General features: G+C 43.1%; 5 protein-coding genes and 1 long non-coding RNA gene across 8 annotated transcripts in view; 3 read left to right on the forward strand and 3 right to left on the reverse strand.

The window, feature by feature from the left end:
• Positions 1-8,599, forward strand: part of Fcmr (Fc mu receptor) — a 12,202-nt gene extending 3,603 nt beyond the window's left edge. For both annotated transcript variants that reach the window (XM_027934841.3, XM_027934842.3), the window contains exons 3-8: positions 608-739; positions 1,669-1,891; positions 3,478-3,608; positions 3,962-4,114; positions 4,333-4,391; positions 6,731-8,599. In XM_027934841.3, the coding sequence (XP_027790642.2) occupies positions 608-739; positions 1,669-1,891; positions 3,478-3,608; positions 3,962-4,114; positions 4,333-4,391; positions 6,731-6,898 (866 nt within the window). In that variant the 3' untranslated portion in view covers positions 6,899-8,599. The remainder of the gene's footprint in view (positions 1-607; positions 740-1,668; positions 1,892-3,477; positions 3,609-3,961; positions 4,115-4,332; positions 4,392-6,730) is intronic.
• A 236-nt stretch (positions 8,600-8,835) lies between these two features.
• On the reverse strand, positions 8,836-12,157 carry Il24 (interleukin 24). Its single transcript, XM_071600126.1, has 5 exons — positions 11,983-12,157; positions 11,260-11,318; positions 10,298-10,453; positions 9,831-9,905; positions 8,836-8,919 (listed from the first exon to the last, which is right to left on the reverse strand). The coding sequence occupies exons 1-5, from the start codon at positions 12,155-12,157 to the stop codon at positions 8,836-8,838; spliced, it is 549 nt and encodes a 182-aa protein (XP_071456227.1).
• A 4,102-nt stretch (positions 12,158-16,259) lies between these two features.
• LOC114092111 (uncharacterized) lies at positions 16,260-36,171 on the forward strand. The gene is made up of 7 exons (XR_003582630.2): positions 16,260-16,444; positions 26,867-26,970; positions 30,048-30,171; positions 31,592-31,640; positions 31,735-31,859; positions 35,138-35,276; positions 36,061-36,171. It is a non-coding gene; the product is annotated as an uncharacterized lncRNA (long non-coding RNA).
• A 2,592-nt stretch (positions 36,172-38,763) lies between these two features.
• Il20 (interleukin 20) lies at positions 38,764-41,200 on the reverse strand. Of its 2 annotated transcripts, XM_027934816.3 has the most exons (5): positions 40,723-41,200; positions 40,390-40,455; positions 40,113-40,265; positions 39,349-39,423; positions 38,764-38,841 (listed from the first exon to the last, which is right to left on the reverse strand). In XM_027934816.3, exons 1-5 carry the CDS (start codon positions 40,957-40,959, stop codon positions 38,764-38,766), a joined length of 609 nt encoding a protein of 202 aa, XP_027790617.2. In that variant the 5' UTR covers positions 40,960-41,200. The 2 variants fall into 2 exon arrangements, with proteins under 2 accessions (XP_027790617.2, XP_027790618.2); XM_027934817.3 differs by lacking the exon at positions 39,349-39,423.
• A 13,656-nt stretch (positions 41,201-54,856) lies between these two features.
• Positions 54,857-83,860, reverse strand: Il19 (interleukin 19). The gene is made up of 6 exons (XM_027934629.3): positions 83,816-83,860; positions 60,804-60,950; positions 60,589-60,654; positions 57,518-57,670; positions 56,503-56,577; positions 54,857-55,288 (listed from the first exon to the last, which is right to left on the reverse strand). Exons 2-6 carry the CDS (start codon positions 60,945-60,947, stop codon positions 55,193-55,195), a joined length of 534 nt encoding a protein of 177 aa, XP_027790430.1. The 5' UTR covers positions 60,948-60,950; positions 83,816-83,860; the 3' UTR covers positions 54,857-55,192.
• Positions 83,861-127,243: 43,383 nt separating this feature from the next.
• Il10 (interleukin 10) lies at positions 127,244-131,479 on the forward strand. The gene is made up of 5 exons (XM_027934815.2): positions 127,244-127,422; positions 128,192-128,251; positions 128,519-128,671; positions 129,593-129,658; positions 130,720-131,479. Exons 1-5 carry the CDS (start codon positions 127,258-127,260, stop codon positions 130,810-130,812), a joined length of 537 nt encoding a protein of 178 aa, XP_027790616.2. The 5' UTR covers positions 127,244-127,257; the 3' UTR covers positions 130,813-131,479.
• The last annotated feature ends 12,287 nt before the right edge of the window (positions 131,480-143,766 follow it).

A 143,766-nucleotide genomic window follows, 5' to 3' on the forward strand; every position in this document is an offset into this window, starting at 1 on the left:
ACAATTAGCATCCACAGAGTTGAACTTCATAGTCCACTAACCTTCTGACCCATAGAACTATCTATCCACAGTAGGCAAAAGGATAAGAGATGCTGACCTTGTGTCGCCTGTCCTACCCAGGGCTCAAGGGGAGAGGTGACATGAATTTGAGCACCAGTGGAAACTGGAAGCCAAGGACATAACTGTCATATATAACTGTTCCATGAGATATATCAGAGATGAATAAAAAGGAAATACACCCACTTATCAAGGCATATTTATAGGCCATATTTGTTACTGTCTGGTCTGGTCCTTTATTTCTCATGCATCCAGCCTTTCTCCTCTTCTCCAGTGATTTCCTACACAAATGCAGCAACTAATTCAACAGTTCACAGTCCCAATAGTGTCTGATGGTTTTTCAGGGCACATTAGCTGTGCTAGAAGAAAAAGTGCTCTGTCAAGGAGGCCACAAGACCAGCTCCTTTTCTGCTCCTCTCCAGCAACGCTGCTCTCATGCTTTCACTGCCATTCACCTTGTTTGAGTCAGCTTTTACTTACACCAACAGTCCCTTCCCCAGGCCTGTCTTTACTTCAGATACCATCAACATAATCTCCTTGCTTCCAATAGAGTACAATCCATTCTGGGAGGAGGAGCTGATATCTGAGCCTCCAAAATGGTTTCATAAATTTCTGGAGCAGCGGATGCCCACTTGGCTCCAGATGGTTGCACATGCCGGTTCTTCTGAATCCACATCCAAAGGTCAGTCCATCAAAGCATGAGTAAGAGAGATGAGGAAGATGCTGTAGCGCTGTGGAAACGGAGGAGGGGGGTGGGTGGGTGTCCAGCTCACCATGAGTGGCAGAACACAGCAGAGCAGAGCCCAGCAGACCTGCTTTTACATCCTCCAAGCCTATCATAAAGCCACGACTCCCTGACATAGTTGCAGAACTTGCACATCACCACTAGGTGGCACCACAAGCAATGGAGCGTGTGCTCCATTCACAAAATCAGCTCTTTTTATGAATGACTGCCAAACCCACGACTGGGCAGACGTTTCCCAGCTGGAGGTCATCATGTCTTCTTGCTGCCCACAGGGTTGTATTCTACCTGCTGGTTTCTAGTGATTTTAACAACTCTATTTTTCAATTAAAAGATAAATGGTTATTATACTAACAATACTTTTATAGTTCAGTATGTTTCTAGTTTTAAATGCATTTATGACGTGTTAATATTTCCATCATATCCTCGCATATATTAATTGAATATTATTACATGAGGGGACCCTGTAGAGTGCCAAAAGGAATAGTGTAATTGGGAAGGTCATAGAGCTACGGTTGTTACTGATAGGTGTGTGATGGGGGAGTACAAATAAACAAATATAGCACAAGGCAGAGAGAGAACAGAACCTACAAAAAAGGTCTCCCCATGCTCATAGGAGGGCAAGCTCTTCTTCCTGGGAAGGCATGAGATGGGGAGCTTCCTGGAGGAAATGGTATTCGAAGCCAATACAGAATTGATTGCATAGAGGTGGTATGCTCTGAAGGCACTTCAGGCCATGAGGACCCTAGGAACAAATATAGTCTGGTCAAAAGAGAAGAATATATTAAAGAAAGAGCTGGTGGCCCAGTCCCTCTGGAGACTAGAGTAAAGTGTATATGGAAGGTCCCTTTTTCTTTCATCTCCTGCAGTTATCACACCAACCCAAAGGACTGATGACCCTCCAGAGCCCCACCCTTCCCCCACCACACCAATAATTCATCATCCTCGAGAATCCAGAGCATTCCCAGTAGCAGCTGCCAAGCCCTCAACCATTCTGCCATCCACCACAACATCAAAGACTTCAACTCAGGAGGGGCTGCTCAGGCCCCCAGGGGCCAGCTACAAGCAGCACACTAGATTGCATGGGCAGAGGTAAGAGGCCTCCATCATCCAAGATGGTTTCAAAGCCAGGTAAAGTAGGCAAGAGTCAAGAGATCCACTAAAATCTCCCTGCAACATCCATTATTAGAGACCCTTCTTAACCTTGTCTCTATGAAATATACTACCTATGAATATAGCAGGTATGAATCTCATTAGCATTTAATGTTCTAGCACTGAGTCTGTAGAAAGAGACTCAAGTCTTTCACATTCAAAATTATTCAACTCTGTTTTGATGGGGAAAATTAAATGAGAATCAAATGAACCAATAAGCTATTAAGTGTTTGAATTACTTTCATCTATTTCATTTTTAAATGTGGCTACTAGGAAATTTAAAGTTACATATGTGACTTACATTGCTATATGGACAGCCCCAGCCTGAAGACTCAGGTGCAGTCAAAGGAAGGCAGCAATTAACCACTAGGTGGTAGCACTATAACAGGTGGCAAAGAAAATCTCTAATGTTGGAATTTTTTATGCCTAAGCAATCACAAACATGTTAATGAGGAAATGGACTTCCAAGATTATTTGGGGTTCTATAAATAGGGAAATAGGCTGTGAGAGCTAAGTGATTTCAGATAGTACTAGAACCCCTGATACTATTTGGTTTGATAAATCACACCAACATACCAGTGGAGAAGAAAATGAGTAAATTTAACCAACATTTTCCTAGTCTAAACCATGTGACAGGACTGTGCCACGTCCTTAAGATGTAAAAAGATGATAACATGCAATATCCAATTCTGACTGTGATCAAGTTTGTAATGGGCAAGAACATGAGAACTGGAAATACATGAGATTTATTTTGGCTTGGCACAATGGGGGAAGAAAAGAGGACTATGCACTGTCCCTTCCAGAAAAATAAGATTTCAATATGTACAAAAAACAAAGGGAAGAGGGAGCACTCAGAAAAACATCTTTTTCATAGTAATAAGAAACTAGCTCAAGCCAGGTGCAGTGGCACACACCTGGAATCCCAGCGGCTCTGAAGGCTGAAACAGGAGGATCATGAGTTCAAAGCCAGCCTCAGTAAAGACAAGGTGCTAAGCAACTCAGTGAGACTCTGTATCTAAATAAAAATACAAAATAGGGCTGGGGATGTGGCTCAGTAGCCCCTGAATTCAATCTCTAGTTTAAAAAAAAAAACTATCTCATTAAATATTTTCAATAACCATGTGAGTAAACCAAGGTGCACAGTATTAGCCAGGGACTGGCATTTATCATCTCCAGCTGTAGGCCAGGAGCATTAAATTCTTCATATCCACTATTTTGTATCATCTTAATAACAGTTCTGCAAAAATGAAAATGATACAGATTTGTGGGGAAATGAGGCTCAGAGAAGTTGGAGATTTGTTCAAGGTCACTAGTCCAGGAAAAGGCACAACTGAATTTGAACCCCAGTTTACTGACTCCACAGACAAGAGTCTTTGGGGTGAATGGAAAGAATTCTATTAACAAAGGGACAAGTCTGTGAGTTCATTTTAAAACGTTTGCCACAGGAAAGTGCTTCTTTAAACCTATCTCCCTCACTACCTTCTCTTTCTCTCTCCCATTCCTTCCCCCCCCCCCCCCCCCCCCAGAGAATTCAACCGTGGCTCAGGGTTTGGAAGGGAGGGTCAAGGATTTCACATCCTGATCCCAACTGTCCTGGGTCTTCTCCTGCTGGCCCTTCTGGGGCTGGTGGTAAAAAGAGCGATTCAAAGGAAGAGAGGTGAGCAGCTGGGCTCTGGGCTGGGGTGGGAAAGCTAAGCTCCCAGACGGTTCTGATCTCTGCTTGATTTTGCAGGGAAAAACCCGGGAGATAGCGATGAGTAGCCTGGGGTGTAGGGAAGTGGGGCGAAGGTCAGTGACCTGGGAATGGGTACGAGGAGGAGGGCGGCCTGAGACCTTTGGTCTTCAGGAGAGGGTAAGACGATCCAACGAATGTCCCGCACACTTTGAGCATCTATAGGTCTGACGTTGCCAAGCATCGAGGAGCGAGCAGCCTTGAGTTTGGGGAAGGAGAGGAAAGTTGGCTTCGGGCCTCTGATGCCATTTTTTTCTTTCCCTGTCACCACGGAGAAGCCTTCTCCAGGCGGGTCCGCCGAATGGCGTTGAGGATGCGCGCCCTGGAGGCCTCCCAGCGGCCCCGGGAGCAGCGGCCCAGATCGCAGCGGCCGCGCTCCCAGAACATCTACAGCGCCTGCCCCCGGCGCGCTCCAGAGTCTAACGCTGCCGGTGAGCGGAAGCTGGTGGCTGGCGGGTGACCCTACAGAAGATCAGAAGGAGCGCGGGCGTAGACGGTGCGCCTGGCGCCAGGTTCTGGGGGAGCAGGACTCCCCCCCCCGCCACGCGCCGCCGCCTTACTTCCTCGGGATTCCCGCAAGATGGGGAGGGGCGGGGGCGGAACTGGAGGCTCCGTCTCGCCCTTACGTCAGCACTCCCATCCCCCTTAGGCCAGAGGCAGGTCCCTCCTGCGGATCCTGGAACATCTGCGCCCTCAGCCCCGCCACAGGTAAGCTCCACCTGTCTTCTGATTGGCAGCTTCAGCCCGAACCCGCGCCCCCAACTCTGGGCATGGACCAGAGAGAGCACTGTTACTAGAGCAGGGTCTTAGCTCCAGGTTGCAAGATCTTACCCCAGATCCTGGGGCCCATTCGGGGGACAAGTTGTATCCATTCCCTTATTTGGTGTTGTCAGAAGACCAACTCCCCAGGGATTGTGGTATTTTTAGTTAACTAGCTGTTAGAGAATGATACATGGTAACCTGCAGCTACTTGAAGAACTTTCAAATGAAGAAATTATTTTACTGGGAGGTTTAAGAGGGTTTCAACTTAACGTGAGGAAGAACTTTCTAGTAAACCCTAAGATGAGATGAGGTAGTTTACCCATCACTGGAGGAGGTCAGGCTTAACTTAGAAAGTAACTCAGCAGACGAGATTAAACACCTTGGGTGTCCTTCGTCAAGGAATGGACATAGAGAGTTTCCATTAGGAAAGAAGCCTTGAAACTATCCGTCCATTTTGTTTTCCCAAATTAAGAAAACCTTTTATTTTCTAAAGAAGCCAACAGTGGCTAAAACACTGGTTTCAATACCCAGAAAAGAACTAAGGGAAAAAAAAAAAAAAAAAAAAGAACTAAGGGTAGCAAATATCCAAGTTTTAATTAGAGTGTTGACTAAGTTCATGTAACAGACCCCCAAACACATGGCTCCAAAGTTAGAAGCCTATTTTCCTCTCAAGCAAAGATTCAGAGGGACAGGAAGGGGTGGCCTGAGCCATGAAGTCATGCAGCGACTTTTTGCTCCCTCAGTCTCTGGATGGTCCTGGTCCCTGGTCAATACTCAGTCTCTAGTATCATATCTACATTCCAGCCCACCAAGAAAGAAAGAAGTGCTTCTTTAAGACCATGGTCCTGAAGTTTCACACATTCCTTTACTTATTTAGCTTAATTATGGACCTTAATTAGCTTAGTCAAGCAGCACCCTCTACCTTCAAGGGAAGCTGTGAAAGGTCGTCTCTGGTTGGCAATCATGAGCCTTGCTGAAAAGGAGAGAGTGATACCCAGCTCTGCCAGTTACCTCTAGTTTCTTGAGCTTTCCCTTCCCCACCCCCATTAGAGAAAGCTCCCTGCAGCTTAGGAATGGTCCCACTGTTGTTTGTCTACTCCACTATCCACCAGCCTTCCTCTGAATCTGCTGGGACCACACAGTCCTCTCCTGGGCAGGGCCTTTCTCACAGCTTACTCTGCCTCCCTACTTGAGACTCTGATTCCCAGTATCGGGGCAAAAACATTGATGGAACAAATTCATTTTAAAACCAAATAAGTCAGTTTCAAATGATGAACTGTAAAAGACAATGGGGGATTTTGTTTATTTTGGCAGTATTGGGGATTGAACCCAGAGCCTCATACATGCTAGGCAAAAGCACTCTGCCACTGAACTACATCCCCATTCATACCATATCCCCCCCACCACACACACACACACTTTTTTTTTTTTGAGACAGGGTCTTACTAGGTTGACCAGCCTGGATTCATACTGGCCATCCTCCTGCCTCACCTCCTGAGTAGCCAGTATTAACGGTGTGAGCCACTGCACCCAGCTAGGAGATGTTTTTGAAGCAAGCTACTTCTGCATCCCCCTCTTGGAAAGTACAAAACATAAAAGCTCCTTTCCATGAGTGCTCACTGTATTCAGGGTCCTGAACATCTGGATCGTAGAACTTGTGTTTAAGTACGTGATCACAGTCCCTACCATGGCTTTCTGTGAATATTATAGTACTTGTGCCATGTTGGGGTCTTTGGCACAGCCCTGTCCTCTAAGAACTAATCATACTAAAGGTAGATGATCTGAAGGGAAGAAACCATCTGTCTGAGGAGGAGAAGCACCACAGTGCCACATGGTCAGCAATTTTCCTCCCCTTCCCTGCCCAGCCCCTTTCTGGAATGCCATGTCATGGCCTCTCCAAGCTCTTACAGAGAGGTACAAGTGTGAATCACTGTACCTGTGAATTCCTCCCTAAGAAGATGCATATTTGTTCCACAAGTCACATTTTTATCCCCAAGGGGTTACTCCTCTGACAGCTGGGTCTCCTCAGACCCATGCTTAGCCACACGATTTCAATCTGAGCTCCATTTAAGGCATTTCCTTCCCATATTAGTTCTAAGTGTTTTCACCACCCTGAAAATCCCCAGGGCTGGCCCACTTGATGGAAATCAGCTACCTCTTTGTCTTTGCCTTCTAGAACTCAGAGTCCCCCCTGCCATGCCCCCCATTTCCTGTTATGGAAACCCAGCTGGAAAGATACTAAAACCATCCACCCAAATTCAGTGATGCTTATTTGGTGTTTCCAGGTGCTCGAAGCTCCCTGGCTCCACACCCCATCTCTGAAGACCAGCTGTGAATATATGAGCATCTGTCACCAGCCTGCTGTCAAGAGGGAGGACACTGAGTCAAATGATTACATCAATATTCCCAGCCTGACTCACCCTCCTAGCTGTACCCCTGCAGCCACACCTTGATGACAATAAGTCTTCTCTGTCTGCTAATTTCCAATGACTGCTCCATCCCCTCACAGAGCCCTGATCACCTCGCATGCCCCCATCTATCTGTGCCCTGAGCATAGCTCTGCCCCACATAATCTTGCACACCTTTGTACCCCACTGTGTGCCTCGAGGAGTCTGGGTATGCATAGCATTTGTCTCAATGCCGCCTGCTTCCTTTCCAAACCATGTAACAGGCTGTGGCATTTGCAGTGTCTTTGGTCACAGGGACTTTGCTGCTCTGGCTCTAGATCACGTGGCATTAATATGGAGTGTAGGCATAGCTGCCATTTCAGAAGCCCTTCCCAAGCTTAGGCCTCACACAAATAGACAGCCTCTGGGTTGCACTTCATGAGGATGGGCCTCAGCCCTGGGAGCTAGGAAGGGCCTGGTATGATAACACTCCTAGGAAGGACTTTGCCTTGACCCAAAGGCTGGAACTTGCTAGTATGAAACTATTTATCTCCTGTCCAATTTACTTTGATGTTATAAAGTATCCTACATTCTCAGAACCAACATTGTTAGTGATAGTGATGTATATATATATAATATATATATATATATATATATATATATATATATATTATATATATACAATCCTCTTTAGTCTAAGTCTCCCTCATTTGCTATAGAAAAGTACCCTGACCCTAGCAGCTCCTGCTCTTTTAGTCACAGTCTTTGTCACCTCCTTACCCTTCTTCCACATCCTAACACTGATAGAACACTCATTTTTAGTCTGTTCTAGCCATCCCAAGTCATTACCTCTCTCTGCTTTTAAAAATGTCCCTCATCTTTTTGCCAGTTCCAGACAACATATAGCAAAGTGGGAAGGAAAGTAGCATGGGGTTCCTGGAGGATCAGGGGCTCTGCAGTAGCTCTTCTGTTGTGGAAAAGGAGACACCTTGCCTCCTAGCAGCTCTTAAGTGTAGTCTTTCTCTTAACTTTTGGGGGCAAGGTGACATAATTGGACTCTATCTTTGGATTGATGTCAACTACAAAGTACAATTAGAGCTTGAGAATGACCATTCTTGCCATTAAGAAGATCTTTCCCTAATACACAACACAGTCTCCCCAGGCACTTGCCCAGAAGTAGGGAGAACAGACTACCAGATCTGGGGTGAGTTGCCCCTTTTATTAGCAAGAAATGTCATCACATATTTCACAGTACCTCCTCCAGCCACAGAGATACCATCAGTGATGTCAGCTTGACGCTGTCACTTTCTCAAGTATCAGATAAAGGAAAGAAGAAGAAAAGGAGAGGATCCAGGCAGAAGGGATGGTGGAGTAGGGTAGGGTGGGGAGGGGGAGGGAGTGCAGCAGGAAATGAAATGTTGGGTGACAATCTGCTTTGTGCCAGGCACTTTAGCCAACATGTTATCTTCCATCATTTACTTTTCAAACTAATGCTCACCCTCACCCCAATGCTGTGCCCCTGCAGATATATGACTTCCATGAGTTAAAGTTCAATATTATATCCTAGCATCCCTCATTGTTTCTCAAAAATCCAAACACAGGTAAAAAAAAATAAAATCCAGTTTATTAAATATTAATTGAGCACCTACCCACTGCCCCACACTGCAGCAAGGATCATGGGAGATAAAAAGGGAAAAATGGGGCACACTATATTCTGCTGCCTTCAGGGAATTTAGCATCTTGCAAATAAATATAACTTCAGTTGAAGCACTGGCAGTAATTAAATGGAGTTGTAATCAATACAGGAATCCACTTTGTAGATTATTCACAGCATCCTGTGATTGTCGTTTGGGCTGCTGAAAGAATGAAGTCTTTGAAAGAAGCCTGGGACAACAGTAGGGTCCATGGCCAAGAGTGTAAAGTGCCCAGCGAGCCACACAGGAAGGGACACCTGTTTGAAATTACATGAAGAATGAACAAGTACACGATTCTTGTCTGGACATTCAGATCTTGTAGAATTTCTCCATCCAGGTCAGGAGAATGTCCACTTCCCCAAAAGCTTTCGTCAGAGCTGCTTCTATGTCCAACTAAGGAGAAAGGAGAGCCAGAGGTCAGCCACGTTAGCCGAGAGAATGTTTTCCTTCCAATCTGCCATGTCAGAAACAGACATGATTCCAAATCCTGGGCTGGGTCACCTGTGGAATGGTCTCTGATGATCTCTCCTGCCCATCCCTTGTCCCTACCTGAGTATTTGTCTGCTTCAGGGATGAGGATAAAGAGAGTAGTCATGGGGTAGCCACAGAGTAGTGTTGGGTAAAGGACAAGAGCACTCGGCACCCCTAACCACAAGAACCACAGAATGCAGCCTGGGGTGGGTATGGCCCACCACCTGCATCCACTGTGCAAATGAGGAAATGAGCCAGGGTGGCCTCTTTCCATCATGTATTTTGCTCTTCACCATTTATTTATAGGCTAATGTATGATCAAAATCACATTTTGGAAAAAAAATAACTTGTGGGGAGAGGTGCTGAGAATGAAATTTGGATTATTTTGTGTGTGTGTCTAAATTTAGGAAGAGGCAATATAATTTTCCATCGTTTTTATTCATAAATGAGACCAGTTGAGCATTATGGAAAATACTGCAGATGTGTTTGGGGGTGAGTGGGGTGACTCCTTGCTTCTTTCATTACCCAGTTCAAGTACCCATAAAACTCTCTCACAGGGAAAGTCCCCAATAATGAAATCATCTGGTAGGGAAATATAATAGCATTTTAACTTGATAACAGCTGGGGAACAAAAGACCACTTCATTTGTGCCACTTATACAAAGTATATGCTAATTGATACAAATATACCTATGTTCCTGCTAAGTCAGGTGGGGTTAGGGCAAACCTGGTGGAGTCACCTATATTAAATTTCACTTTAGGTCTCTGAGGCCCCTTAGTGTGACAGGTTGAGTTATTCTGCTAGGTGAGCAAGCTCCCAGCTCCTAGCCTTACCCGTTTGAACGCTCTGTGGAATAGCAGAAACCGCTTGTGTGCACTCTCACTGACAGAAAACATCTCATTTTCCTGCTGGATAACAAGAAAAAAAATTTTTGAGCCAAGAATTAGATGATGATGATGGTGATGTCACAAAGGGTCCTGAGAGGACAGAGCTGAGCTAACCTCAGAATAGTCAATGCCCAACTCCCACCATGTGGCAGAAGCTATCTCCTTTAATTCTCCAGGGAGAAGTGTCATGCTCATTTAACAGATGATAAAACTGAAGCCAGAGAGGCTGAGCACCTTGCAAAGTGTCACCCAGTTGATCAGAAGCAGAACCTAGACCTGAACCCAGCACTCTTTTTTCATAACCCCCATAACTCCCTGTTGAGGAATATAAGCCAGGACCGGATAAGGAAAGAGAGTGTTCTCAAAACACACCATTTGCCGACGACCCCAAGGCACAGCTTTGTTCTACTCACAGAGGGTTGAAGTTTTGACATGATGACAATAAAGTTGTTGGCCAGAGTAGAGAATGATTTCAGGGTCTTGAATTCAGCTCTTTTGTGGTAGTTTTTGAAAACGGTGTTCAGATAGAACTTGAGCAGGGCGTGGATAAGGTAACAGCTCTCAGCATCCTGGGGGAGGATTGAGTCACTGCAAAGCCGAGACCTCTGCCCACCCTGGAGGGACAACCCATATGCAACCCAAGGCAAGATAAGTACAGTAGGGGTAGGAGCCTTCTAGGAGATGATGAACATTTGATCTGAAGGAACTTCAGGGGCCCTAGAGAATAACACCTGTTTCACAGGAGGAACCCAGACCTCAGGAAGGAGGTGACCCACCCAAAGTCACACAGCTGTCAGTGGCAGGCACAGACGGAGGGTCTGGAACTCCTGACTCCTCATTTAGCTAATATTCCCTTTCTTTTGCACCACACAGCCTCCCAAATATGGGAGGTCACGGACCCTGAAAGCACTTGAACTTGGACTTTGTGGTGGAGAGTTGGTGGGAAAATGACTAATAGGAAAAGAAATGAGAAAAACGAACATTCTTCAACAGCAATTGCACTACAACCCCCTCAGCTCTTGAAGCTGCACACCTCTTAGGGATCAGGGCTCAGTACATTTGTACTCACTCACTGAATTGATGGGTAATGAGAAGACAGAAATAGGTAAGAGAAAAGCATATTAGTGGAAAAGAGGGTTCAGCTCAATAGATGCCCATTGTTTATATAAGCAAAAGTGAAATAGAGACTGGTGACAACTCTCTGGCTCAGTGGAGAAAGATGTTTACAAGTCTCAACCACCACAGAGTGATTCATCTGCACGCTGCCCTGGCTCATGGCCAGATCTACCCTGTATAGGGTCAGCCCAGGGTAGATTGGGAAGGACTCCATCAGCCCCACAAAAGGAGGTATTGTCCTTGCCCACCATCTGATTACCGAGACATTCTGCAGAACCTCCTGGCACAGCAGCCGGACGCTGGTGTTGTTATCCTGAGCTTGCTTGGGGAACAGAAAGAAAAGATGTCTCTAGGTTAGGGGTCAGCGAGGAAGCCAACCCCGCAAGTATGAGCTGCTTCCCCGGACCCCTAAATCCAACCAGTCTATGAGGTCCCAGAGACCAGAGGGACCAAAGGAGGACCCAGGAGGGGTGGTGCTGAGCTAGCCCCTGGGGAGGGGGGACAAGTCTTATGTATAGAACATCACTAAGCATGTCCCCTCACTCCCACACAGGCATATGGAATCTCAGGTCTGAACACAGACTTGCTGAAGGACTTGTTTGATTCTTTTGGTCATTTGAGACAAGAGGAAATAAGTCAGTTTGGTTTGCCTCTGTATTTTGCAGGGTAAGGAGGAGACATGGGGGAGGAGGGGCTGCACCTGGAGCTCCCTCTGCAGCCCAGCCATTCATTTCAGATCTTGAACTTAGAACCAGAGCCCACCATTCAGGATGAAGCCTGACAAATCAGCATATTTCCTTCCCTTGAGCTCTGTTTATTTTACTAGAGGCTGACCACATCTTTCTGAGCCTCAGTTTTCTCATGGTACCAAGGGGCTTATAGTGCCTCCTGACCTCCTTGAGTTCTTATGTAGAAAACTGATGAGGAACCTGTGAAGGTCTTCATAATTATCCCCATGGCTGGGTCCAGAGCATCTTTGCACTCACCACAGTTTCCTGGATGGTCCAGAAGGCCTCCCTCAGTTGGTGGAGATTGACCCCTTCTGCTCGGCAGGGCCCAAATTGGAATTCTTGGCTCTGGAGCCCTGGTACCTGGCTCCAGACAAACAGGATCAGACTCAGGCAAGGAAGGGTGACCATCTGCAACCAAGAGCTCATCTGCAGCAAAGAAAGAGCAGACAGATCCTGCTGAAAGAAAGGGGGCCTTCTCCTGAGGCATGACCTCTGATCGGGAGGGATACACCCCAGTATAATGCTCTGTGAGTCTGTCTAGGCCAACCTCAGGAGCATACAGATGGGGCACCTGAGTGTGCCATGGTCTGAATGTCCCAAGAAAAACTCATATTGAAAAAAAAAAAAAAAACAACTCAACATGAGGTATGAAGAAATGGGGCCAGGTGAGAACTTTAAGAGGTGATTAGATCATGAGGATTCAGCCCTCCGTGAGTTAATCCATTCATGAATTAATGAGTTAATGGATCATCTAAAAGCAAGTCTGTTACAAAAGCCAAGTTGCCCACTGCTTGGGATGCTGCATAGAGTCCCCACCAAAAGAAGACCCTTACTAGATATGGCTGCCTATTCTTGAATTTCCTAGCCTTCAGAACTGTGAGCCAAATATACTCTTTTTCTTACAAATTTTCCAATCTCAGATATTCTCCATTAGAGAAACAGAAATAGGCTAAAATAGATGGGTTCCCAAGCTTGAATACTACAGACGTGGGGGGCTTGTTGGGATGCACTAGGGTGGGGCTAAAGCTTCCGGCTCCTCAATTTCATACACGCTGGTCTTGCCGTCTCTCCACCTGCCCTTCTCCACTCCACATTTCTATCTCCACATCCCTGTACCCACTTCCTTCTGCATTACAGCCATCCCGGGCCTCCAGCCTGCTAATTAGAATTTGACCACCACCACTACCACCCCCCCACACACACACAAAAAAAGTAAGAACATGCCAAAGAACATGTCTAGCGAGCCCAAACTCAGGAAAGTGTTGCTTCCATATTTACTTATCTGAGATTTGCCCAGGCACGCTAAGACAGGTCTCCCTCCCTCCTCCCAGGAGGTGACTACCCCTGATACCTCATCACATTCCTGGCCCAAAGGGAGGGGGCAGAAAGTACAGCCAGGTCACTCTACCATCTCAGCTGACCAACTCACTCTTTTTTGTTTGTTTGTTTTAGGAGTACTAGGGATTGAATCCAGGGGCACTTAACCACTGAGCCACTTCCCCAGCCCTTTTTTTAAAAAAAAATTTTATTGGCACATTATAGTTATACATAATGGTGGTATATGTTATAATATATTCATATGCACACACAATAAAACATAAGTAAAACAGTAATTTGATCAGTTTCATGCCCCAGTACCTCCCCTCCTTCCCCCTGATTTTCTTTCTCTATTCCATTGGTCCCAGCCCTTTTTAATATTTTATTTAGAAACAGGATCTCGCTGAGTTGCTTAGAGCCTCACTAAGTTGCTAAGGCTGGCTTTAAACTTGCGATCCTCCTGTCTCAGCCTCCCAAGCCGCTAGAACTAACAGGCGTGTGCCACCACACCCAGCAACCAACCCACTCACTCCAGACTCTTAAGAACTGGCTTTGCAAGTAACTGAACAAGAGAACGGAATCAGAGTTCCAGATGACTCACCTTTCAAACTCCTCTGAAGTGCCAACTGGAGAAGTCTGTGTGAAGGGCTCCCCAGCAAAGGAACTCGGCACCCTGATCTACTTATAACTATATGCAGAGAATTTCTTTCTAGTGCTTTCTTTGCCCTTTGTTTTTCTTCTTTTCTTCTTTCCTCCCTCTCCATCTCCCACACTCTTTATTTCCTACTTCTTTCCAACACCACTGAAGAACCTTTCCTGTTCCAGGCCCTGTTCTCACACCTAAAGAAAGAGCCTCCCACCCCCAGACTGGAAAGACGGAGAACCCTGCCTTTGGAATGATCACCAACACCTGGGAAAGGGAATAGGTGTCCAAGGCCAGTGTTCACTGTCCTTTGTCACGTGGGTCTGTGTTTCAGCATCTCCTTCAAAGTCTTTCCATTCCCTTCTTTCAAACTCTACAGGTTTTGTGGTCTCTCTTGAAAATTCATCTCTGGGTCTCATAATCCTCCTGGCCTTCCTTCCGCACCAACTGAATTCTTTGTGATGTTGAATTAGAGAAACATCTCCTCAACCCATCACATCTTGTCCTTAAGAAACACTCAAATGGACTTCTGCCATCCCCCCATGACTGCCAGCCCCAGGTAAAGCAGCAGCCCCATGCTTCAGAACAAAGATGCCAGAATCCCCCATTACTCACCTCAGGCTCCGTAAGTGACACTCCAGGGCTGGCTGTTTGGAGGGAGCTGGTCTGGTTTTATAGACAAGTAAGCTAAGCCACACTTCCTCACCATGCACCAAGTGACTGGACCCTTCCTGTATATAAGGGGGCTGGGGAGGGGAGGGACAGAGGAGGAAAAGGAGGTGGGGAGAGGATTATTTGTCATGGAATACTTAATTGTCTAGTCACCCTTCACTTTAAGATAATGAAGCAACACAGAAGGCGGTCCCTGAGGTGAGATGAGACCTGGGTCTGAATTCAGGCTCTCCCACTGTCTCTGTGGTCAAAGACAAGTGTCCTTGCTTCTCTGAGCTGCAGTTTCTACATTTATAAAACTTAAAAAAAAAGAAAAAGAAAAAAAATCTGTCCTACTTCTCCAAGAAGGCAGGTAAAAGGAGAAAAGACAGTGACAGAGAGGTGCTTTTTAAATTCTGTACACAGAGCATACCAGTCTTATGATGTCAGAATAATTCAATGATTATGCTTAATTCATGATGGGTCAGTAGCCCAGAGGCTAAGGCTAGCCCCTAAGTGCCTCCCCTTCAGTCCCTTGGGGCCAGGAACTTTTAGAAGTGTTTTCTGACATGCACTACTCACAGTCCCTAGGGTTAAAGTCATTCAACCCAAACATATTTCTCCTTAGATTCTAGAAACTAGGAAAAATAAGAAAGTGTCTACATAGACCGGCCTGAAAAGCTGGGGGCCCTAGTATCCTGGTAGAGTTGCCCTGGCCTGTGCAGTGCTGATTGGGCTCACCCAGGGGATGCAGGCAGTGTCGAATATCGAATATCAAGCCCAGCAGAGGCCATCAAAAGACCTGACCACAGCTCCAGCTAATGAGGCCCTTTGGCTTCAGTTTCCCTGCATGTGGAATGAGGGCATCAGCTGGAGCAGCATTTTCCAAAATGTAGTCCATAGAACCTCGTCTTGATGAATGCTTGCCTTGTAGAATACACCATGAAACAAGATAATGCATAGTCGGAGCAACCAGAGAAGCCCAGTGTGTACTTGTCCCTCTTGGAAACAGATGATGTGCCTAAGAGTGGTAAATATTTTGAGGAGGCCAGTGGAATGTGGGGGCTGTGACCAGCCTTGTTTCACCCCTTCACCTCAGAATAGATTTTACCTTTATAAATGACTGGAAAAAATAAATCAAGGAAAGGAACAATATTTTGTGACACATGAAAAAATACATGAAATTCAGATTTCAGTCCCACCAATAAAGTTTTATTGGGACATAGCCACACCCAATTATTCACTTACATTGGCTACTCTTGTGCTACCAGTAACAAAATGAGCAGCTGTGGTTGAAAGCACATGGACCTCAGAGCCTGGGGCACTCACTCTCTGGCTCTTTACAAAAGGCATTGAAGACTCCAGTAGTTTAAGACTTCCTAGACAGTTGTTTATATGGAAATTGTCTGGTTTTCACTGTTTGATTAAAAAAAAAAAAACTGTAAGCCTAGGATAGACCGACAAATAACTATGATATTTTTAAACAATTAAGTTCCATTTTAATTTTTATTTTGCTACCTAACAGGAAACGCTATGGTCAATTTACGAAATAACCTTAATTACACCATATTTACAGGTTATTGCACTTTACTGGGAAATCTTAAGAAAAAAAATTGAGCTAAAGTTTAACAAAATCCTTTACTGTATAATTTAAAAAAATAAAACAAGACTATACTTAAAAAAAAAAAAAGGCATTGCTACACCTGTTCTACATATGAATGTTCTCAGAGTTCCCTTAATCTGGGTCCAAGCAGAAATGGAGTGGGAATGATAAGAGAAGGCTAGCAGTCCCCAGGTAGATGGAGAAGAAAGAACTGTACATGCTCCGTGTGTGTGTGTGTGGGGGGGGGGGGTGCTCCCCTCCCCCATTGGCAGACGTGCTGTTGTTTGTTTTCTTAAGCGACAAAACATGCGCAATCCCCAGCCAGCACCCAATTGGCCATCACTGTCACCAGCTGAGTCCTCCTCCATCTTGCCCTAGGCAGGGACTCTTCACACTTTCCCTTGCTTCAGGATCTAGAACATTCCTAAACACCCCTGCCTCCTGTGAGAAGAATGACAAGACAGTGATGAAGCAGATCCGAAGATGAAGACGAAGACGGGTGAGAGTGTGGAGCAATGATGGGAGGAGACAGGAAGCAGAAAGGGAAAAGGAGCCATGGGTCAGCACCCAGCTGACAGGTGGATGGGCAGGCAAGATGAGCTGGTTCCAGGGCAGGCAGGCTGGAACAGGGTCACATGGCAGTGGTATGGCTCAGCAAGCTCCAGGATATCCACCTGGGCTCAGAAGCAGCACACTCTAAGGAAGGGAGAATGTAACATGGATATTCCAAGCCAACCCAGGTCTGCGCCTCAGCCTCCAGGAGCCTGTCACAGCACCACTCCGAGAGGGGAAGCAATAAGAAAGCTCAGGGACCTTAGCCAACATCCACTGAGACCACTGGCTTTGGAGGCAGGCAGACCTGACTTGGGTTCCAAGATGTGAACTTCCGCTTTCTCACTTGTAAAATAGAGTCCTCACAGGGCTACAGGGACACATATAACTTTGCTCTCAGAGTGATCCATGAGCCAGTGGCAACAACAATGCATAGGAGCCTGTTAGAAATGCAGAATTTCAAATCCTTCCCAAAATTACTGAATCAGAATGTGCATTTTCAGAGACTCTCAGGGTGATTCTCATGTCCATTGAATTTTGAGAAGCACCTGTGTAAAATACATGAAGGACTTGACCCTGTGTCTTTCACACAGTAAATGCTCCAAGGGAAGGGGAAAAGGACTAGAGGAGGGGCTCTGCATGATGATTTGGTCCCCAGGGAATAGTGGTCAACATCTGGAGACATCCTTAATTGTCTTAACTTGGGGGAGTTACAACATCTAGCAGAATGGCCAGGGTTACTGCTAAGTATCCTGAGTGCACAGGCTAGCCCCTCACCACGAAGAGTTACATGGCCCAAGATGTCAGTAGTGCTGAGGTTAAGAAACCTTGGGCTAGCCCAGCACGGTGGCTTACGCCTGTAATCCCAGTGGCTCAAGGCTGAGGCCAGAGGATCTAGAGTTCAAAGCCCGCCTTAGCAAAAGCAAGGTACTAAGCAACTTGGTGAGACCCTGTCTCTAAAAAAAAAAAAATACAAAATAGTGCTAGGGATGTGGCTCAGTGTTCAAGTGCCCCTGAATTCAATCCCTTGTCCCCTCCCTCCCCCCAAATAAAAGAAACCCTGGGCTAGAGGGAAGAGAAGAAAGAGGTGGCTGTAGGGGCAAGAGCTGGAAGAGAAACAGAGAAAGATAAGAAGGTGAACCTTAGTGGAGGGGGAGGTAGTGCCCAGAGCACCAGCGGCAATAAATGAGTAGGGCCTGGTCCATTGCCTCTGTCTTGAACCAAGCCTAGTCCTGAGGTTCTTCTACTCCCAGTGAAAGGATGGAACTTGGGGACTTACCTTTACAAAAATACTGGGTGAAAGAAAAGTGCACCTGAGGGTGAAGTGATCTTGACCTTCATGACAAGGCCAGGTTTAGAAAAAAAAAATCTCTTCATGATACTTAGGTGTTTTGCTCTGATACTCTAATGCCACCTCTGACCTTTATATCTCTCTGCCAAACCTGAATTTTACCTTCAGAAAATAAATCTACTTGGGCATCCCAGCCCCCTCCAAATTCCTCTGAACCTACATAGAGAGAAAGGGACTGAACCACTGTGGAGGGAAGTCCCGTCTCCAATTCTGGGTGAGACCATAGAGAACACACTCGTAAGCCTAAGTCTCCCCTCTTTCTGATTGATGGAAATGCCCTATAGGAGGGAAGTACAGAGCATAATAGTCTGAAAGCCAAAAGATAGGAGAAAGTGATATCATCATTTTTCTTCCAGTGAATTGAGTTTATTCTTCATTATAAACCGGATTTTAATCCCTCCCTTTGGCTTGGAAGCCCATGTGGCAATGAATGTGTGATGTTTGGTTAGCCCTTTTCCCTGTCTTGGTTATAGATGTTCAAGGAACAGGAATGGGGTTTGGGGGATGTCCCCAGGTGGACTCCCTGATGCTGTCACTTTGCATTGCACCTTACCCTGTGTCACTGGAGGGTACATGATTTATTCTTACAGGCATGTCAAAGGATAGGAGAAAATACAAACATAAATGATTCTCCACTGGTGCAGCCTGCTTAGACATTCAAAACCCTTCCAAGTGGGTTTTCTCATTTGCATTCTTGCCTCCTTTGTGGATTAGCAAGCTGAGGGTCAGGAAGGTCATGTGACTCTCCCTGGCTTATAGAAATGAACAACAGAACCGGGACTAGAGTGCAGGTCTTCTGACATTCAGCCCTTCTGGCTTTTTTATTATTTCCCTGAAACACACTTCAGGTCAGTCAGTTTCTCATTCTTTTCTACATTCACTTATTCATCAAGTGCACATTCTCTAAGCACTACTGAGTGTCAGAAAATGCTATCAAAAACAAAACAAAACAAAAAACCCACAACCTGAATTACTATGGTAACAGTTATATAATATTTAAAAAAGGAAAATCTATTGGGGCAGAAAATAGACTATTTCCCCAAGCCTGGGAGTCAGGGGCAGGATGAGTGGGAGGAATAGGAGTGGCCGTGAAGGAGTATGGGGTTTCTTTGGGGGTGATGAAAATGTTCAAGTATGTAAAATTAGAGTGTGGGAATGGCTGCACAACTCTCAATATACAGTAAACCATTGAATTATACACTTTAGCGGATGATCTCTGGCATGATGTCACCTCCAAGGTTGATTTTTCTAAAGGACAGTTTAAAAAGAAAGTGAGGAAGGAAGGAGGGGCTTCAGTGGGAATGAGATGAATCTCATTCTCAAGTATTAATCAGGATCAATACTCTTAATAGAGCACCCTCTTTTCCTCCTATCCAAACCCTTTCTTTGCACTTACAAGAAACTCTTTTCATTCCCGGGCAGCATTGGTTTCTCCTATGCGCCTGTGGACTGCTGCTAGTCCTTTTGGGATGACATCAATGTCATTCTTCCCTAAGCCCTGGTTGTCTTCATTACCAGGCTATGAATCACTGAGCACCAGGCCTGAGTCTTATCCATCTCAGAATTCCCCTCAGAACCTGGCAGATGGCAGGAGCTTTGCATTTAATGAATAAGTGAATTTCATATGATGGGTGTGATATCTCCTCCTCCTGCCCTGCACATAGCCCTTCTAACCCTCCTGATCTCTGATGATATCTTCTCATGCTAATGAGATCATTGAAGACTGAGGGCTCCTGAGTAGCTTTGGGGTGAGGCTGCTTGCCAGAGGAACTAACCATGTGATTGGAGGATTGGAACAATCAGCCCTGTATCCACCCCTCCATACCCCTTCTCCCAGGAAGGGGAGAGAGGCTGAAGGTTGAGTTGCTCACCAAGGACCAGTGGTTAAATTAATTACAACTGTGTCAGGAAAACTCTAAAGGACAGGGTTCAGAGAGGTTCCCAGTGGTAAACATATGGAGGGGTTGAGGGATATGGAGATTCCATGTCCCCTCCCACATGCCTTATCCTATGCCCCTCTTCCTTCTGGCTGCTACTGGTAATAACTGGTAATCCAATAGGAAAATTGTTTTCCTGAGTTCTATCACCCATTTCAGAGAAGGATGAACCAGGGGAGCCCATGGTGAGGATCTCCAATTTTTAAGTATGTAGTCAGAAGCTCATTGATTACCTAAACTGCCAATTGCTATCTCAAGTAAGGGCCGTCTTGTAGGACTAAGGCCTTAACCTATGATATGATACTAGTTCCAGATAGACAGGGTCAGAATGGAATTGAAATGTAGGACAACCAGTTAATGTCCACTGAGAATTAAAGAATTGGTTGGGGTGTGCCACCCACAACCAGCACAGGCAGCTGAACTGAAGATTGCTCGTGTGAATTTGCAGAGACACCAAATAAAACACGGGTACAATTTACCTTTACACAAGCTTCAGGGTGTCTTCTCCACTCTCGGCCTCAGGCTCCCCGAAAGGGAGAGCAAGAGAAAGTCATGAGAGGGCTGGAGAGAGAGAGAGAGAGAGAGAGAGAGAGAGATCGGAAGTGAGCTTTTATGGGTGTGTGTGTGTGGGGGGGATGTCTCTTGTTCTTAGAAAGTTCTATCCAAAAAAGGGCAGAAGGGGCAGGGCTACAAGGGACAGATGAGTGTAACTCAACCCTGAGGGCACGTTCCACAAAGAAGACCTCTTACTATCTGAGCTAGACCCCACCCAAGCCAGAGCAAATGCAATGGTTGGTCAGAATCTGAGGCATCAGGACTGGAAGAGTGTGGTCATTCATTGTGGCTTCCCACAGTGGTGGGAGGAAAAAAATCTCCACGTGTGTTGACCATAAATACTGGTGTGAGCAGAGTAGTAAAAGTACTACTACATAATTTCACTAGTCTCCAAATATTAACTGTTATTATGTGCAGGTCAACCAGCATCCCACACTATTTGTTACGAAGTCTTTCTCAGGCATTCCTCCCCTTTGCTCAGGCAAGAGCCATAGGCTGTGAGACATGGCCTGTATCCTGTGACATTAAACACCTGAACCAACCTTTCACGTGCCCTCAGTATAAGAGAAAAAAATTCAGGAAATGTCATGGCCACACATCTAGAATCCCAGGGAAACAGAATCTGTGATCAGGCCAGCGTGAGAGTCCTGGGTCTGTGAATGAGAACATCCTAGTGGTGCCAGCCGGAACTAGTCACATCCATTCTCTGTGCCACCTGCCTCATTCTGTTTATGGTGGAAAGGGGCCCCTCCATCATGTATCTTATAGAATATCCTCCAGTCTCACCCCCTTTAAAACCCTTCTCCCTCATTTAGGAGACTCTAAATGCACTACCCTGATCAAAGTATTTCTCAGCCCCCAAATCACCTTCTGCTTCTGGTAAGGAAAGTTCTCTCCTCTGGCCCATTGCTTTTTTTCTCCTTTTATAAAAGTCTCACCTAGGGCTTAGCACAGAGCCTTCTACCCACCAAGTGTCCATCAGTGTGATTATTAACAAATCAGCTCTTAATTTCAAAACCAGGTAAATGGAATATACTTAAGGAAGACAATTAAATTGCTTTTTACTGTTGTGTGATCCTCAACTGGTTATTTCTGGGTATAAATGTCCACATAATAGGATGCTATTCCACCACTACAAATTATTCATATCTATACTCAGGAGATAGAAGCTAGAGGGTTACAAGTTTCGGGCCAGTCAGCAATTTAGCAAGACCCTGTCTCAAAATTAAAAAAAAAAAATTATAAGACTGGGGATATAGCACCACAGTAAAGTGCCCCTGGGTTCAATCTCAGTGCCAAAAAAATTTTTTTTAATAAAAATTGTATAAAAGGGCTGAGGAATGTAGTTTACTGCCCTATCCAAAGTTCCTCCCATTCCTCCCATGCCCCACCCCCATTATGGATCAGCATCCTCTTATCAGAAAAAACATTCGGCCTTTGATTTTTTGGGGTGGGCTTACTTCACTTAGCAAGATACTCTCCCATTCCATCCATTTACCTGCAAATGCCATGATTTTATTCTCTTTTAATGCTGAGTAGTATTCCATTGTGTATACATGCCACAGTTTCTTTATCCATTCATCTATTGAAGGGCATCTAGTTTGGTTCCACAATTTAGCTATGTGAATTGTGCTGCTATAAACATTAATGTGGCTGTGTCACTGTAATATGCTGTTTTTAAGTCCTTTGTGTATAAACCGTGCAATAGGATAGCTGGGTCAAATGGTGGTTTCATTCCAAGTTTTCTAAGGAATCTCCATACTGCTTTCCAGATTGGTTGCACCAATTTGCCATCCCACCAGCAATGTAAGAGTGTGCATTCCCCCCCACATCCTCGCCAACACTTATTGTTGCTTGTATTCTTTTTTTTTATTATTAGTTGTTCAAGACAATACAATGATCTTGACATATCATTCATTTGATTCAAATAGGGTATGAGTTCTCATTTTTCCACGTGTACAGATTGCAGGATCACATTGGTTATACATCCATGTGTATATATATACAGCAATCCTAGTGTCTGTTGTATTCTGCTGCCCTCCCTATCCCCCCTGCTATTCTGACTGGAGTGAGATGAAATCTTAGAGTAGTTTTGGTTTGCATTTCTCTAATTGCTATAGATGTTGAACATTTTTTCATATATTTGTTGACTGATTATATCATCTTCAGTTCCTAGGCCCATTTATTCATATTGGGTTATTTATTTATTTATTTTCTTTGGTGTTAAGTTTTTTGAATTCTTTATATATCCAGGAGGTTAGTGCTGTATCTGATATGTGTGTGGTAAAAATTCGCTCCCATTCTGTAGGCTCTCTCTTCACCTCACTGATTGTTTCTTTTGCCGAGAAGAAGCTTTTCAGTTTGAATCCATCCAATTTATTCATTCTTGATTTTATTTCTTGTGCTTTAGGAGTCTTGTTAAGGAAGTCAGGGCCTAATTCAACATCATGAAGATTTGGGCCTACTTTTTCTTCTATTAGGCTCAGGGTCTCTGGTCTAATGCTTAGGTCCTTGATCCACTTTGAGTTGTATTTTGTGTATGGTGAGAGATAGGGGCTTAATTTCATTTTGCTGCATATAGATTTCCAGTTTTCCCAGCACCATTTGTTGAAGAGGCTATCTTTTCTCCAATATATGTTTTTGGAGCCTTTGTCTAGTGTAAGATAACTGTGTTTATATGGGTTTATCTGTATCCTCTTGTGAACCATTGGTCTACAACTTTATTTTGGTGCCAACACCATGCCATTTTTGTTTCTACTGCTCTGTAGTACAGTTTAAGTTCTGGTATAGTGATGCCACCTGCTTTACTCTTCTTGCTGAGGATTGCTTTGACTATTCTGGGTCTCTTATTTTTCCAGATGAATTTCATGATTGCTTTTTCTATTTCTATGAGGAATGTCAATGGGATTTTGATTTAATTGCATTATATCTATATAATGCTTTTGGTAGTATGGTCATTTTGACAATATTAATTCTGCCTATACAGGAACAATGGAGATCTTTCCATCTTCTAAGGTCTTCTTTAATTTCTTTCTTTAGCATTCTGTAGTTTTCATTGTAGAGGTCTTTCACCTCTTTCATTAAGTTGATTCCCAATTTTTTTTTTGAGGCTATTGTAAATGGGGTAGTTTTTCTAATTTCTCTTTCAGAGGATTTATCACTGATGTACAGAAATGAGTTTGATTTGTGGGTGTTGATTATATATCCTGCTACTTTGCTGAATTCTTTTATTAGTTCTAGAAGTTTTCTGGTGGAATTTTTCAAATCCTCTAAATATAGAATCAGGCCATCAGCAAATAGTGATAGTTTTAGTTCTTCTTTTCCTATCCATATTCCTTTAATTTCTTTCATCTGTCTAATTGCTCTGGCTAGTGTTTCAAGGACTATGTTAAATAGAAGTGGTAAAAGAGGGCATCCCTGTATTGTTGCAATTTTTAGAGGGAATGCTTTCAATTTTTATCCATTTAGAATGATGTTGGCCTTGGGCTTAGTATAGATAGCTTTTATGATGTTAAGATATGTTCCTAATATCCCTAGTTTTTCTAGTGTTTTGAACATGAAGGTGTGCTGTATTTCATCACATGCTTTTTCTGCATCTATCGAGATGATCATATGATTTTTATCTTTTAGTCTATTGATGTGATGAATTACATTTATTGATTTCTATATGTTGAACCAACCTTGCATTCCTGGGATGAACCACACTTGATCATGGTGCACTATCTTTTTGATATGTTTTTGTATTTGATTTACTTGAAAAATTGTGCTCTATGTGTAATATGAATTGAATTGCATTCTGCTGTCATATATAACAAATTAGAATAAATTAATAATTCTAAAAAAAATCATGAAAATGAACAGAGGATGGTTTCCCCTGTATACTATTCCTTTTCTTGAAAGTCACCATCCCTCTTTCCAGACCTGAGAGGAACACTCAAGAGAGTGAATTTAGTTGCTTTAATCCTGATTGAGTAAATTCTGATTTCCCACAATAAAATAATAATAATAATTTAGACTAGCATCGCTTGAATATCCATGCTTCCATAACCTGTGTTTTCAAAATGAGAAATGAAAAATCTCCCACTTCCATGGGCTCGTCTGCTCACATAAACATAGCAGGTTCTTGAAGATTCTCTCTCCTTAGAGTGTTTTGAGAATTTCCAAAGGGGCATTTCTCTTAAGCCCATGAACCAATCTGTGCTGTCAGGGTGGCTGAGCCAGCTATTGCAAGCTCCAGCTGCAGACCAGATGATGGTGAGGATGGGACTCTACTGAGCAGCTTCTCAGAGCCCATTTACTCCTGCCAGAGAATGTTACAAGGTCACATTCACTCCTAAAAGGGTGTTTTGGCCCAGAGTGTAACAGAGTTCAGTGAAACAGCTTTCTCAGTTCACGTTCAGATCTCCCCTTGGCAGTGGGATGCCTGTATACCCCCACCCAAGAGTGGTAGTTTTGAGGAACTTCTGATAGTGTGGGACTGGAATTCATCAACATTAGTAATGTTGGTTACTGTTACTGAGCCCATCCCACAAGGTGATGATTCCTCAAGGTGAATCATCTTTAATGAGGAGGGAGTTGCCATTAACCCTCTTGCAATCTGGTCCCCATATGGTCTCCTCTATCAGCCATGTCTGAATATCTGAACTCCAGATGTGAACAGAGTTGAAGCCTCTTCCCCAGAAAGTTCCTCAGCCCCACTGTAACTCAATGGAGGCAAATGGACACTTGTAGGGACAAGTGTCCCCTAGCTCTGTCAGCTAGGTTTCTCAGTGGGAGACGGGGGAGACTGGAAGAAGTATCTCAGCTCTAGTCCAGTAAACCAACCAGTTGCATAATGCTTTTCAAAGTACATCTCCAATTTGATATTCACCAAAACCCTGTGAGATAAATAGAGCAGATATCATTATCTCTGTTTTATGGATTAGAAAGTCAAAGCAAAGTTTAGTGACTTGCCCAAACTCATAACACAAGAAAAAAAAAAAAAACTATCTGGAATTGGTACTGGGACTCCAACTCCGAGTCTAGACATAGGGGAGGCAGAACAGTGCTCCTGAAACATGCAGACCGTGGAGTCACACTCTGTATTTGGATTCCCAGCCCTGTAACTTCTAGCTGTGTGGCCATCTGTAAGTCCCTTCATTCCCAGGCTTTGGCTTCCTTATCTATAAAGTGACAATAACAGCATCTCCCTCCTAAGTATCTGTGAGATAAACAAGAGTATACATGTGAAGCACATAGAAGAGAGCCTGGCACATTAGCAAGCATGAGAAAGGGAGAGCCAGGATTAGGACCGAACTTATCCTGTCTCCTGTCCAGTGCACATCACACTCAATGTCTTTCGCCAACAGGGAGATCAGAGGGTGAATGGCTATAAACAAACTTTTCACCCATTGCCTATATGATTTTTCAGTGGACAAATACCTGATTAAGAAAGTGTTCCCTACTGTACTCCAGATTGGAACAATAAAATATACTGTAGTTAATCCCAGTTCTTATCAGTCTGCATAGGGAGCCTGCAAAGCTGCTTTAAGATAATGATACTCTTTAGGCTGGGGATATAGCTCAGTTAGTAGAGTGCTTGCCTCGCTTGCACAAGGCCTTGGGTTCAATCCCCAGCACGACACACACACACACACACACACACAAGTCTGAGAATATGATATGAAAACTTCAGGACCAGAATTCATTGAACAAACTCTTTTTTGACTGAATGGTAATGAAAATACGTGAGAACTGAATTGTCCTAATGAGCCAAATCACTCTGTCTTAAAATCATGGCACCTTAAATAACTGTTTCATACTTTCCCCTGATATTTACTGTTTTCATTCCATCTTTATTTTTAAATAATGACTTTATAGAGATTTAATTTGTATAACCTAAATTCACCCTTTCAAAGTATACAATTCAGTGGTTTGTTTATATTCAGAGTTGTGCAACCAGCACCATATAATTTCAGAATATTTTCATCACTTGGAAAAGAAACCTCATACCATTGGCCATCTCTCCCCACTCCTCCTGCTTATTCCCTGGAAACCATTGAGTTGCTTTCTGTCCTCATGGATCTGCTATTCTGAAAGCTTCATCGTTCACCTATGGAGCTTCTTGTGATAGGTTTCTTTCTCTCAGCTTAATGTTTTTAAGGTGCATTCCATGTTAGAGCATGTTATCAGGACTTAATTATCTTTTTGTTGCTGAGTAATCTGTTGCATGCTCACATTTGGCTTATCCATCCATCAATTGAAGGATATTTGCACTCTTTCTACTTCTTAGCTGTTATGAATAATTCTGCTATGAAGATCTATGTGCAAGTTTTAGAGTGAATCTGTCTTCACTTCTCTTTCAAGATGCCTCTATGTTTAACATGTTTTATTTAAACTATGGGAAGTGCTATATATTTATTGAACAATGAGGTTGGGTTTTTTTTTGTTGTTGTTGTTTTTGTTTGGGTATCAGGTAATGAACCTAGGGGCACTTAACCTCTGAGCCACATCCCCAGCCCTTTTTATATTTTTTATTTTAAAACAGGTCTCACGAAGTTGCTGAGGCTGACTTTGAACTTGGCAATCATATTGTCAGCCTCCTGTCGGTCCGGCATGAACAATGAAAAACTGTCAATTAGCACTTGGATGGTAAAGATATTTCTATTCATTTTTATGTTTAACATTCTGTGGAACTGCCAACCTATTTCCCTAAGTCTCTTCACCATTTTAGAACCTCACCACAATGTTTAAGAGTTCCAGCTTTTCCACATCTTCACAAATACTTATATTTCCTATCTTTTTATGTTTTAGCCATCTTAATGGGTCTGTAGTGTTGTTTTAATTTGAAATTTTTTTTAATCTTCTTGGTGCTGGGGATTGAACTCAGGGCCCAGCTCATGCTAAGCATGCATTGTACCACTGAGCTGCATCCCAGGTGATTTGGATTTTCCTCAAGGACTAATGATTTTTTTCTTCTTTTCATGTGCTTAATAAATACTCATGTTGCTTTTGGTGAAATGTTTATTCAGTCTGGGTTGTCTTCTTATATTGAGTTTTTGTCATTATTGTTGATGTTGTTTTGTTTTGTGAGTCAGAATCTCTATGTTGCCCTGGGTACAAGTGATCCTCCTGCCTTACCCTCTGAGTAGCTGGGACTTTAGGTGCTTGCCACTCTGCCTGGCTTTTATGTTGAGTTTTCATAGTTGTTTATATATTCTGGATAGCAAGTTCCTTATTTGACAAAATTTGGAATATTTTCTCCCATTCTATAAGTTGTCTGTCCACTCTATTACTGGTGCCTTTGAATCATGATGAAGTTCAGTTTATGTATTTTTTATGTCACTTATGTTTTTGATTTCTTGTCTAAGAATACCTTGCCTAATTCAAGGTCATGAACATGTACCCTTCTATAAATTTTATTGTTTCAGCTCTTACACTTAGGTCATTTGATCGACTTTGGAGTTGATTTTTGTGTAAGATATGAATAGGTGTTCTGCTTCCTTCATTTGCTTATATCCAATTGTTATAGTTTAGGTGTGAGGTGTCCTCCAAAAGCTCATGTGTAAGAAAATGCAGGAAAGTTTAGAGGTGAAATAATTGGGCTATGAGAGCCTAAACCTAATCAGAACATTAATCTGATAATATGGATTAACTGGGTGGTAACTGTAGGCAGATAGGGAGTGGCTGGAGGAGGTAGGTCACTTAGAGGCATGACTTTGACGTATATATTTTGGCCCTGGTAAGCGGGACTCTCTCTGCTTCCTGATTGCCACGTCCTGAGCTGCTTCTCTCCTTCACACCCTTCCTCGAGGATATTCTGCTATCACCCCCACTGAATTGTCAGATCACTCTTACTGAAAATCAAATGTCCAAAATTTGAGGATTTATTTCTGCACTATTTCGTTGAGCTGTATATCTAGACTTATTATAGCACTACACTATCTTAATTGCTGTAGTACTGGAATTTCCTTAATGAATAATGATTTGCGCATCAGAGCCCCTGTAGTCCAGCTACTCAGAAGGTAAGGCAGGAGGATCAGTTGAGCCCAGGAGATGGAGGCCAGCAGGGCCACATAGACCCTGACTCAACAAAACAAAACAACATCAACAATAATGACAAAAACTCAGCTTTGTAGTAAATTTGAAACTGTAAAGCCTAAGCCCTCCAACTTTGTTTATCCTTTCGAATGTTATTTTGGTTAGTCTGGTCTCTTGAGTTTCCATGTGAATTTAGGATTGTGTGATGGTTAATATCATGTATCAACGTGACTGGGCCCCAGGGCACACAGAAATTAGTTTAAAATTATTCTGGGTGTGTCTGTGAGGGCATTTCTGGGTGAGATTAACATTTGAATTCATAGACTGAGTAAAGCAGATTCCCTCTTCAATGTGGGTGGGCCTCATCCAGATGTTGAAGACCTGAATAAAATAGAAAGGTTGAGCAAGAACCAGAATTTATAAGGTTGGTTTTCTTGGTTCGTAAGCTTCATACGTGGACTGGAACATACAACTGGCTTTCCTGGGTCTCTATTTTGTCCCTTCTTCGGGGACCTCCATTACATGTATACTGGATTTTTTCACTGTGTTCGCTAGGTCTTGTGCATATGACGTTTCTGTATTTTCTATTGCTTTATCTCTCCATTTTTTTTTTATTCTGGACATTTTCTTTGACTTATTTTCAAGTCTACTAACTCTTTCCTTATCTACATCTAGTCTTCTGTTAAATTTCATGGATTGAATTCTAAATGTTTGTATTGTCTTTTCAGTTCTAGAATTTCAAATAAATTGTTTCAGATAATTTCCAGTTCCCTGATGCAATAATCTTACATCTTATTTCCTTGCACACACTTATCATAGTTGAAGCCTATGTCTGATGACTCCGTTCTCTGCGGTCCTTGTATGTCTTTTCTACTGTCTATTATTTTTCTTTGGTTATTTCTTTTTTAAAAGAAATACTTATTTTTAGATGTAGTTGGACACAACACCTTTATTTTATTTATTTTTATGTGGTACTGAGGATCGAACCTAGGGCCTCACACTTGCTAGGCGAGCGCTCTACCACTGAACCACATCCCCAGCCCTTTTTGGTTATTTCTATGTGAGATCCAAACATGGTATTTGAAAAATTACAAAGATAATTTTAGGCTTAGAATATAATTTTCCTCTGGAGGTGAATTTTTATTTACTTCTGGAAGGAGGCAGATTATCTTAATACAATCAAAAGTCCTTTCTTATTATGGTTAGGCCATTTATGGATTATCATTACTCCTTGGGTGTAGAACTCGGAGATCTTGTCCTGAAGCTCGATAAGGAGGTCACTAAGGCCCTTCCTTAGCAGGCTCCAAGCACCCTTATTTGTTATCCCAACCTATAATCCTGTAGAAAGTTCTCCACAGCTTTTCAGTCTCCCAAATTTATATCAACTTTTGCAAATTAGATTATATCCCTGGGGGAAAGGCAGCCCCCCCACCAATGCTGAACTCATTTCTCTTGTTTTCTATCTCCCACATCTTGGCCCTGCAGTGAAAATATTCATTTAAAGGACAGCAGCTGTTCCCTCCTTCTTGCAGAACATTAGTACTTCCCTAATAGCTTCTGAAAAATCACTCATCTCTGCCACTGGTGGGATAGCCATGCTTGCTGTGCAGGGTGGGTGAGGATTGCATGAGGTAACTAAGGGAAAGTACTTGGTGAGTTTTCTAATAATCACGTTTCCCTCTCTCTAGTCTCTAGAAAGCTCAAAGCCACGTTGTGATCCTTGCAGCAACATATGATTCAGAACCTTATGATGTCTGTGGTGGAACAATCTTGATTCAACTCCATTGTGTGGTCTGTAATTACCTGCTTCAGGTATGTACCTTAAATCTTATTTTATTACAAGTATGCTTATTAGCCTCCATAACTTTCATAGAAAGTAGGAAATAAAGAAGCAAAGGAAATAATTTTAGCACAGTTATCTTGAACTACCATGTGTATACATATGATAGAAAACTCTGATATAGTACAGGATGGAGCCACTTTCCCCGGGCAATAGAACATCAAAATCCCTGTCTTCTCTTGCCATGCTAGTCAGCATGGCTCATCCTGGAACATTCCTTACTCATCCTTCAAGGTACAAGTCAAGAATCCCTCTTTCAGAAAGTCTCACCTGGTCTCTCCACATAAATGTCTTTCCTTAATCATATTGAGCTGTATGTTATTGGACAGTGACTTGTCCTACAAACCTCAATTTCTTTATACACCTTACCATCTACAATGTCTAGAAAGAGAAATTACTTTGAATTGAGTTATTTTAACACCTTTACTGAACTATAATTAGCATGCAATAAACTGCATGTATTTAAAGTATACAGTTTGGTAAGTTTTGACCTATACATATGCTACCTATAAAATCTTCAACACTATCAAAATAATGAACACTATCAAAATATCCACCACAGTTTATCTATTCATTTGTTGATGGACATTTAGGTTGTTTCAAATTGTTGGCTATTAAAAATAAAGGTGACATGAACCAGGCATGGTGGCACACACCTGTAATCCCAGCGGCTCTGGAGTCTGAGGCAGGAAGATCACAAGTTCAAAGCCAGCCTCAGCAGTAGTGAGGTGCTAAGCAACTCAGTGAGACCTTGTCTCTAAATAAAATACAAAGTAGAGCTGGGGATGGTGGTTGAGTGCCACTGAGTTAAACCCTCAGTACCCTCCAATAAATAAATAAACAAATTAATTAACTAATTAATTAATTAAAGCTGACATGAACATTCATGTACAAATCTTTGTCTAGACAGGTACTTTTTTCTTCAGGGATGAATATCTAGAAGTGGAATGATTGGATCATGTGGTAGATATTTCCTTAACTTTTTAAGAAACCATCTATTCTGGCTTTCCATTATGGTAACAAAATACCTAAGACAATCAACTTATACAGAGGAAAGGTTTACTTTGGCTTATACTTTTGGAGTTTCAGTCCATGATCAGGTAGGCCCATTGCTTTTGGGGCCCATGGAAGGGCAGCACATCGTGGCTGTAGCATGTAGTGGAGTGAAACCATTTACTTTATGGCCAGCACATGAAAAAGAGAGGATGAGAAGGGCTGAGGTCCCAGCATCCCCAACAGAGGCTTACCTTCCTCTAGGCCCCATATTCTAATAGCACCACGGACTAGGGAAAAAGCCTTCATCACAGGGACCATTGGGACATTTCAGATGGAATCTTAAGGTACCACCAAACTGTTTCCCAAAATGATTGTGCCATTTTACATTCCCAACAGCAGTATAAGACAGTTTCTCCACACCCTCCCGGCCGTTGATATGGTTAAGGTGAGTCTTTTTTGCAGGGTGAGGTACTGGGGAATGAACTCAAGGGCACTCCACCAATGAGCCACATCCCAGCCATATTTTGTATTTTATTTAGAAACAAGGTCTCACTGAGTTGCTTAGTGCCTCACCATTGCTGAGGCTGGCTTTGAAATCACCATCCTCCTGCCTCAGCCTCCGAAGCCGCTGGGATTACAAGCATGCTCCACCATGCCTGGCAGAGTGAGTCTTTTTAATGTTATCCATTCTAACAGAAGTGATGTGGTGTCTCATTGTAGTTTTCATCTGTAATGACAGACAATGGTAAGGATCTTCTCATGTTTTTTTTTTTTTTTTTTTTTTTTGCATCTATTTATCTTCTTTGGTGTCTGTTCAAATATTTTTGTTCTTTTTTATTGCATTGTTTTCTTATTGAGTTTTGAAGATCTTTATACTTTTTGAACATAAATCTTTTATCATATACAGGATTTACAAATATTTTCTCCCAAACCTGGATTGTCTTCTTGTTTGCTTAGGCCTTTTGAAGAGCAGAAATTTTAAACTTTGATCAAATCCAAGGTGAGCCAGCCCATCATAGGGAAAGAGGCCGGAGAAAGAAAGTTGCTCAGCCTGGCAGAGTCAGGAAGCAGGGGGGTAAGATGTACCCTTCCAGGGCTCGCCTCCCATTTATCCATTTGTTCTTTCATAGATTGTACTTTGGGTGACATACCTAAGAAATCTTTGATAAACCCCAAATCACAAAGGTTTTCAAAACTCTCAGATTTTCTTCAGTTTTTTGGTTGCAGGCAGTACATTTAATTATGGCCCATTCAGAGTTAGGTTTTAATTACGGAATAAGGTATTCCATAATTTCAAGTTCATTTTTTTTCCTCTATGAAAATACAGTTATTACAGTATTACTTCTCAGAAAGACTGTTTTACATCCACTGAATTACCTTTGTATGTTTATTGAAAATCGTTTGTCCTTATACACATGAAAGTTTTTCTGGACTTTCTGTTCTGTCCCATTATTCCGTTTGTCCATCTTTACACCAATATTATTCTGTCTTAATTGCCATATGTTTTAGTTAGCTTTTTTGACACTGTGACAAAAACACCCAACAATAACAGCTCTAAAAAAGTTCATTTAGGGCTCATGGTGTCAAAGATCTCAGTTCATGGATGGCCAACTTCACGGTTACTGGCATATAGAAATACAATTAATTGATTTTTTTTTTTTTTTGGATGTTGATCTACTACTCTACCATCTCACTAAGCCTTCTTATTAGTTTTAGTAGCTTTGTATAGATTACCTCAGATATTTTTACCTTGACAGGTATGTCATCTATGAGTAGACATTCTTCATTTATACTCTGGATGACTTATTTCTTCTTGAATAGAATTGAGATTTTGTGGTCCTGGAAGTATAGATACCTGATTTTTAATGCAATTCTGCCATAACTCATGGGCAGCCTTTGGCAAATTATCCAGGGTAACTGATTAAGGGGCATCCAGGATAACTGATTAAGGATACATATGTCCCTCTCTGAACCCTGATTACCCTCGGAAGTGATCTCCATGTTCTCTGTACCAGTTTGCCCCTTTCCACTTCTAACATTCAATCAGACTAAGAAGGCACTCTGAAAGGCGTCAGTGCCCAAGCAAGCCACGGCCTCCAGGCTCTGACTCCTACCCTCTTCCTGCTAAGCAGTTGACTCACTGAGCTCATGACCGTTGGGCTGAGTGTCATTTCTCCTCTCTCCTCAACCTTCCAGTAAAATAGAGGAGTGGCTACATTCCGTCATTCTTCCACCATTTGTTGTACCGCCTCCTGTGAGAAAGGCCCAGTCTGCAAAGATGGGTGGGCATAGGCTTGAAGCTTTTGATTCACAACAAAACTAGCTAAAAGCCATTTACAAATAAAAAGCAATTTATTTTTTTTTTCTTTGAGATACTTTCCATTCTCTTGCTTCCGAATTCAGTCCTTTTCAATAGTGTAGTGTTATACTCCTCTTTCATGGGCTGTGGTGGGGCAGATTAAAAAGCTCAGGGGAAAAAATACTATCCTCTGGGAACTGAAGAACCCAGCAGGAGATGGCTTATTTGCTCTCCATCCACATGGAGAGGAACAGTCAGGCAAATGACAATGAATTATGTTGGAAAAGTCCAGAATCCTTGAAAATAGGAAATTCAGACAACCCCAGGTGATGGTAGAAATGAGAAGTAGAAAGGACTTCTATTCTTTGGAGTGATCACCACCTGGACCTCACTTTTTCTGAGATGGAGCTCACCTCCCATCCAAAGGAAAGCTCATCCAGCCTCCTTGGCATCCAGAGCACAGGGCAGCACCTCAGCCTGCCAATCAGATGCCCTCACTTCAACCCTTGAACCCAAAGCTGGCGGTATAGGAACCATACAGGCTCCTTTTTTGGCAAGTGGTAGCAGCTATTTCTGGTGCCCTGAAACCTTGGGAGAATCCACTATCAGGAATTGTCTGGTTTCTAAAATCCAGAATCATCTATTCTGATCCTTTTGTTTTACAAATGCAGTGTGGAAATAATGAAGAACCATCAAATGAACACCGGCAAAGGCTATTCACTCAGAACTTGCTTTAGAACGGGAGTCAGCCCTGCTTCACCTGCATTTTAACAGAGATGGTAAAGCAGGCGGAGGAGAGAGAGGGTTGTAGTGGAAAAGGGGAAGGTTTTAGGTGTGCCCTGACAGGAGGCTGTTGACATGGGGAAGCCATAGGTAGGCGAACTACAAGTGGGGCATCCAGGGTAACTGATTAAGGATACATATTTGACTTTTTCTAGTTGGTCTTACATTGGAGGCAGAGACAAAAATTAGGGCAGTTGTCAGTTACTAATCAAGTCATGACCATTGGGGACCAGTTGCAACAGGGTCATTACTTCCTGGGTTTATGAATAGAAGAATGGTCTAACTTTCTACAAACATGACTTAAAAGACTGTAGTGGCCTGGCTTCCTGGACTCTTTATTGTAAATATTGGGCTTGTTTCCTGGGCTGGTGCTGCAAATTGTGGGTCAGAGTTCTATTTTACATAGAATCTGACCACTGTCTATGTGTATATTCCATCGGGTCAGCAGAAATTGAGGCCCACAGAGGAAGAGTACAGCTAATTGTAGCAAGTGCTGATTGGCCCGTCTGAGGGTGACCATGTTTCTCCTGTCATTACCAAAGAAGCTGACGTTCTGTTTGTTGGGGGAGACAAGTTAGATTCACGGAGAGACAAAATTCAACATGGATGTCATAGAGAGAGGTTGCACTGGGAGGTTAATGGCTTATTCTGCAGCTTGGCAAGAAGGCTTGTCACTTCCCTGATGCAGCCAGAACCATGGGTGGTCAGGCACGTTCTCTGTACTGGGCCTGCTGTCCTTACAGGAAAGTGCAGAGAGAAAAAGCATGGTTCTCCAGCCTGCCTACCTGCATTCCTCTTTAACATCCACCATCCGTAGCTGTGTGAACTTGGATTAGATTCTCTACCTCCTTGTTCTTCAGTTTCCTCAGGTGTGAAATGGAAATAATCCCTATCTTATGCTCGTGTGCAAACTAGATGAGCAGACCTGAGCAACACACGTAAACACTTCGGCAAATGAACTATTACAATCCCATTGAGTCCTAGAATCAAGTCGGTGAGGTAAGTCATATAATCCCCACTTTGTAGATAAAGAAACTAAGGATGGTGATGTCACTTGTCTAAAATGGTGAAGGTCAAAGTCAGAATTTTCACTCGTGTTTCTAGGAAGATAAAGGTCATTATTTTTGTCTACCATGCTTCTGAACCCAAAATACCATTTGTGGGAAAGAGAACAGTGGGGTAGAAACTATGTAGGACTGTAGTCTCAGGAGTCCCACATTCAAGTCTTGGTTCTCTATTAGCTATAAAGTATTGCACAAATTACCTACCATCTCTGGGTATATTATCACTTTTAAACTGATGATAATACTACCTGCTTCACAGGGCTGTTTTACAGATTAAATACCATAATGTATATGAAGTTCCGATATAGTGCTCAGCACATGAGAAATACTTAAGAAATGACAACTATTTTTTCTACAGTCCCCCTTGTCTTCAGGAGGTATATTCTGAGTACCCCAGGGGATGACTGAAACCAAGGATTGTATTGAACTCTCTATATAGTTATTCCTCAGTGTCTGTAAGGAATTGGTTTCAGGCCCCCTTTCCTCCCCCCAGGATACCAAAGTCCAAGGGTACTCAAGTCCCTTATGTAAATGGTGCAGTATTTGCCCATAACCTGTACACATCCTCCCATACACTTTAAATCATCTTTTAGATTACTTATAATACTTAATACAATGCAAATATTATAGGAATATCTAATACTGTATTTTTAGGGAATAACAACAAGAAAAATGTCTGTACATATTCAGTACAGACACAACCTTTTTTTAATCCACAGATGCAGAATCATCAGATTCAGAGGACTGTGTGTGTGCTATTCTTCTCCTGTACATATATTCCTATGATGAAGTTTAATGTATAAATTAGACACCACAATAGCTAAATGAAATAGAACAATTTTAACAATATACTGTAATAAAAGTTATTTAAATCTTATAAATTGTTTACTTCTGGAATCTTCCATGTAATGTTTTCAGATGATGGTTGACAGTGGGTAACTGAAATTGCAGAAAGTGAAGCTGAGGGTTAGGGGAGACTGTTGTATGTGATTGAAAGGGACTGTCAAAAACCATTCTGCAGAGTCTGCCCCTCGACAGCCCTGCTTTCATGAAGTTTTCCCTAACCCCAAACTGGATTTGACCTCTCCATTGTTGAATTTCCCATTATCAGTGCTGGGTAAGGCAAGCAGAGGAGAGACAAGGAGGAGCAGATGGGTCCTGCCAGTGGAGGAATAGACAGGCAAAGAGGTGATCGGTCAATGGCAACATGGTAACACAGAGCCCCCCCAAACTAACACATCCCATGACCCAGACCTCCAGAAGAGTCCAAAACACTTTCTTAAAAAAAAAAAAAAAGTGGAGAAGGCTTTGTCCTCGGCTCTACAGGTGAACCTCAGACAACCCCATCTGGAAGACCAGATCCTCAGCAGGTAAAAGCACCCTCCCCTTTGCCATCCTTCGAAGGCAATGATTCTCATTTTAGCACTGAAGTCCACATAGCTGGCTTCTCAACTCTCTTCCTGAAGATTCAAAGCTAAGTTAAGCCAAGTTTGTTTGTCAGACAGAACTAGGAGACATGCAACGGAAAAATCTGGTAGAAGAGGGATTAAAAAGGATAAAAATCTCAGAAAATAGGTGACAGTAAGGGGATACGAATAATATAAAAGTAGAAAACAGAAAAGACCCTCTTTTGCATCACCTGAGAAGGGGTTTCTGATTTCCAGAGGAAGAAGCTAAATTTCAAGAAGGGTAAGTTCTGTACCCAAAATCACTCTGGGAATGAGAATTGAGTTATGATTTGAACACATCAAATAAGATCTGGGGAGAAAAAAATACTTAAAGGTGATTGTCCATGGATTGTGGGATTATGGATGATTTCAATTTTCTATATATTTCTCTGTATTTTCCAAATTTTCTGTACTGAGCAGTTGTTACTTGTATACTGACAAAAAAAGTATATCAGGTTTAATATTTGAAGTTACTAGAAGTTCATAATATTTTATGTTCAAGTTATTAAATACTAATTAAAGTCATTGTTTAACCTTAATAATACTTAAGGTTATTATTATATTATAATAATATAACATTTACTTAATATACTTAAGGTTATCTTATTACTTAACTTTAATCATATTTAAGGTTTATAGCATTTCAAAGGTATATCAGGGTCCAGGCTAAGGACAGAGAGCGGAAATTAGAGGCAACCAAAGTGCTAGCTGAAGAAGCTGGGGAATCAGCCTGAGTCTGTTGTTTCTGAATTTGGAAAAACTAAGCTAAGAAGCTGGGGTATAATTCAGAGTAAGGGGCGAAGAGCAAGGAAGGAACCAGACTCTGGGAGTCCAGGGAAGCTCAAACTGAAGAGGGTTTGGAAAGAGAACATTTTGGCTTAACAAACACAGAGACAAATACTTGACTCAGCAACAACCAGAACCCGGAACAAGACAGAATCCAAAATGGGAAGGCCGCCCAGAGGGCAAGCTTCCTGGGCAAGGCTGTGGATCTAGGCTCTGGGTCTGTGTGTTCTTGACCCTTGTCCTGGAGCCCCATGCCCACTGTGTTTGGCGTTGTCATCAAGAGTCCTGGCACGGCACGGCGGTATGGGAACCAGGATGAGAGAGGAAACAGGTTTCAGAGAACACTGTAAGCATGGAGCCAAAGCCAAGGTCCTTTCTGTGCATCTGTCCTGGAATCAGAGAGACAAGTAAATTAAGAAGTAGAGCCGGGAATGAATTCCCAGGAGGAAGAAGGCCAAGTTCTTGCTTCCATCTTCCTTCCCGAAGGAGCAAGAGGACCCTGAGCAAATAAAGACTCAAACTCATCCACAACACTTTTTCTCACCAGAAGCATTTTCAAACACCAAGCAAAGAAAGCTTTATTAACAGAACTACATGTTGACCATGCAGGATTCCACACCTGGAAGGTACACTATATGGGTTGGAGTCGGGTTGGAGTGCTCAGTATTGTAAGACAGGTCTGCAGTTTCATCAGAAGATCTTCCATAACATCCATAATAGTGGCTACTGGTTCAATTTTAAATATCTCACATTGGCATTGGCAGTGAGTAGATATGTCCTTAGTGCCCCTCCAGCCACTCTTAGAATTTAGAGGCTTTGTTTACAGTATGAAAATACATCACCTGCCTTAGTCAGGCTATAAATATAGCCTGGGAATGTTTTTCCATCTCATATTCAAGTCGAAAAATAAATAAGCTCAATAGCAAAAAAATAAATAAATAATTAATAAATAAATATATCTAACAGCAGAAGAGATATTACAAAAATCCTATAAGATTTTGGTCCAAATTAAGATTAGGGACACATAAAGATGACCACATAAGGAAACAACTAATGAATAAATAATCTACACTGTGACCAGCACTAAATTATATGGCAAAGATATCGTGGCTTGGGGTCATGTCTCTGTGGTCCAGGGGACTAGGATGCTTGCTCAGGAGTATTCTCAGCTGCCTCATCACGTCACTCCTATTCTGTCTCCTCCATCCATCGTAGAAGAATGTCTAGTTCCCCCAAAGCCTTCACCACTGCTTCTTGAAGGTCAAGCTGAAAGAGACACACATGGTTAGCAACTCCTCTGGCTTCAGGATTAATTTTCTTCTCTCCCATTGGTAGGTCTGTTGGGAATTCTAAACAGAGCATTCTTTTCAAGACCAAGAGCTTTAAAGAAGTATTATAATCTCAAGTGTCACACGATGAAAGGAAACCATGGAGTCTATCACCCTGGCTTATCATCCCTATTTTTTTACATAGGGAAACTGAGGCCCAGGAGGTACCAGAATTGAAACTCCAACCTAAGTCTCTGATTCACAGAGCTCAAGAATAAGGCTGTTTTAAGAAGTTTGTGTGTGTGTGTGTGTGTGTGTGTTTGTGTGTAAGGACTGCCTACTGTGCACACTTCAATAATAGGCTAATGTGAGGGATGGCCCATGTGACCTTAGAGAGCTCTTAACCTGAGGGCTACAGGATTTCTACCAGCACAACATACATCCCACCCGTCTATGATCTCAGTTCCAACAGCACACTCATCCCAACCAATGCCAAACTCCATACCTTTTCGAAGTGACTCAGAATCTGGCTATATTTCTCCGTTGCTTCTTCCCCACAATGGCATGTCATGCGGGCATGCTGAAAAGGACACAAAGAATGATTTTACTTAAAATTCTAATTTTCTGCCCTTGCCAGTAACATGAGCAGGTGGGAATTATCTTTTACCCACAATCCTGTGAACTCTCATTCCTGTGAAAAATTCCTTTCTGACTTCCTTATTTGGGATTATTAAACTAATCATCTACTAGAAGAGGAAATCAGTGTTTTAGCTTCAAATATAGAGCTCATTGTGTTTTTTTAGAATGAGGCAGTGTTGGAGGCGTTTGTGATTATTGGGCCCTCAGATGGTCTCCCCACACCAGCTCTTGTTTGGAGCTCTTGTTTTGAGTTGCAGAGCAAATCTAATCCCTCATGGGAAGAGAACACTGAATTACAAGGTCCTATTCACCTGACCACAGGATGCATTAAGACACTGTACTCACCTCACCTACAGAAAAGGTATAATTTTGTGGATAATAGGTAATTATCATGAATATCAATTAGCTAGCACTTTTTAGTTTTTAAACTTTAAAAATTACTTTTTGCATATACTCCAAAATCAATGAAACTGAGTTTTTAGAACTAGTCACATAGATGAACAAAGATTATTAGAACTTTTGGACTCAGTTTCTCCATCCATTCAATGAGAGCAGGAAAGAGAACTTGACTGCTAAGTCATTGAAGCTGTGGGCTCAAGATGGATCCTGTCACCCCAAACCCTTACTCACACAAAGCCGGAGGCCCTTCTTGATGGTAAGAAAGGAATTGGCGAGACTGCTGATGTTCCGGAGGGTATTATGGTCAGAGGTCTGGTAGTTTTTGAAAACTCTGTCCAGGTAGAGTCTCAGTAAATGGCGGAGAAGGCAGCACCGAGCTGAAGGCTGCAGAGAAGACAAAAAGACAAAAGTGTTGGTGGGAGGAGGGGAAGGGGCAGACAAGACCAGGGTGATGGAAATGCTCTGGCTTCAGACTTCCTCCCAGAACCCACCTGGGCCAAGCACATACCTTTGTGTCTTGCAAAGACTCGGTCCTCCTTAAGATTCTGATGTCAATGTTTTCATCTTTGGCTTGCTAAATAGAAAGCAAGACAAGAAAAGACAGGTCATCAGCTGCTGCCATGGTCTTAGACACCACAACCTCCCGCTGCCAGGGCCTGGTGGGAGGAATCCTTCTCCAAAGCATTTTAACATTCTGAACTATTGACATTTCTAGGGACGCAGCGTCCTGGTAAGGTGACCCCAGCCCTCCTCTTTTCATGACCACATTGCCAGGGCTGCCAGGAAAGACAGACAAGGAACAAACAGAACAGGCAGGGAGGTGCATGCCTCCCTCACATACCACAGTGTCCCGAATCTTGGAGAAACCGCTTTGTATTTCCTCGAGGTTTGTGGTGATCACACAGCTTCCCAAGTGGAGAGTCTTGAACCCAGTCGAAGGAGCCCAGAGGAGACAAAACACGACAGAGAGAAGACCAAAGGCAAGACGGGAGCCTTTCATCTTATGTCTGGAATCTGGAGACCACGGAAGCTGGGGATTCAAAAGAAAGAAATGTGACTTACTCATTTCCCATCTCATCCTTTAGAAGCCAACCCAGCCACCAGGGACATGCCTCCCCAAGGTGTCCACTGGGGGGCAGAGGAACCAAACAGGCTCATCTGGCTCTAACAGTACTGTTCATTCACACAACTCACTGAGAAAAGCTGTGGAGTCTCCTGCAGAGAAAAGCCTTCAGGTACCTGCTCCAGCCTAAGCGTGGTATGGTACCACAGGTCCCTGGTCCTTTATCCTGTACCTATCCCAGCTCTGCCGTCATTGCCCAACAGGGAAATCTGGAGCCTCAGGTACTCACAGTGAATAGACAGAGGATGACATTTCATGGGAAATGCCAAAACTTGTTTGGGGGAAATGACGTAGATAGATTTCTCTTCCAGGATGCCAGTGTAGCTCACCCTTCTGGTCCCCTTAGACCCTCAGGGAACTGGGGAAAAAAGCAAAATCTCACTAAAGTCATGACTGTGCCACCAAAAATACTTAGGAAAAAATTGTCTGAATTTTTATGGTCACCCACAGGGTAGAAGTGCTTTGCTCTGTCTGGCATTTGTCTGAGATCAAAGTGATTATGGAAGACTAATAGATTCATTTGGCCCCAAAGGCAAATACAAAGTCAATGATTCATAACAGTACTACTGCCAGAGAAAGGAAAGACCTGACAGATGATTGGTGGAATTTCACCTCACATCTCTTGCTGGGAGGAACCCGGGGTTCCCACAGCACCCCCTACAGGAGGAATGTAGTCAGGCACTCCTGGGATGAACCTATAACCATGCTTTCCTGGTCTAGCATCTCAGAAGAGGATAAATGAAGTGATCCCCCCAAAAGGAAAAGAAAGACCATGAGGGAACTGCAGTAAGGCTGCTCAATAAGAGGAAAGTTTATGGTGTCTGTTGAGTTTTGAGATTAAACAAGAATGGCCTGCCGTTAGGGGAAGACAAGCCAGGGTGGAGGGGGACAAGTTCAAGGAGACACCAAAACACTTAGTCATTAAGATAAAGCATACAGTTGGGCATGGTGAGAGACCCTATATCAAAATAAAAAGGGTTGGGGATTTAGCTCAGTGGTAGAGTGACCCTGGGTTCAATCTTCAGTACCACCCCGGCACCAAAGATATGTTAAAGCAATATCAAAATGAATTTAAAATATCTGCAATAAAAAAAAAATACCAAAATCTTAAAAACAGAATCTGACAGTGCCCTGCTGAGCTACTGGAACAAAAGGAAAAATATGCACATCTATACATATGCTTTCACATGTTTTTATGGTTACCTTTTATCTCAAAAACATATGATGAAAATATAATTGATGACTTTTTGTCCCTTGAAACCAGAGAAGGAAAATTATAAGAAATTTGGGGGCATAAATAAAATATTTAATTTAAAATAATGTTGTGAGTTTTAATAAACCTATTACTTAATTTTTCAATATTTTTTCAACTACTTTTAATATTTTGGGAAAATGGCATACATAAAATACAAAAACATGCATACATACACACACATATACACTTGTCTTTCTTTTCACCTTGATTGCCCGGCTTTGGCACAATCCTGATAATCATTAGCATTTACTGAATTCCTCCACTGTGCCAAGCAATATGCTAGACACTTTTTTTTTTATTTGCGACCACCCTAGATATTGCCAAATGTAGGAAAGGCAATAAACCAGAGAAACCCAAAAGTTTCAGAGGGAACCATGGATTTGCAGACAAGAGAACTATGTAGTAAATCCCTTCTCTACAAGTTCGCATCCACGTAGGTTGTCCCGCTTTGCCCAGGGATGTGGGGGTTTCTGAGATATACAAGAATCTTAAAAATGGAAAATAACAGGCAAACTAGAATGAGCTATCCGCCCTGTAACTATGTGACCTTGCACAAATCAACTCATCTCTTTGAGTTTCATTTTCTTAGCCCAAAAATGATGATAATAAAACTTACCCTAGAAACTTATTTCAACATTGAATAATCTGTTGTTCATATACCTAGCACACTATCAGTGATCAATTCATTTTAAGTAGAGATTGATGATAGTTGCCTTAAACTTAAGATATATGTAAAATTACCATAAATTCAACAATTGAGTCAGCATTCATTGAACACCCAGTGTCCTGAATGTTGTTCCTGGTACTGAGTACAGAGATAAACATAGCAGTTTCTTGTCCTTCAAGAGATTGCATCCCCATGGAAAAGGTTCCTTTGGACATGGCCCTCCACATACCTTGGTGAATGACTGGGAAGACCGCGCTGATCTCCAGACCATGCAGAAGGCTCTTACTGGAGCTGCAGAAGAGCTGTTGCTTCAGACTCCTAGGAGTCTGTTTCAAGCTGAGAGGCTCCAGTTATTATATACATGTTACATGAAGGAAGTGAGCTCGTCCAGGTGAGATTTGAAACTCCCACGTAATTTCTCTTTTGGCTTCCAAATTCCTCAAGAGCTAACGTAGTGTAATAGCACCAATACCTTCCTCTTCCAGCAAGGACGGCCTGAAAGGATTAGTGACTACAGATGTGGATAAAGGATGTACCTCATCTGGCCCCGCCTTCCTGTTTGGTAAAATGGTAGTTGGGACAGAGAAGATCTGAATTGCAGAACTGGAAGAGAATTTCAGGGTGTGCCTTTGCCTTCTCCTCTAAATCCAGTTCTTAAACAAGTTTCTCTCCAACTCCTGCTGTTTCTCTTTGCTTTTGCTCTTTCTACCATTGCTTTCCAAAATGGCCACACTTCCTTTTCTCCATTTATCATTAAAGAGGAGATGCCTTTATCCCTGAACTACTCTGGCTTACACCAACTACTCCCTTCTCTGACCTCCAATAGCAGATTTTCCTTTGGCACATGAGAGCATCTGGTTTATGGGCATTAACCTTTTCTCACCATGGCACTGGAAGATTTTCTAAGACAGAAACTAATTATGTAAGATCACACTTCCAGGCAAGGTTAAATTCAAGCACTTGAGACAAATTACAGACAACTATTTTAAAAAGATCAAGATGGTAGAGATTATAATATGTTCCTTTTTTACTTTTCCCCTATTCAGTACCTGAAACTCTGAGCTCTTATATCAGAACCCAGGAATTCTACAGTAAACAGGCTGACTTTGGCACATCCTTTCTGGATTCAGTTTATGAATCTATAAGACGACAGCAGCAGAGTAGATAACACACAATTTCAATTCTGACATTCAATGGTTTATTGCTTTTCCACCTTTGAGATCAGAAAGCTCTTTTTAACATCTCTCAATATTTTCCTAAAGCTCCCGGAAAGTGAAGGTCATGCTTCATAAATATGGCAAATATGCGTGGATATAAATAATCTAAATATCTCTTAAACTATTTAAACTCATGTCTGTTTTTTTTCCCATCAATGGTGCTAGGTAAGTAAACATAAACACCATTTCATCTAAAATTGGGGAATGTGGTCTGACAAGAATACTTGAAGTTTGCATAGGCTGTACTTCTGGCAGTCAATTCTTTTTCATTAACCAGGAAAAAAATGTAATTGCTTTGGATTTTGTTTTGCTTTTGTTTGGTACTGGCCATTGAACTCTGGGGCACTGAGCTATATCCCAGATCTCTTTCGTTTTTAATTTGAAACAGGGTTTCATTAAGTTGCTGAGGCCACCCTTGAACTTGTGATCCTTCTGCTTCAGCCTCCCAAGTCACTGGGATTACAGAAATGTGCCACCATGCCCACCCACGGTTGCTTTGTTTTAGGCTACCTCTAATGGTCAGTTGAACTCAGTAAATGATACCCAATCCTGGTTTTACTTGAATAATCAAGTATCCTCCTTTCCTGTACCAAAATACCATGTTCTTGAGCTAGGGATGTGGCTCAGCAGTAGAGTGCTCACCTAGCATTCTTGTAGCCCTGAGTTTGATCCCCAACACCACACACACACACACACACACACACACACACACAATACTATATTCTTTTAAATTCCTCTGGCTAGATCCCACATCCTGCTGTATCAACACTAATTCAACTCATCTCCTCTACAAAATATTCCCCGCCTCACCCTAAATTCAGCCTTCACTCTAATTTACAAGGCAAATTTGATCTTTCCCACCTTTTCACATCAGTCTTACCTTATATATAGCTTTTTTAATTTATCAAAGTCAAATACAACTTTTTGATCACATGTCTGTGTTTTCTGGTGGCCTGAGAACTCTTTGCTCATCTTGCTCAATGATGACCACTGAATAAACTTATTGATTTATAATTGTTTCCTCTTTATGCTGTGTCCCAAAGCGTGAGCTCCATGATTTAATTTAGGGGACCATAAGCATCTTCTTCAGTAAGGTCTAGATCCCTGTTTCCTCCTGGTAAGGAATTCTATCATAATGGCAAGAATGCTATCAGATGATGTTATCCCTGCCCTGCTGAATCATTAGAGCCTGAAATGACTTTCAGTACACTTAGTCCAATTCCCTCACTTTGTAAATGGGGAAACTACAGTTCAAAGAGGTGAAGGAACTTGCCCTAGGTCACTTGGCTGGTAAGAGGCAGATTTGGCAGTTGAACTCAGTAAGAGTTCATTCCACTGCATTTTGAACTCCTCTCCTATAGCAAATTGCTTCCCTTTAATATGAGACAGGGAGAAAAGTATTTCTTACATCATAGTTCTGGCAGAAGAAATGAGTATTCAATGGAAAGTATGTATAGGGTGTTGACACTCCCAGTGCAAGGGACCAAGAGCCAAGAAACACAACTCTTCCTCCTCCTGTTCCTCCTCCTCCTGCTGCTCCTCCTCCTCCTCCTCCTTCTTCTATTTTTCTTTTTAGGAGGAAAGTTTTATTTTGATTCGTGGTTTCAGAAGTTCAGTCCATGGTCTGCCAACTCCATAGCTCTGGCCCAAGGCGTGGCCGGACATCAAGGTGGACATGGGTGGAGGAAGTGACTCAGGACATGGTAACCAGGAAGTGGAGAGCTAGGAGACCCAATTCGAATACTCATTTCCCCACCAACTTTCAGTGTGACCTTGAGTGACACAGACTACTCCTTATGCTTTTCAGGCATTCAGTATTTCATCAAAAAAAAAAAAATGGGGCTATCCACCTTGCCTGTCTGGTTCACCAAGTTGGCAGGAGGAATATTTATACAAACCTTTAAGTACATAAAGTGATCTTTATCATCCCTTGTGTCTGACAGAATGGATTTTTAATGACATGTTAAACATTATCCAAGTGCCTACATGTGCAAGAAACTGTGCTAAATGTTGTGAGGATTTTACAGGTGTCCAGACAGGTCTCTGGCCCTATATTTACATATAGCCTTTTGTGGAGGATAAGGGTTTTGCCTGTAGAGCCACCAAGAAAGTCACTACTACCCAGAGTATGGAAAGAAATTGCCAAGGAGTGCAGAAGAGGGACCTATTGGCTGAGCCTTGAGTGATGGGTAGAATTGAAATGGGCAAAGATGCTTGGATGGAGGGGGATGAAGAAGGTGGAGTATGTGACAAAGGGCATTCAGAATGGAAATGACCTAAGGTGGCAAAACCCACCATGTCCTTAGGATTGGCAAATGGATTTGCTTGGCTGGAGCTGGGTTTCATGTAGAGGAGCAGTATGTAATCAAGTTAGAAATATGACTATATATCAGCAATGACCAAAAATATCATTCCAAGAATATAAATTAGGATTGGGAAGTCTACAAATCTTAATTTTGGCTCTAGACTTACTTTCACTCCACCAGTTAGTCTTGAGAAATTGGCTTCCCTTCCTCAGCTGTGAATTGTAGGAAAGTAAATAATTTTTAAGTCTTACTGATTCTGTAGGGTTTTTTGATGTTGTTGTTGTTGTTTCCTCCTTGACACAATAGAGAGCCATACAAGGTCTTACAGTGAAGGAGAAAAAATTAAAGCTTTGTACTAACCACGGGCTCTTCAAAGACCACCAGAGCCTGGCACACTGTTGGTTCTCAAGTGGAACAGATGGGGGATGTAGACATGGTAGAGAAGCCAGGGATACATTTCATGTGTACATCAAGTCAACTTGAGAAAGAGGGGTTTCCAAACCGGGGGTTCGTATCTAATCAGTGCCAGTATCATTGTAAAGATAAGCCGGACAGACGGAAGAGGAGAGTCCCTTCTTACAAAACTCAGCCTCCTAAGCAAGCCATTTTTGGGCAGTTAACGATTCTCTAGGCACCAAGAACAAAACTCAGCCACTCCTTTTTCCCCTGCAACACATCCTGAGTGTGCAGCCCAGGGTTTTGCATATCTGGGACATCCCAGCTGCTAATATCTGGGCTTCCTGCCCAGTTGCATCACTTTGCAGGGAAGTGCACAGGCCTTGGGGTTCTGCTGGAGGAAGAGCCTGGGCTCACAGGCAGGCAGGTAGAAGAAGCCTTAGCCACACCCAGATTGGCAGCACTGGGAATTTTTCCCACAGCCCCTGCAGGAGGCAGACAGGGTGGGGGTGAGCGGAGCAGCTAACTCTACCAGCAGTGTACACTTTTCAGTTCCCTGTCCCGGAAGCTGCTGGCATGGGTGGTGTCATTTCCCTTTCCTGTGCTTTTTTTTTTTTTTTTCCTATTGTGCTCTGCTTTAACCGGCTCAACTTGCTGCCACTCTTTCTACCAAGAGTTCCTCCGGACACAGCTGAGCTCCCAGAGTTGGCTAACTCCCTTCACCAAGCTGCTTGTGAAGGGGAGCCCTAGACAAGGAGTTAGGACCAAAAAGCTAGATAAAGCCTTGAATTCAATTTCCCCAGCTAGGAAATTCTTTTCCTTCTAATTTTGCAAACAAACATGGAGAATCTCTTAGGTGCAGACACTGAGCTGCATCAACCCAAAGTGGTACAAACATGATCTCTTGGTCCTCCAATAGAACCTCAGAGCATTGTGAAGCCTTTGATGCCAGAGTTCTTAACCTGGGAGGAAAAAATGGGAAGAAACCACATCTTTTCACAAGTACCTAATCAAAATTCAACATTTTTTTTAGTTTTGAGGATAGCAGCAAATACAAACCACAGACACATTAGCAGTCACTGATGGAAATCACAAATATTTTTATATCTCATTATAGTTTTTCACATGTCTTAAAATGTAATTTGTATTCATCGCTACTTAGAAATGCTGCTAGATCATGTTAACAAAGAAACATTTATTCATAATCTACTTGTAATTTCTATATTTTCATAGCTATATTTCAATATGTTGGTTTCATAATCTTTTCTCTTTTATGCATTCATAAAAATTATTCTGCCAGGCATGGTGATGCATGCCTGTAATCCTAGTGACCCAGGAGGCTGAGGCAGGAGGATTGCAAGTTCAAGGTCAATTTAGCAAATTAGCAAGACCCTGTCTCAAAAAAGGGCTGGGTGGGGGAGGCTGAGGATGTAGCTCGGTGGTCCAGCGCCCCTGGGTTCAATCCCCAGGATCAAAAAATAAAATAAAAATTATTCTTAGCAGAGTTCCTAAGTTTCACTGGTGTGCCAAAGAAGCCCATGACACACAGAAGGTTAAGAATCCTTGTTGCGACAGCAGAGGAAAGACCCATGTTATGGTGACCACACATAACCAGGTGAGTCAGAGTCTGAAAAGAAAGAAGGTATTTATGGAGAAGATGGGATAGAAAAATTGAGAGTCCATATACTGGCTTTTGGGTGGAAAGAGGGAGTTGTGCCTAGAGACAAAGATGGCTAACAAGTTTTCTTAGAGAAAGTGTGGGTTGAGCAAGCCATTGAAGAACTCAGGGCTCTGTGAGCTTTGGGGATGGAGAGACTATGTCAGTGTCAGAAGGACTCTTACTTCTATGGCAAGGAAAGAGGGAGCAAAATTCTTAAGACCAGAGGGTGCTTCTGTAGCCATACCTAAGGGACACTGCCCCTGCAGGTATTGGGTGAGGTTCAGGGCAGGTATTGAAGAAGGTTGAAAGGGGCCCAACTGCAATCAACTGTGAACACCAGAGTTGCAATGACATTTTCCATTCCTAAAAAATCTATGACTGCTTTTCTTTGGTAACCTGCTAAATCCAGAATCCAGACTCCAAATCAACATCATACACATCCATCCCAGGAGCTCAAGAGACTTGCTGATTCACAAGCTTCCCATTGTTTCTAGCCACTTGGTTGTCTCAATGTGACCACCTCAGGGGTTACCAAAGGGACAATCCCTGTACAGTGCCTCAGGGGCATCTCATCTACATTTGTACCTTGTTCTTCATGGCCACCTGTGGGGGGTGTTTTGGAGACACTGGGGAGAGGAGGAAGAAGAAGTCAGTACCTCTTGAGTTCTTTCTCCTCCCTCACAGGGTTGCTAGTTGAAAAAAGCCAAGGATTCCCTGCCCCTATGGGAAGGTGTTACTGCTGCTACTGGCCTTGTTGGGACATACCTGGGATTACAGGTCTCCCAAGTGAGTAGGGGCCAAGTTAACCACATCTCAGAAACCTGATCAGCCCAGGGGGTCAGGTGGAAGAGCTGAACTTCAACCTTCAGGATGCAGAAAGAAGGAGCGTGAAGACCACAGTCTGGGGAAAAATGGAAACCAAAGCCAAGAAGACCAGATAGAAGGGAAAAATAAGTTCTTGCTATGAGTTAGAAATTAGGAAGATAGAATAAGAGGGAGAAGTTCCAAGAGAGTAAGAGAGCATCCAAGAGATCTCCCAAAGCCACAGGCTTCCTCCAAGAGGGCACTGCCTGCACAGCTGGAGAGCCCCTTACTACACACACACACACACACACACACACACACACACACACACATTTAAGAAGAAAGCTGTCCTCAAACAACTGTGTTTTATGGGAAATGAGATAAGAAAATTTGAGACTCAATAAATAGTAACAGACATCACTTTTTTAATGAGTATCTGCTACCATCAGGCACTGTACAAAAATCTTAAATCCTCATAAAGTGTCATAATCAAATCTCTCCTTCACTGTGCAGATAAGGAAACTGAAGCCTAGGTTCAGTAAGATCACTCAGTAGGTGGCAGAGCATGAGTTCACACCAAGCCTATTCTCTTTCCCACTTGGCCAAACGTCCAGGCAATTAAAAAAAAAAAAAAAACAGTAGTCTTGAACCTGTGTAGCTATTAGAGGTTTGCTCTGGAAGATGAAAGGAGGCTCGAGTGTTCCCGAGGAGGAGCCCAGGCTTTCAGCTGGGCTGGGAACATTGTGTGACACATTCAGAAGCCAGCCTCTGCTCCTTTGCTCTGTGTTGGTCAATAAATCTGTGTGCAACTTCAGAGGCTTGTTCTAGTAAGTCCAGACCCCTTTTGATGTATCTGGGTTTGATTATCTGCATTGCTGTCATTCAACTCAGTAACCTGGGCCCTGGGTTATATAACCTTGGCCAGAACAAGGCGATATTCCCCCATAACCGGAGGAAAAAGCACCAGGACCAGGAAGACAGGGCCTGGACTCACCTTCTAGATCAGCTGTCCCTTAGCCATGAGGCCTTGGGCAAGTCCCCCACCTCTCTGAGTCTCATACATCTTAACTGACCCCATGGGGACAAGATCTTCAACCTCCTTGGAGGCTTGACAAGATCCTGCCTGTAAACTGCCTGGTGCAGCCCTGACAGATGGGGTGGATTCCTTCCCCTTGCACCTTAGCAGTTAAGGATGAGCTCTAGATTTTTCAGGATCTCTTCCAGTGGCTGATAAAGGACTTAGAAGGTGAGGTTTGGGAGAGAATTTTATACTGGGTTCTTTAGCAGGTATTTTTTTCTTAAGCATCAGATTTGAGAAGGGGGGAAAAAAACCAATTCTGTGGCAGGCCCACTGTATACTTAAGAAAGAGTCAGGATATGCTCTTCAAGCCTCAAAGGAAAGAAATAACAGGTAGACAGTGGGAAGACACACAGAGAGAGAGAGAGAGAGAGAGAGAGAGAGAGAGAGAGAGAGAGAGAGATTCAGGAGTTTCAAGTAAAATGAGTCAAGGTCAGAGAGGGAGAGCTCTCTCCTCCAATGTCTCCTCCCCCTCCTCTTCCTTCGTTACCAGCCCTTCTTCCACCAGTGACAATGACAGTATTTCTTTTTGGCAGACATAGCTCTTATGCCAGTAAATCTTCTTTTCCCAGCATCTAATCACTCAAGCAAGATGCCTGGCCACATACCATCATGGTGGAGGGCCCAGGCTTTGGGGTAGGATGCCTTGAGTTGAACTCTAGTTCCACAACGAGCTACATGGCCATAGGTATATTATTGAACCTTACTAAGCTTCAGACTTCTTCACTTGGGTCATGAGGTTTGTTGATCACTTCTACTTTATAGGATTAACATTCAGAGTGATAGGGAAAATGTAAGTTAAGGTTTCACCTCAGTACCTGCCCCATAATGAGTATTCAACATGTTTACATCGTTGTTGAAATTTTAGTTTCTTCTGAGACCAGGTAGCCTGGATTGGAAGCCTGAATCTGCTCCTTAGGAGCAGTGTGAATTTAGATGAATTACTTAACCTCTCTATGCCAACTTCCTCCTTAGGGTTGGCTGATCTGTACTACCAGCATTTAGGAGGGGACCTTTTTCATTTTATTCCATTCTTAAAACTTCTATAGAGTTGTTGGTAGAACTAAAGGAAATATAATTTAGACTATAATATTCTTTTTTATGTATATTTCTTAGGCCATTGCCTGGAATATAAAAAGCACTATATAAATATTTACTATTATTGTTGTTTTCTTTCATCCAAATAAGGTACTCAAACATTGTGAATTCAACACCTACTAAATGCCAGGCAACAAACAAGCCAAACTGCTCCTATACTCATAGAGCTTCCACTCAAGTGAGAAACAGATGATAAACAATATAGGAAGCTAGGAAAACAGGAAAGGGATGTAGGTTTTACTGAAGGTGGAAATGGGATGGGGTAGTTTTGCTCAAATAGCACAACTCCAATGGCAGGGTACAAGTTGGGCAGGGGTTTGGGAAGTACACCCAGGCTGTCTAAAAGATGGCCAATGCTGGAATTGCCGTCATCCAGCCATCTCCATGTGAATGCCATCCAAGTTCTCCTTGGAAAGCGTGGATCCTCTGCCAACAAACTTCCACCTTCTTAATAGCCTATGAAGCCCATGAAAAAAAATTAAATTTCTACCTCAGTTTGCAAATGTGCAAGTCCTACAATAAGAACAGGTCCAGGACCCTGGAGGAACACAAAGTAGATGGGAATGGTTGTCACAGTGAGCCTAGGAAAGCAGTAGGGGACTGTTAGAAGTGGAATGGAGGCACCATCTTAATAACTCTTAATGATTTTAAATTATCCTATAGGGTAGATAGTCGGGGGGTCACGGTCCACATTACAAGTAAGGTCCCAAGAAATATGTTGGCTTGTCCCAGGCAGTTCATAGTAAGATCACTAAGTGGCTCTGGGTTGGCCTTGCCTGCACTACACCTCACAGCCTCCTACTCTGCTGAGGTTGTTCTTAACCTCACTGGATGCCCACAGGGACACTCTGAGTCTGCCACTGGTATCTGCATTTTATAGGAGAAGACGCTGAGACTTGGAGACGTTAAGATCTGTGTTCCAAGTCACAGAGCTCCAAACCAGGTCTGCTGACTTGGGAGGCCTGGCTCTCTCCACGACAGCATGCACTGTGAGAGCGCGTTCTCAGGCAGAAATGAAGAAAGGTTGTTTCAACCAGCCGGTTACAGTATGTCACTGCCCAGGATGACACATGTAAAGGACTTAGCCCCTTAGCACTGAGCTTGATGCTCACTAGATGTCAGTTTTATGTTCTCCTCATTATTAAAGATGGGTATTTGTTCTGAGTCATCTGTGGACTGTCCACCTAGAAGTGGACACTCTGCCCAGGGTGCACCATGCCTGTGTGCAGTATTTGTTTAGGTATGTCACCGTGACAATCATCCCTTGGTCAGAAAGGTACTTTCCCCAGCCCAACACATACTCCCTTGGAGAATGGATTAGGATCAGAGAAGATATAGCTAGGCTGGGAACAGTAAGAAAGAAGGACCAGAGAAAGACAAAATCAGAGTGACAGAGGGAAGACAGATAAAATAAGAGACTCAGAAATGGAGGGATGTGGAGGAACAGTCAGTGGTCACAGGCCCTCTGTCCCAACTTCTTGATCTTTACATGGAAGAAAGGGTGGAATGAAGAGCTTTGAGACCCAGTGCTCTGGTGGATGTGGTTTGAGGATACCTCTCATGGTTTCATGGGTTTGAGGTCCTCAGTATGGCAATGTGAGAGGAGGTAAGACCTTTAAAAGGTGGGGCCTAGTGAAACTCTTCAGTCATTGAAGGCTCTACCCTCAGAATGAATGAAGGTGGTTCTCATGGAAACTGAGTTAGTTTTTGAGAAAGAAAGTTGTTTAGAGTAAACCCAACCCCTGAAGCACTCCCTGGCTTCCTGTCTGAAGATGCAATGTCTTCCCCCACCTCAGGCTCCCTCCATCTTGATCTGTCATGAAGTACTCCCCAGAGCAGAGCCAACGCCAGTTCCGTGCCCCTGAGCCTACAGAGCCCTCAAACCTACAGAACCAGGAGCTAAATAAACCTTTTCTTTATAAAAGTTACCCAGCCTCAGGTATTTTCTTTTTTTTAATTTTAATTTTTTATTGTTGGTTGTTCAAAACATTACAAATTTCTTGACATATCATATTCCACACTTTGATTCAAGTGGGTTATGAACTCCCACCTTCACCCCATACACAGATTGCAGAATCACCTCAGTTACACATCCATTGATTTACATATTGCCATACTAGTGTCTGTTGTGCTCCGCTGCCTTTCCCATCCTCCACCCTCCACCCTCCCCACCTCTCCCCTCCCCTCCCCTCCTCTCTCTCTACCCCCTCCACTGTATAACCCTGAGGGTCTCCTTCCATTACCATGCAATTTCCCTTCTCTCTCCCTTTCCCTCCCACCTCTCATCCCTGTTAAATGTTAATCTTCTTCTCCTGCTCTTCGTCCCTACTCTGTTCTTAGTTACTCTCCTTATATCAAAGAAGACATTTGGCATTTGTTTTTTAGGGATTGGCTAGCTTCACTTAGCATAATCTGCTCTAATGCCATCCATTTCCCTGCAAATTCTATGATTTTGTCATTTTTTAATGCAGAGTAATACTCCATTGTGTATAAATGCCACATTTTTTTTATCCATTCGTCTATTGAAGGGCATCTAGGTTGGTTCCACAGTCTTGCTATTGTGAATTGTGCTGCTATGAACATCGATGTAGCAGTGTCCCTGTAGCATGCTCTTTTTAGGTCTTTAGGGAATAGACGAAGAAGGGGAATAGCTGGGTCAAATGGTGGCTCCATTCCCAGCTTTCCAAGAAATCTCCATACTGCTTTCCAAATTGGCTGCACCAATCTGCAGTCCCACCAGCAATGTACAAGTGTACCCTTTTCCCCACATCCTCGCCAGCACTTGTTGTTGTTTGACTTCATAATGGCTGCCAATCTTACTGGAGTGAGATGGTATCTTAGGGTGGTTTTGATTTGCATTTCTCTGACAGCTAGAGATGGTGAGCATTTTTTCATGTACTTGTTGTTTGACTGTATGTCCTCCTCTGAGAAGTGTCTGTTCAGGTCCTTGGCCCATTTGTTGATTGGGTTGTTTGTTCTCTTATTGTCTAATTTTTTGAGTTCTTTGTATACTCTGGATATTAGGGCTCTTCCCTTTTCAGGTATTTTCTTACAGAAAAAAAATGAAGTCCTATACCCAGTTTTGAATACTTTTCTGTACTAATTTGTTTTGAGCCCTGGGTAAATTCTTATCCCCCCAAGACCTCAGCTTCCCCATCTTTTATGTTCTTCCAGATCTCTTTGATTTCTAATGTCTCATTTATGGTTCCTTGACAGACTGTCCCTGAATCAGAAGACATTTGCACTTACTGGTAAAGCATGGAGTTTATTCAGAAATGTCAGTTGGTACAATATGTACTACGAGACCCTTCAGCTCAACATCACAGACATGGGATACACAACTTCACAATAAATTAGTGGGGAGCCAACCCTCTCCTTCCAGGATAGCTGTTGGGACCTTTCAACAGACATATTTCATTATAAATACCAGGGTAGGCTATTTGGCTACTTTCATGTGTGATTAGACAGCCTGAGACCAGCCAGTGGGACTTCCAGCTGTAGGGTGAGATCTGCTTGAACCCAGGTTTTCCCTGCAAGGCCCCAGCCCCGGGACAGAATTCCACATCAGTAGGGAGGTCCATTGAAAGGACCCTCATTTGGATAAACATGGATGTCTTCCCCATCTCACTCCCCTTCAAAGTCGGCTGTGTCCCATAAGAGTCCTCGCAGGGGTATTTGTCCCCGGATAATTAGATGGGCCCCTCGTGTCAAGCAGCAGAAGTTTCCTGATGATTCTTGCCAATCCAGGCTAGAAAGACATTGAGTTCTCCCAGGGACTTAACAGCGGCAGACGGGACCTCCAGCTGAAAACAATGAAATCATCATGAAGGTGACATTTATAGACGTGCCAAAGTGTGCGAATCACTTTTCCCACTTTCTGGTCCTCATGGGTTTTCTTTTTATTTGCCCAATGTATTTGCATGGCAACCAAAATTTTGTTTCCACCATTTATTGGTTAATTTCATGTCAACTCCTTACGCACAAAGTAAGAAGTACTCCATTCTTTCCCCCTTGTCCCCCTACCCCATTTCTCATAGGAAAAATTCCCTTTACTGTTTAGGTCTTCTGTTTATTTTCTTTTCGTATCAGCTTGCTTTGGTATTTTTGTTCTTCCAGGAAGCCTTGGTCCCCTCTGTGATTGCTGGTGGGTATGGAGAACATGTTGTCTCCATTTGATACAGCAAAGCCCTGAAGCCCGTATGGGTGAGTGCCTTGCCCCACGTCATTTGGACAGTTAGCAAGAGTCAAATTAAAATACAGCTTCCATTCCTCCTCCTCACAGACCAGGAGGTGGCAAGATCTAATGGCACATCCATTGGAGTCATCCAAGGTGGGACCAAATCCCACCACCACTACTTTGCTGCAGGGCGACCTTCACTGAGTAACTTAACCTGTTTGTGCCTTGATTTTCTAATTTATCAATGGTAGATAATACTCGTAGCATTTCTGTGAGGATCCATGAGCCAACACTTATAGTGGGCTTAGGACGATACCTGGCTTGTGGTAACAGCCACTTGACTCAGCTTTTTCTAGAAATCTGTCTATCCAGTGGTGCCTGTCCCCAAAGTAGCAGAGCTCTGAATGGACCCCAACCTCCTTGCTCTCCAAAGCATCAACATCATTTGGGAGTGTGGTTAGAAGGCAGAAATCCAGGCCTCACTGCAGACCCACACAACCAGAATCTGCCCTTCAGTAAGATCATCCAGTGATGCATCAAGAAGCCCCGTCTCTTCATTGACACCTGCATGAGAAGTGCCAGGTGTTTCTTGCACACAGAACACCATGGCAGGAGTGACCACCAGGTCACCATGCAGGTAGCACATGTCATGCCTAGCAGTGCAGGACCCGCTGCCCACCTTTGCTCCCTCTGCATCACCCCCATCTTACACAGCGTGTGCTTTCTTCAAATCAGGACACAGGTCAGTCCTGCTATGAAAGGGTTCTAAGAAAATGGTAGAGGGATGGTGGAAAAGGGAACTAGCCAATTAGCCCTCCCCTCCATCCTCCCAGATCTTACCTGATCATAGTTGTCATGGATGATTTTGGTGGCATTGGTGGCTTCCTGACTACATCGACATTGTCTCTGCACCTGCTGTGATACAATGTGGCGCCTATCAGAGAACCTTTCCACCCTGTCCAGCTCTTACACCACCTCCCCACAAGAAAAGTGACATTCTTCCTCTCTCCCACAGAGAAAGTCAGTGGGAGGTGAGTGAATTATTATATAGTCTCCTGGAGCAGCCAGAGGACAATAGGGCTTGTTTGTGGACTTAGCCTGCATTTGACCATGGCTTTTGCTTTTTCTGGATTTACAGCCCACAGATAGCACCAACAGAGCTCCTGTATCTACCCTGTCACCACTCTCTGAGTACAGCAATCCTACACTTGTTATAGGTTAATTAATTAAGTAGCTGTTTAAATGTATCCATTTGATTTCATTATTGCAGGACAGGACCAGATCATTTCCTCCTTCTAACGATTTGAGAACCTAAGGCAGGGAAAGGCAAAGCCATCTGCCATATCACACAAGAAATCATCAGCAGGGAAGGGACAGAACCCAGGTTTTCTCCAGGTCTAAGTTTTCATTGGTTAGTTTTGGTTTTGATTTTAATAGATCCCAATAAACTTACAGGTGACCCTTAGACGTAGTCTATACCAAGAAGCTGTTCAGCGGTCACCTGGTACGGAAACCCCAAAGGATCAAAAACGAAAAGACTAAGGGGTGCACTTGTAGTAAAACTAGAATCTTGGCCCCGGCTTTCTCACAGACCACTTAAGAAATATTTGCACATAAGTTGGTCACCCCAGGAGGATTGCCCATGAGGACACTGTCAGATGAGGTGTCAGGAAGCAGGAAACACTGGAAAGGAGTGACCACTGGAAGAGGTTCCTGATTCTCTGCATGGACCACAGGGCAGGGAATTTCCCGTGGTTCCAGAAGCCCAACCAGAGGCCAGCTGGAGTCAGCTTGTCCCAGCCCCTCCCTGGGCAGACCAGGACCAGATGCCTGGAGTCCTGAGGTGCTAACTCACACATTGCTGCAGAGTTTTCTGCATGTAGAGGAAGGAGTTGGCAATGCTGCTGATTTTTCTCAAGATTTGGGGGTCCGACTCCTGATGATCCTTGAATACCCTGTCCACGTAGAATGCCAGGAGGTTCTTGGTCACACAGCACACATCTAAAGGCTACAGACACAAATCAGAGATGCTCTAATTTGGTTATCTTAGAGACCAAAGCAGTCCATTTGAGTAGGGGCAGCAAGAAGCAAGAGAACTAAAAAATCATTTTTTTTAAATCCATCCATTCTACCATAGCAAAGTCACTTAGGAGGAAACTGGTGAGAAGAGGAGAGATTCTAGCTTCTCCCTCTTTCTGAACAGCCAGGAGTAATATTAACAAAAGTTGGGGCGCAGAATCCAATCTTAGACTAGAATTCTTTCTACAGCATCCCCAACATATCCTCACCAAGTTCTATTTAAATTCTTCCAGAAATAAGGTGTCTCCCTTTTAAAAGAACTGAAGGCAGAGCAGCTTTCTTGACAAGTACTTCCTTGTATCACCAGAGGCTCCGCCACATTTCCCATCCTTCAATATTCTTGGCTACGCTGTGTTCATCCTTGCTGGGAGCCATTAGCCAAGTAGGTATGACAATTTCCTTGCCAGCGTACCCCATGTTGCAGTGACATTGAATGTAGGTGACCTTGCTCAAGGACCAAGGCGGATTAGGGCGTTCCCGGTTTAGGTTCCAGGTTTAAGGTTTAAGATTATTCCTGCTGGGAATAGGGCGTATCCTGCTGCTTGAGTTCCCCTTGAGTTCTCACGGGATTCAGTCAGTATATTTTGGAGATAGATGCCCAGTGGAGGTGGATTTGGGCAGAGAACGTGGATTTGGGCAGAGAACGTGGATTTGGGCAGAGAACGTGGATTTCCCCAGAACGTGATTGTAGACGGCTGGTGTGAGTTTGGGAATAAAGAGTTGCTGTTTGAATCTACAAGCTGTGTGGTGGCTCGTGATTGTGTGCCCAGCCAGACTGCGGCATTTGTGCATATATAGCAGGATCATATTCAATTTGTTGCCGTTGACCCTCATAAGGTCCTTTTCCTAACAACATATCTAGATTTCTTTGAGGGTAACCGGCTGCTGCATTTCGCCTAGCTGTCTCCGTGCAAAATTCCTCATTGGCAACCTTCCATAACAAATATTGTCCTCCATTTAGTACAGATTTACACATGCTAGCCCAATCTGCTGGCGTCATGTCCAAGTTAGTAATGGACTCGACCATGCTTACCGTGAAGGGAGCTTGGGGACCATAGGTTGTTACAGCCTCCTTTTACTGCTTCACTGTTTTAAAATCTAAAGCACGGTGAATTCGCTGCCCTCCTGCCTGTTCAAGTACAGGGCATGCTAATCTTTGAGGTCCTGTCTCAGGATCCCATTTATCAACTACGGGGTTTGAGGGCCACTCAGCTGTCTCCATAGGTGGGGCTGTTGGTTGAATTACGCCCTCTTGTGATAAAACGGAGTTAGTAACAGCCTCCTGTTGTGGCCTTTTTCCTAACAACCCCTTTTCCTTTAAATTTTCTTCCTCTGTCTGACTAGCTCGAGAGACCTTCTCTTTTGTTTGATGCGGCATTTGTGCCCAGCCAGACTGTGGCACATCCTCACCACCCTGCTCTGGACCACACTGCTGAACTCTTCCAGTTTGTCTTTTTAAGCCACAGGGATCATTGGAATGGGGCTGAGATTTGCAAGAATGGAGATTGATAGCTGTGGATATGGGTACATCTGGGTAGGTCTGTGGCCTGCAGAATGCAGATCTGTCCTAGAAAGGGCTCCTAAATCAGCAGACACAGCCCAGAGAAGCTGGCAGGACAGTGTCTCCTGGTAGCAATTTGCTCTCTGCCCTGCCAGCAAATTACTCTGCAGATTTACAGCTCAGTCTAAGAAGGGTGTGGTCCCCCAGAGGGACAGCACAGCACATCTATCTCCAGTAGCATTAAAGCAGTAAAAGCCTCCTTGGCCCCAGGGCAGCTTTTCCTAGATTGCGGTAAAGCCTACTGCTACACAAAGCCTTTCCTTCTTCCACTCTTACTGGGTCCCTTAACCAGATGCGCAAAAATTACACACCTCTGTATTCTCAAATATTGTGGCATTAGAAAAGAGCACAGAAAAAAAAGAGAGAAAGGGGAAAAATAAGGGGTACATTAAAGATTTGATGACTTTCCTTATTCCACATCGAATATTTCCAGCCTTCAGAGGAGAAAGAACCTAGAGATGGAAGCATAAACTTGGGGTCTATTACTGACTCAGCCACTAACTTGTCATTCTCCCTTTCAAGGTCTCGATTTCTTTGTAGTATGTCATCCCTGGAAAACACTGGATCTTTCTAGAATGCATTCAAGGTCTAAAATTGTTCACTATAAAGGTTCTTTCCATGAAGTGGGTGATCCACAGCTGGGTTGATGGCAGGACTAATTTTGCTGTCTCCAGTTGCCACCAGAAAGCACATTTACCAGACTGTCTTTGTAATATACTGTGTGATAAGATAGTTTTTGTCTCCAAAACCTTCTGTAACTATTGCCTCTCTTATAAAGCCTCTCTTGGCATCTTATAAAGCCAAGGACATTATGCAATGACTCACCTCACCCCATCTGCATGTCCTTGCATCACAACCTGGTCACCTCACTTTCCTAAGCACACGTGTCCACCTTCATTGATCTTCCACCTGCCCTCCCACATTCCCCAAATACCTTCTTCTCTTTTACCCACTCATCTACAAATTTCTCAGCTTTTAAACCACCGTGTTTATGTTTTCATGTCCCCCCCATGGAAGCTTCCAAAATCATCCCCAAGTCATGGAAATCCTATCCCCTCTGTGTGCCTGGCACTCCCATTTTTCTCTAGGAAATTGGTACCAGGGGTTTCAAGGTCTCTGGGACAGTAGCATACCTCACCCATTGGTTGACACTTGAGAAGCCTGCTGTGTGGAGAGTGCACTGGACATTAGGAACAAGAAGGGGACAGGTGGGGATTTCTTTCTCAGCCCAGAGTCATTTCACTGTAATGATAACACTATAGTAAAAAGAAGACTCAGACGAATACCTTAGTTTTCTGCAGGGCCCCCAAGGTGGACAGGATGGTGACATTTTGGAAGTTGTCCTTAGTTTGCTATGGAGAGAAACAGAAGGACAGACACAAGCATTAAGTACTCCATGGTATCCTGAGATGCAAAAGGCTGCAAGAAAGAACTTGCCTTCCAAGCTAAGATGTCAGGTGAGACACGCCCCTTGCCCACACCGTCACCAACCCATACTCACAATGGCTCTTTTGATTTCTTGGAAACTCTCTTCTAGATGGCTCATGTCCACGGAAATTGGACATCTCCTGAGAGAGCGCGTGTACGCTGAGCACAGAATGAGCATTGCACTCAGTAGCCAGAGGGAAACACGTTGTACCTTCATGTCCTGCAGAAAGGGGTAGAAGTCAAGCTGCCCAGTCCGAGTCTCTTCCTTGGGTTTCTTGAATCAATTGAATAAGCGCCCTCCCCTCCCCCACCCCAAGTTCCCACCCTCACCCCCCAGAAAGCTCAATATGGTCTTCTTCAGTCCTCTCTCAAGTCCTGGGGAGCACATTTGTGTGTCTATCACACTACTATGACTCAACACAGCTTACTTCCTCAACAGGGGTGAAAAGAAATTATTTTTTTAAAAAATGTCATAAGAAAAACAGGGTTAGCACTATGCCATGCAGTTAGGCAACAGATCTGAAGAACCATAAAAGCACATTTGGTTTATGTTTGCCCTCGGAAGACAGCAACACCCTTTTGTTATAACACTCCAGTGTATCTGCTTAGAATCATTCCTGTGATGGGAAAGGGAGGCAGGAGCGTCTCCTAGTAATTGCTTGGCCATGGTGAAGCTGCCACTCTCTCCCCAGAGGACAAGCTCCTCTTCTATCAATCACTGAGCTGGGATGCAAGGGACATGTTAGATAGCGCCAGACCCTGCGACACTTGTTGCCTTTTCTAATTCTCTCACCCAGATTCTTTCCTTCATCTTTCTGCTTCTTTCTTTAATTGTTTTAAATTAATTAGATCATATCATGCGCACAGAGAACAGCGCAGCAAACATCGTGGTAGAGTTTATTATCCATCTCGGACTTTCCCCCACAGTAGCACAAGCTTCACAGAAGGAGCTTAATGCGACTAGACCAGCACCCTACCCAGCATCCCCCCTGGCACCACAGAGTGGTGCTGGCTGTGAGCTAGGTTGGTGTATTTTGTGTAGCCCTGGAAGAGAGGAAGGAGGGTTGCAAACGTAGCCAGCCAGCTGAGGGAGTGACAGGGGACCCTTCCTCACCCCTGACTATCCTATGGTCACTGAAACAATAAAAATCCCCCCGGGAGGTGAACCATAACTGTCCTCACTCCTGCCACCACTGCCCACATCTTCCTAGGATTCCCAGGCTCCTTTTCTTGAGGACTATTTTTTAGAATTTAGATTTATTTTTAATTTTTTTTGCAATACTGTGGATTCAACCCAGAACCTCATGCATACTAGGCAAGCACTCTACCACTGAATCACACCCTCAGCCTGCCCCCACCCCAGACTCCTTCTCCAGAAAGTCAAGAAAACAGCAAATCCTCGTCTCTCCTTGATGCCTTCCCAGAGCATGAGCAGGTGTAAACTGAGACCTCATCATGAGGCACACAGAAAGCTAAAGAGCTTGATTTCTCTTTTTGGAACATCTTTCTTTCTGGAAAAACAAGGCAGGAAGTCTGTGAAGAGTCCCCCAGAGCTCTGACCCCTCTCCAGGCAATTCTAGATATCTTGGCCCATTCAGGTAAGTGGTGACATTTATCCTACACACCGGTACTGTGCCAAGCTTTTTTTTTTTTTTTTTTGGTACCGGAAAGTGAACTCAGCGGCACTTGACCACTGAGCCACATCCCCAGCCCTATTTTGTATCTTATTTAGAGACAGGGTCTCACTGAGTTGCTTAGTGCCTCGCCATTGTTGAGTCTGGCTTTGAACTCCTTTGATTCTCCTGTCTCAGCCTCCTGAACTGCTGCAATTACAGGCATGTGCCACCACACCCGGCAGTGCCAAGCATTTTACATAATTGCTTCATGCTCACAACCATCCTGCGAGAATTCTGTTTCTAACCTATTTCACCAAGAAGGGAACTGATACTTAGGGAAGCTGAGTAACCTGCTAGGACCAGAACTTGGAAGGTGGCAGGCCAACCCCGAGCCCCGCTCCCTTGTCCCTGTACCTCGCCACTTAAAACACTCCCTCTGGCATCTCAGCCGCGGATCCCAGCCATTCCCCTTGCACCAGACAGGAACCCATTTCTGAACCAGGAGAGCACCTTCCATTTTTAAAGATATTTAAGGCCTGGGGTAGCTTTATGTCAGAACATCTGCCTAGCTTGTGTGGATCCCTACGTTCCATCCCTAGCGAAGAAGAAGGAGAAGGAGAAGGAGAAGGAGAAGAAGAAGAAGGAGAAGAACCCAATAAGAAGATACTTAATACTGTGAAGGATTTTAAAAAGAAACATTGTAAATTACCCAGCACAGTTCTTGGAATGAAAAAGCAATAGTAGGCCAGGCATCTGGTGCAGTTTGGGAGGCTGAGGCAGGAGGATCTAGAGTTCAAAGCCAGCCTGCACAAAAGCGAGACACTAAGCAACTCAGTGAGACTCTGTCTCTAAATAAAATACAAAATAAGCCTGGAGTTGTGGAGTGTGCTGAGTTCAATCCCTGGTACCCCTGCACAAAAAAATTTAAAAAAGCAATAGTAAAGATATGAGTTTCCTTCCGTCCCCTTCCTTTTATTTCTTCCCTTCTTTCTTTTCTTCCTTCCCTTCCTTCTTTCTCCATATTTTCTCATTAAAAAGACGATAAATCAGAAATTTCACCTCCCCACACCCCATGGAATACTTCTTCCCTTTCTACAAAATACCAGCGCCTAAGACAGCACAGGCCATACACAGTGAAAGCAGATCACCCTACAGTCCTGAAGGACAGAAGCCGGGATCAGGAGGAGCAAAGCCCTTGATGAAGCGGGCACCAGTCTCACCTTCACCTTGTGCCTACCAGCTGCTCCGGAGTCTCTCTCCTGGTGCTCTTTGCCATTTGGAAAGGGCTGGTCACTTTTATGCAGGTGGATAAGAGGAAGTGCTGTCAAAGTTTACTGGGTGGGTCCACTTTGGGCAGATTTTTTTCCCCCCTTCATTTCTTTAGCATGTCATTTCCTTAATTATTTTTTTCCTTTGTGATATAGCTGATTAATCATTATTAAGAAATGCCTCTTTCCCTGGGTCTTGACATGCAGCTTCTGGGAAAAATAAACTCACCATCACCATGCAAATGAGAATTTCTTTGCAATTCTGTGTCTATACAGAAAAAATCCAAGTTAGGTCACTTTCCTAAGATCTGTGGCATGCCACCAACTGTACCCTGAAGGCAAACTCAGGAAAGTAGTCTTGGGATGGCCTCATCTTGCCAGCAGCCAACTTCATGAGACTTTGCAGGTGCCTCCGCCTCTAGCACAAACCATCTCCCTGGTGCCTCATCCAGCCAGAGGGGACCTACCACACACCAGACGTGAGCTAAGTGCTTTACACCCATTATTTTGTTGAACTTCGTGGGGAATAATTTTTCCCTCCTGCAGCAAAGGTTTCTTGTGCATTATCTCTTTCCCCTTCTTCTAGCCCCTTAGAAGGTCCTATCATTCTTGACCAAGGCAGAGAAAGAAAATGAGACTGTGAGTTAGATAGAGTTTAAGAGCAGGCAGTGACTGAGCTGGAAACAGAATCTGGAATCCTTGCTTTGGGCTAGAAAACCCTTTGTTTAAATTACCCTTTTATGCCAACTCTCCAAGGATAGGAAGCTCTGTGAGGACCAGGGTTTCCAGAGATGCAAAGATAGGATATAAACAGTTTTTTCCCCAGACACGAATTCTCAGAATACACGAAGCATGTGTGTACCCACTGAAGGTACAATTAGAGATCCCCACAGGGCTAATACAGGTCTTGTTCCTGCAACCAGACTAGGGAGACAGCACTGGCAGAGAAGGGAAATGGACAGGGAGGATCAGGGATTTTTTATGGCATAGGTACAAGAGAAAGGAAGCCCAGAGCCTGGAAGTCCTGTTGTCCAGCGCCTTGGACCTAATGCAATAATAATAAGTTTTGGGAGAAGCAGTAGAATCTAGTGGTTCACAGTGGTAAGTACTCCTTAACAAATATTAATTATTCCCATGCTGTGCAATTGGGAAAAGAGAGAGAGGTCCCCTCCCTTAGAAGCTGATGGGCATCCCTCTGCTCCTTCTGAAGAGAGGGTGAAGAGCAGTTCTGCAATTTAGGGATCTCTTGCACCGCACCCCTCTTTCCCTGGGATGGGGCAGGTGGGAAGGTGGGTGCCATTTTCCCAGCACAGCCTGGGCTGCCTGGCTCAGAGCCGGACCCCACATGTGATAGGATTGCAACATCACCCACGCCAAGTCTCACCACACAGACTGTATGTTCTGATCCAGCTTTCATTTCAGGGCCAAGATGTCATATCGAGAAGCTTGCATGGAAATGGGAAAATATGTGATGTGTTTATAACTTCACATCCACCATGCCATGTGTCAGGAGGCCAAGACCAAAAGCTGAGCTGACACCCTAGTCCGTATGATTGTCGCCTGCAGGCATCTCGTTCAGCCTCTGTGCCGGTTGACTCACCTGTAAAATTGTGCAAATGGTGCCTACTGAATATTCAGCACGTAGAGATGGCATGAAGATTACAGATAAGCCCCCAACATAATGCCCAGCACAAAAAGAAGCAAATCAAAAATGAGAGCCTTTGCCATTAATTTTACAGCCTCCTTTGAACCCTAAATTGAGAGGAGGGGGAACAATAAGATTATTTCTCTCCATCTTAAGCCTTGCTGCCTAACACTTAATATACAAAAATAAAAATATAGATGGAATGGCACCCCAACCAGGATTATCTTCAATCTGTAGATACGGTCCATAGACACAGTGTCTTGCTCAGCCTTAGTATTAGGACTTCTGGAACCACCATTAAGATGCCAGAGTTCAATTTTCCACTTGTTAAATAAGGAAGCAGAAAGAATATGAAGGAAGACTAGAAAAACAGAATGAAGAATATTCTGTGCAGCCCCCTCATACTTTCCAATCATCTGTCCCCCCAATATTTACTCTAAATTTATGAATTGTTCCCTCAGTGCCAGGGCAATCTCCTGTCCATGAAGGAGTGCCTGCCCACTCTCAGGTACAAATCCTGGAGCTCAGATAAAAATTACACAAATTCAGGAGCTGGGGGTGTGGCTCAGGGGTAAAGTGTTTGCTTAGCACATGTGAGATGCTGGGTTCAATCCTCAGCACCACATAAAAATACATAAATAAAATAAAAATATTGTGTCCCTCTATAACTAAAAAATAAAGATACTGGTGCTGCCTTTTTTTAAAAAAAAATTTTGCACAAATTCAGAAGTGACCATGCCCCTTCCCTTTTATGAGAAGAGAATGGGATTGAACAATGTGCAGCCCTACTGCAGAATCCAGATATAGTGGATTAGGTCTATGGAAATGGCTTTGGTTAGATTTGAGGAAGAACCCATTTTGAGGACTAGAAAACACTAAAACATATGAGAGACAAGGGCTTTGAAAGCAAGAGGTAGTACTGCTGCTGATGGGTGAAAATTTCAAGTAGGAAGTAAAAAGAGACATAAAAACAGAATATAAATGTTCAAAGGTCTTGGTAAATATATCTTGATCATAATGATACATTTAAGATTGCTTACAGTATTGAAACAAAAGCAAAAAAAAAAAGAAAGAAAGATAAACCTTCCAATTCTAGAAATTTTAAGCCCAAGAAAGTTTTTCTTCTTGGGAAATTTAGAAATAAATCCGAAAAAAAGAAAAAGAACCCACAGTTCAACTCTCCTACCACAGTGCTGGAGAAATAAATGAGTCGCCTCTCCCCTAACAGCAAAGAGGTGCTCAACTGTTCTCAAACTCCCATCTCCCAACTCCATGCCCTGTCTTCCTCTTATCCTAGGGTTGAGTGGAGTGGAAGGGAACCTAGAGCTGTGGGGCCCTCGAGTTTTTTTTTTTTTTTTTAGGGGGGGGGTACCAGGGATTTAACTCAGGGACACTCGACCACTGAACCACATCCCTAACAAAAATATTTTGTATTTTTTTATTTAGAGACAGGGTCTCACTGAGTTGCATAATGCCTCGCCATTGCTGAGGCTGACTTTGAACATGTGATCCTCCTCTCTCAGCCTCCAGAGCTGCTGGGATTACAGGCCTGTGCCCCCGAGTGCAGCTCCCCTCAAGTCTTTTCAGCAGGGAGATGATGTCACTCTCCTGGCCCAAGTTGTTGTGACTTGTGCTTATCCAGGAAGCTGATCACCTAAGGAAATCCAATCTGGCCACTCCCGGGCTAGTGGGGAGGGAAGGACAGCACCCCTGTGCTGCATCAACCTGGACTTTCCTTCTTCTTTGTGCCCATCGGGCTCTCAGTAAAACCTGCTAATCTAGAGCTGCAGATGCTGTTTGGCTCCTTATGTCACTGGGTCCTGTGGCTCAGATGCCATAGTCAGTTCCCATGGAGATGAAGGGGGCCTGGGGAAAGGTAATAGGACCACAAGCAATGTATCCTTGCGGGTCACTAACCAGGGATCACTTCCAACAGCTACCCTGCCCTTAGCAGCCAAGCTGCCTAAGATGCAAACCCAGGCCTGGGGCTCCCAGGCTGAAAGTCCCAGCATGGCTCCCTGGGGCCTCTCAGCCAAAGGAAACCCCTCCCCATGACTTCCAGACCCATCCCACTCCAGATCTAGCCTATATCTCCCCTCACCTGCTCCTGGGCAACCCCACACTTCCCTGGACCCTGTCACCTAGAAAGTTATACCCTGGCTTTGGGGCTTTGCAAACACCCACCCAACTTCCAGAACCCACCTCAGACTTGCAGGTGGAGTCTCTGTGTTTTCCATCCCCTCCTCTCTTGGTCCCATACTCTCACCCACTGAGCCGGCTGCTGCTTCTTCCATATTCCCATGGGATACAAAAGGCCCAGTTACCTTTGAATTTCAGATAAACACATCTCAGGGTTGATCTACCTGGGGTTCAAAATAACCTGTGCAACCTGTAGGTTTGCTAAAATTGGCCTCCCTATACTGGACCCCTACAACAGGACCAGCTATATCCAGGCTGTATAGGGCTGGGAGATCATAATTTTATGGTAGAGATGGAGTTTCTTTCAAGAAATGGAATTCAGAATTAGAAGTTCCATATTAGAAACAAAAGTGAGTACTGTTTAGAATGAGAAAAGAAGTCACATTGTTACACATTTTTAAAAGCTGACAAATACCAAAAATGTCACAAAATCCAGAAAAACAAACTAAAACTTTTATTGATTAACTACCTGTCATCTCTGGTTTGTTTTTTGTTTTTTCTGCAGATGATGCACTTTTTTTAACGCTATTTTCAGGAAAGAGAATTAAAAAAATAAGTCTTTTTTTTTTATTTTTTCGGGTATGGTTATCCAAAACTGGATTTTTGTTGCTTGTTGGAATGCACAAAATATGCTAAAGATTTGTGCCCTTTAAACAAGAATTCTGAAAAAATATCTGTTTTACAGGATTCCTGTCAGAAAAGGAAAAAGTCTGTAATTCATTCATAATTGTATATATGGCATTACTGAATATATTTTTTCCGTTTTCACTGGATTTTAATGAAAACCAAATCTTTGGCTTACATTTTCCATGCCTGATGACTGGAAGAATTTTTGACATGCTTGTTTCTGGTGCCATATATCTCAAACCTTGCTTCTCTTCCACTACCCACACATTTCCAGGAATAAGCACAGTGGGTCTGAGGAAGTATTTCCAGATGCCATTTTCATACAGGGATAGCTAGCAATATCTTAACCACACACAGATGTGATTACAAACCACTCAAAGATGTGTCTCTCAAAGCCAAGTGCATCCCCAATTACTCTTTAACCCAATCTCCCAAACACTGTGCCTCTCTAATGTCACTTGGCATGAGAGAAATATGACAGAGAAGAAGGCAGATAGAAGAGGCACTGGTTTTAACTGGTCAAGACTAAAATCCTTTACTCTTGTGAATTTTGTGAGAACATACATCAGTAGGGCCCCTCCAGGATCTTGAAAGGAGCCCATATAAGTGACGGGCTGAATGCTAAACAGTAAACCCCTTCTGAGCACACGCCCTAGAACAACAACAAGTTGCATTTATTTCTATTTTCTAATTTAATTTTTATTGTTAATCCAAGATGTCCAGGTAGATGGTTTTAGAGGATATAAGATGAAAAATTGGTGGCTGTAGGCTTTCCTGCTGCTCTTCCTATGCCCCATGGACAACAGCTTTCAGTGTTCATCTTCCTCTGTCACTACTTACATACATAATTCTGAAGAACATGCATAAACTATTTCTTAATGCTTTGTTTTACAATTATGTGTCAGCTTACGACAATGGAAGATGCAGATTTAATTGTTTTATAATATGCCATACAAACATGTCACTTCCATCCCCTTTCCTGCCAAAATAAACATGTTACAATATCTCTTTCTAGGCAACAGGTTATTCAAATCCACTGAGGGAGGCAGGAGCCACTGGGAGAAGGTGAAACCTTGTTCTCCTACAGCCCTTGTGTGTCAACTTGCTCCAGGAAGAACCAGAAGAATGGTATAAAGCCAAATATTCTTTGTACTTTTCATTCCAATAGCTAACATTTCTCATGGTCAGACTCAAAACTCATGCACAGAAAGAGCTAGACAAATAATACTAGCTAGCTAGTATTGAAACCAGTTCTGTATTAAGACCTTATATGCATTATCTTGTTTAATCTTCATGTCTGCTCCATGAGATAGATCTTCTTTCTGCATCCATTGTTTTGGATGAGGAAGCAAGCTGAGACTTATAGATGTTGAATACCTCACCCGAGGGCACTCAGGGGTAAGTGAGAAAGCTGGGTGCAGTCATAGGCAGCCCCACGCCAACAACTCCATTCCTTACCACTTCACTATACCAGACAGCAAGAGCATCTGGTCCAGCCTCCTCACTTCAGATGAGCAAACTGCAGACAGTCAGAGAGAAGTGTCCTGCCCAAAAGCCATCCAGGCAAATTGTGGTGGAGCTGGATTGAAACTAGAGTTCACAACCCTAAAATCTCAATCCAGCACTCTTGCCAGTCACGGAATCTTTGTCACCTCTTCTAACTTCAAACTTTCCTCCCACAGAACTAAAGACATCTCTCCCCTCCAAGCCAAGGACAAGCAGAAATGCCAATGGAATGGAGTGTGGCTTAAGAGTGTTCTTCCCAACCAACAAATCCAGGCATGTCAATAGAAACTACGATTCTGTGGAAATCGGATGTGGGTTTTCCCTATAGGTCAAATAAACCATGTCAGTTGAAAAGTGCTGTGTCCACAGGTGCTAGGAGACAGGGAGTTCCTGGGAAGGGCTTCATCTCAGGAGACCTGGGAGGAAAGGGTTGGGCTGGGTGCCTCTGGCTCCTGCACAGTTAGAGCAAGCAGGTGGCAGAGCAAGGGCTAATGAGTCTGAAATATTTCAGGTGCAAACCAAGTACAACACCACATCTTTATCCACATTGGGTCCCTGCAGCACCACTCTCCCATGGTACCATCCCAGCTCACAGGATCCTGTCTATTCAGAAAGCCTAAAGCTCAGTGCAGAATTCCTTGCCTAGAGGATTTTCTACCCTGAGTTGGCCAAAACTTCATCACACTCCAGGTTCAAATTCTGCAATACAGCATGCTGAATGGAAGCTGCCTGTCAGTATCCACTTAGAATTGACCTAGAATTTTCAGCTAAGGGAGAAAACTGAAAGCAAGATGCAATTCCTCTAGATAGCTCGCTCTCACAGCCCTCCCTGAGTTCTTTCCTCCTCGTTCTCCCCTAGGCACTTGCTGACTTCTTTTCTACTCTGTTCATTTTCACTGTAGATAGTTTGGGTCATCCTGAAATCTCTCTCCTATCGGACTCGAAGCTCAAGGAAGGCTGAGACCAACCATGTCTCCCCCTGGAGAGTGTATGACAGCTAGTGACCAGATGACTCCTTGGTTAAGTTAACCTTTTTCTTCAAGAACTAAGGTCAAGTTCTGCCTTCCATGCTCCATGTTCCAAGTTCCATCATGACAGGGATCTTGTCTGTCTTGCTCATTGCTTTATTCCCAAAATGCTGCACATAAAAGGCACTCCCTAAATGTTTGTTGAGTGAATTAATAAATGAGTGAAGATAGGGAATGAGGACTTCCAAAGGCATGGGCAATCACATCATTCTTTGGTGTTTCTCCATATCTTCCTGCATGGGGTTTGGGAGAGTTCTACATGAGCAGCCTCCCTGCTGAACAGGGTACCAGTAGGGCAGAGCCCCTAGATTCCTACCAAAGAAATGCTATTCTCCTGGGTCCCTCATTGAAGCCCTTCCAGGGGAAAATCAGAGTGATCATGCCCAAATACATGTTCCCCACCCAATGTTCAACATAATTAGATCATCCAGGAGCTGTAGGCAGGTAATCCTGGCTATTGACAAGATGAATTACATAGTCTTTTTTTTTCCTTTAAGATTATGTATCTGGGCTGGGGTTGTGGCTCAGTGGTAGCACACTTGCCTAGCATGTGTGAGACACTGGGTTCAATTCTCAGCACCACATATAAATAAATAAATAAAATAAAGGTCCACTAACAACAACAATTTAAAAAAAAAAAAAAAGTGTGTATCTAGGTTGAGGATTCAATCAAAGGTGGCACCAAAAGAAAAAATTTTGAACTTGATATCTCATGGACGTTGAAGAATTATGAAGCAGAGAAAGAAAAACACAGACTGGCTGCACTAAAGGAAAATCAATTATTTTGCCTAGCAACCCTGAAGCACTATAAATTAAGCACATTGGAAGTGGCAGAGTAGCTGACTGTCACTAAAGCTCCTTTTGTTGAATGATCAATGCTGATGCACAGAAAAGATGAACTATGCACAGAGCACAGGTCCATGATATCTGATGCATTCCTTTGAAAAACTGATGAAATATATAGACTCCCATTCCACTCAGCCACCACTAGAAAGGACACATGTATCCAAACTTTCTTTCTGATAGCCATCTAGAAACTCCTCAGGAGTCGATGAACTCTAAATTAATAACACTAAAAGACTCGAGATTGAAGACATGGTTCCGTGGTACAGCACAAGCTCCAATGATGCTCAAGGTCCTGCATTCAATGCCCAGCATTACAACAAAAAGACCTGGATTTGGCTCTAACTTTGGAAGTTGATGGTTGGATAACTTTGGACAAATTGATCAACTCCATGCCTCACCTTCCTCCTCTGCAGAAATGGAACTTGATAGCTCTTCCTTCCTCTCCTGGATTAAGAATCATAGGTGCAAACACGTGTACAGGATTAACATTACACTAAGCAGGGGCATTCACCTGGAAAGGAAAACATGCCTTTCTCCCAACGTACTTGCCTAGGAACAGGCTACAGCATGCTCAGATATTTCTTTACCAGTGATGGCAATCACGAAACCGAAATGGATCCAACACTGGAAGGGACCTGCCCATCTGCTCTTCCAGCTAGCTGTTCATAGTAGTTCTGCATATAGAAGGGTCCTCCCCTGGCTGGGGGGACTTGAGTCATTTTTCCTTTAGGAGGAAGCAGGGTTGCATAATTTCTATCTCTCATAAAACTCCAGCTCTCCCCACCCCCCATGATTGGCAAAGCCAAATGATGCTGAATTATGGAATGAGCACTGGTATTTGGGTGTCCAGCCATGCCAGTTTGCTTGGAACACGGAGGTGTCCTGGAACACAGAACTTTCAGTCCTGAAACTAAGAAAGTCTAAAGAAATCACAGACACAGTCTGTACTAAGTAGACTGAGAACAGAAAAGTTAGATTTCAGTACAACCACTGAGGAAAGCAATATGGAAATTCCTAAGAAAGCTTGGAATGAAACCACCATTTGACCCAGTCATCCCACTCCTAGCTTTATTCCCAAAGGACTTAAAAATAAAATACTACAGTGACGCAGCCACATCAATATTTATAGCAGCTCAATTCACAATAGCTAAACTATGGAACCTAAGTGCCCTTCAACAGATGGAAGGATAAAGAAAATATGCTATATATACACAATGGGATATTACTCAGCCTTAAAGAAGAATGAAATTATGACATTTGTTGGTAAATGATTAGAACTAGAGAATATTATGCTAAGAGGACCTGGATGTTAATTCACAATAAGGAAGATGGGCAGAAAATAGAGGTATTTTGGCATGGAGGTAGGAAGGAGAGTAGAATAAATCAGACATTATTACCCTATGTGCATATATGATTACATGATCTGTGTAACTCAAATCATGTACAACCAGACAAATGAGAAGTTATACTTAATTTATGTATGATGTGTCAAAATGCATTCTGCTTTCATGTATAACTAATTAGAACAAATTTTAAAAAGAATACTAGATTTGAGTTCTGACTCTGCTGTGTGATTTTTGGGCAAATCACAAAGTTTTTTTCCTATTAGCCTTAGTTTTCTCATTTATAAAATGCAGCAAATAAAGGCCAGACAATATAACATATAGGAAACTCCTAGAAGAAGGGAGAAATTTAATGTTTTTTAATTTGAAAATGTGAACAACATAAATATAACTCACTGAAGACAGTCTGTACTTTCCTCTACTACACTAGTACTCTCACCCCATTCACAAATAGCATCTGTCCATCACTTGACACTTTCCAGAGCATTTTCATATGGTATTTCTTTCTACCTATGAATAGCAAAGATGTTCTTATTTCCTTTTCCAAATGGGAAAGCTGAGGCTTGGTGATTGGAGGATCCTGCAGTCAGGTAGAGCTGGAACAACAAAGTGAGTGTCTTGGTTCTTGGTCTGGGACTCTTCCTTCAAGACTACTCTCTCTCTCTACCTCATGGGACAGAGGTACAGCTGTCCTCCAACTGGGGGGCCGAAGCCTCTAGAGACAAATGATCCAATGATGTATCGAGTGGCAGCACTGTGGGGGAGGACCTTTTACCCCTCAGCACACTCATGGTCATTTCTCGACAGCACAAGACTCAGGACTGAGAACATTCTTGCCTTCTGAAGACATGGCGCTCCTGTTAGAACTCAATCTTGCTTCCCTTTTTAAGATTAAGAGAAGAAGGACCTTCATCCCCATGGCTTGGTGCTTTAAGTATTTCCTTAGCAGGAAGAGCTTGTGTGACCTCCAAGGAGATTAGAAGACCTAGAAGGCAGAAGCACATGCTACTTAGTCCGTTCATTACCTACCTATTCTTATCCATTGGGACGGCTCCTTCCTTCTAGACAATGCAGAGTGTTATGTTTGTTAATAATATTTTTAAACCTTTAGAAAAGTAATCTTTGCTTTGATATGAAACCAAAAACTTGTGGCGCATACAGAAAACTAGAAGAGAAGAAAAATGGTCACCCATAGTCATTCTATTTAGGAAGAATCCTCTGGTCTTTTTTAACTTGAAATCCCCAAGGGAAAAAATGTTTAGAGGGTCCACACAGTGAAACAAGGGCCCTCGCTGGAGCCCATGTCTGTCACCTAGACAATCATTCAGGGGGGTTCCCGTGACACGCCAGGCCCTGCAGTGGCTAGAGGTGGACAGCCTGGCCCTGCAAAGATCTCACAGAAGTAGGGAAGACACCCATGTTGTCACCCTTTCCACTCACAAGCTGGGCTCTGTGCTGAGCCGTTTCAATACATTAATTTATTCAATCTTTACAACTTGATTGAGAAGACACTTTTTTAGCTACATGACACAGATTGAGGAAACATAGATGCTATCATTTGAATATGGTCTGAATTTGTCCCTCAAAGTTTCCTCTGCTGAGAGCTTAATCCTTAATGTGGGGATATTGAGGTGGGGCCTAGTGGGAAGTTCTTAGGTCATCAGGGGCCACCCTTGATCGAGATTAAGTTAGTTTTCATGGGATCCCTGAGTTAGTTCTCATGAGAAAGTTGTTATAACAGGAGCAAGCCTGGCCCTTCCCTATCACTCTGGCTTCCTGTTTTACAATGGGACTTCTCCCTCTCCCACATGCTCCTGCCATGATGCCACCTCCCACTAGACCCTCATCAGAATCCAAATCCAAATGAGGCCACCAGATCTTGGACTTTCCGCCTCCAAAATTATGCATTGGGCAAGCCTCTTTTCTTTATAAAAACTTAGCCTCAGATATTTTGTTATATAACAAAAACCGACCAGCGCATTAACAGGTTAAATGCTTGACAAGGTCCTAGAGTTCACAAATAAGGAACTGGAATCTAGATCTTCGGGGGCTGACCCCAGAATGGAATGAGGGTTGTGATGGTGCTGCCCCATGGGAGACTTATAGGAGAGCCTAACAGGACCTGCAGGTCAGAGACCTTCCTAAGGATGTGAGGCATAGCCCAAATCACAGCAAGGAATACATGTACAAATTTCAATTCCTTTGGTTTTTCACAGTACCCATGAAAGTCCTCCAGGATTCTTGCCCTAACTTTGCCCATAGCCATGGCTCCTCATGGGTCCCACATCTGCCTTTCTCACTTGTCTGGCTTTTCAGCCCTCCTCTTCAGACCTGTTTCTGGATGAATCTTCCTCCATTTCCCTTCTTCATGCAAATCTCTTACCGGGGACCCTGCCCTGCCTCACTCTCTCAGGGGCATCTTGGAAATTTCCCTTCTTCCTTTGCCCAAAATATTTTCAGGCTTAACCCAGAACCCCAGTTTTCCCAGCACCAAATATTAATCACAGTTCAAGCTAAAACGCTATGCTTGCATTCTTCTAAATTCCAGGTAGGATGGGGTGTGGACATAATAAGGAGAATTCTGGGACTTTTCAGCTCTGGCCATCTCGGAAACGCAGGGCAAGAGCAAGCCCAGAGGGAGCTTGAAAAACCTGGCCACTCCCTCCAAATTAAGGTGCAGAACTACCTTCCCCCAAAGCATAAATGCCTTTCCTTCCAGTGGGTGTGCTTTCCCTCCAGCCTTGCCCCAAACTACGTATGGGGAAGGTGGATGCTGATTCAGGGTGACAGTGTACCAGAGGGCTCTGGCATGGAAGTCACTTCTGCTTCTCCCTAACTCTGTCAGGACTGGGGGAGCAGGAAACACCTGGCAGGTGGCAACACCTGCATCCACCTGCTGCAACGGAAGCCAATAGGCAAATATAAAGCTGATCCGTCTGGAGAAGGTACTGAATCTTTGCCAAGAGAAAGATGCACCCAAGCTGTTAGTCCAGACATGCTTCCTCTTCCTTTTTGGAAATGCGAACTCCAGGGAACTCTCAGAGGAGGAAAAAGATCTGAAAGGGGGCCAAGTTCATTCAAGTTTTTTCTAAGAAAACCCCTAAGAGTAAAAAGAGCCTTTGGCAAGGACAAGTCTACCTCTGAAGCCTGATAATGATGACAACAGCAGTGGCAGACACTTTACTGTGCTACGCACTATAGCACATGCTACACACTATAACTCACGGACCTGGCACCAAGTGCTCGGTGGACTTGAACTCGTGTCATTTTGGATTCAGGAGAACCTGTTTCAGTGAGGTTCTTTACAGGTACTGGGTCTTATTGCTAATCTGGAGTTTTGATCACGTAATGTGAACTTGCACAATGCATGCTATCATCCCATCATTCAGCGACTCAATATACTATATCCCACATGCTATGCTAGGCACTGGGAATATAATATTCCTTCCCCTGAAGAGCTCTGAGTCTAGCAAGAGGAACAGGCAGATACAAAGGACAATCCATTACAGTAGGATAATTGCTTTGAAAAGCAGGGCTCAAGGCATGTGGTGGAGCCCAGCAGAGAGATGTTAATGCAGACTGAGATGTGGGGAGTGGGGTGTCACAGAAAGCTTTTAGGCAAAGGTAATACCTTGGCTGAGCTTTAAAGGATACATGGGAATTAGTCAAGGAAAGGGAACTATAGACACAGTGGACAGAGGTCCAGAGAAGCCCCTTAGGATGTTAAGTCCTAAGAAAACACAGAGTGGTCAATAGGGGCAAAGTTTAGAAATGGGGTGTGGAGCGGAGTGATAGGAGGACATGAGGCAAGGTCATGAGATCCTCAGAATTGTGCCAGAGGAAGCTGGCTGAGCAAGCATCGCTGAGGCCCTGTGGAATGGAGGCCAAGCGTTCTCACCAAGCCATGCCCATGTTTCAAATCTGTGAGCAAATGAATGATTTGTTATTGTTCGAAGCCACTGTTTTGAGACTTCTTTATTTCAGCAGCAGATAACCAAAACAATCAGTTTAGTGATGGGAGCAGCAAGGAGGAGGTGGAAGGCTCAGTGGAAATGACAAGTGTCCACATGAGGTGCCAACAGCTTGATCCTCCCAGCCTCATGTTTTCTTAGAAGCATACGCCATTTGTCTACCATCTGGAAAGTGATCGTGCAGTTAATTAATATTGGAACATGATTCTAGATGGTGCAAAAGGGTCTTTAGGATCCAAACACAGGGCATATGTCCAGGAATCTGGAGAAGAGGACAGAAATGGGATGTAATCCTAATGCCTTGAAAGTTACAGACTGGTAAACTGATGCCAACCTAAACAGGAAAGGCCTCTCTCTCTCTCTCTCTCTCTCTCTCTCTCTCTCTCTCTCTCTCTCTCTCTTCTTTTCTTTTCTTTCTTTCTTTCTTTTTTTTTTTGTGATGCTGGGGATTGAATCAGGGCCTTTTGCATACAAGGCAGGCACTCTACCAACTGAGCTATATCCTTAGCCCCAGGAAAGGCTTCTAATAGCTAATCATAAGCCTCCATCCGTTCTCTTGTCTTACTGATCATTTATATCCCTGTGTTGGATAGAGTTTCAGAGGACATGCTTATCAAAGTTGCTAAAGACATGCGTCTTGGAAGGTGAGTGGGCCTATGGAAGGACAGGATGAGGATCCTAAAAAAACTAAAATAAAATTTAGAAGGGATAAATTTAGGATTAGTATGGTTGAATATGAAAAGAAAACTCCACAAGTAAAGAATGAAGGAAGTGTGGTCTAGTCGCAGGTTATAGGAGACTCACCTAAGACTTCAGACTTTGGCTAAATGGATACAGATTTGCACTTGAGAGACACCACTTAGTAAACAGTGAGCATTAGAGAATTGTTTATTCAAACCTCTCTGGTTTTAAGTCTTTCCTTTTAAGAACTCGAGATAAATCATATAAGAGTCCTGAAGTTTCTGGTAAAAATATAATAATAAGTTTTTAATAAGTGACTAGTGAAAGATCCAAGGTTCTAATGAGACCAGGGCAACCCCTGAGGCTCTACATCACCTAGGATAGGTGCTGAGAGAAATTTCTCTGATGGTAGAAACACTTTATCATCTGCACTGTTCAATATGGTGGCCATTAACCACACATGGCCGTTGAACCCTTGTATGGCTAGTGCAAGAACTGAATTTTTAATTTAAATTGCAGTGAATTTAAATTTGCAATAACCACTTTTGTCTAGAGTTTACCATATTGGACAGTACAGATCTAGATGACAGAAATACTAAACTCTGAACCTAAGTAGAACATGGGGGGGAGGAACAATTTTCAGTTATTTTCTTTGTTTGACTTATTATAACCAAAGTCTACAATTTGAAGTTTGACATATTTATACACCATAAGATTATCAATGAAGATTGTGATAGACAGATAAATAAAATGTGGTATATATACACAATGAAATATTACTCAGTCATAAATAAGAATGAAATTATGTCATTTGCTGGTAATGGATGGAACAGGAGACTGGCATATTAAGTGAAATAAGACAATCCAAAAAAAAAAAAAAAAAGGCAGAATGTTATCTCTGATATGCAGATGCTGACACACAATAAGGGGGCAGATGGCAGATGAGGTGGGAATAAGAGCCATTGGATTAGACAAAGGATAATGAAGGGAAGGGAGGAAGATGGGTATAGGAAAGATAGTAGAATAACTTGAACATAACTTTCCTAAGTTCACACAACCAGAGAAACTCCACATTATGTATAACCACAAGAATGGGAAGTTATACTCTGTGTATGTATGGCTAGATACACTCTACTGTTATGTATATCTAAAAGGAACAAATTTTTAAAAATTCTCCTCAAAATAAAGATTGTGAATATACCCAGCACAACCGGACAGTTTTCCCCTAGACCATTACTGTCCCTTTTCTAATCCCTCTCACTTCCCTGCCTCTCTCCTGCTCAGGCAAGTACTAATCTGCTTCCAGACAGTGTAGACTAGTTGGGTTTTCTAGCATATCATATAAATAGCATTATATAGTAGGTAGTCTTTTTAATTATTTTAAGATGCATTCATTGTGCTGCATGTATGAATTGATCACTTCTTTGGATGTGTCACAATTTGTCCATTGTAATGGTTAATTTGAGTTGTCAACTTGATTGGATTAAGAGATACCAAGGATTATGAGTGTGTTCATGAGGGTGTGTCTAGGAATGATTGGTATGTGGGACAGCCAACTGAAATGGAGACCCTCCCTAAGCGTGGACAGCACCAACCAATAGGATGATGGCTTGGATGGAATAAAGGTTGGAAGAACAAAGAAGCAGCAGCAGATGCAAGCTCTATTCTTCTTGAACAGGTTCTTTATATATATATATATATATATATATATATATATATATATATATATATATATATATATATATATATATATAGTTATAGATGGACACAATACCTTTATTTATTTTTATGTGTGCTGAGGGTTGAACCCAGTGCCTCATGCGTTCTGACAGGTTCTTGATTGCTGCTGCCATTGATTGTCTGAGGATATCAGACTCTCACTTCTTCATTCTTCCAAAGTGGATTCTCCAGAAGCCTTTAGTCTCAGACTAGGGTAACACCATTGATCCCTCTTGTTGTGGGGCTTCAGCCTCTTGGACTGCACAGCTACTGGTTCTTCCAGCCCTCCCTCCTGAAGATGGCCAATGTGGACTATCCAGCTTCTGGTTGTGTAAGCCAACCTAATAACTCCCCCTGTTATAATTATACTTCCTGTTGATTCTGTTCGTCTAGAGAACCCTGACTAGTACAAACATTCACCTTCAAGTGGATATTTGGAATATCTCCAGTTTCTAGTATGGCAAGTGTAGCTACAATAAACCTTTGGTGTAAGTTTTTTAATAGGCATATACTTTCTTTCTTTCTTTCTTTCTTTAGGTATTGGGTAAATATCTGGGAGTAGGTTAGATGTTCATCTCATTAAAAAAAATACTGGTAAACTCTTTTCCAAGATGTTACATTTCATATTCCCATCAACAGTGTTATAAAATCCCTTGTTCCTCCTATCCTCACTAACACTTAACATGGGGAGTCTTTTAAATTCTTAGTCATTCTAATTTCAATGTGGATGTATCTCCTTATGTTTTTAATTTGCATTTCCTTAACAATGCATGATGTTGAGCATCTTTTCATGAGTTTCTTTGCCAGCTATATAGCTTTTATTGAAGCGTTTTATTAAATCTTTTGCCCATTTTTTAAATTGAATGGTTTATTTTTTATTATGAAGTTTAGAGAGTATTCTATATTTTCTGGATATAAGTCTCTTTATCCAATATATGCTTTACAAATATTTTCTCCCAGTCTATGGTTCACCTTTGCATTCTCTTAACACTGCCTTTTTTTTTTTTTTTTTAAGAGAGAGGAGCGGGGGAGGGAGAGGGAGAGAGATAATTTTTTAATATTTATTTTTCCGTTTTCAGCAGACACAGCATCTTTATTTTATTTTTACGTGGTGCTGAGGATCGAACCCAGCGCCCCGCGCATGCCAGGAGAGCTCACTACCGCTTGAGCCACATCCCCAGCCCAAACACTGCCTTTTGAAGAATAGAACATTCTAATTTTGGCTAAGTCAAATTTATCCATTTGTTTTCTTATGGATTTTGGTTTTGGTGTCATATCTAAGGAATTTTTGCCTAAGCCTTGATTACAAAGAATTTCTACCATATTTTTATACAAAAATTTTGGGGTTTTAGGGTTGGAAATATGAATCAGTGGTAGAGCCTAGCACTTGCTAGGGCCCTGATTTTGATCCCCAAAACTACAAAAGTAAAATGAAAATGTAAATTTAGGTTGTACATCTAAATCTGTAGTTCATTTACAAGTTAATTTTTATGCATAGTATGAGAGAAGGATCATAGTTGCCTTTTCAGAATAAATTTGATCTAATTGTTATAGCCCTGTTTGCTAAAAAGATTATTCTTCCTCCACAGATTGCCTTTACATCATTGTCAAAAATCAGCTGTTCATATATGTAGAGTCTATTTCTGGATTCTCATTCTGCTTCATTAATCTACTTACCTACTTTTATCTTCCATGATTACGATACCTTTGTAGTATGTCTTGAAATCAAAAAACAATTAGCCCTCCAAACTTGTTATTTCAATTTCTGTTTCTTCATTACTAATATATAGAAACACATTTAATTTTGTATTTTTAAATACAACTAGTTTTTAATATATCTATTTTACATTTTGCAACCTTGCTGGGCTTCCTAATAATTCTAGTATCTTTAGGTAGATTCCATAGAATTGTCTATATACATTGTAAATACACAGTTCTATTTTTCCCCCCAATCTGGAAGTCTTTTCTTTCTTTTTCTTGTGTTATTGTAATGGCTAGAGTCTTAAGCACAATGTTAAATAAAAGTGATAAAAATGAACATCTTTGCATTGTTCCTGTTATTAGGGATAAGGAGAAAATTTTCAGTTCTTCTGTATTAAGTATGATATTAGTTATGGATTTTTCATAACTGCTCTATATCAAATTGAAGAATTTTTGTTCTAATATAGTATTCAGTGCTAGATATTTCTCCTTAAATATTGCTTTACTAACATTCCACAAATTCTGACATGTGGAGTTTTCATTTAAAAATACTTTATACTTTCTCTTTTGATTTCTTCTTTGATCCAGGGATCATTCAGAAATACAGTCACATGCCTCCTAATGTGCTTTTAGTCAACAACAGACCACATATACAATGGTGATTCTATAATATTTTATCACCTAATGACATTGTAGCCATCTTAGTTGTGTTAAGTACACTCTGTGATTTTTGCATAATAAAATGATCTAAAAATGCATTTTTTTTCTTACTGCATTTCTCAGAACATATCCCCATCACTAAGTGATGCATGACCATGTTATTTTTGTTTCCAAGTATTGGGAGATTTTTCAAATATCATTCTGTTACTGATAAACTCCACCATTATCAGAGAATGTACTTTGTATTACTCAAATCCTTTTAAATTTTTTGAAACTCATTTTTACAGCCCATGATATGGTCTATCTTGGTAAATACTCTGTATGTACTTAAAAAGAATGTGCATCTACACATAGTGAATAACCACAAGATTAGGATCCTAATTAAAATAAATTATACTCTATGTATATATGAACATATCAAAATACACTCTACTGTTGTACATATCTAAAAAGAATAAAAAAAGAATGTGAATTCTAATTTTGTTAAGAGAGTGTTCTATATATGTCAATTAGGTTGTCTTGTTTGATTAGCATTGCTCAAAGCTAGTATATCTTTGCTAACTTTTTGCCTAGATTTTTTTTTTTTTTTTGGTACCAAGGATTGAACCCAGGGGCACTTAATCTTGGCCCTTTTTGTATTTTATTTAGAGACAGGGTATCACTGAGTTGCTTAAGGCATCGCTAAATTGCTGAGGCTATCTTCAAACTCACAATCCTCCTGCCTCAGCCTCCCAAGCCACTGGGATTACAGGTGTGCACCACCACACCCAGCTTGCCTAGTTATTTTATTGATTATTGAGAAAGAGTATTGAAACGTTCTACCATGATTGTAAATTTGTCTCTTTTTCCTTTTAGTTCTACTAAGGTTTATTTCATGTATTTTGAAGCCCTGCTATTGGGTACATAACCATCTAAGATTATATCCTCAGTAAACTTACGCTTTTTTCATCGTGGAACTTACTTCTTCACTGTTGGTAGTACTTTACTTTGCAATATGTATGTTATCTGGAAATGGTGTCACGAGCCTAAAATCCCAGCAACTTGGGAGCTTAAAGCAGAAAGATCAGAAGTTCAAGGCCAGCCTCAGCAACCTAGCAAAATCCTGTCTCAAGATAAAAATTTAAAAAGGCTTCAAACATAGCACAATGGTAGAGTGGCCCTAAGTTTCATCCCTAGTACTAAAGAAAGAAATAAGGAAGGAAGAAAGGAAGAAAAATGGAGAGAGAGAGAAAAAGGAAGGAAGGTAGATATAGATATAGATATAGATATAGATATAGATATAGATATAGATATAGATATAGGCCTATAGGTATATCTGGTTTACTTTTAACTAGCATCAGCATGGCACATCTTTCTGAATTCTTTTATTGTTAACATTTTGTCTTTAAGGCATATTTTTTATATAGTTGGTTCTTATGTTTGATTTTTTTAAAATTCAATCTTCTTTTTAAACCTCTTGTATTTACAATGATTGTCGATATGGTTAAGTTTAAGGCTATTCTCTTGCTATTTGTTTTTTATTTGTACTGTGTCAGTCAGATTTCTGTTGCTGTGATAAAATACCCAAAATAATGAACTTAAAAAGGAGGAAAGTTTTATTTGGCTCATGATACCAGAGGTTTCAGCCCATGGTTACTTGGCCTTGTCACTTTGGGCCTGTGGCAGCACAGTACATCATGGCAGGAGTACATGTCAGAAGAAATGACTCACCTCATGAGAGCCAGGAAACAAGGGAGAGAGAGAGAGAAAGAGAGAGAGAGGGGGGCCTGGGATTCCAATATCTCCTTAAAGTAATACCCCAAATGATCTCTTTTCTTCCACTAGGCCCCACATCCTAAAGGTAGCAAGCCTTCAACACATGGGCCTTTGGGATATATTTCAGATCCAAACTATAGTGGTACCAATTAATGTCTTTTCTCTCATTTTCTTCCTTCTTTTGAATTAATTATTTTTATTATTCCATTTCATCTTGACTTACTACATATAACTCTGTTTTGTTCTTTCAATGGTTGTTACAGGCTCTATGCCTACCTTTACACATACACATCTTTCATAGACTCGTAACTCATCACAGTCTGTCTTCAAAACATGCTGCACCATGTCATGTAAAGCCTAAGCACAGAACAATGCATTTCCATTTCTTCCCTCCCAGCCTCTTTGAAATTATTGTTACACATTTTACTTACACTTTGCTGACAAACTCTAAAATACATTATTGTCATTTTTTACATAATTATCACATAAAGATTTGCTTTGATCTTATAGATTTACTCACATAGGGACATATCCGGTGCTCTGTATGCCTTTGTGTGCATTTAGATTTTCATTTTCTTTCTTCCCAAAGGATTGTCTTTAACATTCCTTGTAGTGCAGATCTGCTGGCAATGAATACTTTCACCTGTTGCATGTCTAGAACAAAGTCTTTAGTCATCTTCATTTTGAAAAGATATTTCCACCAGGTATAAAATTTTAGGCTGACTTTTTCTTTTTTCTGTTGGTCCTTTAAAGATACTAGTCCACCGTTTTCTCATTTATTTCCCATGAGAAATTGGCTATCATCTCCATCTTTGTTCTTCTTTACCTTATGTGTCATTTTTATCTGATTGCTTTTAAGATATGTTTGATTAGGATTTGCCCTGGTGTCATTTTCTTGCTAAAACCGTGTTTTACACAGGATTGTATTTCTCCTATTTTGCTGACTCTAGTTTCCAAAATGATGGCTGATAATCAGGTAGGACTGACCTAATCAAAAGAGCCACATATATAATAATAAAGAAAAAGGCACCTTCTTAAGATTTCCAAGGATTTGTGTGACTGAATCCACCCAATGGAAAGAGAACTACATATATTTTACCAATTAACTTGGCCAGTTAGAAATTCCAAAAGTAAAATTTTAATTGCCTCTTCTAATATTTCCTCTGTGACAGTGACAGTTTTAAAGCATGGCTCCAGCAATGTTTCCTGCCCTGGATCTGGGTTCTATAACCACTGGACGGAGAGGACACAGCAGTGGCAACAATATGCCAGTTTTTTGGTGAAGACATTAAGACCCTGTCTGTTCTTACTTTATCTCTCTTGAGATGTTTGTTTTGGAATCCAGACATAAGTGAACCCAAACAACCTGGAGAGAGGCCCGTGTGGAAAAGAAGTTCACAGCTCACTTCCTTGGCTGAGTTTCCAGAGAACCAGCCACAGACACATGAGCGAGACATCTAGAAGGGGATCTGCCAGCCTCCATTGAGCAGTTCCAGCTGTGCTGGGTGGAACAGAAATGATCTGACCGAACTTGCCCAAAATGAATGATTGCTCTTATTTTAAGCTTTCCGGTGATTTTTTACACCCAGCTCTCTCAGGCAAGTAGCTTCTGTTCTGATGCCCTGGATTTCCCTCTAATCTGTTACATGACCCGTGGTGTTCCGTTCCTTTTCTTTTGCACTGAGATGGTCCTGTCCTGGCAGGACTTTTACTGTTGTTCATGGGCAGTATTTGACCTATGAATCTGCATATCTTCAAAATGTATTCTATTTAAAACTTTATCAACTGGTTTCTACTGAGGCTCTGAGTTCCTCTGTTTCATGCCACAGAATGCTGTTTGCATACTCTGTGTGTTAACCACTATCTCTTGCTAGTCTTCTAATCTACAAATTCTGCTTTGGCATCTCTTTTCTCTGCCTAAGCAATATTCTACTCATTGAACTCATCTCCGCCCATACTAGCTATTGAAATTCAAGTTAAGCATAAAAGTACATATTTTTAAAACTTCCATTTGTGCATTTGCTGAATCAGGGTTCAGTCAGAAGCTAGAAACTACATGAGTTATTTGAAAATAAAGAGTTCAGTGGATGTTAAGAGTTACAAAGATCTTAATAAGGTAACTGTATTCACCAGGGATCTCCAGAAAAAAACAGAACCAGACTCTCTTAATATATATAAATAAATCTATTCCAAGTAATTGAGTTTATACAATTGTATTAATGAGTCCAAGACCTCTGGGGCAGGTTGACAGGCTGGAAGCTCTCAGGCAGGAGCTTATGTTGCAGACATGAGGCAAAATTTCTTCTTCCTCTAGGAAACCTCAGTTTTGCTCTTAAAGTCTTTCAACAGATCATTGAGGTCCACCCACACTATTAGGATAATCTACTTAAAGTCAATGTAATGACAATGTTTACCACATCTTCAACAAACCCTCATAATAACACCTGGTTAGAATTTGAATAAATAACTGGGTATCCGCCAAGTCAAAACACCATATTAAATGAATCATTTATGTGACTAAAATATCGTGAAGGTTGCAACTGCTGAGATCTGAGGAAGCACATGACAAAGGTTGAAATTACTCAAAATTGGAAACTTTTCAGGCCCTGAGGACCTGAAACTCAGATATCTGAGCAGAAGACATTACTCAGCCAGAGCTCATCATCTGGGCTCACAAGAGGGACCCAGAGAACTAAGACCCGAATCTTTACAGAAGATATACTTGCTGCCTGTTCCTGGTGGCTCCATGGAAAACACGACGAAGTTCATTCAGTGTTAGAAAAACTGTACACTGGGTTCTGTCGCTGGTCACAGCAGAAAATGTTGTTGTTCTGATGAAGAAGATTTGCCGGGGTAACAGAAGAACCATGCACAGACAGGAGACCCTCAGGAATCAAACAGAAAGGAGAAAACCACTTGTTCTTCCTCCAGTTTTGAAATCTCCATCTAGTGTCCTTATTGGCAGAGCCATCTGGAAAAGCAGGAATGTAGGCTCACAAAATATAAAAGGTTGGGTTTAGCACTGAGAGGCAATAACTGAATAACAGATACATCCCGCCCCTTTGGCTATTCAGCGTCCATAACACCACTCCACACACACACACAAAAATGTGAACCTCAATATACCACAAAAATTCTTCATTTCTTCTTAACAAAATAAAACAATTCTGAATATAAACCAAGATGTGTTGTCTTCTTCCTAAAATCAGAATTGTAAAGTCCCAGCTATCATTGGATTCATCTCTGAACCATGTTAATTGCTTCTCAAATTCCCATCTGAATATATTTCCTAAAAAAAAAAAATGTAAAGTTAACAATCAACAAAACTTGCATGAAGTAATATGGCTAAAGAGGAGAAAGAAGAATGAAATAATATGCACTCTCTCTCTCTCTCTCTCTCTCTCTCACACACACACACACACACACACACACACACACACACATACAACCACAACAAGCAAATAACTGAATTTTGGTAGGCCATTACATCTTTCTATTAGGCCAGCTACTTCTGTATGATGGGGTATGTGGTTGTACTGGTTAGTTCTGTTCATGAGGCCATCATTGATATTTATAATTTCCTCCTTCCACTACCCATTCCATGCTTCCTTGATCTTCATCCAGTTCCCCGATGACTGGAGTTTTTGTATGACAGGGTAATCCATCTTGCCTGAAGGGTCTGAACCATCAGTGGTTATGTCTTTAGCCAGCAGGTGGGAGTTCGCTGTCTTCTATTAACTTTACTATCAGACATGGAAATCCTAAAAGGATCCCAGAAAATTTCTCTGGCTTCCAGATATGCTCTTTCCTGCTCTCATGGAATGCCAGTATCCCAATTTCCCTTTGGTAATCAAGATGAATCACCCCAAGCCGGGCGCAGTGGTGTGTGCCTGTAATCCCAGCAATTTGAGAGCCTGAGACAGGAGGATTAGAAGCTAAAAGCCAGCCTCAGCAACTTAACAAGGCCCTAAGCAACTTAGTGAGATCCTGTGTCTAAATAAAATATTAAAAGGCCTTGGGATGCAGCTCGGTGGTTAAGTACCCCTGGGTTTGATCTCTGGTACCAAATAATAATAATAATAATAATCCCACCAGCCACAGAGTAACAGTCTTCTTTCTTCTTTACCTGTTGTTTCAGTAGCATGAGAAGCCCAAAAAAGCCGAATATTAGCTTTATTTTCCAAATTAATGAACGTTGGTATATTTCCTGGTAGAGGTATTCCCCCATTTAGAAATCAAGACTCCAAACCAGTGGAATTCAAAGTTGCAGATGTGGAAAGGAAAAATTTTGTGAGTAGACTATGAGATTTAATAGCAAGAGAAGCCAGTACCCCCTCTACTTCTGATGCCCATACCCATGTTGTCTGGCTATGAAAAACACAGAACCATATAACTTTCTCTTATTAAAGACAATCCACAGCCTATGATATAAAACCCCATCCTTTCAGGGTATAATCTCCCAACTGGTGCCATAACTGAATTTTGGTAGGCCATTACATCTTTCTATTAGGCCAGCTACTTCTGGATGCTAGGGTATGTGGTTGTACTGGTTAATTCTGTGGGCATGAACCCATTATAGTACTTGTTTGAAATGTCTTTTTTAATTTTTTTAACCACAAGCAATGTTGTCTGCAGAATGCCATATTTTGTAATTGCAGATGGTGATTTTGGCAGAAGAAAACAAATCTACACTCAGAATACATGTCTTTTATGGTGAGGAAAAAAAAAATGTTGTTTCCCTCCCTGATGGAAGGGTTGTAATGTAATCAATCTGCTACTGAGAGCTGGGTGGGTCCCTCAGGGAATGGTAACATATCAGAAGTTTAGCTTAGTTGCCAAGTTAGGCATTTAGCACTATTGGTAGACAAGAAGCTTAGATAAGGGAAAGACCACGCTGTGAGTTCAAGCATAGTCCCCCACCTTAATAGTATGGCCATCTATACACGTGCCCTGTGAGCAAGTACTCAAATAGCTGGGGAAAGATGGTTACTGAAACCTGCACAGGTTATTTGCCTACCTTCAATCAAGAGTCTCTTAAGCCTGGAACTGACTTAAGCCTGCAAAGTGAGTGAGAGGCTGGCTACCCAGGTTGTTCTTTAGAAACTACACCTTTTATATAGATCAAGCAACATTTTAGTAAGCTGTCATTTTTTTTTTCATTCTTAGGTGCACTATGATCAATTATTCCCACTAAAGATCCTTACATTTAAAAATACTTTGACTACCCATGTGTCCCTTCTTTTTCAAAGGAAAGTGTAGCTCCCTTGTCTCTGATGGTTGAGTTATAATGTTTGGCCTCTGCACCAAGGGAATCCCATTATTCCCATTGAAATCAGAGAGCCCAACTTGATGGCAGTATCTTTCGGCATGTGTCTGCTCATAAAAGGCAGCTGCCATAAAATGTTTCAAAGACGCAAATACATCTTCAGTGATGAATTTTCTCAATGTCTTAATGAAGGAAGATTCTCTGGGCCCTCCAGTGGATCTAGCTGGAGATTTCCTGTGATAGAGTCACTCTCTCATTGAAGATGCATTCCAAATTAACTAAGCCTATGGCAACTTTGGGTCCAAGGTTCAGTTAACCAACCAAGACACTTCTAGAATCACTTCAGTTTTCAAGAGCTAACATGTTAAACCCACAATATCTAAAAATACACCCAATAAATTCAACCTAATCCAGGGCTATATTCCACCCTTAGAATTTATACCCATATATATTTCCCACATTTATGCCAATATTTATTAACAAAATCTCGTACTTCTTTTAGTATATAACAAAATAGTCCTGAGTCAGACCTTATACTTGTCCCCAAAACCCCAAAGAAAGCTGCATTCTGACCCACATTGTGAGTGTACTGACAATAAAGATGGGTTGGGATGGGTCTTAGAATGAACAGCCATTCCTCTGAAGGCAACTGCCCCAGGTAAAGTTATGAGATTTTCAAAAACATGGTTGGTGATTACTAAACCACAATGTGCTATTCACTTATTAATCTGGGAAAGTTCCTGCCAACCTCATTATAATTGAAGAACAGTATCTTGCAAGTCATTTAGTGGAAATAGATCCTTCTCCCTGCTCTCAAGTCTTAATGAAGGAAGATCCAGCTGCTGCAGTTCCTGTCTGAAGTTCATCTCATCTGATGCACAAGACTGTTATGGTGCCATCTGGTGGCAACTGTGTTTCCAGCTTTATTTTCTCTTGGTACTTAACAAGTGAAGATGGCACCGATTCTTTTTTCTTTTTCTTTTTTTTCCTTAACTGCATATTTGAAATTTAGAACCTGATGTTATGGGATACACACAGGAAATCAAATGGGTACTGTAGCAAAGTAGATTAACATATCTATCATTTCACATAACTCCTTTGTGCGTGTGTGTGTTTGACAAGAGCACCTAAAAATCTACTTAATGAGAATGTCTAATACTGTGCTTGTATTGTGCATTAGATCTCCAGGCTTGTCCATCTTTTGTGTCTTCTGCTTTGTACCCATTGACTTGCATCTTCCCATTCCCTCTCCACTCCTATCAATCAGTGGTAACCACTGTTCCCTCTGTGATATATATGAGATATACATATCATATAATGAGATCGTGCATTATTTTTCTTTCCATGTCTGATTTTTTCAATTAGCATGATGTCCTCCAAGTCAATTCATGTTGTAGCAAATAATACGATCACCTCTTTTTGTAAGGCTGAGTGATGTAACATGTGTGTATTTATATATACAATGTAGAACACAGAACAAATACACATAACATTATATATGCAACATATAACAGAATAGATATATATATAAATGTAACATATGTAGCATACATGTGTATAAGAAATTTTCTTTATCTGCCAGTGTGCTGAGGTGCTGTTTCTACCTCTTGGCTACTGCTAATAATGCTGTAGTAACCATAAGAATGCAAATATCTTCATGAGGTGGTGATTTCAATCTCCTTTGAGCATGTACCTTTTCTGGTGAAGTTTTTTCTAAAACTAAATAAATTCCCAGAGTTTGGAATGGGTACATTGCAGACTTTCTCAAAGACTGAGTAAAGCATAAACTCACCTTTTAAATTCCTCCCAGATTTGTGGTTTAGACTGTGGAGTATTGTATTCAGTTGAGATTAAGCTGCAGGGAGGAGCTGCAGAAAAGCCAGTGGAAGTCAGGCCCACAGATGGCATTTCAGATGCTTGGGTCCACACGCCCACCACCACTGCCGCCACTGTCATGCACTTGTATAAGTAACCTTACAGATGACAAAGTCCATCATATGTGGGGAATCACACATAGGGATGTGGAGGTCATGAACTACTCTCCCTTCCTTTCAGGTAAGTGCAGTCCTAAGATAGGTCAGGGTTACACAGACACTAAATGGCAGAGACAGGGGTTCCAGACCAGATCTTCTGCCTCTGAATGCCACACCAACTCCTGTTAGTTAGCTTCCTGTCCCTATAACAAAATACCTGAGAAAATCAATTTATAAGGAGGAAAGGTTTTTTTAAGCTCACAATTTCAGAGGTTTCAGTCCATCATCACTTGGCCCTGTTGCTTTGGGCATGGTGGGAGGTCCTGGCAGAGGAAGCTGCTCACCTGATGGTAGCCCAGAAGCAAAGAAAGAGAGAGAACGGGTCAGGATCCCAATATCCCTTTCAAGGGCCCACCCCAAGGACCTAACTTCTTTCCACCAGACCCCACTTCCTAAAGATTTCAAAACCTCCCAGTAAGACCAAGCCTTTGACAAATGAGCTTTTGGGGGACACTCCAGATCCAAGCTATAGCAATACCCCAATTTGTAAGCAGCAGCACCCAAAGAGAGACATTATTATCAACATAGAAAAAAGATTGCTTTCCAAGGTTAGAGAACAACTCTGTTCATTCTCCCAAACAGTACCTACTCCTGGGTTTATGGGGAATCTTGAAAGTTTGTCTCCAGAACCTTCTGTCTCCCTGCAGGATCCTCATGCACCCTCTACCCTGTGCAGATTCGGGGCCCTCTTTGCTGCACCCATCTCTCTCCCCTTCCTTGTTGTACCACAAGATGTCCTTGTTGTCCACACACTGAATGGGTTGGGAACCTTTTCTTGGGACTCCTGCCAAGGCATGTGTCAGCCTCTATCACATGTCCATACCACCAAGCCACTCCACGATCAAACTTCTGTCCTTGTGGAGACAGCTCGCATTACGCTCTGATTCCTAACCCACTGAGAGTCCCCTGGCACTAGAAATCTTGGGTGTTCTTCACCCTCCTAGCACACTCCATTTAATCTCTCTCAGCTCCAGGTCGCTGCTCTCTTAGACTTTCCCTATTTTATCCCATCTGAGACATGCGCACACATGCACACACGCGCGCACACACATACGCGCACACACATACGCGCACACACACACACACAGAGGAAATGCCCTTCCGGCCTCTCCCCAGTTCATGAATTCTATCCTTCCTTAGAAGTCACAGCAACCCCATATTCACAGCTAATTCACTCTCAGAGCTTCCTTCTCACACCAGTCTCTATCAGTTTTTATGACACTAAATCAGAAAACAAAAGTACCATATATGGAATTTTTTTCATTTAATCTGAAATTTTAAAATCTGTTCCCTGCTTTGTGAAAACATCATAGTTTATTTCTTTTTTTAATATTTATTTATTTGTTTGGTTTTTTTTTAGTTGTAGTTGCACATAATACCTTTATTTATATGTGGTGCTGAGAATCAAATCTAGGGCCTCGTACATGCTAGGTAAGTGCTCTATCACTGAACCACAACCCCAGCCCCCATAGTTCATTTCTTTAACAGGAAAAAAAAATACTTTCCGCTACTTTAGAAATTTTGGTTAAATCAATTACTTTAGTTTATGTGTGTGTGTGTGTGTGTGTGTGTGTGTTTATTTCTACATGTAGTTACCTTATTGCAATGTTCTTTCTCTTCTTCACACAAATATATATTGCATATCTTTTCTGTGTCACACACAGTGGTAGGACCTGGGAATTCAATGTTGAACAAACTAAATATGGTCTCTGCCTTCACATTCCAAGGAGAGATAGCTGGAATGCAAAGTAAGCAAGCACACACACACACACACACACACACACACAATTTAAACAAATTAAATATTTATACTAATTGAGGGGCTGGGGCTGTGGCTCAGCAGTAGAGCACTTGCCTAGCACGTGAGAGGCACTGGGTTCTAACCTCAGCACCACATAAAAATAAATAAAGGTATTGTGTCCAACTACAACTAATATATATATATATATATATATATATATATATATATATATATATATATTTTTTTTTTAATTGCAATTCATAGTTTAAGAAAAGGGTGTCCAGAAATACAAAAGGAAGGATGCTTATTTTTAGATCAGGAAACCAGATTACATCTGAGGAAGTGATTAAGTAAACCAAGATGTATTGGAAGAGAAGGAACCTTCCAGAGAAGACTGAGGAAAGAGTTTCAGGTAGAGGAAAGAAGGTGTGCAAAGGCCCTGATAGAGCAAGGAGCTCAACAGGTGCATAGCAAGAAGAACTGGCAGTGGCTGTGCCACTAGAGTGTGGCAAGGCATTTTCGGGCAAGGTCTCACAGGCCTTTGTAAGGAACCTGAATTCATCCCACGCCATAGATGCAAAATAATTTTAAGCAAGGAAGTAAATGTGATGTGGTTTAGTGGAAGACCATTGGATCATATGTGGGAATTGGCTTAGAAAGGCAGAAAGCAAAGGAGAAAGGGAAGTTCTGGACTATGGCAGACGAGAGGTGATACTGGCTTGGATTTAGGCAATGATATAGATGACAGTGGATGGGGACCACCTGAGGTACATTTCAGAGGTCAACTCATCAAACGTGGTGATGATTTGTACCAACTTGGTTCTTTTTGCTCTTAACTCATTTTTCCCTGGTTTGCTCAACGAGAGTCCTGGAAATTATAATTTTTGAATTTAGAGGTATGGAGGAGAAATTTAAAGCACACATGACATTTTTTTTCTCCCTGTATATATATTTATAGAACTTTTTTGGGTCGGAGGGGTCATCATTTAGATGAAAAGTTCCACTTAGATAGGTCTGAACATAGTCTTTTATTTAATCTGCACATGGCAATATTATTCAGTCTTCCCAGCATCCATTCCTCTTTCTTCTGGAATTAATAACACAAAATTCCTCTGGGAGACTGTCTCTCTCAGACTTACAGTCCATGTGGACACTAGATGATGATGTTGGTCCACCCCTCATTTCAGGAGCATATGTGGGCTGGCAATGCCACTGAAGCAACACCCCTTCTCAGGCACATAGATTGATTCAAGGGTGAGTGCATGACTCAAGTGAAGTCCATCAAGACCAGTGAGAATTCACCCCAAGGTCAATGGCACAAGTTGTAGAAAGAACCCTTCCTTCCCCTGGGGTTGGAAGTTGAAAGAGCACAAATCTAGAGATGCAGAGCGTCACCCTCTGAGAACCACCCACCCAAGAATGTAGCCAAGCCAGATGCAGTGGTGCACAAGTGTAATCCTAACAACTTAGTAGGCTGAGGCAGGAGGATCTCAAGTTGGCAACTTAGCAAGATCCTGTCTTAAATTTTTTAAAAATGGCGGGGGTTGAGGGGGAAGTGCTGGCCACGTAGCTCAGAGATAAAATGATCCTGTGTCCAATCCCCAGAACCAAACAAGAAAAAAGAAGGAGGAGGAGGAGGAGGAGGAGGAGGAGAAGCAAAAAGAAGAAGACAGAGAAGAAGAAGAAGCCAACCCAAGAGAAAGCAAGAGCTGGAGGGACAGCTTTCTGGTGAACTCTTGGGCTTCATTACATTCAAGCCATTTTGAACTAGTATTCTAACAAACCCAGATTCCTAATAAGGACAGTAAGCAAAAGTGCATTCCATTTTCCAAATAAGATTTTGCTTAAAGCTAATACATTTTCTACATACAGCTTCTGTGTCAAAGGATTCCGTGAATTATTTTTAGGAACACCAGTTATTTGTGGGTCGGTTCTTTGATATCTGCCTTGCATGTTCATTCTGTTCTTTCGTTTTCATTTCTTTATCTTTTGCCTTTGTGTTCTAGGAAATTTATCTTTGGTTTGTCTTTTACTCACTAATTTAGTTTCCTGCAGTGTCCGTTTTCAAGTCATGATTCCCATTGCAGAGTTTAATTCAATGACCACATTTTCTAGCCTAATAAAAATTTTCTTCCACTCCATTTTATAATGGCTTATTCTAGTCACACAGATGTAAAAAAAAATTTTCAGCATCAGGCATATGGTATTCTTCAATAAACAAACAAACAAAATGAATGAAGTTGCCATTCATTTTCCTGATCAATAACTTTCCTGATCAACTCCTCTTTGCCTGCTTTTTTTTTTTTTTTGGTACCAGAGGATTAAACCTAGGGGATTAGCCACTGAGCCACATCCTCAGCCCATATAAATATACATACATATGCATTTAGAGACAGGGTCTCACTGAGTTGCTCAGCATCTCTCTACATTGCTGAGCTGGCTTTGAACTTGGGATCCTCCTGCCTCAGCCTCCCGAGCCACTGGGATTACAGATATGTGCCACCTGCCACCACTCCTGGTGCTGGTTGCTCTTTATATCTCCTACCACCTGAGATACATGCATATATAATGAAGACCAGAACAATGCTGCGTAGAACAACGCTGACTAGGGATGCATTTCCAATGTGCTCAAAGACTCTTTGAGAAGGCAAAGCTAGCACAAAATGTCAATAATCCAAGGCAGTTCATTGAGAGCTGTCAGAAATATACACATGATTAAAAGCTGGGGGACCTGCTGGACCCATTACTCTAGCATCAGAGCCAGGTGTGGGCAGGGGGAGATCACTTAGAGTTTGATAACCAGAACGGCATCCATATAGGAGCCAAGGACTAAATAGAGCTTTGAAGAAAAGGTAGGATTTGGAAAGGAAGGGGACTGTGGGGTCTTTTTCCAAAGTGCTTTCCTCTGGGATTCCAGTCATTTTCCCCATGTGGTCTGTGCTGTTCAGGGCCTCAAAGGCACAGCTACTTTTCCTACAAGCTAAGGGAAGTTCAGGGTCTGAACAAATAGAAGAGTTTAGACTGAAAAAATCTCAGCTCATCTTTTCCTCCTTCTCCAAGCAAAGAGGCAAAAGGCCCACGAGGAACTGGTGGAGCAGGGTTCCTCGGAGTTTGCTGTCCTATGTTTCTGTTTGATCCCTGTGTCATTCTGTCAGGCATCTCTACTTAGGGACAACCCTAAGTAGAAAGGAAGGAAGGATGGGAAAGAAAGGGACAGACATGGGCAAAGAGACAAGGGTGACAATTTTATAGTGTTTGAGCTGGAATGATTTTAAGTGGAATGGTTTTAAGTCCTGTTCCCTGCAATGATACCAGAAGGGTTGTTCCAGATTTGGTTCCTTTTAGGCACCAAATCTCCCTACCGGGCTTCTGTTGTGTCTGGGAAAACGCTGACATCAATAAAAGTTTGTTGTCGAGAGCAAAGACGCAGTATATGACTCAAACGATGCCCACTGGGGGAGACTTCAGACACCCTAATTCCTTCCATTTATAGTCACTTTCAGCTTCTCACTACCCAGATCATTCCAATGCACCCAACCTGGTGATTACCTACAGGTATGAAACTTAAGAAAGTTCAGAAAACTGATGAAAATTAAGAAAACAACCATTTGGAAACATTAACATTGAAGTCATGGAGCACATGTGTTAGAGAAGACCTGAGTTTCCTTGTGCAGGGATCCTCTTGTCCATGACTTAGACAAAAGTCGTCCAATTCTGCTTCATTTCCAAAACCTGGGAGCCCACATCCTGAAGCTGTCATCTGCAAATCTGGCAGGCAGATATAAGCAACCGGCACCTCATATTTGCATACACACTTGAAGCCCTCCTGGGTGTTACAGTTAGACGGGTTCCATGTTGACCTACAAAGAGAAATGAGGGGAGAAGTTTTTCTGAGCCCCATGCCAGGTTACAGTCACAAGGGAAGGGGAAGGAAGGATGGGAAAGAAAGGGACAGAAATGGGCAAAGAGACAAAGGTGACAATTTTATAGTGTTTGAGCTGGAATGATTTTAAGTGGAATGGTTTTAAGTCCTGTTCCCTGCAATGATGCCAGAAGGGTTGTTCCAGAATTCCCAGGGAGCTTTATACAGATTTCTTGACCCCCAGCCCTGAAGAATGAATTGAGAGGATCTGTGGTGAGGCTAGACATCTCAGTTTTTTTAAATCTTCAGATTATTTGGAAGTACATCCCTGTTGAAATTCACTTCCTGAAAGAGCTCTGGACTAGATCACTCCCAACCCTGGTTGTTAAATGCTCATGCAAGTAGATCACTCTGTGTCCTCTGGCAGGGTTTGGGGATCTGATTGTTTTTGTACTCAATAATCCCCAAGGGAATAATGTTTTCCTTCTCTCCTCAAACCCAGCCATGCCCCAAAGGATCAAGTGAGGTCTGTGTCTAGGCAGGTCTATCTCAGCCCAGATCCATCTTGCCCCTTTGTTGTAGGCCAGCTAAGGTGCTGACAGGAACAAAAAAATGACTTGTTTTTGAGAGTAAAGTCACATCTATGAGTCAGATGACGCACACATGTGCATGGAGGGAGACTCTCACATCCGACCCACCTCCTTCCGTCCACAGTCACGTTGCTACTCTAACCACATCACTAACTCTGAAAGATGGGGACTCCTACACACAGCCTCCAGGTCAATGCCTCTGATTGGCCCCAGGTTCCTGGCACCCCAGATCTCCTGGCAGAGACAGCAAAAGCCCATGGGTGGGACTGCATTGCAGAAGACAGTGGTGTCCACTTGTGGATTCTCTGGGATTTTGGCCTAAAAAGGGAGACTCTTGAGGCCCATGGAAACAGATTCTGAATACTGGAGTGGGTTCAGGGAATCCACCTTTGATCAAGCAGGCCCAGGTAACTGAGCGAGGATGGTGTTTGAATTTCACCCATTTGGGACTGACTGAAGCTCCAAGAAGGAAAAGTAGCTGGAAAAGGAAATGACTTCCCTCTACCCTCTAGGGGGGGTTGATGCTTCTCTTAATGTCAGGGCCAGGTTCCATATTACCCTGACATTTGTCTCACTATCCTCGCCCTCTATCTTCCTTAAGAAATGTTCTTCCCTGAGAGAAGATTAGTCTTTTTTTTTTTTTTTTGAGGCTAGCAGTGGACCTTGCTTGGGTTTCCTTTCTAGTCACTTGCAGATGACAGAGCAAAGAGGACAAGTTGGAAGAAGGGAAGGGCAGTGTTGGAAGAGAAGCCCAGACCTGGAACATGCCCATACCAAAAAAAAAAAAAAAAGAAAAGAAATCGTATACCTATAAATCATTGAGAATTGAATTAATAAGTTACAATTCACACTTTAAGCTCTTTTGACAATGAACCTGGGCTGCAGAATCAAAAGACCTAAGTCAGGTTCATCATTTATGGGCTTTGTGACCTTGAACAAATTACTGAAATTTAGTTTCCTTTTATCTCTAAAGTTGGGTGATCATCTAATAGGGCTGTTGTTACTTTTGATGAAATGACATATTAAAAGTGCCTAGCACAGGTTTTGGAATCTGCAAGGCAGTGAAAAAAGAAGAAACCAAAACCTACCCTGGGTATTATTAATAATATAACTCTGAAATGTACACCTCTCCACACTTCCTTTCTCTCACTCCTCTTCACTCACTCCAAGCAACCTGAATCGGTTACTTTTCTCTGAAGTCTTGATAAGCCACAGGCTTGAGAATCTAACGGATTCTCAAGTGTAACCCCATCTCCATCATCAACTCACAAACCATGTGACTGTCCTGAGACTCAATTTCCTTCTCTGCAGATGACAATCTCCTTACCAACAGGTTCTTAATTTAAAAGACAAGGGAGTGTGGATACCCACTTCTGTTAACCTTATTTTTTTTTTGGATTGGGGGGTACTGGGGATTGAACCCAGAGTTAACTTAACTACATACCCAACCCTTTTTTGTATTTTATTTAGAGTCAGGGTCTTGCTAAATTCCTGAGGCTGGCATTGAACTCATGATCCTCCAGCCTCAGCCTTCCAAGCCATTGGGATTACAGGTGTGCACCACTGTGACCGGATCTCACCAAGTTTTTGGAAAGGCCAATGTAACAAGGTATCTCACGAGCCAGCACCATGCTCAGAGCTTTGTTTGCTACATTCTTCTCTTCTCTCCACTTCCCTCCAGGCTCCCATATTTGCCCATGCCTTCCCCATGAGTGACCTTGTCCCATACTGTTTCTTTCAGGTGGAAAGCCTCTGCCATTTTCTGCTTGTTAGAATTCTTCCCCAAACTATCTTCATCCTACCCGGCCCCAATAGACAAGAGGCCCACATAAACCACCCTTCACTAACCAATAGAGTATTTTTTTTTAATTTTTTATTGTTGGCTGTTCAAAACATTACATAGTTCTTGATATATCATACAAAGAACTCAAAAAATTAGACAATAAGAGAACAAACAACCCAATCAACAAATGGGCCAAGGACCTGAACAGACACTTCTCAGAGGAGGACATACAGTCAATCAACAAGTACATGAAAAAATGCTCACCATCTCTAGCTGTCAGAGAAATGCAAATCAAAACCACCCTAAGATACCATCTCACTCCAGTTAGATTGGCAGCCATTATGAAGTCAAACAACAACAAGTGCTGGCGAGGATGTGGGGAAAAGGGTACACTTGTACATTGCTGGTGGGACTGCAAATTGGTGCAGCCAATTTGGAAAGCAGTATGGAGATTTCTTGGAAAGCTGGGAATGGAGCCACCATTTGACCCAGCTATTCCCCTTCTTGGTCTATTCCCTAAAGACCTAAAAAGAGCATGCTACAGGGACACTGCTACATCGATGTTCATAGCAGCACAATTCACAATAGCTAGACTGTGGAACCAACCTAGATGCCCTTCAATGGATGAATGGATAAAAAAAAAATGTGGCATTTATACACAATGGAGTATTACTCTGCATTAAAAAATGACAAAATCATAGAATTTACAGGGAAATGGATGGCATTAGAGCAGATTATGCTAAGTGAAGCTAGCCAATCCCTAAAAAACAAATGTCTAATGTCTTCTTTGATATAAGGAGAGTAACTAAGAACAGAGTAGGGTCGAAGAGCATGAGAAGAAGATTAACATTAAACAGGGATGAGAGGTGGGAGGGAAAGGGAGAGAGAAGGGAAAATGCATGGAAATGGAAGGAGACCCTCAGAGTTATACAAAGTACATACAAGAGGAAGTGAGGGGAAGGGGAAAAATAATACAAGGGGGACAAACGAATGTCAGTAGAGGGGGCAGAGAGAGAAGAGGGGAGGGGAGGGGAGGGGAGGGGGGATAGTAGAGGATAGGAAAGGCAGCAGAATACAACAGACACTAGTATGGCAATATGTAAATCAATGGATGTGTAACTGATGTAATTCTGCAATCTGTATATGGGGTAAAAATGGGAGCTCATAACCCACTTGAATCAAATTGTGAAATATGATATACCAATAGAGTATTTTTGAGAATCCGTTATGTGACAGGTGCTGTTGCTCGTACCTAGAAATACAGAGATGATTAAGGTCTAGTCCCTGAGCTCCACAAATTCAGTCCACTTAACACAGAACATGAAACTAATACCGTGAGGTGAGAGGACAGACAGAAGTCAGTCGACAGTGCTGGGCGAACATGGTCAAGGGAGCTGACTCAGAGTCTGTGGTAGCTTTCACAGTGACAGGAGCCTTTGAGTTTGACCTGGAAGGATGAGCTAAACCTGTCTAGAAAGATGACCTGTCTAGAAAGGCAGAAGAGAGAGAAAAGGTTGTGTAAGAGTGATCTGGAGAAGGGCCAGAAAGGGAGTGGGGAGAGGATGGAGACAGAGCTGGACAGTAGGAGGGGACCAGGGTGTGAATGGTCTGAACTTGCCATAGAAAGATCTCGGGAAGCACGCTCCATTCCATTCTCGCCAGGCACATTGGGACAGTAAAGGGCAGAACTATAGCCCAGTGAGGAACGTTCGCCTGTAGGAACAGTCTCTAGAAATCCCTTTTCCCTCTAGCCCTCATCATATCACTGGTCAAGGGACCATGGGATCCTAACTTAAAAGACAAAGGGGTGTGGAGACCCACTTCTGTTAACCTTATTTTTTTAAACTACAAGTGGGCAGCTTTTCTTTTGATTTCTTAAATTCAATTGCAAAACTTAGAAAATCTCACTCCACTCATGAGGGAGTAATAGTTGGATGATCTGGTGCTTTCTGAGGAAGGTTACCATTTGGTAGGAAGAGTATCACTAGTGTCTTCTCATCCAGCTCTCTCTCTCCAAGAGCCAAATGTCAACAATGGCAGGATTGAAGCAATACCTCATAGTAAGGCTTTCTACACTATGTCCCTGGCCAGTGGCTGTCTGGTCTCCAAGGCTCAGTCTGACCCTAGTGCCTGGCCAAAATTATTACCCTCCAGACCCCAGGGCAGCTGGCTGGGGATGTTTGCATTTCACCTCTCAGGTTTAGCACACAAGGCCAAGAGGGTCTGTTGCCAGTCTCCCCATTATTTCCTCTCATGTTCCTGTGTTCCAAACATATCAGCCCTTTCTCCATGCCAGCAATCTCCTCCCAGATAAGTTACTCTGTCTAGAAAGGTCTGATCATTGTCATTCCTATCTCCTTTTCCCTGTCCCCAACCCGCCCCCCAAACACATGCACATTCACATATCCAACAAATGCTGTCCCTAGAAAACTCCTAGTCACCCCAAAAATTCAGTCCTGTCATTGCTCTAAGCAAAACCTCCCTTGGCCACCCATTTTCCCCAGCTGGTAAATCACTGCTATGACCCTTCTCCCCAACGTCATAACACTGCCCTCTTGACAGCCATGTATCTAACCATTTGTCTGTGGCCCCCAGGGACACTGAGCTCCTTCAGGTTGTGCTGGGGATGGACACATCTCTAACCTCAGCACTAGCATACAGTCCAGTTCACAGTAGCCCCTATTCTCTGATGGTCTCCATCACTAAATTGGAAGCTCAGTGGGGCAAGGACTTCTTTAGTCTGATTTAATGTCGAATCCTCAGCAACCAGCACAGTGCCTGGTTCATAGAAGGCACTCAGTAAAAATCGGTTGATCATAGAAGTAGAGAATAGAACAGTGGTTTCCAGAGCCTTTAAAGTATGTGAAGGATGAAGGGAAGGAGAGAGGATGGTGAATGCAAGAATAATTTCTAAGGCTGTATAGCCCAGCAGGATAACTATGATAACTATCACCCACGTCTCGTGCAGGTGATGGAGTCAGGGTCTCACTCTGCATGAATTGGGCTGGCAACGAAAAGACCACACAAACACAGAAATACATTTTTCAGGGGTCAAAGACAGCTCTGAGATCTCAGCTCCCATGCTGGAGGGCAAGGAGACCAAGGGAGGCAAAAGAGACAGTGCACCCCGAATCCCCGTTTTTATTTAGGGGAAAGACATTTGATAGAAAATTCCACCCAAATAAGGAAGGTATTGTGTTACAGAAAACACGGGGGTATAGCCCAGTCCCATTGGGTGATGCCCAATCCCAGAGCTGCACCTCCTTGCCAAGCAAAGGTGAGGTCAACATGCCTCCTCACACTGCATTCAAAGCCAGTTCCACACCCCCATTACCCAAGGCTAAGGGGGAGTACTCAGCTCCTGTTCAGGGCACCCAACAGATAACAACTTATTGAATATTTCATATAGTTAGTAGAAAGGATTTTGAATGTGCCCTTTAGGCACAAAGAACACAAAGATATGATAGATGAAGATCAGAACTACAATCTAGTGAGGAAGTGATAAACGTGCCAATTACCCTAATAAGATCATTATGCATTGAGTACATGTATTGAAATAATGCACTGTACCCCATTAATGTGCTCAATTGCTATGTGCCAGTTAAAAATTTTAATATATTTTAAGCAAAATTGCTTGAACTAATGGATTCCATCAAACCAAGATAATTCAGTGAAATGAAAGACTTGACCTGGTTGCTTAAGTTTTCTGAAAATTGGTTTATTTGGAGATTATCATGACTTCAGATATTTATTAAGTTTATTTGTCTAATTTGTTTCCCACATCTGTGAAATATATAAAGATAAATAAACTAGTATATAGATAGGAGGGACATGGGATAAAATGTTTATTTAAAAAAGAAGAAAATATCAAGAAAGAAAGAAGTAAATATCAAGATAAAGAACAAATCACTATGGGAATTCAGGAGACATGGCCTTCTCCCATAGGATGGGTCAGGTGGTCTTCATGATGGACAAGCCATTTGACTTGGGACACCATTCAGGATTTTTTCCCACCCAAGCAGCCACATGGCCCTGGCCCTTGGCTGATGCTGATTGGAGGGAGGACACTGGACCTAAGCTGAGCTGAGCAGTTAGTCTCCTTCTCCCAGGAACTTGGGTTTGGGACTTTAGAGCACTGATCTAATCCGTCTCTGTTGACCCCTTGAATTCAAGATGAGCAACCTCGAGAGCTGTATAGCTGTGTTCTTCTGCAAACTGCCCAGAGATGCAGAGAAAGCTGGTCTGAGGAGAGAATAGGCTCCGTGGGCACCAACAAAAGCAGAAAGGCGTGGTCACATGGCCTAGGAAAGTGAAAAGCCAGGGTTGGCTTTCTCATTAATTTCACTCTGGTTCCAACCCCTCTGTGGCCTGCAACCACCCAAGGACATCCTGAAACGCCCCAGCCTCCTTCCAATAATTTCCTCCTTTTTACTTCAGCTACTAGACTGTGCCTTGGGGATGACTGTGCAGATGTGAAGAAATAGGCCATGCCCATGACAGAGGAAAGGCCATGAGGTTATCATTTGCTGGTCTTTCTCTCTGCCCTCCCTTCCCTCATATACCCTCAGCATCTCAAAGCTATATTTATCTCCATTCCCCTAAATCTGGCCAGAGCCTGGTAAGAAAGGACTTCATAAGCAGGCAAAACCAGTGCTGGCCATTTGTAGACATCTAGAAGCTGAGTCTTGTAGACCCTTGGGATAAACTGAGTATCCCTGGTCCCAGAATATGACTGTCACAGAAGTGACTCACCCCATAGAAGAGAGACCGAAAATGTCTACACACATGCATTGTACATGTGTGTCCATGCACGAATGGTAAAGAACTCAGCAATTGGTAGATGAATGTTCTCTCAGAACATATATCTTCAAATTGTGCCAGTCTGTGTGAGCCCTTCTCTTGGAGAGAAATCATAGAGTCATCATTACAAAAAATCACACTAAGTCCCCACCTTCTGGTGGCTTTGAGGTCTACAAAAGTGCATACATGGCAACCTCTTTACAAAAACTCGGCCCAACTGCTCTGCTCTGACTTGAATAACACCCTCAATAAAGTCTCATACTGTGTGGGAGGGCTCTGGGAGCCGAGAGTTCAGTGGTGCTTCTCAGGGCCTTGTGCAACTCTAACACATAGCTGATCAGGTAGGGTCGGGGAAGGGCCAGCCAGGTTTCATGGGGCCCTGAGGCATATACTTTGGAAGGAGAGCTCTCCTTAAGAGGGAACAGATACACACACACACACACACACACACACACACACACACACACATATATATATATATATATATATATATATATATATATATATATAATTATAAATAAAGCCTTAGGTCCAGGGCTTTAAAAAGGACCAATGCAAAGAAGACACCTTGATGTTTTTGCTTTATTAGCATCACAGTAAATAGACTTGGGGGGTGGGGGGGTAAATAGAAACTTGAACTTAAACTTCACTTTCTTTTCTCTGAACCTTAGTTCCACAAATCTATGTCTTTCCTCACAAAGGCATGCCTGGGCTACTGTATGGTCTTCTACCAGCCCCCTGAAGGCAAGAGAGGGCCAGACTGGATGTAGCACCTGACCAGGTGGACGTGAACTAGGCAGATTGAGAGAGAGGGAAATGAGCAGTTTCTCCTCCATTCTTGCCACTCCTGTAACCCAGAAGTTCTCCAACTTTCTTCTCTTGATTATTTTACTTCTTGCCCCAGGTCAAGCAATTCCTTCCTTCCCTAAGGCAAGAGGGAGATGTGCCATTTGTCTTACCTTCTAGCTAAGAATACAAGCTTGGAGTAGGTTGCCTGGGTCTGAAGTCCAGCTCTGCCTCTTATTAACTTGACCTTGGGCAAATTATTTTAGCTTTCTCTCTTTCAGTTTTGTAAAACTGAGATGAAGTTAGACCCCACCTTATGAGGTCATTGTGAAAATAACTGAGGAAAAAATGTCTCACAGAGTAAGTACCTGTGGTGTGGACACTCAAGGGTCATAGGGCCAGCACTACCAGCCAACTGCTGCTGGATTTTAACTGCTGATCTCCCCACCCTCATTAGGACCATGCTAGTTTGCTGCAGCCGGGCTGCGGGGGGGGGGGGGGGGGAGGGGGTGACGAGCAACTTGTGTAGATTGATACAGCAGGAGTGGGAGCCGTTTATTGTAGGACAGGAATGGTATTTATACATTCCACACAGCTTATCTAATTAACATAAACTAGATACAGCAGTCAACCAATCAGGAATCTCCACCCTTAATGGCTCACTGGCGTTACTTCACAAACCACTCCCTCTGGCATTTTGCCAGGCGCCATCCAGACTTGTTTACAGACTCTAACACTTCTCTCTGAGGAGCTCAAAGTCTTTCTCTGATAGACTGCTTTGGAACAGTAGACAAAAAAACTTGAGGCCATTCTGCCCATTTTACATCGAACTAAGGTAAGGTCCAGAATTGTTAAGGGCAGAATCAAAGCTTCAGAGAAAGACAAAGGTGTGCCTGCCTGTGAAGCCAAGGCCTCATAGCCCCTTGGTATCTTTTCTGGACTGGGAAGAACTGGGGCTTCCCATGGAACACTTTGACTCTGTTCAGAGCAGGACCACATTAAAGAGGACGTATTCAATAAGTGGTCTAGGGAAAGTCACCTGACCCCATGAACTACAGCAGGTGTGTTTGGTTTCTCCTTCAACACTAACTCAGTGTAGCCAAACACAGAAGTTTCTGGATTCTCCAAACAAGCCCTGGCAGTCAGGAGGTCAATGACCCTGTCTGTTCCTAGCTCTGCTACTAGCTAGCTCTGCATCTACTTCTTCTAGCTCTAAAATTGAGGATTGAGGGCTGGAGATGTGGCTCAAGCGGTAACGCGCTCGCCTGGCATGCACGGGGCACTGGGTTCGAGCCTCAGCACCACATAAAAATAAAAATAAAGATGTTGTGTCCACCAAAAACTAAAAAATAAATATTAAACAATTCTCTCTCTCAAAAAAAATAAATAAATAAATAAAAATAAAATTGAGGATTAAGCTATATGATTTGTTAGATTCTTTACTTAAACCTCTTCAGAAATTGTTTTGTCTCAACTTGGAGGATGAGCCAGAAGCCTCTTCTAGCAAATGTCTAACAACTATAATAGTTTCTCTGACCTCTCAAAGAGTCCCAGAATGTCCTGATCACTGAGGGGACGTGGAATAAAATGACCAGCTACCATTAACCTTTGGCCAGGGACCCTCTTAGTGTTTGTGAGTACTAGGGACACATCTGGAGGAGGTGTAGAAGCCTGATTGAGTTTTACAAACATACAGAGAAAAAAGAGAACTAAGATATTTCAATCTTGAGAACAATTTTTCTAATACATTTATTTATTTATTTTTAGGAAAATAAGTATAGACACTTACCCGTTCCCAATATGCAAATTCCCAAAATTTTTCTTGACTCCTGGGAAGAATAGTAAGGAGCTCAGGATGAAACTACAGTAGCAAAAATGTAGATATTTGCAAGAATCTCTGAACTCTCTGAAGAGTGAGATGCTGAAATGATTGGTATGGGTCAGTGTGGAGACTCTTTGGTGCCTCTGATTTCCATGTGTTCTCTTAGGAGGATATATGACATGACCCCCATCTCACCCCACCTCTCCTGCTTGTGAATTCTAGAATTCTGTACAAGTTGAGCAAGAAAGTACAAGGAAGACTGACTTGGCAAAATCCAATGGGGCCCTAGTAAAAGGAACACATTTGGCAATGAATGTGTCACATGTGACCCCAGACAAGTGACTTGACCATGAAAAACTCAAGGATGTTCACATCCTGTCCAGCCACAAAGTCTGCAGGGGTTGAGCTCTGACTCTTGCAGGCTGACCTGGGCAGAGTTGTCAGGGAAGCCTCTCTTCCTTCCAGTCTTACCCTAGCCTCACCCTCAGATAAAGAGGCTTTGGTGGAAGGACAGTAGAAAGAGACAGACATTATTACCCTGTATTCATGTATGATTACACTAGTGGAGAGACTCTGAACCATGTACAGCCAGAAGAATGAGAAGTTGTATACAATATGTGTACAATATGTCCAAATACTCCATTTGTGTACAATATGTCAAAATGCATTCTACTGTAAAATAATTAATTTTCAAAAAAAGACTTTGGTGACCCGTATCATCAGGCAATGCTCTCTACTCCTGGACTACAGGCATTCCTTGGCTGGACAAAAGATGAGACTCCAGATGAAGATAATGATGACAGCTGTTTTACACAGGGCTCCTAGAATGATGGATGACACCTCCTGACTAATGGAGATGACAAAGAACACTTTGCAATAATAAGGAGCTCATGAAGACAAATAATACTAAGTGAAGTTCATGTAGCATAAACCGCCCACCTGGTAAAGGATGGAAGATTATTTTTTTTTTTTTTAAGGATGGAAGATTATGATGGCTAATGTTATGTGTCAACTCATCTGGATCAGAGGATGTGCAGATGACTGGTTAGGCATTACTTCTGGGTGTGTCTGGGAGGATATTTCTAGGAAAGATTACCATTCAAATCTGTGGACTATGATGGACACTGCCCTTCCCGATGTGGATGGGCATTATCCAATCTATGAAGAGCCAGAACAGAGCAAGAAGGTGAAGGAAGGGAAGAGTCCCTGACCTTGCTTGCACTGAAGCATTCATCTTCTACCCAGGTGCCTTTTTAATCTGGACTGGAATCTATAGCATCAGCTCTCAGGCCTTCAAACTACACCAGGCTTCCCTGGGACTCCAATTTGCAGACAGCAGACCCTGGGAGTTTTCTCCTCTATAATCATATGAGCCAATACCTTATTATAGGTAGGTAGGTAGGTAGCTAGATAGATAGACAGATAGATTGATTCATTCTATTGATCCTTTTTCTCTGGAGAACCCCAATACAAGGATGAATCGAATTAACCAAAGAAATCTTCACAAAGAAGGCGAATTCTAAGACTGATAATGGAAGGAATAAAATAGTCATTGATTGGACACAATTGATAGGCTTGATAATGGGTTAAAAGAAATGACCTGGGGGCAGGCTCTGCTCCAAAAGCAGGGGAGGGCAGAGCTGTCCCTATGGGGAGGCTGCATGAGCTCATAAGGAGTTATTCCCAAGACTTGGGTCTCTCTTCTTAGCCACAGAATGATGAAGGAAAGTTCACTAGCTAGTAAATGAGGCCTCAGGGCACCTTCCAACTCCAGCACTCTCCTTTTGGAAATTCTAAAAGTACAGGAAGGAGTCCGGGAGTGAATTGGCTTGTCCAGAGTAGAAAATAGGTGGTAAGTAGGCAGGGAGTAGGCCAGGCTTTTGAGACATCTAATCTGCATATAATTCAGGTATGTCAGCATGAGCCAAGCAATCCTAAACCCCATCCGGGATTAGTCCTGGGTCTATGACAGGATAAATCCAGCTGAATGCAAAGAAACAGAATATAGAAGAATGGACAAGGTCCAGAAAGGAGCCACAGTTTTGAGATTCACAGTTACTCCCTCCCCCCCAACAACGCACCACTGCCCACGGGCCGTTGCCACGTGAGCAGTTCTAGCCTAGGTGCCAGATGTTATTCTAATGCTGCAGCTGGCTCCTGTGTCTGGGTGTCAACTGGCTGCTCTATCTGAGCTTGTTGCACAAAGCAAAGGAAGCCCCAAGAAAGGCCCGGGCCAGAGCTGCCAGGATTGTTTGATTGGCACAGGGAGATGATACTAGGGTTTGGGAGACTTTGAGCAATCTGAAGAGCACAGATAAGTTTTGAGGTCCTTCATCCTGCACTAAAAGGCACACTCACTGGCTGTTGCCCAGTTATTTCTGGTATTTTCCATCTAACAATTCAAATATGTGCCGGGACAGAAATAGGTACGAAAGCGGGGAGCATGGCAGGATTACAGCTTGACAAAACCTGGTGCTTAGTTCAGGTCGTGAAATGGTACAGGGAAATCCCCCAAGAGAAGCACCCCAGGCTGGTTTCCCCATCACTTTGGGTAACTTTCCATTGCCACACAAACCCCCTACCCACCCACCTCCTCCCCAGGTCTCTTCTAAGGGACCTATTGCTCACTTGGTGGCCTGTCAGGCATGGAATCAAAAGAAGCAATAAGCCCAGTTCCTGAACTTGAGAAACAACAATTATGTGGGAAGGTAAAACTCACATTCACGTTTCAAGTAGGGAGGACTCAAGACGATATACATAATAATCAAGGACAAACTGCAACGTCGGTGTCCGTGAGAGCTGGACCAGGGAGAAGAGGCTTCGCAGAGGAGAAACATCTAGTACACAGTGGCCTGGGAATCAGTGCGTGTCTGTGAGGCAGGAAGGGTTTACTTAGGGAGCAGAGGACAGAACTGGAGCTTAACTGGAGCTTAAGTTATCACAGACCATAGAGAAAAACTGGAATGAAATAAACCACCATTTATTGAATGCCTTCTGTATGCTGCTCCAGGCACGTTCCCTTTGTCGTTTCATTTTATCCTCCCAACCACAGTGACGGTATCTTTATTTCCATTTTGCCGATGGGGAAACTGAGGGATCTGTATGAATTTAGACATGAACATGGTGGTCAGCGAAGTCTCTTCCAGTGGCCAAACTGAGGAGTGATGTGATGGCAGTGGTGATGGCGTAAGAATGATCTGGCCACGGTGGCCGCGGTGCTGGAGAACATCACCCACCCATCACGTGAGGGCCAGGGGCCCCCTACGTATCTGACCTGGGGACTCATGCTCATGACCTGGGTGCACTAACTTTAGCCTTCACCTCCACAGCCTTTACCCACACTTGGCACCAGGCCTGTCCCCACTTACCTTTCCTCCGATGCTCAGCCTCTTCTTGCCAACAGTCACACTCCTTGCTGGCCCCTCGATTGGCTGACGTAATCAATCACCACCAACTGTTACGGAGGCCAAGGAGGTGTTATCACAACCACCCAAACTGCCACTATGACTAATCTGTCAGTATTCGAGATTCAGAAAGCATTGATAATTATTCTAATTATTTCTCTGCACTGCAGTGTTTTTCCTATTTTGGAGGTTCCAGGTGTATGGTAGAGAGGGAAAAGGAGGCGCGGCCTTTCCGGAACCCAGAGGATGTGCCATTTTGCTCAGCCTCCCACCCAGCCTTGTGGTGATCCTATCTGACTCTCCAAGCTGCACCTTGATGGAGGGTCTGAGCAATCTGGGGGCTGGGGTGAGTCAGGCCAGATGGGGGAATCGGAAGCGTTCTGCCTGGGCGCAACTCCTGGGGCATGCTGTCGGGGAATCCCTCAAGGGAACCATGGACCCACGCTGACCAAAGCCGGCTGGTAGGAAAACCCTGTCTTGCTACATGACTCCTGATTCATGGCTTTTGCCTCCTGGGGCCCAGCTCACATGCTGCCCCTGGACACAATCAGCTGTTTCACATTATTTTTAAACCAGTCACCCCCTAAATTTCTCAGAAAACAATCAACACCCAAGATGAAGAGTTGGAAGTGTCAAAAACTGAAATAGCCTCTGCAGAAGGCCTCCTCAGGATCCTTCCAGGTGTCTGTCTATTCCTGAGAGCCCCAGGCGGTGATCCAAGGCAAAAAACGCATTCAACAGCAAGCCCTTCTGCTTCTAACTGATCCTAAAATGTTTTGTCCCACTGTTATTCAAAAGCAAACTCATCTTGTGATATCTGTTGGGTACCCTCTGTGCTGGGTGCTATGGAGCGCTTCCTTTCAGTTCATATTATGACAAGTGCTACCCCCATTGCTCTGTTAAGGGACCTCAGAGTGTGGCCTCTTCAGCAGAACTGCCCGGATTCTGACACCTCCTCTTAGCTGTGTGGACTTGGATTGGGTGCATCACCTCTCTGAACTCAGTTTTGCCAAGATAGGCAAAAAAGAGATACTTCCATCACCATTATATTGTGGTGAGGAGTAAAGGAGTTGTTATATGTATACCATTTAGAACCATGCTTGATGTGTATCAAGGGTTGGCTCTGGTTTTCTTTATATTATGTATTCTAAGTAATCTTGCTGATAGCAGTCTATGTGAATGGGCTAAACTTCAAGGGATAACCATGCCATCACACTTTCTCCATACCCAATTTTTCCTTGGGAAGCCCTGTCTGAAAGTGCACATTACTGTTAACTAAACATGGTGGGCCAGTGGAGGGGAGGCCCTGCCCAGTTAGGACTGGGGAAGGAGAAGGCCATTTAAGGAATTCAGACCTATCCCCTGACTCAAGAGCACCTAGCAGCATTCACTGGGCAAGTGAGTGTGTGGTTGGTTTGTTTGCACATTATTTGCAAGGTAACTTTTTATACTGTTCCCCAGGCTTCCTCAAGGGAGAGTCATCTGAAACTCAACCTTCAGAAGCCACAGATATTACCAGGATGGGGCAATTCCTGAGACGTGGGCATCTGCCTGTGACTGACACTGATCATTTTTCATAGTGGGAAGTGGAGATGAAATGATAAATCCAACCAGTTTGGGAAGGCCCCTGGCCTGCCCCACTATCCTCAATTGCACACACACATGCTCGTGCACACACACACGTGCACACACTCACAGCCAGGATAAATACTGTAATGCCAGATTCGTGGGATCCAATAGATCTCCAGGAGCCGAATCCAATGCAATCACACAAGCTAGAACCTGGACTCACAACCGTTCCCGACGCAGCGGTCCCAGGGAGTGAGTCCTGGTCCTTTGTTCAGTGCGATTGTATAGATTTTGAGGGGATACTCTGTGCGTCACAACACCACACAGCAAATCATTCCATACCACTGGAAAATCAAACAACAACTCTTAACATTGATTAGCACATTCACTGGCGGGAACAAGTTGGGTAGGGGTGATTGGTTAGTACAAGAGGGGGATTCCTTTGAACTGATTGGTTTAGGCCACGAGGGGTGTATGTGCTAAATAAACTACATGGTTTCCCAACATGTTATCAACCACCATAAACTACTGGGGGGTCATCTGGCATCCTCAGTATTTTTCCTGTCTCATGCTAGGGGGGTTGCTAGCCTAACTGAGTCAGGGATACCTGGCACCACTCCTGTTATTTGCAGACAAACAACTCAGCAGGGTGGGTATGTGCTTAGGAGTGCTCTGTGGGTTTTTCCCAGGACAAGGTCACGCCCCCTTCTTTAGGACAGGCCTTGAGGTAGAAGCTGGTTTCTCAAAAATGGAGTCACATCAGTTTCTCAATACCACCAGTTAAAACTCTAGGTGTTTTCCTGAGAGGGTGAGAGATTGTCTTTGTAAGTTATTTTTTAACTCCATTGGCCAATTACCTTTAAAGAAAATGAGGCTTTTGCTGGAGGAAGAGAAAGGAGTGCCTAGTAAGAGTGAAGATCTGGATAAAGAAACCCACATGCAGGCTTTGAGAGCTAGTGAAGAGACATTGGAGGACTGGGCATGGGGCACAGGAAGAGTTGAGCCTGGAGATAGTGTGCAGAGAACCAAATCAAAACCTGAGGACATCCTAGCCCCTAGCATTGCTGGGAATTTGCCCAGCCTTTTCCTGATATTGAACAAATCATTTTCATTGATTAGGTCCATCCACACAATCCTATAACCACATCTTGGAACAATGTCTTTCTCACCAAGGAGGAGCAGAGAGGGTCATTGTGGCCTTCTGACTGGAGCTGATGTGGCAGGTACTATTAATTAAAAGATTAATCATGATCAGTAGAGGAGATGGTAAATCTGACCACCTTGGGGAAAGCTCTCTGACCAAAAATATCTTATCCATATAAGCACTGCATGAGAGAGAATAACTTAGCAAAAAAAAAAAAAAAACGGAATCAAGAAAGATGCCAGATACCCTCCCCCACTTACTTTCTGGAATCCATGCTAAGAGAAACCCCTTGGAACCAAAGTTTTTGTCTTCTGTCAGCCTTGAGGCTGAGGACATGTGCTAGGGGGATTCTGGAGAGGGCAAAACCCTAACTCTTTCCCTGCACCTCCACCTGCTTCTGTCCCAGCTGACCTGGTCCTGTCCGGAGATGAGGTGTCAGAGGCCAAGGTCACGCTCATAAACCCCATACACCTGCCAGAGCCCTGACCTGCGTCAGAGTCTGCCTCCATCGAAAGGAAAGAAAGCAGCACGGGTGCCACAACCAAATCACAGTAGCCAGATGGAAAATATACTCTGACACGGGCCGTTGGCTCTGGGGAAAATTCTGCCAGTGAAAATTCTGCCGGTGAACCATATTGAGACTTGATGGTGTTTATCTTCTCTGGTTGCTGAGCTTGGGTTTTTTTTTTTTTTTTATTGTTTCCCTCTTTTTCTGTCTGGGAGGTGCCCCTAGGCAGCAACAACCAGAGAAAGAACCTGAATGTCATGGGGCTCAGGTTTTTTCTGGGATGTTGAAAGGATAGGACCATGAGAGAAGCACATTCTCCTGACATTTTTTAACCTTTTAGAAATTACTGCTTGACTGAGGATGGTATTATGGGTAAAGGAGTGAGCCTACTACCAGAAAATCAAAGGTCTAATTCCTGATCTGTCATCAGAGAAGTCCTTTAAAGGCATTGAAAAAAAATAATAATAATAAAGGCACTGAATTTCAGTTTTCTTATCTGGAAGAAGGGGCTGAAATGGAAATATGCTAGAAATAAATTCCGAAAGTCCTCATCCTTCTAATAGCTCTAAGCATTTAACTTGGAGTTGGATCTTAGCACAGTACACTCTGGCCATCTGACTTTGGACATGTCAACTAACCTCTCCCTAAGCCTCAATCTCTTGAAGGCCTGGTCCAAATTGACTCTAGTGCCCTTCTAGTAGGAGAAATTATTTCTTAAGATTTCTCATGTAAGCATTAAAATTGGGAAGTAACCACAGATAAAGGCCCTTTGGATTTAAACTGGATCATTTCCAATCTCTGAGGTTCACAGGAATCTGGGAGTGGACTTTTTGCGTGATGCTTTTAGAAGGTGTGAGTTCATGGTCAATGGTTACCAAAGCAATGTATTGGGAGGATGGGTGGAGTGGCCTTTTGAAGATATGAAAAGGAAGGATTTAGTAGTTTCCAAAATGAGAAATTCATTGAGCAGGCATAGCCTCTTGGAGAAAATTCTGGCTCTAATAAGAAGTCGTATTGTATAAAAGGTCTGTTTTGGGGTCAAATCTAGGTTCACATTTTGGCCTCAACTACTTACTATATGACCTAGGGTGAATCACTCAAGCCTTAATTTACTCTTTGGCAAAGTGGGATTAATTAATTGGCTAAACTCTTTGGGTTGTCTTAATACTTAAAATGAAATAATATAAAATATGAGGCACATAGTAAGAAATCAAGAGTGATAAAGGAAAACTACCTAATACTGGCAGTAATCTGGAGTAGGCATCTGCAGCTTAACAGCATCAGGATGTGTCCAGTCCATGGCACATAGTAGGCACACAATATATGTTATCAGAGAGCTCATCAGTTAGTGATAGAAGAGCCCCAAGGAGTCACACTTGGGTATACACATGAGCACACACTTACACTCAGCAGATATTTAAGTTCATCCTCCCCAGGACTAAGAAGATGAATAAGACATCTGTAGACCAGTGTGCTTCCCCAACCAAGTCACAAGGAGGGAAGAATCACAGAGGATCCTGTGATCCCTGTAGCAGAGGGGGATTTTAAAAGGAAGCTGACTGAAAAGCAGATGCAAATGGTTGTAAATATTACTGATGGAAAGGAAAGCGAGGGCGAGGGGGTGGTACCCGCATGGTCTACTGGAAAGAATAATGGAGTCCAGGAAAAGGTCATGTGACTTGACGGTTTGTGGTATGGCTAGGGAGGAAACTCCTGGATGCTACCCCTGCTGCTGGTTCTGGGGAAAGCCACCAAGGTCTCCCTCCTTGAGTCAAGAACAAGACCACAGAGGGGCTAACTCTTTGGTGTGTTTAGCTATTGTGTGGCCTTAAGTATTTCAACCAGTTGGCAAGCCTCTGTGATCCTCTACAAGGGAGGAGAAAGAATCGAGATGAGTTGCCCCACTTCACAGAGAAAGAAACTGAGGCTCACTGAAGACATCACCAGAGTCACACAGAAGAAAGACTAAACTCCAAGTCTCCTTTGCCTGGGTCCTGATCTTCATGTTTGAAGAATCTTAAACCCATGCCTAGGCTCATTTGTCAATGAGCAAAATATTCACCCCAAGCTACTGTGTGTCTCCTCTCTTTCCCTGGCACAGGAAAAACAACTTGAGGTAGTACACACGGAGTACCACCAAGTAGTCCTGTCCACCATGCGGCCAGCACATTGGTTTCATTAATGAGGTTCTTGGCATAAATTTAGCTAGCAGAGATCGAAATAAAACACACAGACTCAGTTACCTTTTTCTATGACCAGGTCCGAGACGGCTCCCCTCTCTGGCTCCAACCTCGAACCACCCGTAGGGCAGCAAGGATTACTCAGGGCTAGCAGGAGAGAGGGAGAGCGAGCACGCCAGGGAGTAGCCTTTTATTGGGGAACAGGAAATTCAGGGGAGAATTCCATCCAATGAAGGTTGAGGGGGGGCCGCACTCCAAGGTCAGGGTCAGTGATTGGGCCCCCAGGGTCAGTGGTCAGTCACACCCCCACACGGACGGGTTCTCTCATCAGGAGAGGGCCGGGAAAGCTCCGACACAGATTAGTCAGAGCGCCTCAGACCCAAACCGGGAGTCGCCCAGTCACGTGTGAGAATGGCTCTCCACAGTCCTGAGTGCTGGAGGGTTTGTTTGTTTGCTTTTAATGAAATCTCAGTGGGGTCAAAGTTGTGATGAAAGGCTCACGGAAGAGGTGATGCTGAACTGGAAGGGACAGGGGAAGATCATTGCAGGCCATGAGTGGAGACAAGGAAGTGAGAGAGAGAGAGAGTGAGGAGGCATCATCTGATAATAGTGAGGGCCCTCTGTTCTGGCCAGATATCTTGGGTGAAGAATCTTTAGGAAAGAAGTTTGCAAGACACTGGGAGATGCAAACATCAAGCTAGCTGACTGGGCTCTGCTCTGAAGGCACTGGCCAGCCATTGAAGGTTCAGGAAGATGGAGTTGGTGATGAAATCAGTGCCTTAGACCGATGAGCTTGGCTTGGTAATCTGGAGAAATCTAAAATGACTTTAAGAATGCATTCTGTTCTCTAGTGGCCTGGGATGGAGGGGACGATGCATGTAAAGAGTTAACTTGGTTGCACTCAGAACGTTGTCAGTGGTAACTACCAGCTATGGGTTGAACCTTCATATGGCCTTTAGCTCAACTAGGGTGGTAAGTGCAGGGAGCCACAGTGGGGTCAATGTGAAAAGCTCAGCATCCCTCACACCATTTCCACAGACTCAGATCTCAGTTACAGTCGCCCAGGCAGCCTTGACCCCAATTTTCTCGCCAATGCAGGCTCTACACATGCAAGCTCTGGCTAGATGTGACCTGCTACAACCCAGTCTCTCCTCCTCCCCTGCAGTTTACTCTAAAGCCCTCTGACTTTCCATGAAATGAAACAGAAGCCCCAGCTGTGGTCATTGTGATCAGAAGCTTCACATACCACTCCCCTCCACCACCTGCTATTAGCCTCCACTGAGGCCCCTGCCTTGTTAATCCCTGGCAACCTCCACCCACACAGAAAGGACCCTACCAGTGGGGACCCTCCTTCACTAGCATCAACTTTTGGGTGTTCAAAGTCATTTCTGGAGGCCCAGAAGGGAAAGCGAAATTGTGGTGGTATCAACAGTCATAGCTGTTCTAATAGTGAAGGCCATAGTAGTTCTAGTGAGGTAGTAGTTACAGTGATTATAGCAGAAGCAATGGATCATCTTCTAATGATCATGATCCACTGTTCCCACCTGGAATAATATCTTCATGAAAACTTCTTTTCTAAATGCTGATTTGTTCCTAGCCTACAATGCAACTGGGTCATACTATAAATAACCCCAACCCTCAGTTTGGGTTCTTGGGAGCTGAGTTCCACGAGATTTACAAAGGAGTTACTTTCTCCTATGGACCATATGACCAGGCTTAAGCAACATTTGAATAGACGAAGTTGTGTCACCTCCTATCATGCTCTAGTCCCTCTCCCTACAACCCCTCTCTGGTTAGTCCCTCTCTCTTCCCCTCTGAGTGACTCCTCTAAGCCCCTCATTGAATCTCTGTCTTCTGCCCTGCTTAACCAAGTGCTCCAGATGGTCAATTCTCTCCATCCACCCCAGCTCACCATCCAGCCCTGCATGGAACTCAGCCTCTGGGTCACAGACTAAAGAAGCTCCTGCCTCTTTTCCATGGCTCCCTTTCCACCTCTACATTTTGTACTCCTTGGATCTCTAGAAGTTCCCGGTCATTTCACAAAGGATTTCCCAGCAGAGGTAAGGAAGAACCAATGGTTGTCATTTGGATCTACAGCTAACAGGCACTTCTAAATTGGGGGTGGCCGGTGGATTCTTTCCCACTCTTTATTTCTGTTCTGTGGGTCTTCAGGCCTCCTGCTCACTCCACAGGGCTTCCTTCATGGATCTGAGACTCTGCTGATTCACAGGGTTTGCATGATACAAGTGTTCGTCCATAATGGTCAAACTTCCTAGTTTCTGCACTGGGCATTTCTCTGTGCCTTCTTTCCTTTTTCCCCACAGAATATGATGAAGGGGTGGGAAGACTTTGATGCTTCAAAGCCTATAGCTGCTGACAAGCCTTAGGACTGAAACACCTCCCAAACTGGCCTTATCATGCTCTGTCTTGGGGATCCAGCACCTCAGGGTCACCTCCACTAGGAAAACATTGTCTGAGTCCCACATCATGAGCCAACCCCACCAAAAAAATTCTTGCTCCTCAAAGCACATCAAAATGGTACCAACATTTGATAGCACAGCACGGATCATTTCTTGAGAAGGTGAAGATCCTTCAGAACAAGATGTGAAGTGCTCTCTAGGGTTTTCCAGTAATATTCTTTCCTCCCTGATACAGTCAATGTGAAAAAATCCACTTTCAGAAGGTGGTCACCTCCCTCCCACGCGCTCCCCATCCCCCGGCCTCGCTCTTGAGGAAAAGGCAGCATCATGTCCTCTCGCTGAGCTGAGGCCTCTCTGGTTTCCACTGCTCTCAGCACACTTGACTCACATCGAAACTGCAACCTCAAAGCGCTGGGGGCCAGGATGGCGAGAAGGAAATACAGGTGAACACACGCAAAAGCAGCCTGAGGAAAAGCTTTTGTTTCTCTTACAGGGTGGCACTTCCAGGTCTGGGCAGGAGCTCTGAACTGGAAGGGACTGATCTTGTGCTGATCTGGGGATTTCGCAGCGGGAGGGGAAATGCGCATCAGAACCCAGCATGCCAACTAAGTCTTGCCAAGGGGAGTAGTCCGGGGAGGGAGAGGCTGGGTCACAGAATTCTAGATTTGGAAAATATCTTAGAAAAACATCAGAAAGCAAGGCCTAGGGATAAGAAGGAACTTGTCCAGGGTTTTGTGGTACAAGGATCAGGACTAAACGCTGGGTCCTAAGTACCTCCGCCAGACCTCTTTCTGCTCTGGGATTGATTGATTTCTCTGTGCTCCCGTAATGCCCTCGGGCTGTGGAGATCTAAACCTGTTCCATGTTAAGTCTTCAGGTCCAAGAACAGGTTCATCCAAATCTAGCAGCTGAGCATTCTGATGTAAAAAAAAAAAAAAACCTCAGCACCACAATCAGATGGACCAACTGCTTTGCTATACGTCAGGAGTTCATTTAAGTACTTAAGTACACTCAATATTGCTATCAGGCCTTGCACATCACAAGAGGGACCATTAGCCTCCCCGATTGCTTATAGATACTGCAGCGCTGTCAAGCTCAATAACTCCCCCAATGCCACACAGATGGCAAGGGGTATAGCTGGACTGCAAATTCAATCTGACTCCAGGGCTCACCCCCTTAACTGTGTTCACAAAAAGGCAAGGCACGTCCCGTAACAGAACACTAGGATCTGGGCAGGGTTGATGGGAACAAAGTGCAGATGCAGGTCTAGCCTTTGCTGCTGTCTGAGCACGGTGCTCAGCCATTTTTTTTTTTTTTCTTATGAAACTAATCAATTGACTATTTGATACCAATTGACAACCACCCTCCTGCTTGAGGCACAATCTGTGATCACCCAAAAGCCAAGGCACAGACATTCTCTTTAATTATTTGGAGGAATAATATTTCTTAAAAAGCACTGATGTGATCATTAAAAGAAGTATGAGAAACTTAGAGGGTGTCCTCACATTTATTAGCAGTTTAATCATGTGTTCTTTTCAACTATAGTGCAAGGTTGCCTCTCAGAGTTAAAGGAGAGAGAGAAATGGGGAGATGGAGAATAAAAAGTGGAAATAGAAAGTAAAGCTTCAAAGGCAATGGAGCCCCTGCAGAACCTGTGCCCCTGACCACGCCCATCCCCTACAGCCTGTCCCCAGACCTGGGGGCCTCTGGAGAAGAGGGTTTACGGTAATAGGGAAGGCGCTGCAAATCAGCCCCGAAACTATCATGGGTTCTGACTTGAAACCACAAAGACTGTGTGTGAGGCACTTTGGCTTCCATGACATACAGGTGCTCACAGGAGTGCTGAACTAGGGGACCACAGTAGCTGTTTGGAAACTCTGAACAGAAAACACAGCAGTGGGCTTCTCCCTTATCCACCTGGGCCAGGTACCCTGTGGGTGGTCGCCTTCCCCTTCCTATGAGACCACACTTTGATCATTTCCTTCTCACTTATCTTCATTCAGAGGGTTTTACATCATCCTTATGACATCAGTTCTCAAAGGGTACTACAAGGAACTGGGAGGTCTTCCATTTTTCAGCCATATATCTTTATAAGGCCGATTTTCTTCCAATGCTCCAACCAAAACAATATATTGGCTAAATGTGGGAAAGATAGGAGGATCCAGCTTTATTTATCAAACCAGATAAAGAGATTTGAAAAAAAAAATGTAGGGGCTGGGCTTGTGGCTCGGTGTAGAGCGCTCGCCTCACAATTGTGAGACCCTGAGTTCGATCCTCAAGCACCACATAAACATAAATAAGTGAAATAAAGGTATTGTGTCCAACTACAACTAAAAATAAATATTTTTTTTAAAAAATGTAAAACACCACCACTCTTTTCACTAAATATATTTGGGTTGGGGAAATAGTGACATCTCATTTTGAAAACAGAGATGTATATTAATATGGAATGGGTTTAGTATCGTTGGTAATTCTAAATTGATGTCATCAGCAGATTTTTTTTAAATTTTTCAGTTTTGGTTTCTAACGTGATAAACATTGACAAATACAATCCATATAAATAAAATCTCTTTGTGGGAATCCTCAATAATTTAAGAGTGTCAGGGTTTCAGTAGTTTGCTGACTTAGGGAACCTAAGACAGTGCATACACCCACCCCTCCCGCTTCCCCCTGAGGTGAGGACTTAAGACCAGTACATGTAGATGGTAGGAATTACATGAATCCAGGGTTTGGGGAGCACCTGGATCTTCACCTGTAACCCATATGAGCACCCAGAGCCCACCAAACATATGCCAAACTCAAGGGGTATGGCTGAGGATTTAGAGTCAAGCTTAAAACCAAGTGGCATATTTGAGGATTTAGAGTCAGTGGTGCATTTTAGAGATCAGGATCAGAAATGGGCAGGAAGAATGGAAGTGCCCCCCCACTCTCCTCTCTGTCCTAGGTCCCTAGGAGGGATGGGTGCTTCCAGGGTAGTACAGTGGGGAGGTCAGATTATGCACATTAACGCCACTGATGTCAGGCCTCAGAGACAATATACAGTAAAAAACACTTTTCTTTCTGAAAATATCCTAAGGCTTGACTATTTCCTTAAGACAAAAAAATACCTAAGCAGCCCTCACCTCCAACCTCATTTCCTAAACATGCAGCCGCACACCCACGAGAGCACCCTAGAGTCATCATCATTTGGTGGAAGGAAACTTTGTTTTCACAGACTTTCAGCTTCTCCTCACCACCGCAAACCCACACGCTACACACATCCTAGACAACCCCCCTGTTGTTGGTGAAGGCCTGGAGAATTCAGAGTGACTTAGTACTTTCTAAGACAAGGAATCCAGTACTGACTCGAGAAAGAGAACTGGGTTCCGATTCCGCCTTTGCCATTGATCCTCTTTAGTGCCTGGAAAAGTTATTTTCCTCCCTGGATCTCTGTTTGCCCATCTGTAAAACAAAGAGTCTGAATTAGTGTATAAATTAGATGATGTCTGAGTCCTTCCCTCTTCTGGCATCCCATCCACAGGACATTTTTAACAGTCCCACAACCATCAGGGATTTATCACATATGCCTAGAAGAACATTAATTCGTAATCAGATCAAATTAAAAAAAAAAAAAAAACCTGGAAAAACTATGCAGGAATAGATATAGTTTGTTAGGATAGCTGTTTCCCCCAAGTGGATTCATTCTCCACTTTACATGAGATGGAAGATCAACACACGTAGCCAGGCACTTCACGCTACAAAAAGTTTGAGAAGTACATTCTCCAGTCCTTCAGTCTGTCACCAAATATTTAATGAGACCCTTGGATGTGCTCAGAACTGTGCTAACTACTGGGCAAACCATGATGATCACAAACAGACATGGGCCCTGCCCTCATGGTGGTTATAGTCTAATGGAGACAGAGGTGGATCCAATGAGCACACAGCCATATGACATAAGCACTATACAAGGAAAGGAGCAAGGTATGCCGAGAAGACAGGTACAGAGGTCCTAACCTAGATGGGGAATCAGGAAAAACTCATTTGAGGAAGTAGCATCTGATCTGAGAGGTAAAGAATGAAGAGAGGGAGAAAGTGGAAAGGCAGAATTACAGGTTCAAAGGCCCTGTGGCCAGAGAGAGTGGATCATTTTTTGAAAAAAGAAGAAAGAAAACCATTGAGGCTAGAATGCAGAGGGAAGTGGAGTGCTAAAGCAGAAGTGATAGGCAGAGTCAGATGATAAATGGAGTTCTAGATAGTATCAAAAATATGGCTCCTCTCTTTCCAAGAGAAGGAAAGTAAGAAGCAATTGAAGAGTTAAAGCAGAAAGAGAGGCATGATCAGACACTAGTGTTTGGAAATGATCATCCTGACTACAACATGGAGAACAGTTTAGAGAATGGAGATTCAATTGTCAATTCGGCATTTACTTTTGAGTTCAGGAGAGAAGAAATGGTAACTTGAACCAGACAGCTGTTGCTAGTGATGATGGAGACTGAGAGAAGTGAGCAAATTAGAGAAATGTTTGTGAAGCCAGGCATGGGTCACCATTACTGTAATCCCAGTTCTCGGGAGGCTGAGGCAGGAGGATCGCAAGTTTGAGGCCCTTCTCAGAAACTTAGGCCCTAAACAACTTAGCAAGACCCTGTCTCAAAATAAAAAAATTCAAAGGGATGGGGATGTACCTCACTGGTAAAGTGCCCCTGGGTTCAGTTTCAGTATGAGAGAGAGAGAAATGTTTGTATTGAAAAATCTGGAGGATCTGGTAATAGATTGGAATACAGCAGCAAATAGGGAGGAACCAACACGCTATTTCTAGTGCTGGATGGAGGTTTCTTTACTGAGTTAGGGAGCATCAGATAAAGGTGAGACTACAGAGAGAAAATGATGACTTTAGACTCAGATATAGAATCAACTACAGCACTTGGAGGATCAGTGAAAAATGAAGATACGGGGCCCCTTGCTCAGCAATTATTAAGGATTTCAAGACAGTGAGATGAGAGCAGAGCAAGTACAAGACCCTTGTATTCATGGGACCCTCTGTGACTGCAAAACTTGAATGTCCACTAGGCCATTCTTCTGGCATGTGCCAGGTTTGAGGTGCCAGCCACCAAGACTTGGGTAAACTAAAGTCCATCAGAGGAACAGTTGTGAAGCTGGGAGAGTCCACCGGCACCACCAACTCAGGTGCCCATAATTATCCTAGGTTGCCATAGAGACGGAGAAGCAGTAGCTCTGGCTTCTGGGTGGCCAGCAATAACACCCAGTGTTCTGGACCCTGATAAGCCTAATGTCTTATATGAGAAATTACAGAACATACTGTTTGGCCCCCTAAGGAAAATCCAAATTGCTCGATCGGGTGCCACAGTTGCACAAAGGGGAATTCCACATGGGCTGTCCACAGATCAGCCCTTCCGCTGTGGTTTGCAGTGTCTGCCGGCCACAATCCTCGGAAGGTCACCCAATCCAGTTTGCATAGACTTTGCTTGATTTCGAGAAGGGACTAGCCCTAACTTGGGCTCCTCCTAAAATTCTAACCCACCAGGGCTTTATTCTGAAATACCCTAATCATAAGGCCCCAAGTTGGAGGAGCCCAGAGAAGAACACAGCCCACAGACCCATGTCCCCTTGACTTCATCCAACCACACTGGGTAGGTATGATGTTCATGAGATCTGTTATAGCAAAGGCACCAAGAAAACCTCTGCCCAACAAGCTGAAGATTATTCAAGGGAATACTAGAAATTTCAAGTTAGCAAAATGTTTTCCATACTCAATGTCCTGGATAAGAAGAAATGAAACTCCCATTATCATCAGTATTTTAAAAAAGTAAATAAAACCAAGGGCATCTAGGAGCCAAACCCCAAAAGGATTCAATATCAGGAAAGTTGACTCCCTTTCCCACAAGTGACCCTATTGCTCTGCTAAACCCAGCAAGCCAGGAATCCTTAACCTTCCCTTTATGGCTCCAATGCTAACCCACAGGGCTCCCAGCCTGGTCCCCACTCTTGGATCTGAACCACAGAATTACAGCAAGATCCAGGGCAACTAAAGCAAGATGGCTGCCATTTTGCTGAGCATGTGGATGGATTCCTTGTAAGAGCTTGTGCACTGTAGATAGGACCCTTGAAAATCTATTTGCACACACACACACACCAGCAACTCTCATCTGCCCAATTCCTCTACAGCCAAAAATGGTGAAAACCAACTAGGTGGAGCTTCCCAAAAAATTATTAGGATTTCCTGGGCTGACATGCCTTGGGACTCAGATTTTACCACCTCCCTCTCTCTGACATCTAGCAACAAAGGAACTAAAAACAAAAAGGAAGAAAACACAGATCCCAGATGTCATGAATGTGATACCAGCCCCAAACTGCCAGCCTCTGGACTTCTTGCTGGGTAAGACAAAAAGTCAAAACCCTTTCTTTTTGAAGTAGGATTTTTCTTTCAATTCAGCTGAACACAGAAATTAGGGAATATTTTGGAGCAGGACAAAAATATATATATATATATTTTCCCTCCCACAACTTTCCGATTCCCCAGTGTGTCTCCATTGGAAAATTTATTTGTATTTAATTAATAGGCATTTCTTAGTCACCTGCTAGCCATCTCGACTAGAGGGCGAATGAGACTCAGGCCACTTGCTTCCAAGGAGCTCACAGTCTCATGAGGGGCAAGGGGTCCTCTCAAATTCACAGAACCAAATGACACCCAGCCTGACACTCCAGCCATCCAAAAGTGCCTACTCTCTCACCTCCTTTCTGAACGGGCTGTTCCCTCATATGAAAACACAAATTCAAATCTCCTAACATGAGCTTGTTGGCATTTATATTTGAGATGTGGCTATAAGTTTGGAACTTTTCCAGATGCATTCCAATGACTTTCCAGATGAACATATGTCCTCACAGACTTGAGATCTAGGAGTTATCTATGTTGTTTTTGATGTTTTCTCAATGTTAAGCGCCCATGGTCTTGATTTTTCAGAGTTTATACTTATCCCTTGATATCAATACTGGAGCTTAGGTTTTAGGGAATCTAGTACCTTCATTGGCAAAATAAGGACTTACATCAAGGAACTCACCAATGGTATCTCTGTCCATTTAGATGATGAAATTTTGACATGGGAAGAGCTAATTAGTTTAAATCAGTGTGGAAGGATCTACTACCCAACACACACCTGGAGATAATTGGCTATGCCTTTTTCAAAACAAAGAATTCAGATCCCAACTTCAGCCCTATTTAATGGGTTATGGATTAAAGAAAGATACAAATGGCTTTTACGCATCTCCTTTCTCCCTACCATCCTTAGCACAAGTGTATATTTACACATATATCTCAAATTATAATAAGAAAATGTAAGAGGTGCTGTCTGTCTCCCTCAGTTGCTCTCCCCGTCCTTCTGAGTGTTTGTCTATGCCCAAACCAGCTTCTTTGGTGTCACACCCTCAGCCTTGGTCCAGGCTCACAGGGGGCAGGGACACTCTGCTATGCCAATCTCAAGTGTATTTGGTCCCTTCTGTGGGCCAGACTTGGTACATAAAAGTTAATAAAGTAATGTTCTGCTCAGAGAGCTCACAGCTGTTGGGGCAAGGTAGAGTGGTGCAGGATTATAGATTTCACAGTGAGGTAAGCACAGGGCACTGGGGAAAAAAAAAGGTAGAAGGGGATACATACTACCTGGGTCAGGGAGGACATCACAGCCTCACCTGGGATCAGGGACTCCTGGCCTGGCTGGTCTGTGGTGCTGCATCTATATCTAGAACATGCAGGTTAGAGAGCACAGTGCTCCTGCAGGCTAAAAGCAGACAAAGCCCAGAAAACCCAGGAGCCAAGAGGGAAAGAGAAAGGTGAAAGGCGTGGAGAATCCCAGCCCTGGACCCTTCCTCTCTGCTTACTGGCAGCAGAACTAGTAGAAATCTGGAAGCAGCAGCAATTCTTGGGTTAACTCCATTCTAGTTTCTGGAAGATTCTTCCTTCTTTGGCAATGGTTGAGTTTCTGCATTGACACTCCTCAAAGGGTGGAGAAGAGAAGCCACAGTCCCTGATGCTGATCCACAAGTCACCCAAGCAGTTGAGCCCATGGGGTGGGGGCATAGAGCCTCTCCTACTTCCCTCCTTCTCATTCCAGACTGACTGGACCCAGAGTGTCTCTCCTCCTTGCTTTGGCACAACCATCTTCTCCAATGAGGAAGACACAAAATGCAGCACCATCAAAGATGCCCAGCAATGAAGCAGGAAGGCGAGGAAATCCCAGAAACCTTGGGGATGCCCTCCACCTGGCCAACTTGTTCTTTAAGCACAAAGCCCCCTGGCAGGGAAGAGGACAGACACGGCTGTCCCCTTGGGGTAGACGGAAAACAGATAAAGGGAGGACAAGTGATTTGCCCTGAGAAAAATGACTTGACAAAGCCTGGACAGAGCCCAGGTCTCCTGGCCCCAGTCCAGTGTTCTTCCAAGTAACTGTGTAAACTGGGATGAGGGAAGCCCTGTGGAAGGGCCAGGTCTGGTCACTTCAAAGGAGCCCCCAAGACCTTCCAGATATCTTCGGAGTTCTGATATCACTGCCCTGATCCTTCTCAAATAAAGGCAGAACAATACTCCTCATCCTAACCCCAACTGGCTGCCCTGTTTCTCCCTGCCCTGTGCACACATGCACACGCGCACACACACACACACACACGCACATCTATGACTGGACTACTGTGGCTTTTTTGGGGAAGGGGAAGAGAGACAGAGAAAAGTAGGGGAGGGGCCCTTCTGTCCAGCATTTCATGGAATTCTGAATCATTCTCCTTGTTATTTCTAGTTCTTCCCCTCCTCCACCTCCCAAACTCTAGGCTGCGGCATAGAAGCCTACAACCAAAAGAGACACTGGCCAGACCCAGTGGCACACACCTGTAATCCCAGCAATCCTGGAGGCTGAGACATGAGGATAGTCCAGCCTGGACAACTTAAGAAGAATCTGTCTCAAAATTAAAAAAAAAAATTAAAAGGGCTAGAGATAGAGTTCAGTGTCAATGCACCCTTGGTTCCAATCCCCAGCACAACCAAAAATAAATAGATAGATAGATGATAGATAGATAGATAAAATGCCATTTACATTAAAAAAAAAAAAAAAAAACCTGAGGACTTCCTCATCCAGGCTTTCCTTCTTCACATTGGGGACAGTATTAAGAAGGGTGCTTCCCTCACTCAGCACACAGGTGACACTGTGTGGGTGACAGGACAGCTCTGAACCTTGGTTGACGGTTTACTTTCTACCAAATGGAGATGCTAAGGGTCATGGTGAGAACGATCTGAATGGCACCTAACAAGCTTTGGGGAATGCAGACCACTGTTCCTAACATTCCCAAGAACTGAGAGAGCTGAGGATGTGAAAACTTAGACCTGAGAATCTCAATGAAGCCAGGATCAGAGAAGAAGCTGGCGCTCACCCCTGACCTTCCTGTCCTGTAGGAGGCCAGCCTCGTCAAGAGGTTGTCCTTAAACATGACATGAAAGAACTTGGAGGATATTTAAAGAAGGGAGGATATTTACACCACTCACTTTGACTTGGAAAAAACTGAGTCCAGAGACCTCAGGTGACTTCCCAAATCGGTAAGGAAAAGTCTGGGTATGCAACCTAGGTTGAGGGGGATCCAATTATTTCTCAATCCCAGTGTATTCTGGAATGGTCTATTTGTTCGCGTCACTCTGACCTAGGAACACGCGAATGGAACTCACAGCTGTGGGCCTCTGCACACAGAACAGCTGTTCTCCTCAGGAAGTTAACTTTTTTTTTTTTTTAATAGAGAAACTGAAAAAAAAGTATGTTAAAAAAGAGCCTCAAAGTTAATATTCAACCAGTCCTTTGCTTACGATGCAGAAATTAAAAATTTTAAACTCAACCAATACAGATTGGAGTCTAGGAAAGGGAGGGACTTGAATGAGAGAGAAAAAAAAAAACCCTCAGGAAATTGACGGTGGCTTCACCAAGCTCATGATATAAAAGAGGGGACCCAGGAGGAGGTCTACACATCAGGGGCTTGCTCTTGCAAAACCAAACCACAGGCAGACTTGCAGAAGAAGCAGAGTTCCGCAATGCCCAACCCCGTGCTGCTATATTGCCTGGTCCTCCTGGCTGGGATGGGGACCAGCCAAGGAGAGAACACCCAGTCTGAGGAAACCTGCACCCACTTCCCAGGTGGCCTGCCTCACATGCTTCGAGAACTCCGAGCTGCCTTTGGCAGGGTGAAGATTTTCTTTGTAAGTATTGCTGCTTTCTTTCCGGGACTGCCAGGAGAGGGTATTCCTCTTCCTCCTCCTCCTCCCCTTCCATCCCCAACACTCATTCCCCTCAAACCTAATTTCTTAAGAAAATCCACAATGGAGCCATGCCCAGATGATGTAGGAAAGGTGCAGGGAAAGCTGCCTAAGTGGTTCATAAATGCATTCTCTCCTATGCTCAGAAACTTTCTATAAGATTCTATGGAGATTGATACTTTATTGACTGGGAGAGAACAAGAAAGTTCTGATGGGAGGTAGAAATGTTCTACTTATTCTGGGGCAGAAAAAAACAGAAATTGCCTCTGCTTAGAGGGTCACCAAAACTTAAAGACTGAGATTTGGGACAGGACCATGAGTAGAGAAAACTTGCATTGGGAGAAGTTTCCCGTTCCTAGAGAGTTCTCAGAACTGGAGCTGGATGTCCTCCGGGGACAGAAAGAAAAGCAAAGAGCAAGACATGAGAAGGGATTCAAGAATAAAAGGGTTGACAAAAGCTATGGCTCTACGGAAAGACCAGGACTGAGTCCAGCTTCTGTCTTCTCTTCAAAATCAGCCTGATTTTTAAAGTAACTTGATCTGGAGTGGGAGGACCTGATTTAACAACGAGTTCTAGCACTCTCCTTTTTTTAAGCGGGCAGGGACTCCATAGATCACAAATTGAAAGCTCCATAAATAAAAGGGCATGGGAAAGACGTGCATCTCTGGTTTCCCCACACCTCCAGTTCACTGGCTTCTTCGGTTCTTACAGCAAACAAAGGATCAGCTGGATGACATGCTGTTAAGCGAGTCCCTGCTGGAGGACTTTAAGGTGAGAGCCAGGGCAAGGGAGCAATGTGATTAAGGGAAGGGAGGCGGGGTGACTGCAGACAGCTGGGTTGGCTTCCTTCACTTTGAAAAAGAGAAGTAGGAAGATCTTAACTCAGCACAAAGCCAGCAGCCAGGGGCTTAACAAAGGGCTCTATCCTGGGGGAGAGGTGGCTGGTTAAGGAAGGTCCCCAGGACCAGGGTGTCCTCTGCAGCTAGCTGCACCAGCTCTTCCTCCCAGTCACCCCCACTCTTTGGCACCTGCCCGCAGGGTTACCTGGGTTGCCAAGCCTTGTCGGAGATGATCCAGTTTTACCTAGTGGAGGTGATGCCCCAGGCAGAGAACCACAGCCCAGATGTCAAGGAGCACGTGAACTCCCTGGGGGAGAAGCTGAAGACCCTCAGACTGCGGCTCCGGCGCTGTGTGAGTAGCAGACCTGTGCACGCCATCTCCTATGACCTAGAAGGGTTACATCCAGAGACACACCAAGACCTAGAGTGCCAGGGCTAGTTGTGAATTCAGAAAGGTGCCGGGAGTCAGATCTCTTGCTCATTTCTCTCTGGGGGTGGGGTGGGGGAGCACTAGGCATTTACATGTGAAGATTTGCACATAGCTTTCCTGTTATTTGTGAGTCATTTGTGGGTTATTAACTACTCCCCTCTCTCTTTATGAAAGGGGCCCTGAGCTTCAGCCAGGGCTCCCTTGTCCCTTTGGACCCAAGCCTCAGCTCCCAAGGAGGGGGGAGTGTCACCCACCTCTTCTCAATCTTTGGAAAACAAGTCTCTTAGTGTGGCACAACTGGCTGACAGGATTTCTCCCAGTATTTCAGAAGGACCAGGGGACTACTGTCCCCAAGCAAGTGTCTGTGAATAAATCTCCCAGATGATTTATTTCTCCACCTGAAGTCGGCCCTTGCTGCTGATGGTTTGTTTTGATCTCTCACTGAGATTGGAAAATTAGTCAGTGTCATCTTACTGGACAGGGCATAGCTGGAACAATGTCTCCACTTCTCAGACACTTGGAAATGGTCCTTGGTGTCTGGGATTAAAAGAGAGGAGACAAAGAGGCAGGAAAGGGACAGTAGACACTGGGGTTCTGGCAGAGGAAGCCCATCACCTGGGTTCTCAAGCAAGAAAAAGACAAACATTTCATCTCCCTGGTTATTTCTTCTCTATCCCTTGGGTGGCAGGATTGTAAGACTGAGGTAGGCTCCATTCTCCCTGGGAGTAGGAGAAGTGGGCTTTCAGAATGAATCGGGCCCCCTCCTCATGCTACCAACTTGTCCCCCCAAGTGCCATGGACACAGGAACCGGGTCCATTAACACTTTCTCTTTTCTTCTGTAGCATCGTTTCCTTCCCTGTGAAAATAAGAGCAAGGCCGTACAGCAAGTGAAGGATGCATTTAGCAAGGTGAGCCTGGGTGGGGGCAGAGAGGGTCTGCAGAACACAAACTCTGCCCACTCCTCAAGGGCAGAGGGTGGCAGGTGCTCAGCCAGCCTGTCCCACACTTGGAGGGGGTGTGGGAACTTCAGAAATGGTGTGAGCTCCTCAGCCAATGAGGAGCAGCTGCCTCGGTTCTATTTGTTTTCTGTGAAGTGTCTTGGGAGTTTCTAAATGACTGTCTTTACAAGCTTTCAGCTTGGACGGGCCAGCGAGTTAGGTGCTGGGGAGAGTGATAAAGGAAACAGAAAGAAAGTAGCTCATCGGGAATCCAGGCTGAACCCACACGTGCAGGAAGCTGACACGTCCCTGTGCTCATGCAGACACACTTGGGGGTTCAGGCTGGATTCCCCTAAACTTAGAATGAGCAGGAAGCAGAATTCTTACTTATCTAGAATTGATTCAAGTTCACTTTCCTTCTGCCCTTCATACCTCCCCAGGTGCCTGAGAATATGAACTCCCAAACTGAATGGGGTTTCATACTTCCAACTGCCTAAGAACCTCTTAAACCCTATTTCCCAGAAGCTATGTGGTCTGTGCCCTTTTCATGGGCTGGGAACATCCACTAGAAAGGGCTCCAGCATCAGTGGGCACAAGTCCCCTAACAGGTGGAAGCAGCCAGACAGGGCCTGCTTGATCTCTTAGTGGGAGAATACAAATATAAAAAATTTCCTTTTCCTCATTGTCTTGCTTTCAAACTGCTTCCTCTAATATCTTTTCATTAAATTCTGCATAAACACTATGTGAACACCTGACCTTTAAAAATGTTGAAAAGACACCATTTGAAAACTTGCTTTGCAGAGTAGATGCTGCTCTCACTGCCTGCTGGCCTGTGAGGGCTAAGGGTCAAGGCCCAGCCCTTTCCCAAGGCAGCTGGGCATATCCTTGATGGCCAGGGTCACTCTTCACCTCCCAACACAAGAGAGCAAGAATAGCCTCTACGTTTGACTCCTGTCTTGCCCTTCCAAGTGGAGGGGGCCCCTTCCTCCACCAGTAGGTTTTAACCAAGTGTTTCTTATCTCCCTGTGCAGCTTCAAGAGAAAGGCATCTACAAAGCCATGAGTGAGTTTGACATCTTCATCAACTACATAGAAGCCTACATGACAGCGAAGATAAATAGCTAAAACATCCAGAAGGGCAACTCTACTGTACTCTAGGATATAAATTGGAAATCCCCAAAATCTGGCTCAGGGTTGTAAGCTAGTCAAGCCAGCTCCTTCGAAAACCCTGCTGCACCTCTCTCCTAGAATATTTATTACCTCTGATACCTCAGTTCCCATTTCTATTTATTTACTGAGCTTCTCTGTGAACTACTTAGAAGCCCAATATTATAATTTTTTCAATATTTATTATTTTCACCTATGTTTAAGCTGTTTATATAGGGTGACACCCTATGGTATTTGAGTGTTTTAAGATAAATTATAAGTTTTGTAAGGGGAAAAAGTGTAACTTGGGGAGCCAATGGAAGTTTCCATCCCAAGCATGACTACACTTCTGGCTGTTGAGCTGTTTTCCATGATCTCCCTCTGATTTCTCTTGTCCTTGGATCTGGGCTCCTGGATTGCTGCAAAGACTCTTCCCCTCTTAGGAAGAGAAACCAGGCAGTTAACCAGGATTAACCTCCCCACATCTCAGAGGGAGTCCCCTGACCTCATTCTCCAACTATTTCATTCTCTAAAGCTGTGGCCAGCTTGTTATTTATAGCAACCTAAAGTTGGTTCTAATAGAACTCAGTTTTAACTACAAGTAATTCAGTTCCTTTGGGAATGTTATATTGTTTGTCTGTCTTCACAGCAGATTTTAATTTTGAATAAATAAATGGATCTTATTCAAACTATGGTGTCATCTGACTCCTGTGTGACAGAAATGGTTCTCTTAAGGCTTCCACAAGACGAAAGGAAAGGGGCAAACGAATGAATTACACCTTCCAGAGAAAGGAAGCCAGCAACTTCTCTAGGAAAGGAGGCTCCAAACTTGATCAGGAGAAAAAGCAATTCTCACTTTCAAAGCCCAACAGCAAGACCACCATGGTCTTCCCATAATGCAGTCCTTTAAGATGTACCCCTAACTCCTTAAGAATTATGCTGACTTTGAAGGTTAAGAAAGATTATTTTGTGGGGGTGGAGCTATAGCTCAGTGGTGAGAGCACTTGCCTCGCACATGAGAGGTGAGGGGTTTGATCCTCAGCACCACCTTAAAAAAATAAATAAATAAAGGTATCATGTTCATCTACAACTTTTATATATATATATATATATATATATATATATATATATATATATATATATATATATGATTATTTTGTATATACTGAGATCAGAAAGATAGACAGGCAAAAAAGTTTAGTCTTTTTTTTTTTTTTTTGGCTTCTTCAAGCTCCACAGGCCCAGAGGGTGAGAATAAATCCTGAGAATTAAAAGAAAGTGCTAACTTGGCTCCCAGCCCTTGGAGATGATTCCAGTACACAAAATTTGTTGTTATTGATAAGAACAATAAAAAAAAAAAAAAACTCCTACCAAAGGCTTTTTGAGCTGAAATTAGGGGCACCAGGGCTGGAGCTAACAGAGTAGAATGTGGGCCCCCCCTGGATAGGATACCCGGGACTCCAGCAGCCACTTTTCCTGTCCCCTCCCTAGCCACCAGACAAATGTGAGAATGGCTTCTGACTGCGGTCTGCTGGCCAAGGGGGAAGGCACCGTGGCTGGGGAAGCCCTACTCAAGGCCCTGTGACTTGGAGGAGAGAGGGGAAGAAGAGGCTGAGTAAACACTGACTCCCTTCAGGCTCTGCCCAGGCCGCCCTGCTCCCCCTGCTCATGGAGGGTGGGAGCTGACTGGCTGTGGTCACTTTTTCAGTAAGACCTGACTCACTTCGGTTAAAGTAACCATAGGAAGGAAGTGGGAAGCATCAAAGCTGAAATTCTGAGATGAAAGGTTAGAGTTAAGAATGGAGGCTAGCAGAAGGTGACGGGGGAGGGACAGACTCGCGAGTGCTGTGGCCTGGACATTTTAGGCAGTTAGGGCTCGCTGCCAGGTTCTGCATGCCAACGTGAGGAGGAGCTGGCACCTCCTTCAGGGGAACAGGCATCTGGGGAAGCTACAGAACCAGTGTTCGCAGCTACAATTCCTGGAGCACTTCTCTTGAGTGTGTCTGTGCTAGGTATATATTCATCAGATATGCTAGGGCATCATTATTGCTATTTTCTGTAAGACGATGTACCATTGCCATTTTTCAGAAAGCTCGGAAATACAAGATTTTTTTTTCCTGTATTTTGTTCAATTTTTGTTGTTGTTGTTGTTGTTGTTGTTGTTGGGGTTTAATGATCTAACAAGCTATAGAACATGTTTGAAGTTCAAGTTTTCTGAACTGCTTTATTAATACAGCCCTTTAAGCCATGAGTTGATCATAGACTAATCCCAAGGGATCCCTAGGCTCTAGACTTCCTGCTTCTAACCTGTTTGTGTATATTACTATGATACCTGATATTTATGCTAATAATGTGAACATTAATTAAAGCTATTTGTCGGCTACTTGGCTAAGGACTTGGTATCACTCTTTATTGTCATGTAAAACTATGAGGGATTAATTATTAACGTCTCCATTTTTCATATAATGAAAACGAGACCCAGAAAAGTTATATAACTGACCTTTGGTCATCCAGCTATTAAGTGGTAGATCATGATCTCAATGACTATATTAAACTCCTAGATATCATTTTCATATATAAATTACTACAACATTCTTCTTTTCTAATATAATTCTGCTGTGTCTCATTGAAAATTGAGATACATATTCGGGTTCATTGGCATGCATCTATCTATTCTCATAGCTGCTGGGGAGGCTGAAGCAGAAGGATCATTGGAGTCCCAGGGTTGGAAGCCAGTTTATGTCTTTTTTAGACCTTAATATGTTGTATGCCTTTTTTTTTTTCTCTCTCAAGATATTTTAATATTTTCTTCTGTGACCTATTGGTTGTTCTGGAACATGAAAAATACTGTCATGACTATATTGGACAACATGAAGAATGAAGAACTAAGTGTAGCATAACACACCATTTCTTTTGTGTTAATTATCTGTTGCAACACACAAAAAAAAGTTGGCCAGTTGAAATCATAAGCCTTTATTAATTCAGTTTCTATAGGTCAGGAATCTGAGAATGACAACTAGTAGTTCCGTCTCAGGATCTTTAATGACATTGCATTGAAAATGACAAGCCAGAGCTACAACCACTTGAAGACTTGACTGGGGCTGGAGGAATCATATTTAAGATGGCTCCTCACATGGCTATTCCAGGCTACTCCTTCCAGGTCTTTGCTCTGTCTGGCTGGAGTCATATCTACTTTGTCCCATGTCCCATGCTGATCAAAGCGCTATTTAGTAGCCATCTATTGTATCTCTAATCAACAAAAATCAGAAAACGAAATTATTTCTTTAAAACTTTAATAGAGTGTCCCTGGGCAAAATTAATGGCAGCAGTTATTTGTGGTAAAAAGCCTCAAAACCACTGAATTAGATGACCTTCAAATTCTGCTCAAGCCTACAGACCCTCATCCCAGCCTGCGAGCTCTTCAGTCAGCCAGGCCCATTCCCACTCAACCCTCCTCCAGGACAAATCCTGTGTCTGCAGAGTCTGTACCAATGATCTTCTAGAGAGTTCCCCAGTCAACTGTGTAGCATCAACAGCTCCCCTCTCCCACCTGAGTTGAACAGCCATACAACCCTGAGCTTCCAGAAGCCTTTTGGGCATGCTGGCTAGAAAAGACATGAAAGAAATAAAAGATCTGAAGAAAATTAACAGCTTCCCTCTTATCCCACAGGGATGTTATATGCAGCCTCTCCAGGCAGGTGGATCTTGGTTCTAAGCCCACAGCTGCCATTTGCCTATTAGCTGCATGACTTCGAGATGACACCTACCACAGTATTCTCCTCTGTAACATGGAGAAATGATCATTCCTTCAAGGTGATGGTGGTGTAAGAAATAAAAGCAAGAGTACATATAAAGCTCCTGGCACAGAGTAAACACTCAAAAAAGGTAGGTCCATCCCTTAGGCATTTGTGAAAGTGCTAACATGCAACAAAATGGAAAGACAGATACTCTAACACCATGAAAATAGTGGGCACAACTTGCACTTGTGCCAATCACTATACCTAGACCTTTCCTTATAATGCCTTCTGCCTTCTCACCCACCATTTCTGCATAGAAAGATAAAATGGTTCATCCTTGAACTTGGGAGAGAAAGAAAGGAAATAATATTTTTTGAGTGGCTACTTTCAATATCCTGAAGTTGATCTCCAAAATGCTTTGGCTTGGTGAAGTAAAACAATATGTATAAATTACAGTCACTGGAGTTGCATAAATCCAATGAATCCAATGAACTGCTTAACATAAACGCCTGATTGTCAATAGTTACACATAGCATTGAATATAAATTAGTTTAAGCTTTATTCAATTATAATACATATGTTCATTCTCCACCATTGTTGCTTATCTGAACAAGAATTCAGCCTACTATCCTGCTTTTTCCCTTACCATTATTTGAAAGGGAAAGGAGATGTTTTGCAAACTTATGAAGCCATTGCATAACCGAGCCCACAATTGTCAAATATACAACTTAGAATCTCTTGTATGTTTGGAGAAATCTTCCTGAATTACTTAGAGGATGGGTATGTAGGTAGCTTTGCATTGCTGTGACCAAAATAACCTAACAAGAACTACTTAGAGGAAGGAAAGTTTATTTTGGCTTACAATTCCAGAGGTTTAGTTCATGGTGGGCTGACTCCATTACTCTGGGCCCAAGGTGAGGCAGCATATCATGGTGGAAGGGCATGGCAGATGGAAGCTTTTCAGGAAAGGGCAGCCAGGAAACAGAGAGAGAAAGGGGAAGGGATCACAGAGCAAATGAATATTTGCAGGGCATATCCCCAGGGATTCAACTCCTCTAGCCATACCCCATCTTCCCACAGTTACCATCCAGTCATTCCATTCAAGCTATAATAGACTGATTATGTTATAGCTCTAATAATCCAATCATTTGACTTCTGAACATCCCTGCATTAATACCAGAGCTTTAGAGGGGACAGCTCATATCCAACCATAACATTCCACCCTGACCCCCAAAAGCTCATATCCATCTCACAATACAAAATGCATTTAGTCCATCTCTTAGAGTCCATAGTCAATAGTTCCAGCACTGCCTGAATGTCCAAGTCCAGAGTCTCATCTGAGACTGAAGGCAAACACTTGGCTGTGAACCCCTATAAAGGTCAAAAGCAAGTTACATATATCCAATATGCAATGTCACAGAGTAAACATTCCCATTCTAAAAGTAGGGAATAAGAACATAGAAAGAAGAGTGGGACCAAAAAAGACTGAAACCCAACTTGGAAAATGGGTCCCATGATTCCAAGTATAGCGTCTTGGAGGTAAGAAATGCTTCCCAAAGGGCTTGGGCAGCCCCACTCCTTTGGCTTTGCCTGCTGCAGCACACATGGCTCTCTTTTAGCCTAATTTTCTCTGTAGCCTACAACTTTCTCAACTAACAATCCATGTTACTGGCATTTCTTAATTCCTCGGGTCTGCATTCCAGCTATGACTTCACCTTCACAGCTTCATATATTGCCCTCTCCAGGGCAGCCTGCAGGGATTCCAACCCTAATACACTTTGCCCTGCTTCCCAGGTCTCCCTTTGAAATCTCAGTGGAAGCCTCCATGAGCCCTTAATTCCAACATCCAGCATTCCTGCAGAACTAGCACCACGTGGATGACACCAAGGTCTGCCACCAGTTCATGAAGTAGCTGGGCCCTCTGGGATCATGGCTGCAATGGCCCCTGGATGTCTTGTGAACTAACTTCCTAGGGCACCCTGTACAATCAAAGTGCTCCTGGGATCTCTTCTCAAAGAAATTTTTCCTTCTATATCCTTAAGCCTGCAACGGGTCTGGTCTTACACATTCCAGAGAAACCCTCAAGCCATCTTTACAATTTTCTTTTATTTATTTATTTATTTATTTTTATTATTAGTTGTTCAAAACATTACAAAGCTCTTGACGTAACATATTTCATACATTTGATTCTGTGCAGAGTATTTAGCATCTCTTTAGTGGCCATAATGTTCTCAACAACCAACTTTCTTGTCCCCAGTTTTACATGCACTTTTCTGGTCAAATTGCAAGCTTTAAAAATCCTTAAATTCTGCCTTCTGCTCCCAATTTTGACAGTAAATTTGGAGAAAATATGTCAGCAACATCCACACCACTGACTGAATGCTGTGCTGCCTGGAAATTTCCTCTATCAGATTAATTAACCCATCGCTTTTTAATTTGGCCTCACACATAGTCTCAGAAAAATTTAGACAAGTTCTTTGCCAGCATGAAACATGAGTGCCCCCTTGTCCAATTCCCAATAGAAACCTCATTTCCCTGCTTGAAACCTACATTCTGTATTCCTATTGGCATTCGGTCTTCTGGGATCCCACCAGAATTACCCATTAAGCTCTGCTTACAAAATTCTAAGTCTCCTCCATCCTGTATGTTTAAACTGTTCCAAATTCCTCCTAAAAGTCAGTTCCAAAGGTTTCTGAACGACATGGTCATGTTAGTCACAGCAACGACCCCACTTTTTGATACCAATTTCTGTGTTAGTCAGCTTTGTATCACTGCCACCCAAACACCTGCCAAGAACAACTTAAAGGAGCAAAAGTTTATTTTGACTCACAGTTACAGGGATTCAGTTCAGGGTGAACCAATGCCATTGCTCTGGGACCAAGGTGAGACAGCACATCACGGCAGAAGGATGTGGCAAAAGGAAGTGGCAGAAGGAAGCTGCTTAGGGTAAGGGGAATGTGAGTTCCCCTACCTGACCCTACCATGTGCCCTCTTCCAAAGCTGAAATGGTAACTTAGACTAGTATGCAATACTAAACAGTCAATCTGGTCTCCTTACATAATAATCTCTGCATTCATATTGGACAGTGATGATACCCAAATCAAAACAGGGCAGATTGTCTTCTATTGACTTCTTTCAAATCCAAGTTCTTCTAAGATATACATTTATTCATTCAGAACTTATTATTCTCTAGGTACTATGTTGGCTGCTGAGAGAAAAGCAGTGAATAAGAGAGATGTGGTTCCTGTCCTCATGGGTTTAATAGCTAGAGAGGAAACAGATATCACACAGTTAAATACACAACTTTATAATAATTGTGATTTTTTTAAACAGGGCCTCATTATGTTTCCCAGGCTGGCCTCCAACCCCTATGTTCAACAATCTTCCTTCCTCAGCCTTCTGAGTATAAGCATGCACTATTATGCCCAGCTTATTAATGAGAAGCAGGAGATTTAATGCTGAGAGCCATTGCCAAGTAGGAATGACACATGGCAATTTCTTTGTCAGCCTACCCAATGTTGCTTAGAGGAAGGACTCCCCATATTGACCCAGGTCATTTGCAGTGACATTGCATGTAAGGTGACCTTGCTCAAGGACCAGGGCGGATCCGGGTTTAGGGCGGATCAGGGTTTAGGGCTCTCCTTGGGTTTAGGGCGGTTCTAGGTTTAAGGTGTACCCTGCTGGGAATAGGGCGTATCCTGCTGCCTCAGGCGCGCCTGCTCCTTGAGTTCCCGTTGAGTTCTCACGGGATTCAGAGAGTATTTGGGATTTTGCCCAGAACGTGGATTTTCCCCAGAACGTGTGTAGAGTGCCGGTGTGAGTTCGGGAATAAAGAATTGCTGTTTGAATCTACAAAGCTGTGAGTGGCTCGTGATTTTGTGCCCAGCCAGACTGTGGCAATTTAACAAAGCTACTAATCTAGAAGAGGGAGATTTAGCAAAACAACTAACCTTCCATGAGAAAGTGATATTCAGCTGCACATGAAGGAAGAATGGGAATTGGCCAAATGAAGAGGGAGGTGACAAAAGCAGAGAGAGATGCATAAAGATCACTTAAAACTAAAAAAGAAGAAGAAGAGGAAGAAAAAGAAGAGAAGGAGGAAGAGGAAGAAGAACAGGAGAAGGAGGAGGTGGAGGTGGAGGTGGAGGAGGAAGCAGCAGCGGTGACGGTGACAGCGGGGAGGCTGTCTCGGACCCAAGAGATTTGTACTGATCCACAACATAGCTGTATCTTGTTTATGGCCTTCTGGATTCTCCACTCCAGCTCATATTCTGAAGGCCCTGAGGTAGGGAAGAATTTAAACCGTTTGAGGAAGTAAAAGATAACCACAGAAAGTGAGGGACCTTATGCACAAGAGGACAATTTAAGATGAGCTTGGGGAAACGAGCAGAAGCCTAATCATTCGGGGATGCCAGTCTGTGGTAAATATAAGCTAGTAAGCAGAAAAGAGAATAAATATAAAGCCTTCTTATGAGATCATTTGGGCCATTTGCTTCCAATCCAGACAAGAGGAAATAGCAGTCTGGACTAAGGTAGTAATAAACAGGAATTGAGAGGGGATTCCAATATTTAGGGGAGAGTGGGTGATGGCCAAGATGAACCCTAGAGTTCTGGTCTGAGCAATTTTGGTAGAGAAGAAGCAAGTTTGAAGGACAAGATGATACAATCTATGTTGGTCCTACTGAGTCGGAGGGGCCACTAAGACTGACTAAAAATATTCAGAGTGGTCAGATGGATATTGAAATCTAGTCTGGAGGAGAATCTGCAGGTAGGAAGTGGTAAGTGACATCATAGAGATGGATACAAATACCAAAGCAAAGAGTGTGGAGTGAGAGAAGAGCCCAGACCAAACTCTGGAGAGCCCAGATGTTTGTAAGTCAGAATTCATTCCAGAGTGGCCTGAGTGATGAAAGAAACCCTAGAAATCATAGCATCCCTTTCAAGAAAGAAAGATTGATGGGCTGGATCAAATACTATAGGAAGGCCATGTCTGGTAGTGAATGAAGCCATTGTTGACACTATCAGGAGATGGATGGGCAGCAGCAAGAAAGAGTAATTGATGGGGCTGCACATGAAATGGGATGTCTAGAAGGGAGGATGACAAGCGCAGACAGCTCTTTCAGGATGTTGGGCCAACAGAGAGGAAGAAGACATTGAAGATGAAGGAGGTGGGAAAACTGATGAAGTCAATTCCCTTAGAAAGCTATAGGCATTGGGATTTAGGCAGAGGAAAGAAATGAGGAGAACACTTCCACTGAATAATAGCAGGAAGGAAATAGAGTTGGTGGGTACAGAAGCAGATTGGTTTGAAGAACTGTTGGCAGGAAGTTTAGGTTGTTTCCATCAGATGGTTTCTATATTCTCTTAAGAGAATGAACACAGAGAAGAGAATGCAAGGATATCTGAGGAGAGAGATGAAGACTGGAAGTGATGTTTGCAGAGATGCAGAAAGAAAACAACTCCAGAGAAATGTGGTAGATTTTCAGACAGTGCTGAGGCCAGTTAAGGTAGACGATATGGATTGTGGATTGTGGATTGATAGGGTCTGCCAGATTGTATTAGTTTTCTTATATTCTTTTGGCAGACTGGGAATGAACACATAGAAGGTAGAATTGCTTTGCCCTGTGATCAGCTGAATCAAATGCTATAGGAAGGTCATGTCTGGTAGTGAAGGACCAAAGCACAGGAGGAGAGAAACTTGAGAGAGTATAGGTAAGAGCCGGATTGGGAAAATTGACCAAAGAGTCAAAGTTGATTAACAAGAACAGCAAAGACAGGAGGGAGCCAGTAAAAAGGAATAGTGTGGATGAGCCCACGGACTGGAAGATCTTGACCATGAGGTCAAGAAATAGTTGTGAGGGAGGAATCACTAAGGAGTAGACTCTGTAGCTAGAGAGTGAAATGCCTGGATGAGGAGATTTAGGAGGTGGGCCAGTATTAAGAAATGTCAAATTCCAGTCTATAATCATTACAGCAAATGGCTGAGTAGAAACAGAGAAATAGGTCATTAGAAATATAAAAGTCATGGAACCCAAAAGTCACATTTTAGTTGAGTCATCCATAAGGGCACTGAAGTCCATCAGGCTCCCAGCAGCAGAAGGGAGATCAGTAGGAAGAAGAAGGAAGAAAATGAGATTGGTACTCAAATCATTTGTGAATGAAGGGACAGGAAGAGATTTGAGCATGCTGGAACACCTGTGAATTTGAGTTCCCACCTATGTCAAGCTCTCAGACTTTCATACACTGAGCAAATGGTCATTTTAGATTTTCTACATTACAGACTTAGATTTCTTGGGAAGACTCCCTCGTAGAAATGGAATTTCCATTGAATGAAAGGATCTACATATTTTTAAAACAGCTTACCAAATTGAAGTCACTTTTACGTCAGAAAAAATAACAAGCATCCAAGCATTAATCACACACAAACCTAGAGTCATTCACATCAAGAAACTTGAATTTTTTGTTACAAGATGACTCATCATCCAATGACACAACCAATTGGGAACCTCTTCCTTTGGTGAACAGGTTTTTTTAATCCCCTCAGCCTCTACTATAGCTCAATCTCTTTCCTACATAGAAGAGAGGTGGAAAATTACCCTCAAGAAATTGTTTCCTCAGGTCTAATATAAATCTCTTAGTAAAAATAAAAGTCCCTACAAAATCAACAGTGCAAAAATCTAACCCGCCATCATCTCAACTGCAGCATCCAAGAATCAACATCCTGAGTTGTAGAACAGTGGCCAAAAGCTGTCTAAATCAGTGCTGTTCCACTTAGGCCAAGGACCAATGCAGGTCCAAAAACTGTCAGAGATTTGTGGCAAGGTAAGTACCAAAATTAAGTGTTTAGAAAACTTTATAGTCAATTGATAGAGCTTTTTTTTTTTTTTGGTTTGTTAAAACTGACTAATTTTAAATGGGACTTACATTTTGTATTTCTTCATGCTAGCTTCTTTTCACTTTCCTATTAGTTCTTTTTATAATATTTCATAAAAATGTGAGTCCATATGGACTGGAATTTTTTTAAAAATCTGGTTCTTAGCTAGGTAGTTTGAAGTGCACAGATCTAAATCACACTCCCACATTTGTTCCCAGACTCATGCAAACTCTTAAGCTGGAAGAAAGAGATAGACATGAGTGGGAGACACACGTATATTATACATACGTTAACCCAATTTCAAATCTTTACTCCTACCACTTAATGTTGATCTTAAGTAAGCTACCTAATTTTAATTCCAGTTTGAGAGAAGGAATAATGATCCTTGACTTGCAGATCTGAGATGAAGAGACTATGCTGTGACCCAGGAAAATACAAGATCTATGGTAAAGATGAGGAGTTACTTTACAGATCGACCTGGTGAGTTCATAACCTATTGCTCCAGTGAGTCTTCCAAGCCTTCCCAATGAGCTAGTCACAAGCACAGTTGGCATAAACTGCCTAGAACCCCAGCTCAGGCAAGGTAAGCAGTATTAGCCATACCACCCATACCCTGGTCTCCATCATACCTAAAAAACAAGAAGGAAATGAGGCAGCTGCTATTGGCTGCATTGCCCTGGTCTCTCATGATAACAAACCTTGATTTTGTTCCGCTATTAAACATCCATGTGCTTCAGAGGAGCAGGGTTTCTCTTGTAGTGATTTCGTTTTTCCTGTCCAGTGACTGATTTAGAAATGGATTTATGGTGACACCTGGCTAAGGAGACGTGAAGGGTTGTCTGAGTCTCACCAGGACTGCAGAATTACTAGAAAATATTCTTCTTACTATTAAAAGCAAGGAAACTAGGCTTTTTTTCCCTTCTTGCCTCTGAATGTTGCCCACATCTGAAGCCTAAAATCACTGAAGGTCTCTGGGGACTAGGAGGGGACTAAGCCTAAGAGGTTGAATCAGCAGAAAACAACAAACAAAATAACAGAAAGAGGTAGCACCTTGATGACTTTGTCAAACCTATGGTTTAGCTAATCCTAGATCAGAGCAACCTCCACATTTTCTATATGTACAACAATCATTTCCCTCTGATTGAGTCATTGTTAATTGGGTTTTTGGTTACTTGCAGTCAAAAGTATAATCAAAACAGATAAGTGACCTCTTGGGCAGCCAACAGTGGGGTAGTCAATCTGGGGCTTCCCCTACTGCCTTCCTTCTCAGCAGCTGAGTCACTTCTGTCTCATCTAGTGAACCCCAAATATTTGAAGGCATTCAGGAGGCAAGGAGCACATTCCATTTTACCTTGGGACACAACTCTTGAGTTTTAGGAAATTCTCAGGTTGGCTTCCACCCTATCTTCTCATTGATTTCAGCTACAGCTCTACAGAACTAAGTATGGGCTTTGAGAGTGAATTAAAGGCGTGAGGAGCACCTGCTAGTGGACCTGCCTTCTCTTATACACTCTACCATCAGCCTCCCTTCTCCCTCCTCTCCAGCTCTTTCCCAGGCCCCATCCATTCCTGTTATCTTCTAGGAAGTCCTTCACCACAAGGCAAGACTCTGTGCTACATATTTAGATGCCCAGTGATATTCTGCAAGATTCTACCTTCTGATTATTTCCTTGACATTGTCTGCCAATCCTGACTGTCCAGCCCCCATGTCCCCAATAGTGCCACAAACACAGAGTCATTGAATAAATGCTGAAGTTCAATTTCTCTATGGTAATAAAATCACAGACACTTTGAAGGAGACCCTCAATGGTTCTCTTGTCTAACTGCTGCCCACAGTGATCCTACAGATGGACATCTAGCTCATACTTCAGCATGGAAAATGAAAGAATTCATTACTTTTGGGGCCACCTGTTTCATTTCCAGTCAGCTCCCATTATTGGAAAATTCTTTTTTATTTTACTATTGGGTCCAAATAACTTGCCTTCAGTATGTCTGCTTATCTTCCTGGGATAAAATTTTTAAAAAAGTATTCTCTGTCTTCCCATAATAGTCCTTCACTTAGTGAAATCAGCTGTTACATCTCTTCTACATCTTCCTTTGTCCAAACTATTTTCAGTTAAGCCATTCCAAAAAGAAAAAAAAAAAAAAAAGGTGTAGTTTCCAGATTTTTTTCCCCATGTTTCTTCTATATTAACCATTTCTCTCTTAAAGTTTCATTTATTAATTCAACAAATATTAATGGAGTTTTGACTCTGTGTTAGGCTTAGGGCAGAGAAGCAGATGTGGATCTTACAGTCCAGGATGGAAGACGATTAAACGGTG

Source organism: Marmota flaviventris, chromosome 12 (assembly GCF_047511675.1).
Source record: "Marmota flaviventris isolate mMarFla1 chromosome 12, mMarFla1.hap1, whole genome shotgun sequence".
Taxonomy (NCBI): domain Eukaryota; kingdom Metazoa; phylum Chordata; class Mammalia; order Rodentia; family Sciuridae; genus Marmota; species Marmota flaviventris.

What these genes read in the sequence shown, in the direction of transcription:
- Il20 (XM_027934816.3), bottom strand. Translation starts at nt 40,959, where the DNA reads ATGAGATGGGAAATGAGTAAGTCACATTTCTTTCTTTTGAATCCCCAG. An exon ending in AGTCTTTGCAAGACACAAAG is followed by an intron (nt 40,266 to 40,389) that starts GTATGTGCTTGG and finishes TCTTCTCTGCAG; the next exon opens with CCTTCAGCTCGGTGCTGCCT. An exon ending in TTCTGAGTCACTTCGAAAAG is followed by an intron (nt 38,842 to 39,348) that starts GTATGGAGTTTG and finishes TGTCTCTTTCAG; the next exon opens with CTTGACCTTCAAGAAGCAGT.
- Il10 (XM_027934815.2), top strand. Translation starts at nt 127,258, where the DNA reads ATGCCCAACCCCGTGCTGCTATATTGCCTGGTCCTCCTGGCTGGGATG. An exon ending in GCAGGGTGAAGATTTTCTTT is followed by an intron (nt 127,423 to 128,191) that starts GTAAGTATTGCT and finishes CGGTTCTTACAG; the next exon opens with CAAACAAAGGATCAGCTGGA. An exon ending in CCCTGCTGGAGGACTTTAAG is followed by an intron (nt 128,252 to 128,518) that starts GTGAGAGCCAGG and finishes ACCTGCCCGCAG; the next exon opens with GGTTACCTGGGTTGCCAAGC.
- Il19 (XM_027934629.3), bottom strand. Translation starts at nt 60,947, where the DNA reads ATGAAGGTACAACGTGTTTCCCTCTGGCTACTGAGTGCAATGCTCATT. An exon ending in AAGAAATCAAAAGAGCCATT is followed by an intron (nt 60,655 to 60,803) that starts GTGAGTATGGGT and finishes TTCTCTCCATAG; the next exon opens with CAAACTAAGGACAACTTCCA. An exon ending in AGAAAACTCTGCAGCAATGT is followed by an intron (nt 56,578 to 57,517) that starts GTGAGTTAGCAC and finishes ATTGTATCACAG; the next exon opens with CAGGTGCAGAGACAATGTCG.
- Il24 (XM_071600126.1), bottom strand. Translation starts at nt 12,157, where the DNA reads ATGAGCTCTTGGTTGCAGATGGTCACCCTTCCTTGCCTGAGTCTGATC. An exon ending in CATCCAGGAAACTGTGGTGA is followed by an intron (nt 11,319 to 11,982) that starts GTGCAAAGATGC and finishes TCCCCAAGCAAG; the next exon opens with CTCAGGATAACAACACCAGC. An exon ending in TGTCAAAACTTCAACCCTCT is followed by an intron (nt 9,906 to 10,297) that starts GTGAGTAGAACA and finishes CTTGTTATCCAG; the next exon opens with CAGGAAAATGAGATGTTTTC.